Source organism: Mytilus galloprovincialis, chromosome 3 (assembly GCF_965363235.1).
Source record: "Mytilus galloprovincialis chromosome 3, xbMytGall1.hap1.1, whole genome shotgun sequence".
NCBI lineage: Eukaryota > Metazoa > Mollusca > Bivalvia > Mytilida > Mytilidae > Mytilus > Mytilus galloprovincialis.
The window spans coordinates 67,163,066-67,290,348 of record NC_134840.1 but is presented as its reverse complement, the minus strand read 5'-3'; the positions used below and the strand labels follow the sequence as shown (position 1 = coordinate 67,290,348).

Genomic DNA, 127,283 nt, shown 5'->3' with positions numbered 1-127,283 from the left:
ATTGGAGACTCCAAATATTATTTTATTTTCAATATGGGGAGGTCAAACCCCAAGATTATTCCTTTCATCATTACTTCATTTATCTTTTATGTATTTATTTGTCCTGTGGAAATTGACAAATTATTGTCAATACATGTACATTGTTTGCACAATACATATGGTACCTAATATGTTTTATCACATGATTGCACTACCAAAGAGATCTGAAAAATTGACACAGTATGTTATAAATAAGCATCCCAAGAATTTTCTATCAGTGATTAGAAATTTATTATGAATTAACTTTTTTTCATAATTTAAATAACTTGTCAGCATTAAAATTTAAAATGAATATTATTCAAAGAATAACTAAATGTTTTTTCTATGAAGAAATAACATAAAAAATGTGCACACGACATAACTTGTGTAGCAGGTTCATATTTATAACTGTGCACCACAATTTTTAGGTTACTTCCAAAAGACAGAAAAATAATTACAGTCATTCCTTATATTTTAATTCCAAAAATTTGTAAATCATGATAAAAACGTTGACTAAGGTCACATGACAAAATTATGTCTATGAGCTGATAGACAAAACACTTTTAGCCAATCAGACATGTTACATCCAAAACTACATTGTTGTGTTAAATCCAGCCTTTGAGGTTATGTATGATTCTATATATAAGCCCATTGATAAAAAATAATCACCATTCTTCAAAATTGTCTAGGAAAATTAATAAGAGTAAAGACTGAGCTCATTTTCTTGTTGCATCAATTCATGAATACTTGAAGACCCATTAGTGGCCTTGGGCTTTTTTCTGCTCTTTGATCAGGCTGTAGTCTCTTTGAAACATAACCTATTTCCAATTCTCAATTTTATTTATTTATTTAAATTGAGTGATGAATAATTTAAAATTGTTGAAAATTTTGATTACAGGTTAATAACAGAAATATTTTATTATTAACATATTGTACTGTAAGAAGGAAAGTATCCAATGTGTACCAGTAATGAGTTAATTACAATTAAGTCTTATCATATAAATTTATTTTTAAATACATCATGAACTGGTACTCAGTAATTTAGGCCACAAATTCTTTTTTCTTGCATATTTTATTTTTAAATACATGCAATGTAATAATGGTAACTTCACATCATAACTAAAATATCTCATTTAGTAACAAAATGTATACAATTTACTTGAGTTTACATGTGAAAACTTTTTGCATAAGCAATTTTCTACTTGCAAATCAGACCTAACACACATATTATACATATAATGCATTTGAAATGGCCAATAGTAATGATTGTTTGTGTTAGAGTTATTTTTAAATAGTTTTTTCTTTTGCAATCTAGAAACATTCCAACTTCAAGCACCCACTACATGTGAATTATATGCATGTCTAGTAATATGTCATACAAGTAAAGCATAAAAGTAATATATAGAAATTATCGAATTCTCTATCTAAAGAATAAAGTGTTGAAAAAGTTTGTGACAATTGTTATAAATTACAGGTACATGAATGATGAATTGTGCTGTGACAAGACTTTTTCTGAAGGTTGTATACAGTGGTATTAAAGTATTTGTATTCGTTATATTCAAAAATGTACAAATTATTGTTGATTATATGCTAGTTGAGAACAATAAAAAGAAATATGTATACCAGTATTTGCTGTAATACATATAAAAAACAATTTCTCTTGTTTTTATGCTTTACAAATCATGCAAACTGTACGTTCAAAACATTTTTTGCAATGATTTGAATTTTTATTTCAAATTTAATTTTTATTGTATAAAAATATTCAAGGTTAACAGGGATGGAGGCTCTTCCTATATGAAGGTAAACATAAATATTTGATAGGCCAGATAGGAATTGGTCCAATATTCCAGGTTGGAATCCCCTTAGTCCAAATAATTATGACGTCTTGGAAGGCTACTTTAAATTTTTGCTTTGACACCTTCCTGTGTCGATGTAAGGTGTCAAAGAAAAAATAATAGCCTTTCAAGATGTCATAATTATTTGGACTAGGACCCTCTGTACTGCGGCGCGGGACGTTTGCGCTTTTTCATAGGACATTTGCGCTTATTTTTTTGGACACTTGCGCTTCAAATCATAGAACATTTGCGCTTTTTGAAAAAGGACATTTGCGCTGTTAACATAGGACATTTGCCCTTTTGCAATATTTGATTTTTATGACTATCATATCTTCCTCTTTAATACTGGCAGAATAATATTTTTTCTTTATGGTTAAAGGTTTAAAAAAATCATTTAATAGCACATTTCATAGCACATTCATTTCATAGCACATTGATATGTGTTTAAAAGTCTATATACACTGAGCTAAAGGTAAACATTCTAAAGACCTAAAAACACGTACAGTCATCACAGGTCAGTTTTCGCTTGATATATGAAGACCAAGGATTGGACAAATTTAGCTCTGTTTATCTGTTCAGACTGGCATTTCGCACACATTTCAAATATATATTCAATATTCTCTTTCCCAATTCTTGACAGGGGTGCCTGTTCATCAATATAACGAATCTAATGTGATTCACATACTGTTGTTCAATGATGCTCTTTAAAAAGATAAAAATATCAGGATGAGTCGAGTAGAACTGTTCATTATAATGTACAGGGAATGATTCTGGACCATGTGTCGTACTAATGCCAAATATAAGTTAAATTTATTTACGCAATAATTACTTCTCTTTAAAATTACAGATAGACGACAATAGGTGCAAAAGCGCAAATGTCCGGTCAATTTAATACTGGTGAATCAAAATTTAAAGCGCAAATGTCCATAGTATTTGAAGCGCAAATGTCGTATCGTTTTACAGGTGAAAAAGCGCAAACGTCCTGTGCCCCTGTACTGTGTCATAGCTGGAACAATTCCATGGTAATCAAATAATAGCTATAACGGTCAAGTGATCACATAATCAAAAAGTGTGTGGGGGGGAAGGGTGCTAGGATGTAATTTGAAAAGGCAGGACAGGAGTTTCGAGTTAATAAAAAGACAGGATGAGACACTTCGTAAAAAATATAGGCAGGATGACAATTTATGTAAAATAAAAGACAGAATGAACTAATATTAAAGTCATTAAAAAAAGACTGGACTGAATAGAGTGTCTGTCAGACGCGGATCCACGGCCTTCAGGGGGTTATGGGAGTTGAAACCTCTTTTTTTGGGACGATCAATGCATTTGAATGGGGACATGTAGTTGGACCCCTCCCCTTTTTGTCCTGGGTTTGAAACCCCCCTTTTTAAAATGGCTGGATCCACCCCCGAGTTAGTCCAAATAATTATGACGTCTGGCAAGGCTATTTTAATTTTTTTTCTTGGACGCCTTCCTAGTCCAAATAATTATGACGTCTGGCAAGGCTATTTTAATTTTTTTTCTTGGACGCCTTCCTCCTTTGTAGGAAGGCGTCCCAGAAAAAAATTAAAATAGCCTTGCCAAACGTCATAATTATTTGGACTACCCCTGAGTGTAAAAATATTTTTATTAAATAAGAAAAAAGGCCAGAACAGAGATTACAACAAGATATATATATTAGTACAGAATTCAAGTGAATGTGATTATATTAGCCTGCCCTCTTGTAATGACCTACTTATCATGATTGACACACTGATTTTCTTTTTGTGAACACAAATTTCCACACGTGGTTGTAGTTCTGAAAAATGACGTTATTTAAAAATGTGAATGACAAACGGGAGGGAGACGGATATTTTCCGCATTTTTACTTAAATTCCAAAAGAATTGAAACGCATGACATTTTTAAAGTGTGGTGGACTATCAGTCACGGCCGAATGGCGATGATATAAATAGCTCAGTATTCAGTGATTCGATACTACAAATCTTCCTAAGATATTCGTTTTTAAATTTAGAAATTTACCAGAAAGATACAAAGGTTTCAACTTCTTCAGGCAAACTGAATGACCTCAAATGGATAATACTGTGTTTTTTGCGTCATCAGTAGAGCTCTTCAACTGTTTCGGTTCTTTTACATTCTGGGCTATCATAATTATGTTCGGTGTTGAGCGTTCCTTCCTTAGGTATACAATATTCCATCATCATCAATAGGCAGATTCAGGGGGCCGCTCCCCTTTTGTAGGAAAACATTTGGTTTATTATATAGGGAATCACTGAAGCCTGACTGGAGCGCCCCCTTTTATGTCAGTCCCCTCTTTCAAAAGTTCTGGATCCGCCACTGTCGTCCGATGCTTACATACTGTTACTGTTGAAGGTACATCAAAAATGGAAAGAGTAATATTAGAACGAATAGTTGCATATAATAAGGGCCACAGACTGATTGACCAAAAAGGTACAGAAAAAAAAATCATTTGGAAAAGAAAGGTTTTTCTTAGACTGGTTCAAACAATAGTTGAATGATGCTCTTAACAGGAACGCATCAGTTTTGGCTTGGCTAGAAGATTTGGAAAGGCTTATGATTCAATATATGGCATATGAGGGATTGATTGATGTTCAACTGCATAAGTTACCGTTATAAAAGGAAAAATCTGGATATGAACGAAGAACAACCGGATGCATGTTAAATCATTTCTTTGGGAATCAATTTGAAACAAAAATTTGCCTACCACAAGGGTCAGTTCTGTCACCTACCATCTTCAACACTCATAGCAGACAAAACACAACAGGACAAAACTGCAAATTTGCTGACGATGGCACATTGTTCCCAAAGGTACAATAAAATAAAACACCAAGAGATGTTAACAATTTTGTCTCTTTCGCTAACTGAGAAAGGTAGCATTTCTTTCATTCATTTAAAATTACTTATTTGTTTACTTTTTTCATGATAAAGGCCGATCGTTAACAAAAAGAAAATGACTCCTGTGCGTTGGTACTAGTATATTTTATATGGTCTTTCTGGTTTTTGTTATAATAGATTTTCATCTGTGCTGTATGACTTCCTTTACGTCCATCTAATTCAAGTTGTATCGCCTACCTGTGGTTTTGACAGTGGAAGAATAAACGCACCCAAATTGTAGTGGTCATTTACAGTACCTCAAAATGCACCTTGCTGATATAAAAATAAGAAGATGTGATATGATTACCGATGAGATAAATACATTTTTGATAATTTACTAAAGTGTTATAATTTGAGGTCACCATACAGCATTCAACAATGAGCAAAAACCCAGGCCGTACAATAAACTATAATTTTAGACAAAGTAGTGTTATATATAGTGTTGGTGACCTTCTGCTGTTGTTTTTTTTTTTTTTATTTGGTCGGGTTGTTGTCTCTTTGACACATTCCCCATTTCCCATCTAAATTTTATTATAGCACACCCACAAAAATAACTGAAAAAATCAGTTGAAAAAGATGACTTTAAAATCGGCACAAAGCAACAAAATAATTATTACCAAAAAAATAAACCTCCAATCATGAGATATTATTTAGTTCATCAAATTTACACAAAATAACAACCGGCACAATTACGACAGGCACATACAAGCTGTGGCCATCCCATTCACGTAGAAAGTTATGTAAAAGTACACAAAAATAGCAAACTGTAAAATCATTCTGTTGGAAAAGACGACTTTAGATCGGCACAAAGCACCAAAAATAAATAAAAAAACAGAAAAACACTGTCATTGACATATCCAACTATCTCCGTCATCACGTGACTTTTACACTTCTGTTGTATATCATTAATGGCCGATAGATTATCAATGAAAGTGAACGGGGTACATAGATAAAACGTTCATAACTTTTTTGTTATAAAGTATATTTTTCCTTCCAACCCCGCGTTTTACAGTTTATAAATTTTTACAATTAAATATGTTTTAAGTTTCAGTTCAGAAATATGATTTCGTGCTTCGAAATAAGTTTGAAAATTGAGGTGACATAGCCACACAGCCTCCGTTGACATCTTCGTTAAAACTCGACAAATTGCAATGGGACATTTTTGTAAAATCAATTTTCTCAATTAATTTATTGTTACTTATATCCTTCCAACCTCTAAAAAGATCGACAACATATTTATTTAAAGTAAATGGCAAACCATATCAGTTCAGGTATTAAACTTTTTGCTTCGAAATTTGTTTGAAAAGTTCATATTTTGGCAGTCTTCAGCAATATTTTCAAAATGGCGGACACTGTTGAAGGTTCATAACGACACGACATGCCGGTATTCATTTAGTTATAAATCAAAAAGTAATATTTCAAATATTTATCAAAGTGTGTCTTTTTGTACTTAAAAAATTTCTTTTTTCACATGTTCTTCAATATATTTATTAGAAACAGTCTCTCACACTAAAAATAAAGATTTACATGCACCGACCATACAGTTTAGAACATTGATAGCGTGGGGCGACATGGACATATATATTTTTGAAGATTTGTACGATGAAAATCGTAAAATTGTTAGATGCATGTCTTTTCAATAATTGTCTTACCTTAATGCAGCATATATTTAAACACTATTTCCCTCTGTGAAAGTGGATACATGCTATTTGTTTTGATAAAATTTCGAAGTTACATATAACAAAATGGCGACCAAATAATTTCAAACGTAGAGGATGTTCGACACTTAGTTTACACATGCAAATAATTCAATAAGATTTAACTGTTTGTATTGCAATTAAATATGACACGTTATTGTAACTCGTATGATAATTAAGGATAAAGCAAGATTGTGGAGATATTAATTAAGTCATCAACGTGATCAAACAAAACAAACATGGCAACGTGACCTAATCACGATGTAAATTTATTATTAATATATATATTAGTATTATACGATTGTTTATGAAATCATTTTATGATAATATTTTATATCAACGAAAGGAAACCACGGATGGGTTGAAACAAAGATGCAATATCTATATATATATATATATTTTGAAATTATTACTTGGGTAACCAGTACATTTTACATAACCATAATTAAACCAGTCACATACAGAGTTATCGAACCTAATTATGACTGGAATAGTTGCATATGAGGTATTTGTTCCTCATATATATATATATCTTTTTAACACTTCTGCGGAGAAAACTTTATGCTGTGTGTAAAACCATATCAATAACAACGATCAAACAAATAACTGTTTAAAACAACACTGCTTTCAGAATTGGCGCAATTTGTTCCCGCCATTTCAATTTTATTTACAATATGACTGAACATCTTTTTTTAGAGTACGGTGACCCTACTTTTTTATTTTTTTATTTTGTTTAATAGATAAAAATGAATATTGTGTTGAATTTTTATGAAAAAAACATTGGTCAATTTTTTTTAAATTACTATATTTAACCTCAACGTTGCACCACAAAAAGGCGGGAAAATAGTTATAGCAAATTATCGATATCTCTTGTTCTTCAGAAAATAAAAATACGACTAATGTACTTTCTGCAAACAATAAGGGTTAACAAAAGAAGAAAATTTCAAGTGATTCGGACTTTTTATAAAATTTTACATGGCATAGAACTACAAGTCACGATTTTCAAATTCTAAAAAAAAAGATGGCGTTCCAAATCGAAAACGAGGTCGGTGACCCCATTTTTTTAAAGTTTATTTTGAAGCTTTAACATAGGCCAAAGTGTGGACAAAATTTAAAGGAGATATTATTGGTAGATCTAAATAGAAGGATTTGTCTTTAATGTCAAGTTGTCAACATAAAGCTCTACGTTTCCTTATTTGTGAAATGTAACTTCTTAATGTGAAAATAAAATTTCTTAAACTTCAATTAAATCAAAGTGCTGGATAGCACCTGTAGAAAGTTTGCAACAGTAGATGTGTATCATTTCAAACAGGTTGTATATATGTATTATTTCAAATATGCATATAATCAGCTTTGGTGTTTTTTCCTAAACCATTCTCTCATCAGCAATTGCCAAATAATCACTTTTTTCATATGTTTGTCAAGTAAAAAATTTATAATTCTTTTAGGAAAGGCTCTCAATCAATATTGACAATATTATATATGTAGACAGAAATAAAAAGTGAATATACACTAGATTCACAAAGGTACTTTAATTTTTTTAACCATGTAGTTCATTTTAGTTGCTGCTGTGGAAATCAACTTTGAGGCAATGACATTGTGATATTTTTGGTTTTCATGCAGCCATTTGTTTGATATGATCTTTACCGGCGTTTTACGTTTCCGCAATTTGGCACTACGTTTCCGCATTTATTTTTATTTTTTGTTAAAGGCATATAATCGTTTTATTTCTAAATATTTCCTGTATACAAATACCTTAGTCGTACGTCCAGGAACAGACTTAGGGTCCCTGATTACAAAATGAACCATCTATCCAAGGGAAATAGAAGGCAATAAACATGTAGTCCACTTTTTACCTTGGATTTACAATTAGTGTAAAAATATATATATATCCATATAATGTTAGAAGCATCTAACAGTTCTATACTTTAATTTCAAAATACTAAGTAAATAATAAGATACTCACACAAAAGATGTGCATTTACTATAATAAATATGATAGGCTAATACATTTTTATCGTGTTTTTTTTTATGTTTGTATTACATTCCTACGTTTCTGCATTTTTTTACATTGATTTGGTTAAAGGTTTTTTACGTTTCCGCATTTTTATTCTTAACGTATGCCTCTTATGTTTGACAGGTAAACCTGGGGCGTGTTTTTTTTTGTTCGTCGGTGGTGTTTGGTGTTTAACGCTTCTTAAAACACTATTGGGTTATTCTTGAATTAATATTCGTCTTAATTAATGTCTCTAAAGCCTATTTAGTCCTTTTTAATTGTAAATTGATTGATTGTTTGTTTGTTGCTATTTTTTAACGCCCAGTGACACATATTTCACCGGAATTCAAATCAGTATGAAGTGGATGTAAGCAATCATAGGCAACCTTTAGGCCTGCAACACTGACAAAACCCATACTGTAATGTCGTCTAGAAAATGCCCGACATGAAAAGTGTGGAACAATTCAAACGAAAATTATACATAAAACATTTTACAAAATATCAAGTATGAGTAGAGACATGAACTATGAACAACCACTAAACTACTAGAGACCACATCACACAGAAATTAACAGCTATAGGTCACTGTTCGGCCTTCTCTAATAAGCAAAGCCCATACCACATAGTTGGCTATAAAAGGCACCAAAATCACAAATGTAAACATGGTAAAACAACATTATATATAAAATACTAATCAAGAAAAAATTCTATAATAAAATAAAGTCTTATATATCATTATTACTATTTTTTACAGGTGGAATAAAGGTATGCTTCTTTGAGATTGACCTATAATCAACAATGTGTCAACTCAACATAGGGGTAAAGATCGGGCGTATTACGTTTCCTTCAATTTTAGCAAAAAGCCAGTTCATTGTTGATTATCAGTGGCGGATCCAGAAATTTTCATAAGTGGGGGCCCACTGACTGACCTAAGAGGGGGCCCGCTCCAGTCACGCTTCAATGATTCCCTATATAAGCAACCAAATTTTTTCCCAAAAAGGGGGGGCCCGGGCCCCCTGGGCCCCCCCCCCTCTAAATCCGCCTCTGATTATAGGTCAATCTCAAAGAAGCATACTGACCTAGGAACAATTTAATTGTGTACTTTGTCATCTTAATAATAGTCTGTGAACTGTCGTTGAGTCAATGTTTGTCTGCTGTCAGTTTGGATCCACTAGCTAAGTCCTTAGTCCTTATTGGAATGTTAAATAGCTGATGTATGAAGTTTTTAACGACCATGACTGGCTATACAGCCCTCGCTCGGTCGGTTTAAAAAGCTAGTTTTTCTTTGCTGAATTGAAAGTTTATAAAAGAGGGACGAAGGATACCAAAGGGACAGTCAAACTCATAAATCGAAAATAAACTGACAACGCCATGGCTAAAAATAAAAAAGACAAACAGACAAACAATAGTACACATGACACAACATAGAAAACTAAAGAATAAACAACACGAACCCCACCAAAAACTAGGGGTGATCTCAGGTGCTCTGGAAGGGTATGCAGTTCCTGCTCCACATGTGGCACCCGTCGTGTTGCTTATGTGATAACAAATCCGGTAAATAGTCTAATTCGGTAGGTTAGAAATGTTTTATTGCATCAAAACCCTTCGATCGATTTTCGACAAAAATAATGCACTTTTCAATCCGTACCTGGTTCAATGTAGAAACTGAAATCAATGATAAACAATTACCATTTTTTTTGTATAGGAAAAAAGCACTGTAACTCAGAAATAGTTGGTCATGAAGCAATAACTTATTATTCTTATTATAATTTTCATTTCATTTATTATCTATCAACTCATGCCCTGTAAGCAGCTGATGAAAGATCTACATGATCGACATCTCATTCACCATTAACCACATGAACTTGTTATATTATTTTAACTTTCAAATTGTTGTATTGGGATTTAATTTTATTTAAGTATAATGGTTACTCTTTTCATTAAAAGATGGGCAGTTGGAAAGGATAATAGTTCATATCTATTTTTAAAATCAAATAGACGTAACCAAATGTGGTTCACGCATTGCATTTACTTTTTTGTGAAGAAAAATGTAAACGGTTTCCATCCTCACAGCATGAAATACGTATATGTTACAGTCGAGACCAAATGTATAGAAAGAAAACATTTTGAAGAACACAAGATTATTTATTACAATGATTTTTTTTTTACAATTGAGAGACATAAATAATTTTAACATTATACATAAATACAAATGTAATTAAACTACTCGACAAGATTGTATAACATGGCTCATCCACTAAAGTTACAAACAAGTAAAACGTTTTCGTCTATGTTGTAGTGTAACGCGTTTGGTTTGCACAAACCGTCAGATTTTGTAAGTAAATGTCTACTGTATTGTCCGTCATGTTGTATTGTAATCACCGTATTCGAATCTGCATCGGCAACATATACATTTTCGTGATCATCAACCGTGATGCCCCTCAGACTGACTGAAGATTTCATCGTGTGTTCCCATATTTTCTCACCTGACATGGAAATACAAGTTACAGTAGAATTACTTGTAAAATAAATTTTATCTTTTGTGGTTTTCAAGTATAACCTCTGATATTGCCAATTGATATTATTAGTTACATAGTGTGCTAGTGACCTAATACGGTATATATGGGGTCAGTAAATTCCATATGGGGTGAGAGCGAAGCTCGAATCCCCATATGGAATTTACTGACCCCATATATACCGTATTACGTCACTAGCACACTATGTTACGAATTTATCTTACCGACTATCTGAACGTGTGAAATTAAGGTAGCACTCCACAGTTAGGTGTGTAGTTTCGCATTTTGGCCCCTGTGGATTTTTAAAATATGAGAGCTAGTGTGCAATAAAAATCCTTTTTAGATAGCTGAGTATTAAAATAGCCTTTGTATTGGGTTTATATGAACAACAAGGTTATGTAATGTATGTAATAAAGGCTGTTTTCTGTATGACAGTCCGTATTTGCATGTCCATACCATACATTGGTCCGGCAATTATTGTAATGTTATTTTCCAACTTTTTATCGCACGAACTTTGTGATTGGATTTTACGAAAAAATGAGGCGAAAGACACCCATTTTTTATTTGATCATTAGAAAGATTTATGAAAACAGTTTCTAAAAAGGTATCACTCAAAGGCATTGAAATTCTAGTTTGATCCAAATTTTGGGGGGATATGTGACATGATCACCCCCCTTTTTGCAATATTGTATGGTAAATAAATGCAGAATGTTGCCATGGATACACATAAAAGGAATTAATTTTCACCCTTCTAACTTTTGAAAATCAAATCTATGGAAGATACTGATTACATACATATGCACATGTACAACACAAACAGTTAGGTTAATGTATTAGAAATCCAGGAATAGGAGATGATAAAACATTTTGGGGCTCATTTTTAATTTTATTTTCTAACTGTGGAGTGCTACCTTAAGACTAGTGATTCTCAAAATGAGCAAGTCTTCAATACTGTTAGCATTAAGAAAATACTTCCATTGATCCTACAAAAACAGATGCCAACAATAACGACTTGTAAGGTTTAAATGTGTTTTATGAATTTATTTCAATCTTAATCATCAATTTCTTCGTCTGTTGGAACTTTTAAGATTTTTTCTCAGTACCGTTTTGTTTTCATAAAGGGACATAACACCATTACAAACCGTGTATGAAATAAGCCCCGCCTCCTTTTTACCTAATATGGAATATAAAGGGACGTAACTCCACTAACCGTGTATGAGATAAGCCCCGCCTCCCTACTAACCTAATATCAAATATACACGGTTTGCACGCGGACGCTTTTAACCAATCATATTCCTGGAAATGTATAGGAGGTAAGATAATTAGTGTTTTCAGTACTTTTTATTTGTTATTACAATGCCATTCATATTGATAAATAGTTTATTGTCCTGGTATGAAATTCCATAACACTCACCCTTAAATTGAACGTTCTTCATATCTAAAATCTCGATGTACTTACTATCTCCATATGAAACAGCAATATGTTCAGAACCCACGACTGTACAATCAAACGGTTCGTTAGAGCATGGAATATCACGGATGTGCTCACCGTCTTCACAATACTCCATAATAAAGTTCTTTCCTACGTGATCAGCAATTAACACATTACCATTTGATAACATGGTGCATCCAGTTAGCCACATTGACGGTATATTTCTTTTCAACGTTAACTGTCTTCCTCAATTGGAATTGGATATTATCAATGCTTTTTATTTCTTGCACGGTAAATTGTATCTGGGCTCGATTTACCGTTGCTTCTTTGAATGGTAAATTTATGGTAGTCTTCTGAATGAATATTTCCCCGAGTTGATCTACTTCATTCATTAACGCGATGATAGAAGGATTGAGCTGAAAATAAACTTCAGAGTTCTGTACAGATTTGATGCTTTCTTTCACGGATTCTACTTCTTTGAAAACGGTTTCATTGATCTGTCGCATTCCAAGGAAAAGCTGAATATCGGATGCGAATAACTTCAGTTGCGATGTTTGCTCACCCAGACAACTTAAGATATGGTCAGATTTTTTTAAACGGTTTAGAAGTTTGCCTTCTGCGGATTTACAATCACTATGTTTTGTGTCTAATTCTAGAAGTATTTGTTTTTCTAAGTTGTCTAACGTTTTGATTATTCTCTGTCGTGTATCATTAATTGTATGTTTGATGGTGTGCTTCTGACCTTCTAAATTCTCCAAAGCTGAATACTGAGCGATAATGATTTCTTGAAGACTTTGTAATGCTGCGGTTAAAGTGTCCTCAAAATCAGTCAGTGTAGTTGAAAGTTTTGCATTTTCAGCAGCTTAATAAAGGAATGACGTCAGAGCAAGCTCTATGATGAGATGAAACACAACTTAACAAACTGCAATATCATGCGTTTTACAGTACATTTCGAGTTGGCTGTCATGATCTTTACATTTAAGACTGACAGAAATATTTTTTATTTGCTTGTAGTCTTCGGTTAAAATTATCCAGTGATTTCGTGATGTTTTGACGGATGCGTGAACCTTCTCACAACCTGCACATAATCCCTCTTCACAAACTGTACACCATTTATCTGCATCTTTATCAATTTCTGCATAACCACAGGGACCACAAAATGTCGAATTCGACATCCTTGAATACCTTTAAAGTAATAATTGTTAGAACATATAAGAATTTTAACGCCTATCTAAAATTAACTGGTATGCAACAATGTTTGATCACAAACAATCAAAGCTTTCATCTGCATGAACGTTTTCAACATTCTACATTTTAATCTTATCAAGAAGGCGATATGTTAAAAAAAAAACCTGTTGTCCTGTATTCAATACAAGACTAAGCAAAAGACAAAGGGTCGAATTAATTGTTATAGTTATATTTATTTGTGAACAAAGTCTGAAAGATGGAAATAAACTGAAATTTTGATCGCACGTCTATTTCTTTCCACTTCTATTTAAACATGACTAGTAGTTGAACCTATTAAATAATATCGTAAAATAAAACTTAGCAGAATATGAAATAAAAAGAGAAAGTGTAAAATGAAATTTGCATAGCAACTGGAAAAGATGTATGTTTAAAATGGGCAAAATTTCGCCTTGTGACTACTAAAAGAGTTATTGAAATAGTTTTAGTTCGTGAAGAGAGCATGATACTGACCAAACACCAGGCGTCCGATTATACATTTCATTTCCGAGGGGACATTATTTCAAATAACAAGAATAACTGATACCGTCAACATTATATCAGTTCAACTTCGGAGAGATTGCTGTAATAATCTTACGGTGACCTATAGTTGTTAATGTTTGTGTCATTTTGGTCTCTTGTGGACAGTTGTCTTATTGGCAATCATACCACATCTTCTTTTTTTATATATTAATCGGTCAAAGTTTAATTTTTGGAAAGCCCGAGTCGAAGGAACATTTCTCAAAATGGGTTAAAAATGCACCTATTATTGTGATGATTTTATAAAAAAATAAAAATATATTCGTTCCGATCAAGAGAAATGGGAGGTTTTACGTCATTGGAATTGAATTCAGAAACTCCAGATTTGTAAAATAAAACAAGTGTAATTATATGTACCGTTTTGCTTCAAATGACTCCTTAATACCAGACACTAGTAGCAATTTTTTTGCTATTCAGTATCAAATTTTGATTAGTTACCTTGATATCCCTTGTGAATGACAGTATTCACTTCGCCTTGTCCTATGAAGGCCCCAGTTTAACAAACTCGAGATATTACGCAAAAGTCACATGTTGCTGATAAAAGAGACAAAGTCCAAAAAGGTAAACAGCAATAATCAGTTAAATAATTTGGTCAGATTACTTATATACTGTAAGTGTTTTGATCTTATCTGCCATTTTTTAATCAATCATTGTTGCTATCAAATCAAATAAGAAAGAGGCGTTGGAAACGAAGGGACGTTCTAAATGCATTAGACGATGAGAAACTGAAGACGCTATAGCATCAAACGGAATATGCACGTAAAAAGACAAACAAGCCAACAAAACAAAGAAATATATATATTAAGTATCTTAGGTGTAAAGGCAAAATAACAAACATGTTGAACCTTATTGTGTTCGATTTACTTACAAATATATACTTAAATAATTTGATAACACATGATTAAAATTTGCCTCGATGGCTTGTCTTCAAAATTTGCATCCTTCTGGATATATAGTAAAGTATGTTTCGGTCGCACAATTGAGCATGTTGCAGCTTAGCTACAAAGCAACTTTGATTCTACAGCAGAAAAAGAAACAATATTTATAAAAAGTAAAATCACAAAAATACTGAACTTAGAGGAAAATCAATTCGGAAAGTCCATAATCACATGGCAAAATCAAATAACAAAACGCATCAAAAACGAATGGACAAGAACTGTCATATTCCTGACTTGGTACAGACATTTTCAAATGTAGAAAATGGTGGATTAAACCTGGTTCTATAGCGCTAACCCTCTCACTTTAATGACAGTCTCATCAATTTCCGAGTAAAGTATGTTTCGGTCTTACAATTGAGCATGTTGCAGCTTAGCTACAAAGCAACTTTGATTCTACAGCAGAAAAAGAAACAATATTTATAAAAAGTAAAATCACAAAAATACTGAACTTAGAGGAAAATCAATTCGGAAAGTCCATAATCACATGGCAAAATCAAGTAACAAAACGCATCAAAAACGAATGGACAAGAACTGTCATATTCCTGACTTGGTACAGACATTTTCAAATGTAGAAAATGGTGGATTAAACCTGGTTGTATAGCGCTAACCCTCTCACTTTAATGACAGTCTCATCAATTTCCGATATACTTACATTGATGCGTTAAATAAACAGACACAATAAATAAAATAGTCAAAATATGGGTACATCAGTCATCATCGTATAACAATTTTAAAAGGAACAATTTAACAGAACACAAAAAACATCTACTATCTACGAACACATTCATTGATTTGAGTGTCTGACGTCAGAAATTCATGTTTGTATTGGCTTGTTGGTATGACCTGCAATGGAATTAATTTCATCTAAGTCACTTTTTAAGGACGATTTAAAGTATACGAACTTGACATATACAGTCTACTGTCTTACTTACTTACTTACTGCCCTTGTACGCCATTGGCGTGTAGGGCAGTAACGGTCTATTGTCTACAGGTCAGTTAATTATATTTTAGGTCTCAAATATCACAAATGTTTCAAAATTGACAAAAAATACTACTGCAATTACACAAGATGTCTATTGTCGAAGACTGCTTAATATGTTGCCCTCGTTATGACTTTCAGTTATTTTTGTTGTTGGGTTGGTGTCATCGACGGAAACAATACATCCCCTTTTAATCATAGTTAAAATTCCATTCCTTGTCTGTTCGAGATGATATCATAAACTCGTATATCAAATAGCGAATACATGAGTTTAATTATTTTTTTAGTATGAATACTATACAAATATCAATTGAAACAACGGTTTTCTTTTCCCTCTTAGTAATCATGCAAGCTATTCTTTTTCTTTTCTGAAGCATCATTATTTATCTAACAGCTGTAACTGTCACCGAGATTCCTTTTTAACAAAAAATGTTTTAACACTTAAATATAAATTTATTGCACTAAAGCTGTTAACAATGACCTCACCGAGCTTCCTGCAGTAGCGAGCCGGAGGAGATATATTCTATTTTTAAAAACTTCTCAAACTTCTTAAGATAGTAAATAAAAGGTTAGCAATATCCTTTAACTTTAACTTTTCACTATATAGATGATGTTCTCTTACTTAACTCAAAATTTGGTGACAATACTGAACGCCTCTATTCAATCGAATTAAAGATAAAGGATACAACAGATACAGTTAAGTCAGCCTCATATCTTGACTTACATCTAGAATGAGGGTCAATTGTGAACTTTCCATTTCTATTTAGCAACATACCTGCATACGGAGTATAAATCTCCCAATTGATATGATATAACCCGCGCTTGTATTCATATCATGATTTCTTCGATTGAGGGTTGCTGCTCACAAGGAAGATATTAAACCCAGAGTTCCAAATGGTGAAGTTGAAATCATCCCTTCGTCAATTTTACGGACGCCATCACAAGTTGGTTGACCGTTATGGAATAACCGTTTCACAGATAATATCGGATATGTTTCTTACGCCGTAACTACAATCCCCTTCCCGTTTCATGAATGTGACCTACCGAATTAGACTATTTACCGGGTTGTAATAACATGAGCAACAGGACGGGTGCCACATGTAGAGCAGAATCTGCGTTCCTTCCGGAACACCTGAGATCGCCCCCAGTTGTTGGTGGGATTCGTGTTGCTCAGTATTTAGTTTTCTATGTTGTTTCTTGTGTACTGTTATTTGTCTGTTTGTCTTTTTAATTTTGTTTATCCATGGAGTTGTCAGTTTATTTTAGATTTATGAGTTTGACTGTTCCTCTGGTATCTTTCGTTCCTCTTTTTCAGTGACCACAGTGAATAGTAAACTTGGTATTAACAGTAAATAGCAAATACAAGTTATCTGTAGTTTTTTTATGTTTATGGTATACAGAAAAACGCGAAAATAATTGAAATTGATAGAAAAAGCCCAAAAATAAATAAATTAAATAATGTTCATTCGGAAATTTTGAAGTTATTCTGAATACAATGCCCAAAACGTCGGATGACGTCATAGCGAATTGTGCTAAAATTTCGCATAGCATTTCCCGTTAATTTGCGTGCAAAAATAAAATTTTCTGATTCAAATTACTAAAAAAACTCGATTTCCATGTTACAAGTTACGCTCATATTTTTTGACGTATTTTCCCCTTTAGGGTTATTTGATTTAATTTTATGTTATAATTTTATTATTTCAAAGATATTACTATAAAACTATAGTCTTTTAGACATTACATATCATACCAGTTTTCATTTATTCTAAAAGACATGCTCAAATTAGGAAGAAAAAAACGCAGAACTAGTAGGGTTCACCAATACTGTGCGTAACGTCAGAACAGTAGACTTTAGTCAACATTCACTTCATATTTGTGTTGAAGTTTGATCATATGATTTATTAGTGCGTTTCTGTTTGTTTAATTGGCATTAGCTCTTAATTTCGTGTTCTCAAAACTATTTTAGGCCTGATTATTGACTGTAATAGTACAAGGTCTGAATAAAGAAAAATGTCTAAAATCTAAAATCAATGATCTGTTAACAATGTCATATTTTTGTTATAAATGATCTGGCTCTAACATACTACAGCTATTTTGATTCACGTTTTTAGCCGTGACCCCCCAAATTTTTACAAGGTCTTATAGCACAGAATAAATATAGGTGAAACCTCTAAACGTGGCACTTAATCTACGACTCGTATGTATATTTACCAAATTCATGTTTCTTTAAAACTAGCTTTAAAAAGTTTTCTAACAATATAATTTGAAAAAAAACCTTTTTTTGCTGCAGATAAATACCACTTATAAATATTACCTAATTTTGAATATAATCAATTTAATATTTTATTTTGACATTATTTTTGATCAGCTTTGTTTAAAACTAAAAATTATGTTTTCTTCAAATTAATTTTTAATTAAAATTTAGGCTTATTAATTAATTTATTCACGAAATGTACACGAATAAGGAAAATCCGACACACCGTTCACTGACACCTCCTTGAGTTCAGTTTACCAAAAAAAACCTAGACGACATTCTTTTAGGTCTTTAAAATCAAAACTATAAGCATTTTGTATGAGGAAAGCATATTCAGATATATATATCAAAATGTTTTCATATTGAAATTGATCACTTTGCATTGAGTCAACGGATGATAAAACATGGATATAGTTATAGTGGTCACAAGTGAATCAGAGTACAAATACAAACAAGTCAAGAAGTTGGAACCATTCAACAGTAATGTTTATGAACCTATTGGGCATAGATATGGTATGATTGCCAATAAGAGAACTCTCCGCAAAGACCAAATGCCATTGCAATTGATATAGGTTACTGAACAATCCATTTCTAGGATTGTCTTTTATTTTCAACTTTCCAAGATATGCTAATTTATGCTTGGATGAGAATCCATTCTACGTCTCGTCAATCCTTACATACGGAGACAAGTTTTTTTAAATCGCCTTACTGGTGAAAGTTCATAGGTCATAATCAATGAAATGTTTTTAAATGGTTTTTTTTTTTTATTAAATAGAATTGTAGAAAAATTAAATATGAGGACCCCCCTAAAAAAAACAAAAAAACACCCACACACCCACACATACACACACACAACAACAGCTGCTTCAGAAAATTTCATTCTCATTTAAATTAGTTTTCTTCTCAAATAGTGGGATAAAACATGACCTGTATATCATTTTCACTTTTAAAACCAAATAGCTAAGTCTAGTTAACGCATTACATTTACTTCTGTATTGGTAAAAGAATAAAACAGTTTTCGTGGGCCCAACAAAATATGCGTTGGTATAATCTTTATCTGGTTCAATCGAGACAAACCGTTACAAAGCAAAATATTTCGAACATTTCGCGAGCAGCAAACTCAAAAGGATCAAAACAGATTAACCACCACATTCATGGGTCAGCTTTGCCTTGAGAATTGCAGCCTTAATGTAAGTTCAATAAAATAAAATGAAGAATTCCTGACACAATATATTGATCAGTCAAAGCATTATTAACGAAGCTCAGTCTGATTCAAACTTGTATGCAGATGAAAACGCTCGTGAATTAATTCAACCAGCAGTGGACGCAACGCTGAAAATAACAGGTTAAGAGTAAATTATCATCGAGGATGAAATTTCTAATATGCACTGACAAAATGGTACATTTGTTACTTTTAATTATATTATATCTTTGATAATAAAAAGACGATATTATACCTCTTAGAAATTAGTTATAAATCATCCAAATGATATTGTTACTTTTTAATATTTGAGCTGAATATAAATACATATTCAGTTTATAAAACTATTCGACAAGATTGTACACGAATGCCGACTCTTCCCAGTTACACACAAATATTACTTTTTTGTCTTTGTTGTAGTGCAACGCACATGATCTGTCGAAATTGGAAGTACTTGAAAGTATGTTTCTACTGCATCCCCCGTCATGCTGTATTGCGATTAGCGTATTCGACTTTGTATCAGTAACAAATACATTTTGGTGATCATCAACCGCGATGCCCCTCAGAACGACTGAAGGTTCCACCGTGTGTTTCCATATTTTCTCACCTGCCATGGAAATACAATTCACAGAAGATTTTAGTGTAAAATAAATCCTATCTTTTGTGGTTGTCAAGTAAAATCCACACTCAATATCTAATGTTTTGAGTACTTTTCCCGTAATATCTGTTATTACAATGTCTCCTAATGTGATAAAGAGTTTATTGTCCTGGTATGATATTCCATAACAGCCGCTATCAAATTTAACTTTCCTCTCGACCGTTTTTTCCTTTATATCTAAAATCTCTATGTAGTTCTTATTTCCATATGTAACAGCAATACGGTCAGTGTCTATGACTGTTAAATCAAACGGTTGGCTAGAACATGGTATGTCACGGATATATTTACCTTTTTCACTATACTCTATAAGTTCTTTCTTTCCGTAATAATTAGCTATCAACATATTTCCATTCGGTAAAATGGTACACCCAGACAGCCCTAAGGAATGATTTTCTTTCTTCACTACAAATTTGTTATTTAACTGGAGACGGACGTTGGCGATGTTTTTCATGTCAGACACTCGAATCTCAATCTGGGCTTGATCTACCTTTGCCTCTTTGAATGGTAGATTGGTTTCAGTCATCTTAACGGATATTTTCCCAAACTGATCTGACTCATTCATTAACGCCGTTATAGATGGATTTAACGTAAAGTTTATTTCATAATTCTGTACAGACTTGATTCTTTCTTTTACGGATTCTACTTCTTTGAAGACTGTTTTATTGATTTGTCGCGTTCCAAGGAAAAGCTGAATGTCGGACGCGAATGATTTCAGTTGCGATGTTTGATCTCTCAGGCAACTTAAGTCCCGTTCTAATTTTATTAAAAGGGTTAGAAGTTTTCTCTCTTCGGATTTACAATCATCGTGCTTTAAGTCTAATTCATGATGTAGCTTTTGTTCTAAATCGGCAAGCTTATTCATTATTCTTGTTCGTGTAGCATCGATTGTATTTTTGATGGTTTTTTTCTGGTCTTCTAACTTCTTCGATGCAGAATCACGATCTGCAATAATTTGTTCAATATTTTGTATTGTCACGGTTAAAGTGTCCTCCAAATCAGCTAATGCAGTTGATTGCTTTGCATTTGCAGCAGCTTTTTCTAAAGGGATGACGTCAGTGCATGTTCTATGATGAGTTGGAACGCAACCTAAACAAACTGCAACATCATGTGTTTTACAATAAAGTTCAAATCGCTTTTCATGATCCTCACAGTTTAGACTAACAGAAATATTTTCTATCTGCCGGTAGTCTTCGGTGGATATAAGCCTATGATTACGTGTTGTTTTAATAGATTTGTGGACTTTCTCACAATCTACACATAATCCCTCTTCACAAGCTGTACACCATTTCTCTGCCTTTTCATTATTTTCCGCATAGCCACATGGACCACAACGTATCAAATCCGACATGGTGTAAAATCTGTAAAATTATACTTGTTTGTATATACTAATAATTAAAAAGACGAAATGTAAAGATATTTTATTTCAATCAGAGGACACATAATGAGCTAAGCAATTTATTACCATGATTTTTTTTTATATATAATTGAGGTACACAAATAATTTTGACAATCATATATAGATATATTGCAAGTTTTATGATATTAAGAAAGTACACTTTTGTTATTAATTTCCTGTCTATTCTGTCATTTATTGTGTTTGATTTTGTAATTTGTGTTCATGTAACACATATTTTTGTCTGAGTGTAAATAAAGAATTGAATTGAATTTGAATTGATATATATAACAAATTAGTTTATGATCTCAAGCCACAGCCAAGCTAAGGTAGATTCACTGTATACCGCCATCTAAGATTATACAATAGCAGTGCACATGACAATTTGCCTTTATCTGGAAATTTTGAGACAGATTTGCAATTTATGTGTAAGAATGTTCATTCATATAAAGAATAATAAGTGATTTACGTGTATTGGAAAATCCAAGATGCACAAACAAATACCAAATATGAGAGTTTTTATAATCCATTTTTCAATGTAGCCATTTATAAATGGCATGACTCATTATATCGGCAGGAATCGTTAAAAGAAATAACATAAAGACAATAGACACAAAGTACCAATATCAAAGTACTTGCAGTTACTGAAAGCTAAAAGTATTAATAAAATAACAAAGGCTTACAAGATGTTTAAAAAAGATAAATTATTCACAAAACTAATATTAATTTGTCTAAAAATATATTTATTGAATCTTTTCTGGTTCTTAAACAAATAATTTGATCTTCTCATGCGTACTCTAATAAATACAATTGTTACAGATTTGTCTCAGCGGTATCAAACACGCCCAAACAGGTAACAAAAATGTTCAGTTTTTGTACTCATTGAGAAGGTCCCCAATCATATTGTATATTTCTTCCGACCAACACGAGCGCCAGCAGTAGTATCGACTTTCCTAACACGTCTAATGAGGTGATATATAACTCTTATGGTAAAATATGTATACTGGAATGATGGTGAAATTTTGCACGACTAGCAGGTCGAAATATAGCACGATGACCTATACTTTTTACTACATGTATATTTTTTGGGGAAAAAGCATGGTAAAATCTTGATTTTGGCAATGTATAAGAAATTCGATATAAGGAAATGTCAACCAATGATGCACCTTAAGCATATGTGTAAACTAGTACTAACAAAGCAGATAATACATAACATATTGTTATAAACAGGCAAATATTCTTAACGGATAACATATGACTTATCTGTACAATATCGATAGTTTTTCAAGTTTATACCATTACATGATTAATCTAAGTATTAATAGTTTCCAATACCTCAAGGTTTTCTTGACTTAAAATGCCAATTTAATTCAGAAATTTTTAAGCTTTTTTACAACTTATTAAAGTCTTATCTTCAAACTTGCATTAAAACTATTATTAAAAATGAAATGGTATAAAATCAACGATTGTTGAAATTATTGTTTTAACACACAAAATTAATTTTGCCTTTTACTTTTTTGTCATTCCACGTTGAAAAAAAGAAGATACATTTTTGATAGAAATTTCTTAACTTCATACCTTTTACCGCATTAAATGTGTGTTCTCCGTCGGAACAACAGTCATCAAATTTGTTTACAAAGTCGTAGACCCGGATGAAAACTGCAGTTTTGATCTCGCATATATTTCCTTTCATTAAACTAGCAGTTGAACATATCTAACTATGAACTGAATATAAACTTAAAAGTGACAGTGTAAAGCAATGCCCTTCCTCCAAACAATTCAAATTAAAGGGCACTAAAAGAACTGAATTTATGAAAATAGGTTTGGAATCCACGTCGTCTTGCTTGAGAAATCAACAGATTTTTGTCGTCAAATATAAATATCTTGCCGGTCGAGTTGTGGTACGACAAAACATCTTTGAATAATTTAATTTTTGAAAAGCTCTTGGCAATCATAACGCTCTGAAACCAATTTCGAATGTCTGATATTTTTATTTGGAGGATACCCCCCATGTGTATTTAAGAACAACAGTTTTGGGATCAAATCCCGAAACATTGCATATATCTGAAATGAGTTTGATTCATTGAATATTTTAGACAATATCAAATCATCAAAAATCAACTAAGCAGGTTCTGCAAAGTCGGTCGACCCTGATGGTACACAGAAACATGTGTACTGTAACTGGAAAAGTTATGTTAAATAGGGGCAACATTTTGCATTGAGACCGCTAAACGAGTTATTAAAAGATTTTTTTTAGTAGGGAGAGTGTTTCACTGATCAAACATAAGATGTCAGACTTTATACATCCCAACTGGACATTACTTTGAATGAATAGAACATATGATACCATTCAAAGTGATATCGGTTGAACTGCTGTAATAATCTAAGGCCTGTTTTTAATTTTGGAAAGCAAGGGTCTGAGGAATGAGGAGCATTATTGTCAAAATTTGTAAATGATTAAAACAGCCGAGCAGATCATTTTTAACATATTCTTTCGAGTAAAAGGGGCTATTTCTGCGCCACTCTCTGAATCCGCCACTGAAAGATACCTACATACCTACCTGGTTCAATACTAGAATAGAATCCATAGATTGCAAGTTTTGTAGAAAATGCCAAAATAAGAACAACCCTGCATGGCGGAGATTCTTAATAACACAATGGTATTTTGTTTCTTTTAATCTAATTGAACCAAAATCGACACTGATATATATTTGTGAAAGAAAATGAAAATTTAGAACAAGGAAGTTAATCGTAAATATAACCTCAGATTTTGTGAAATAAGACGAAAAAAAATGTAAATTTATGTACCGTTTTGCTTCAAAATGACTGCTTTGTATCAAATAGCACTATCTTTGCTGATCAGTATTCAATATTGTTTAGTAACAATTGTTCCCTGCGAATGACATTATCTACTTCGCTTTGTCCAAAGAAGTTTAATAGTCTCGCGATATTACACAAACGTCACATGTGTATCTAGGTAATTGGTAAAAGAGGTAAATTTAAAAAGTTAGATATATGTATTCAATTTCAAAATTGGTACAGACTTTCTATCAATGAACTTACTCATGCGCAGGCTTTCATTGTGCTATATATATTAACTCGATAAAGTACTTTAAAAAAAAGAAAAATCACAAAAATACTAAACTCAGAGGAGAATCCAACCGGAAAGTCCATAATCACATGGCAAAATCAAATGACAAAACACATCAAAAGCGAATGGACAAGAACTGTCATATTCCTGACTTGGTACAGGCATTTTCAAATGTAGAAAATGGTGGATTAAACCTGGTTTTAAAGCGCTAAACCTCTCACTTTATTGACAGTCTCATCAAATTCCGTTATATTTACAATGATGCGTGAACTACACATAATAAATAAAATAGTCAAAATATGGGTACATCAGTCATCATCGTGTCAATTGATCTGTTTGTGTAACAGTAGTTCTACCGTGATTTTGTTTATCAAGCATTGTTGTTATAAAGTCGAATTAGACAAAGGCGGTAGATAGTCTGAGGCAGGGGACATTCTAAACTCATAATTAAGTAGAAAAAAATCTGAAAATGCTATAGCATCAAACGGAAAACGACAAACAAGCCCACAATATACTGAAGGACGCCTCCGGGTGCGGGAATTTCTCGCTACATTGAAGACCTGTTGGTGACCCTCTGCTGTTGTTTTTTATTTGGTCGGGTTGTTGTCTCTTTGACACATTCCCCATTTCCATTCTCAATTTTATGTAATAAACATATAAAGTAACTAAATGTATGACACGCCCAAACCACTTTTATTACATAATCTTGGATTATCTCAGATAAACTAGGATTTTCTCCTAGTTTATTTCAGAAAATCCTAGTTTATTTGAGATAATCTAGGATTATTTATAAATAAAAGTGGTTCAGGCGTGCCATGTGCATATAGATATAAATGTAAGGTTTTCTGTTAATCTACAATTAAGATAAACATGTTGAATCTAATCATGTTCGACCTACTTTCATACATATTCTAAAGCATTCTAATAAAAAGAATTTCAAGAATTCGAAGAAAGAAAGATGTTTATGAATGATATATGGTGGCCGGTTAAGGCCATTTCGCGTTTTTGCGTTTTCATATTCTATAGGGAGAAAACGCGAAGTAAAAAACGCGAAGTCGAAAAGGTGAAATCGATTTCATGTTTTCGCGTTTTCGCGTTTTTACGATATTCATGTTATTATAACATAATATTTTAAATATCATTAGAGACAATACTACAAAGTATAAGTCATTCAGATGATAGTCATATGAATTTCATATCTGTGGTTTACTTTAAATGTTTTAATAAATTCGACAATTCCTTTACATTCTTGTTTCAATACTCAAGTCATTATCTTTTTAAACGTGTCAAAATTTTAAGTTAAGCCACAATGTAAAATATAGGCGGTTTTATTTGTTGTAATTATATTTTGTTTATATACATCTATTGTTTACATGTGTATATTAGTAGATTAATTTTGTTTTAGTCATGTAGTTGATATTGTATTTAGAGAGCCTTATTTATATTACTGAACAAATTTGTATAAAATGCCTTTGAGTATACAATTTGCTTGAAATCATATTTTTGACATTTTAAAATATATTTGTTAATTGACCAGATTCAGTTTCTCTATTTGTTTTGTTAATCTGGTTCTGACCCGGGGAGGATTGTTGTTATTGTCTATCACATTCAATAGTATATCCCTTGTCCCTTGGTGTCTCCTGTAGATGAACAAATTTCCATCTTTGAAAATTTGAAATATTAATAAATGCGTTTAGTAAATATATGGGAAACACATTCTACATTTACATGAATTTTCCATAAATCCAGGTTACTTTTAGTTTAAATTAAAAGAACATGCGACAGGTTTAGGATAGTCCTAAGAGGATCATAAGACATGTCATAAGATATTTTAGTATCTTATAACAGGTCTGAGGATAGCTTCGCGAAACCATCCCAAGTTTTATTTGACAAAAGTCTTATCTCCACAATGTATTAAATTTTAAACTTTTTTCACACAAGCTAATTTAAATATTAAAAATTTTAGATTCACAAAAGGTGCATTAAATGAAAGATTATGTATTTTAAGTAACCATGGCGATAATAATGATTAATTTCATTTATTTTAAAATGTCCAAACTATAACTTTCAGCAAATTGTATATTCAAAGGCATTTTATACAAATGCATCTGTTTATAAATTTGTTCAGTAATTGTCAACAAAGAATGTAAAGAAATTATCTAATTTATGAAAATATTTAGAATACGTCACAGATATGAAATTTATATGACAATCATTTGAATGACTTATACTTTGTAGTCTTGTCTCCAATTATATCTAAAATGTTATGTTATAACATGTATATCATAAAACGCAAAAAGGCGAAATCGGTTTGCAATTTTGCGTTTTCGACTTCACCTTTTCGCGTTTTCGACTTCGCGTTTTCGACTTCGCGTTTTCGCCTTTTCGCGTTTTTGACTTCGCGATTTCGCGTTTTCGTCCTATAGAATATGAAAGGCGAAAACGCGAAATGGCCTTAACCGGTCACCATAATGATACGAATTTGCGTTTTTGAATTGATTTTTGTAATGTTGTCTTCAAACTTTACATATTTCAGGATATAAAGAATGTTCAGGTCGCAACATTGCAGCTGAGGTGCAAAGAAACATTGATTTTAACTCAGACATAGACGAACAAATTTCCGGTTGCGGTGTCTTTTTGGCATGACTGTCTATGGAAGTAATTTGGGCCCCGACGAATGGCGGCGCCCTATAGTGATCAGTCTGTTCGTCCGTCCGTCCGTCCGTAACAAATTGTGTCCACTCTATATCTAGAGAACCATTATGATTTCAAAGTTTATACTTGACATGTATTTTAACCAACACCAGAGGGTGTGTCATAATGTATGTTCAACCTCCTAGGTCAAAGGTCAAGGTCAAAAACTTAGGTTTCAGTTGACAACCCCATGTCCTATATATGGTCCGTCCGTAACAAATTGTGTCCGCTTCATATCTTGAGAACCATTATGATTTCAAAGTTTATACTTGTCATGTATACAAACCAACATCAGAGGGTGTGTCATAATTTATGTACAACTTCCTAGGTCAAAAACTTTGGTTTCAGTTTACAACCCCCATGTCCTATAGTAAGGATCGTGTCCGCTCTGTATCTTGAAAACCATTATGATTTCAAAGTTTATACTTGACATGTATATAAACCAACACCATAGGGTTTGTCATAATTTATGTACGACTTCCAAGGTCAAAGGTCAAGGTCAAAAACTTTGGTATTAGTTGACAAACCCATGTCCTATGGTAAAGATACCAATTTTTTAATGCACAATATTCACAGGGGGGCCCACAGAGATTGCTCCCATCTCAATGATATCTAGTTTCTTCTTAATCACTTTATATATATAGACTGTGTGTTGTCCTCTTCGTGTCTTTCAGTTTTTTTGTTGTAAGGTTGGTGTCCAATTGACATATAAACCACATCCCTTTTTAATAATATTATGCATTTAGTAAAAAATATATGAGATGACATAACTAATTCATAGACGTGTAAACATAACAAAAATTAAAGAAACGAAAAGAATGGGCATACTTATAGTTACATAATTATGTGAATACAAATTGAAGAATGAATCATGACTAAGAAATGGTTTAAATGTATTACATTTGAATAACTAACAAAACAAATATATAAGATTGTATTATAATAATGTAACTTGTCATAATTATCAATATCACGGCCGACACTCGGCTAACCGAGAGATTGGTCGGTTAATCTATATTGAGTATTCGGCTATATGGGCGATTGGTCTGTTAATCGGGTTGGTTATACGTCTGTTTTAAGAGTAAAACGCTTAATTTAATGTTAAACTCTAATAAATATGCAGATTTTTGGCATGTTATAAAAACCAAATAAAAAAAAGAAAAGTGTCTGACAAAATGATATCTATCATAGAACATTTTGCACTTGTAAAAACATTTCTTAGTCTGCGCAGTTTTCAGTAAAACTAAAAGGCGCCGCGCAAGTATGTAGTATTTATGTTTATACGCATAGCAAGTCTGTTAATGGGTTGGACAATTGAAATTGTGTCAGTTAAGAGTTATTTAGCCACGACAATAATTTTGCTACCTATATATTTTCCCCTTGAAAATTAAAGAATGAGATGTTCCTGAGTAAACAAAAATGACAATACGCCGGGTGCCACAGTATCCTAGAAGGAGCATTTTTATTTTGACTTTCTTTGCATTTTATTGAAGGGTGTGTCACTTCAATATAGCGTGATATGGATGGCCTCTGGAATATGCATGAATTTTTTATTGACGTTTTCAATCAGCCTTAATTTTTGTGTCTGTTTGAAGTAGCACGTTCTCAATTCCGACTGAAAGTGTCTTACTAATACAACACAGGGTACATATAACGTGTTCTCGTTTACATATGAAAATGATATTTGTCACTGGACGTTAAACCCTAATTCGTCAGCATCATCCAATTGGTTCTTTTCTTCTATTACTTAATCATATGTTGTTTACAAATCACTCCAAAGAAGTAAACGGAAAGGAGCGAATGCAGCTACATTTGGTTATTTTAAGTTTCAATTCATTTTATTCCGTTTAGTTCCTTTCTACATAAGTGCAGAGGAGAACTATAGTTGTCTATGGTGGCTGGTGAAGTCCATTTCGCGTTTTCGCGATTTCGCCTTTCATATTCTATAGGGCGAAAACGCGAAATCGCGAAAAGGCGAAATCGCGAAGTCGAAAACGCGAAGTCGAAAACTCGAAAACAAGAAGTCGAAAACGAGAAATGGGTTTCGCGTTTTCGACTTCGCAATTTCGCCTTTTTTCCATATAGAATATGTAAGGCGAAAACGCTAAAGCGCTAAAACGCAAAATGGCATTAAAAATATAAAACAACACGTTTAATAATTTATTGCGTTAACCTGCCACCATAGTTGTCCGCATGTAAACTTCTAGAATTTGTCACCAATATAAGTGCATCGCAATCCGTTACTGTTTCAACAGCCATCGGTGTTTCATGTGTGTATTCTTAAACAAGTATTATTTTTCACTCGTTTTTAGCAATGTATCACTCTCGACTGTCCTTATATATTATTCTATATTCTGCGTTTCCATCCAGATTCTCGTGTATACCATGAGGGTCCGGATTGGGGGTATTGTTTATTTCTGTATTCTTTAAATTGTTATGTCATTTTTTTCTACATTTTATTTATCTTACTCATTATTCTTTCTTTATTTTTCATATTTTGTCATCCCAATATATTTTACTTACGGATGTTTAGTTACATTACGACCTTTATCTCTGATTTATATACTGGTTACCAATGTAGATGACAAATGTGTGTCATTCATGACAATTTAACAGAATCAACATGATATATGCGATCATTCTTGGATGAAATTAATATTACTTTAACATTACACTTTTTGAAACCATTTTTATCAATTTTCAATTTCATGTGTTGTTTCCGTATATGTTATGTTTCATTGCTCATGTGTTGTTTTCGTATATTTTAGCCGCTCGTCTTGAGCCTACTCATTTGATTCGATAACACCCCATATAGCAATAAAATTATACTTTTATTGCCATTCATAACTCTTAACAGACCAATTAACAGACCGGGTTTTATACATCCGACCCATTAACAGACCAGGTTTTAAATAAAGATTGATTTATGTCACCAAAATACAGATTTTCGTGTAAATTTTTCACACAATGATATCAATATGGTTAACAAACATAATGCCTTTCTTTTTTCGATGTTAAAAATATTGAATGCAAGTAAATTTAACAAATGTGTCATTTTGTGTACATTTTATGTGTGTAAAATGTGTATAAATTTATTGATGAGTAACCCGCCTTTTCATTTTATAGATCGTACATCGAAGCTAGAAAAATGATAATTACACCACTGAATTCAGTACATTGAATTGTTTTGTTAGACATGAATACTTTTTATGATGAAAATATATTTAAAAAGTTATACAATGAAACATGCTGAACTTTCAATGATTTTCTCGATAACACCTGATTAACAGACTTTAGCCAACCCGATTAACAGACCAACCGCCGATATAGCCGCATACTCAATATAGATTAACCGACCAATCTCTCGGTTAGCCGAGTGTCGGCCGTGAATATGGCCTTGTACATCAACTTGTCATGCAATGTGAAAAAGGTCGTTTACATAAATATACTTTAAAAAGCAAATAGAATCATATTCAAAACAGTGTAGCTGTGGTCATTGATTGACGACCTTAAATTATCCCATTGACTGGGACAGATTATATAGGTGAACGCTTGTCTGTAACGAAAATTGCTCACTACTTACGTATTATAGAATTTAAACTGTAGGGTCACCAAAGGTTCTTAACGCCTTTAATATTAAAATAATACGAAAAATTAATCAGGAATAACTTTATGTTTTGATTTATATTAGTGATATAAATCAAAACATCGTGTTATTCCTGATTAGTTTTTCTAATTTCTTTATTTTGGTGTTGAGAACCTTTTGTGACCCCACAGTTTAAGTGTCTTTAACAAGTACATAGTGAGCAGCGGTCGTTACAGACAAACGTTCACATAATCTGCCCCAGTCAATGGGATAATTTAAGGTGTCAATCAATGGCCACAGCTACACTGTTTTGAATATGATTCTAGTAGTACCAGGATTATGATTTAATACGCCAGACACGCGTTTCGTCTATATAAGACGCATTAGTGACGCTCAGATCAAAATAGCTGTAAAGCCAAACAAGTACAAAGTTGAAGAGCATTGAGGACCTAAAATTAAAAGAAATTGTGCCAAATACGGCTAAAGTAATCTATTCCTGGGATAAGAAAATCCTTATTTTTTTCGAAAAATTCAAAGTTTTGTTACAGGAAATTTATAAAAATGACCACATAATTGATATTGAACAAAGAACAAAGAACATGAATTAATTTCATACATAATTTTGAATATGCGATAAAACATTTTTGATCGTCAGTGGCAGTTATTTGATAAATATTCACTACAAGACAAAATGTAGTGTCTTCATTTTTAATCGATTTTAAAACCATATAAAAATCAATTATATTCAGTTATACAAACTTCTATAAAGGCCAACAAGAAATAGATTCGACCATAAACTTTGTAGACATGCATTAAGGTTATTATAAATAAAGACGACAGTAGTTCGAACACTGTTCGAAATTCATAAATCGATAGAGAAAAAACATCCGAGTTACAAACTTAAACTGAGGGAAATGCATCAAATATTAGAGAACTACGTCACAACAGAAACACATCATTAAAATGTAACACACACAGAAACGAACTATAATATAATATAATAATAACAATGGCCATTTCCCTGACTTGGTACAGGGCATTTTAAGATAAAAATGGTGGATTGAACCTGGTTTTGTGGCATGCCACACCTCTCGCTTTAATGGCAATGTTAATTATAATGTTAAAATGACAACATTACATGAAAATATTTATTTTATAAAAAGGTAAATGGACATCCATCTTAAAAAATGCATGAAGGTGTCCTTTAATGGTCAGCATCCTAGCAATAGTTGGTCAAGTTAACATGGAAATCACTTTTTTATTCTTAAGTACCCAATAAATATAGAGTTAATCTGTTATACCTAGCCCTGTGACTTTGCTGAAAAATGTACATATTTATCATTGAGTTGCTTAGTATTAAGTAGTACTGATTCAGGGAATTTCCACTGTCCATTTATTTCTACAAAATGTATTTACATTTGACAGTGACTTTCTTCAAATACTTTTTTGTGTTATTGACTTTGCTATTTTACTCACTGTTTACAAAATACCTTGTATGTCATAGTGTACAAAGTTACCATTTTTTTACTGTAGGTTTTGCTGTGTGCATGTTTATTCCACATTGGCTTGATGTATATGGGTGAACTGAGATCACACAAAACATGTTTAACCATGTCACATTTGTGTGCCTGTCCCAAGTCATGAACCTCTAGCGTTTGTTGGTCTTGTTTTTTTTTAATTTTTATTTCAATTGGATTCATATGTATTTTTTTTAGTTAAGTTTGGAGTGCATTTTGTTCAACTAGTATACATTATATTTTAAAGACCAGCTGGAGCCTGCCTCTGTGTACATTATAATTCTGAATGCATTGAAGACCCATTGGTGGTCTTGAGCTGTTTTCTGTTCTTTTTTTATTATTATTGTTTTGTCAAATTCCGCCTTTCCATTCTCTGTTTTATACTGTATGCTGAAACTAATTGTTGAGGACTAGAATAAAGGTTCAACTATGCACAGTAGTTTATGTTTTAGGCACTACAAGACTCATGACTGATGCAAATTCATGGGAACTTTTTGCACAAGTCAACACTAGCTGGTATATCTACCAATACCAATGGTGTTGGTCAAGATATCTCTCTAAAACAACTGGGCAATGGTGTTTGTTAATATTTTCTAGTGATCTTCTTTTGCAGTGCATTAAATCATCTGTAGCAGAATGTCCAGCGAGAAATATTTTCAATATGTTCAGGATGATCTAATCTAACAAGCTGATTATAAATTCATAGAAAAGAGAATGGAAATAGGTAACGTGTTAATCAATCTAACCAAAGAGCAAAAAACAGCTCAAGGCCACCCATGGGTCTCTATGCAGCAAGAAAACCAAGTACCTTTGCTGCTTCTTTGTCAATCATTCAGCATCTAAGATTTACAGCAGAAAAAAGGTTAGAAATTGACCTGATTGTATATACAGAAATTATTGCAATGTTTATGATATTGTGAAAAACAGGACAGGGTTATAATCACAGTAATTTAAACTCGCATTTTGAAATTTTTTATATGAATTAAACAGGCTTTTTCTCAATATCAAATTCCACTTTAGTCCAAAATGACAAAAATCACAGTAATAAATGCACACAATAGTTGCTGTGTTTAGTCATGTGTTTCTCATAAAGTACCCCCCCCCCCCAAAAAAAAAAAAAAAAAGACACGGATAAGTAGCTGATTTAATTCCAGCTTATAGAAGGTAACTTGGCAACTGAAATATACTAAGCTGGTGTATTTACTACAATAAATGTATTGGATATACATGTATATAAAAGAACAAAGAGTACAAAATTCTACATCTTTTACACGTACTCTTACAGTCTGTAACATTTGCTCAATACCACACAATTTGTAAAGATGTGCAATTCAGAATATTTCAACTGTATCTCTATCAAGAAATACTTTTACTGACTTCAGAAATGTAACATTTCAGCTGCCTAAGTTTTTTGTCACACTTGTGACATGACATGTGTGTCACATGGACATTTGTGACGACATATATGACACATGAATTTATAGTATCTCTACTGTGCTCTAAATTGTCATTCATGATGAAAGCACAGGGAATGCATTCTGTTTACTGACCACTACTTTCTGATGCTGGTGAGATATGTAACCTTTGATCTTGTTCTGAAATATATTATTAAAGAATAAGTACAAATGAAATTTGAATTTTGAATAAATACATAAAGACATATGACTACTCGACAATATTTCAATGGCCAGTACATTGTCCCGTTCATTCACAGAAACTAATGTTATAGATGTGTTAACATATTTATATAAAATTTCTTCTCCTCTATTCTATCCCATTAGTGTAACTGTGGATTCATTTATCATTGATACCTATTTTGTGGAACAAAGACTGATTGCTCTTTGTGGATATTTGAATTCATGGTATCTCCAGAGTATGTATACAAGGTTATAAAAAATTTGTACTTCATTGAACATGAAATCCATGCAATTGATATCCCACTAATGATTAGGATTCCACTGTATTGTTGACATCACACGTAATAAAGGTTACCCCTTGTCATTTCAAAGTCTTTTATCCCCAAATTTCTGTTATATCAAGGTATATTGCCTGTTCCAATCGATAGATTTGCATTATATTTACCACTGATATTTCAAAATTCCTGTTCCATTGAATTATTTTTGTCAGTCTGATAAACTTTTAGACAATGAGTCTCAAATATATCTGAGAAAACAAGGACGAAAATGTATACAACAAATGAAAATGGACCAAAAACATGAACAAAGCTGATCTTTAACTGACAAAAAAATTTGAGCAACAGTGATCTACGCCACAGTCACTCTTTAAAATTCTAAACAAGTATCTATTTCAGTGATAAAACAAAGAAAAAATATATGAGCTGCCTTTTTTGATATACTGACCTCATATATCAAGTTTGCAATTATGCATGCTGTTTCATCATTGTCTATATCATCTACCTAGAATACAAAAAATATTTTTCAGCCACTTAAAACATGCCATTATAAATGATTGATATATTTCAACTTATAGTTTATGCATAAATGTTGTATAACAGAATAAATGTGATGTTTCTTCCCATTTGGGGGTTTAAAAAATAGTTGCAGACTGTTGTTTTCAAATCTGCATTTTATTCAATAATAACTACAATAAGATGATCTTTGGATAACAACCAAGTCTTGAAAGTCATTTTAAAGCAATTAGAATGCATTTCATTCAAAGCATACACATACTTATAATACAAAGTATAAAAAATCAGCAAGTAACTCAAAGTTAAGCATCTGTCTTAATATGAAGTCATGGTGGTTTTCAAGTACCAGTAACGTGTGACAATTTGTTGGACCAATGAACAGATGGACAAACAGACAAGGTGATAGCAATATAACAACAAATTTTACACTGCCAAAAAATAACATAATTTACGAAAATCAGATTTTTTTTTAGTTGAGTAATGATAATGATGGTGTGGTTGTAATGTACATTATATATATATATCATAATCAGGTTGAGTTAGGTGATTTATTATAACTTGGAGCATATTTTTTTAAGTTTCCCATACCAGTCAGTAGAATTGCTTTGTAACAATGAAGCTCATTGAAAAGTTAACAAAAAAGGGTTATAATCTCTGTTTATACAAATAATAATATTTGGTTTATATAAATATAGATATTATCAATGTTTTGTTGCCTTCCAACAAACTTGTAGCCATACAAGATTATAAAGCTGGAAATGTTGGTATACTCAAGCAATATATAGTTTCTATTAACTTCTCAGCATTGCTCTGCACTACAATTTATCCGTATTTATACCAGTATATTTCCCAACAAGCAACGTAAGTTGTATTGAACTCCTTTTTTTTTAGTAAGTAAACAAGAATGTGTCCTCAGTACACGAATGCCCCACTCGCACTATCATTTTCTATGTTCAGTGGACCGTGAAATTGGGGTAAAATCTCTAATTTGGCATTAAAATTAGAAAGATCATATCATAGGGAACATGTGTACCAAGTTTGAAGTCGATTGGACTTCAACTTCATCAAAAACTACCTCGACCAAAAACTTTAACCTGAAGCGGGACAGACGGACGAACGAACGAACGGACGGACGAACGAACAAACGAACGGACGCACAGACCAGAAAACATAATGCCCCTCTACTATCGTAGGTGGGGCATAAAAACAACTTACCTGCATCATTCTCAAAGCTGCTGTAAAGGACTCTATTGGTAATAGATGTGTCTTTAATATTAAATATCTGTAAATAGAATTGAATTTGCTATACAAAGTATAAAATCAATTGAACATAGGGGAAAGACATTTATTTTTACATTTAAATTTAAAAAAAAAATCATTATTAAATCAATTGCCTATAAAATATCATGTGCTATGCCTGTTTTCCATTTCCATTTACACATATTACAAGGGAGCAAGTCAGTCAAATAGTCAATAGAGAGATTGGATTTTTAATAAAAGGCAGACAACTCTTGAAATGAGCCTTTTATAAGAGAGACTACAGATATCCCACTTTTAAAGGCTGTTGTAAAGAGGGCAGCAAGGTGCCTGATCCTCCTCTTTTGTGAAAAAAATGTTTATTATATAGGGATTCACTGAGGCATGACTGAAGGTAGCCCAAATTTAGGCAGTTAGTGCCCCTCCCCTCCCTTATGAATATTTTCTGGATCCACCACTAAAGAATCACTGAACTCACAGCAGAAACAATGACAAGTAACCTACAAATTTGGGTACAGAGGGGGGTAAAAGCAGGGGTTGACTCCACCCCCCTTCCCCCACACACACACAAACACACACATTCATATATTGATTTGTTCCCACCAACAGATATCTATTTTATGGGAAAATTGTAACTTTAATATCTATTTATTTCTTTGCTATCAGACATACAATCTCACACATGTATACAATTTATGATATCGTATTTAGATGTTTAAAACTACATTGGATAATTTATATTATAAGATAAATAGATCAGTACACAGTTTTAAAGACATCTTAATGTAAAATGAAGGATAACTCTGTTTGACATATACATTTCTAACTATTGTTATGTTATCTACATAAAATTGCACCTCATTGATATATTTGACATTCTAAAAAGTTACCATAAGCAGTGGTACATCTGTGTATAATTTCCTATAAGGAGTAACCCCTCCCCCTCACAATAACATACAAGTTAAAAATTAAGATAGATGGGAATGCAAAAATAATTCTAATTGGATAATCTCCTATGAAAAAGACGATGTAATATGAATTTTATCAATTTCCACATTGAAGCATCCTTATATTTGTTTTACATATTTCCTGTACAATGTATTATCTTAAATCTGATAGCACACCAAGACAAGACCAGAATAAGAAAACGTAGATCTGCAACAATTTTAGAGCACACTAAGTCAGTATGACTGGAATAGACAAACTTAGATGTTTATCACCTACAGAACACCACCATAATAAGACCAAAATCAGACAGCTTAGATGTCCACCACTGATAGAACACTAAGAGTAAGAAGATAAGACAAGAATCAGACAAACTAAGATGTCCACCACTGATAAAACACTAAGAGTAAGAAGATAAGACAAGAATCAGACAAACTAAGATGTCCACCACTGATAGAACACTAAGAGTAAGAAGAGAAGACAAGAATCAGACAAACTAAGATGTCCCCCACTGATAGAACACTAAGAGTAAGAAGAGAAGACAAGAATCAGACAAACTGAGATGTCCACCACTGATAGAACACTAAGAGTAAGAAGATAAGACAAGAATCAGACAAACTGAGATGTCCACCACTGATAGAACACTAAGAGTAAGAAGATAAGACAAGAATCAGACAAACTAAGATGTCCACCACTGATAAAACACTAAGAGTAAGAAGATAAGACAAGAATCAGACAAACTAAGATGTCCACCACTGATAGAACACTAAGAGTAAGAAGAGAAGACAAGAATCAGACAAACTAAGATGTCCCCCACTGATAGAACACTAAGAGTAAGAAGAGAAGACAAGAATCAGACAAACTAAGATGTCCACCACTGATAGAACACTAAGAGTAAGAAGATAAGACAAGAATCAGACAAACTGAGATGTCCACCCCTGATAGAACACTAAGAGTAAGAAGAGAAGACAAGAATCAGACAAACTAAGATGTCCACCACTGATAGAACACTAAGAGTAAGAAGATAAGACAAGAATCAGACAAACTAAGATGTCCACCACTGATAGAACACTAAGAGTAAGAAGATAAGACAAGAATCAGAAAAACTAAGATGTCCACCACTGATAGAACACTAAGAGTAAGAAGAGAAGACAAGAATCAGACAAACTAAGATGTCCACCACTGATAGAACACTAAGAGTAAAAAGAGAAGACAAGAATCAGAAAAACTAAGATGTCCACCACTGATAGAACACTAGGAGTAAGAAGATAAGACAAGAATCAGACAAACTAAGATGTCCACCACTGATAGAACACTAAGAGTAAGACGATAAGACAAGAATCAGACAAACTAAGATGTCCACCACTGATAGAACACTAAGAGTAAGAAGATAAGACAAGAATCAGAAAAACTAAGATGTCCACTACTGATAGAACACTAAGAGTAAGAAGAGAAGACAAGAATCAGACAAACTAAGATGTCCCCCACTGATAGAACACTAACAGTAAAAAGATAAGACAAGAATCAGACAAACTAAGATGTCCACCACTGATAGAACACTAAGAGTAAGAAGATAAGACAAGAATCAGACAAACTAAGATGTCCACCACTGATAGAACACTAAGAGTAAGAAGATAAGACAAGAATCAGACAAACTAAGATGTCCACCACTGATTGAACACTAAGAGTAAGAAGATAAGACAAGAATCAGACAAACTAAGATGTCCCCCACTGATAGAACACTAAGAGTAAGAAGAGAAGACAAGAATCAGACAAACTAAGATGTCCACCACTGATAGAACACTAAGAGTAAGAAGATAAGACAAGAATCAGACAAACTGAGATGTCCACCACTGATAGAACACTAAGAGTAAGAAGATAAGACAAGAATCAGACAAACTAAGATGTCCACCACTGATAGAACACTAAGAGTAAGAAGATAAGACAAGAATCAGACAAACTAAGATGTCCCCCACTGATAGAACACTAAGAGTAAGAAGAGAAGACAAGAATCAGACAAACTAAGATGTCCACCCCTGATAGAACACTAAGAGTAAGAAGATAAGACAAGAATCAGACAAACTAAGATGTCCACCACTGATAGAACACTTAGAGTAAGAAGATAAGACAAGAATCAGACAAACTAAGATGTCCACCACTGATAGAACACTAAGAGTAAGAAGATAAGACAAGAATCAGACGAACTTAAAGCTACATCTTCACAACCAATAAACATCAAGACAGTTAGACTGGAATAAACCCAACTTAGATGATCAGCTTTATAAAGCACCAAGCCAATAAGACTGAAATTAGACAAACTTAGATGATCACCATCTAGAGCAACCAAAGCAAGTTGTTCCTATAAGTTTGGAACCAGGAGTTATATTAATATATTAACCTTGATGTTACGTTCATAATAATCATATTTCTTGAAATTCAGATTTTTATGACCATTTTTTATTGCCATTTTTAAACAAAGGAAAAGATCAGAGATTTCAATTACTGTGGTTTCAAGAAGTGCAGTAATAAAATTAGGGTATCAAAACTGATGGTCAAGTCCTTCATAATTGAATGTACAGTTATTCTTGTAAACAAACATACTCAATCTTATATTTACATGTAAAATTTACATGTCACAAAAATCCAAACTATATGCACCTTTTGACTATTAATGAGGTTTCAAGAATGAAGATGATTTTCTAACGAAAACAATTTAATTATAATCATAAGTTTCAAAATTTGAACAATATTACAAATTTCATTAAAACACATTGTTTTTATAAAATGTTTAAATGTGATAACACATCATCCACAATATTTAGTAAAAATAAATAACTCAGCAAATGAAAATTTTTCACCTAAACCATAAAAATATTAAATTGAGTCTTTTTAGTAAAAGGGAGATAACTTTTTAATAGTAATCTCCCACACAAATAGACATGCAAAAATTACAATTGATATAGAAAAATTATCAGTAAAAACTTAATATTAACCTATATTACAAGTGCAATCACATGCTGTTCTGACATGACAAAAGATTACTAACTTATAATTATTGGTTCTTGAATATCCAAATGGACAACATATGAACAATTTTGCAACAAAACTCTTTGTCTTTGATGTTTTTTCTCATTCAAAACAAAAGACCAAATGAGAAATATGACAGAATTTCTATAATTTAAAAAAACATGCACACAAAAACGTTGCGGGAGATTTTCAAAAAAGTACTTCAGATACTTTGTTTTCTTATAGAGATTTCAATGTATGAGGAAAGGAAGGCCCTTTACCATTAGGCGTCAAACACTCATTTCCGGATACTGTTAGTCAGGGTTGGCAAAGTATTACCCGCCTGGGAATTCCCAGGTGCCAGGTTTTTCCCGGGCTGGGCAATACTCCCAGAAATGGGAATACTGGGCAATATGATTTTTTAAGCTTATTTTAACACAAAATAATAAAGTCTTGGTGTAGTTTCATAGTATTACAGCTAAATCTATACTTTTTATACAGATAACCATGCATTGACAGTCATTTCTAAAAGAAACAGAATACAAGATTTACACATCTAAGGAAATTTTGTTAATTACCAAGCATTGTTTTAATAATCCATGCTTTGAAAAAAGATATTTATTGCAATGTTTAAGTGATTTGTTAATTTCAAATGTTATACATTCATATTGCTAAATAAACACCCTAAGGGGTCATGCCATTAACCCTTACAGAATTGAAAGGGCTGATTATTGTTACATAAACAAATCTGCATTCTAATCTTAATAATTACTTACTAATTAGTGACAGTACATATGTATACATTATTTAAATGTAATTTTTCTTACATGTAATTGTTAATTCTTAATAGAAATTATATTTATTTAAAAAAAAATTTGCTTTATATTTACAGTTTTACCAATCCAGACAAACAAAGTTATATATATATATCATAAATTCAATGGTGTTTGATCACTGAATCCTACATGTATATAAAATTCAGACCAGTATTTTATATTACCCAGTATTGCCCAGTATTACTAACTAAAACCCACTAAAACCCAGTAAAACCCAGGTTTTCCCAGTATTTCCCACTGGGCTGGGCAATACTCATAAAACCCGGGTTTTTGCCAACCCTGCTAACCAATTTGACACTAACACTGTTAGTGTCAAATTGGTTAAAATTTTACTGTGATTCATCAAACCATCCTAATCGTTATTATTCAGAGTCGTAAATAGTTATCGTATTCTTCATTTTTGGAGAAAAAAATACCATGATTCGTCAAAACCAGTTGATTTTTTTATAGTCTAAAAGAAAGTAAAATTGAAAATGGAAATGGGGAATGTGTCAAAGAGACAACAACCCTACCATAGAAAACAACAGCAGAAGGTCACCAACAGGTCTTCAATGTAGCGAGAAATTCCAGCACCCTGAGGCGTCCTTCAGCTGGCCCCTAAACAAATATATACTAGTTTGGTGATAATGAACGCCATACTAATTTCCAAATTGTACACAAGAAACAAAAATTAAAATAATACAAGTGTACATTTTACATAAAAAATTACCGTGTATGTCATTAGACAAGAATTTTTACCGTTATGTGTCATAAAGGTCCCCCAATACGACCCACATGTATACTTACACTTTTTTAAATAAATTTCTGTAGGTGATTATCTTTAGCTTCTCCAAGATAAGATATATACCACACTTAATGAAAAAGGTTTCATTTCTTTGAAGAGCTTCATTTAACTTCAACAGGTTACCAGTGCTGTAATATAATAAAACTGTAAATTCAGAAATTATTGCAAGGTCTTTACTAATCCCAACAATGTGAATAGGTGAGTATTGCATTAATAAAACGTCAGATATATGTCTGGATGAAGATTTTCCAAAAATTACAATAATTATATCACATTTTGTCCTGTCTTTCAAAATCTAAATAATACAAGGACAAAATAATTTCTGAGCTTAGTTATTGAAATTAAGATTCATGTAATCCAAGCTTAGTTTATGGCACTGCTGTTTGTTTACCTGTCTGATAGACTTCATTAATTGCTCAATTGATAAGAGTTCCTTATGAATAGAAAAAAAGAAGAAAATATGAGTACAACCAAAGTGGACAGTACAGCAGTAACTTAACAACAACAAGAGGCTGTCACAACGACAGCAAACCAGATTTATTACTAATTAGCTAATACTAACAATGACCACTGCCCTTTTCTCGATCTTGATATCTATATCAGTAATGGAAAGCTGAATACTAAAATTTATGATAAAAGGGATGATTTTTCATTTCCTATCGTTAATTATCCGTTTTTAGATGGTGACGTTCCCTTGTCACCATCTTACGGTGTTTATACATCTCAACTTGTACGATTCGCTCGTGTATGTAACAATGTTTTAGATTTTAACGAGAGAAATTTATGTATTACTGAAAAATTATTACACCAGGGTTTTCGATATCACAAACTAGTCAAAACATTTACTAAATTTTATCATCGGTATAAAGACATCATTCGTAAATATAGCTCAACATGCAGACTTCTAATAGGTTCAGGTATTTCACATCCAATTTTTTATGGAAATATTCTTTATAAAGCACAAAGGTGTCAGTATTCACCTCAGAAACTTACAAAACCTTTGAATAGACTTATTAAGAAGGGATATAATTACGATACTGTTGTCAAGTCATTAAAGATTGCATATTTTTGCGTTAATATTGACTCACTGATAAGGTCTTTGCATCGGAACTAAACACATTTATTCTAAAAACAGTTGTTGGCATGACACAGGTTATGTTCTTCTCATATATGTTATGATACTAAACCCCTAACGGGAAGGATTGTGCCTGATGTTCATATGATGAAATCATAATCTTTCAGTCAGTTTAATTGAAGTCTGGAGCTGGCATGTCAGTTAACTGCTAGTAGTCTGTTGTTATTTATGTATTATTGTCATTTTGTTTATTTTCTTTGGTTACATCTTCTGACATCAGACTCGGACTTCTTTTAATGTGCGTATTGTTATGCATTTACTTTTCTACATTGGTTAGAGGTATAGGGGGAGGGTTGAGATCTCACAAACATGTTTAACCCCGCCGCATTTTTGCGCCTGTCCCAAGTCAGGAGCCTCTGGCCTTTGTTAGTCTTGTATTATTTTAATTTTAGTTTCTTGTGTACAATTTGGAAATTAGTATGGCGTTTATTATCACAAAACTAGTATATATTTGTTTAGGGGCCAGCTGAAGGACGCCTCCGGGTGTGGGAATTTCTCGCTGCATTGAAGACCTGTTGGTGACCCTCTGCTGTTGTTTTTTTATTTGGTCGGGTTGTTGTCTCTTTGACACATTCCCCATTTCCATTCTCAATTTTATTATTAACATTTATTTGTGTCCTGCCAATATCACAAGAACCATAACTGATGAACGGTGAAAGTGAAAATCGTCAATATCAAATTTGACATCCATTTTGTCATCAGTATCAACATATTAAAATTTGAAAAGCTTAGGTTGAATGGTTCATGAGTAAATGCAACAACATGAATGGAAACGCCATTTTTCGATCTTTCAAGAACCATAACTCCTGAACGGTATAAGTCAAAATCGTCATTATTGAACTTGACCTCCATTTTGTCATCAGTAACAACATATTAAAATTTGGGAAGCTTTGGTTGAACAGTTCATGCGTAAATGAACGGACACGACTGGAAATGCCATTTTTCAATTTTTCAAGAACCATATTACTCCTAAACGGTAAAAGTCAACAACGTCATTATTGAACTTGACCTTCATTTTGTTGTCAGTAACAACATATTAAAATTTTAAAAGCTTTGGTTGAACGGTTCATGAGTAAATGCACAGACAACATTTGGTTGGCGCCTGCCCGACCACCCGCCGTACATCCCCAAATCAAAAACCGACATTTTTGTCACAAAAATCCGGTTAAAAATTAAATCATCATTGTCTCTTTTTGTTTTGTCCTTAACTTATGTTTGACTATGCGGTAAGGAGGGGCATTGCTCCATGTAGACGGCCATACAGCAATCAAAAGTTGTTAACTTCTATGTCATTTGGTCTCTGGTGGTTAGACCTCTCATTGGAAATCATACCTTATTTTCTTTTTCTTATAATGTGTTGTGCTTACTCCTTCAGATTTTCCACATTTTGATTTTTTCTTATAATTGAAATACTTTTCTAGTGTCAAGATAGTAGTACATGTATACAAATCAAGCTTCCTTACCCGTCTTATCCTCACACAAAATATTTATATTTCAAGATATTCATCTTATTTGTTTTTAAAAGCACTGCAAATTCAAACTACTTTATTATTTTTTTAAAAGCAGTCATTTTTGGGAAAGTTCTTACCTGACACTTCTAGCAACGTCAGCAAACTGCATTAAATCATATTTCTGTAACACTTGAGGTTTTGGCATTTTACCCTGAAACACATAATGAATTTTTGAAAAGTTATAGACACATTACATTAACATTATGAAAGGGAGAGATATGACATAGCCATTATCTTGCTCCTAAAATCAAATACAATGTCCATGGACACAGATGATACCCACACTTGCATATAACATTGTAAAGGGATCTTACTAAAGAATGGTAAAAGTGACCTACTCAATTTTAAATTTGATTTTTGAATAAGTTTCGTAACATTTGGTTGAGGCAAACTTAGAGATCGGTAACCATTTTAGAAATGTACATAGGTACGTACAGACAAGAGTAGCACTAAATGCTTCAATCACCTAGCAGCTTGGGTATAAAAATAGTGAAGTTTTACAGTCCTATCAGGGTTCTCACCAATCGAGACCATGAGTCCTGAACTCATAAAAATTTGTCTGAACTTTCATTTTCCAAACTGGTGAGCCCAAAGATGCACGAAGATTGTATCATGGTGTATCAAATGAGCACAAACATCATCCTTTTTAACAAAAGTTTCAAAATAATCTAAACTTGATGTTATTTCCATGCTATATTTGATCATTGAGACTGAAATCATCAACTGATTGATTATATAGCGATAATATTTTATCTTCTTGCTGTTAGATGCACCCTGGCCCAAAACAGGATAGTCAATTGGGATGTTACTTTGAAAGAGAAATTGACATGTTTGACAAAAAAATAGGCAGCAACCTTTTCTTTAATGAATTCATAACAGTGAATAAAACATGATTTTAATTCATTGATCTGACATTGTTTTAACAGTAACTATTTTTAAAAGATATAATAAAATGCTTCACTGAGCGTTCATAGTGTGTTAATTTACGTTTTTTGATTGAGTTAAGCCTGCCAATTGATATTTTATCGTGTGTTTTTCTATGTTGTGATGTTATGCTTTTGTTTCAGAAAAGGTTTGGTACCATTAAAACGTTTAATCCCGCTGCATATGTTTGCACCTGTCCTAAGTCAGGAATCTGATGTACAGTAGTTGGCGTTTGTTTATGTAATATATGTTTCTCATTTCTCGTTCTTTATATAGATTAGACCGTTGGTTTTCCCTTTTGAATGGTTTTACACTAGTAATTTTGGGGCCCTTTATAGCTTGTTGTTCGGTGTGAGCCAAGGCTTTGTGTTTTAGGCCGTACATTGACCTATACTGGTTTACTTTTATAAATTGTTATTTGGATGGAGAGTTGTCTCATTGGCACTCGCACCACATTCTCCTATATCTACTTACACACAAGTTCAGAAACTACAAAAATGCCTGTTTTTGGTCCCTTTTGGGCCCTTAATTTCTAAACTGTTCACACGATAGACCCCAAAATGAATCCAAACCTTTTACTTGTGGTATTGAACATTGTGGTTCAATTTCAGAGCAATTGAAATACTAATTCACAAGTTATTATCCTGAAAGTAGAAAAATGGTTGTTTTGTGGCCCTTTTGGGCCCCTAATTCCTAAACCAGCGGGACCATCATTCCCAACTTTCCTTTTGTGGTATTGAACCTTCTAATTATATTTCAAAGAGATCCATTAAGTAAACTAAAGTCATTGTTCGGAAACTAAATACGTCTTCAGACGACGACACAGACGACAACGACATAATGATAGCATTATACGATGCATAAAAAATTTTTGCAGACGTAGAAAAACTAATAAAATGTGAATTATAGCCAGTTTCAAAGAATGCTCCCTTAACTTACAAAAAAAAAAATATACTACATGTATTTTGATAATAAATTTATTCTTTAAGTCCTATTTCTTTATTCTTACCAACAACATCTTAACAGGTAATAAGTAAATTAAACTCATTCTTTTATTCTTCATACTTCTTTTATGACATCTTTCAAAGGCAAAGGTTAAATATTCTTCAGCTGTATTAAAGTAAAAACATTTACATTAAATTTAAATATTCAGAATAAAAAGTTACTAAATAGCACCTTATATGTAGGTTGTACTACACATATTTAAGCTTGAAGATGATTTTACAGACTTTTCATTTCTGCTGCTTTAGTTCCTATACTGTCAATGTCAGCAAAATACCTTGATTGTGTAGGTAAAGGTAATATCTTAGGTTTAGCTTGCTTGGTAGCTGAACCATGAAGTCATTATTATGCTAGGTATACTACCCTCCTTTAATAGTAGACAAGTCTGACATATCCTCAATCTACATGCATCTGTCTGAAGGACTACACTTCTCAGAAAAGAGGGTAGTATACCTTACTTAATAATGACTTCACAGTTCAGATAGCAAGCAAGCTAACCAAAGATATTACCTTAGCGTACACACTCAATGCATTTTGTTGTAACATGAATATAACAAAATTGTTGTTAGTTCAATATCATATAAACATATAACAAAGACATTTTTCAAGTAAAGTCACTGTAGATTGTGTGCATTGTTTTGAACTTCAGAACTGTTAAATGGGAGCTTTTAAAGGGATTAAGTCTCTTACAAATATTTTGAGCTTAGAATAAATCTATGCTCTAATTTGTGATTCTTTATCAAAAATGAGGTCAATGCAATATATATAATGGCATGAAATTCTTTTGATTTGCATGGTTAGGAATCCTTTACTAACAGTGGTAACTCAGTCATGTAATTATTTAAGTTGCACCCTATATTTGATAGACTCTATTTGCCTGCTTCCTTAACTTATCTAAATATATTCATAGAATTCTGCATGTGTACAAAAAAATCAACAAAGGAAAATCTTCAAAACAAATGATCAAATTGATAATGGATATCGCATTTTTCTTTGAGTTGATTGATGGTCAAACTTTGTAATGTTTATTCTTTAATACAAACCTGCTTTGTAGTCGCTGTCAAACATTGCCTTCCTTCCAACATAATATCTGAAATGAACAATTTTATCAATTGCAATGTAGTATTAAGTGTGAAAACAGACTTATAAGTCATTTGATAGTACATCTGTAAAAATTTGAAGTTTTTCATCTCAAGGACTATGTTTATAATTGATACATGTGATATGAAAAGAAATGTAACATGATTTCTTAATTCTCCATATCAAAGATGCCTTTAAACGCTCCAAAACATTTTTCTATAACATGTCAAAGATTAAATGTATGATACTTCGTGTGAAGAACAGCACAAAGTTTCTAACCATACCTGATTTTAACTATTCATCATTTACTATTAACTAAATAAATCTTATTTAACATTAGACCAATTTCAAAGCTTTTTTCCAGCCCAAACCTTATCTGTTTGACTGTACCATCTTCACAATTTATATCAATCTTAAATCTTACTTACTTAAATGTAACTTGTTGAGACAGAGAGAATCTGTTTTTCATCGGTAAACTGTCTATAGCTCTAACCAAAGGCTTACACAAGTGTAATTTGTTTATCTGCAAAAACAGTTATATATGTATACAAACTATAGATTTTATATATTTGTTAAATAAATAATCTTATATTTTATTTCATCAAATACACAGATAGTGAAGGACATATACTGCAACTGACAGATATGTTTATGCGTTTATACATTTGTTGACTTGTGGTTTACCAAATTGTATAAAAATTCCATTTAAAAAAAAAATGCAGATAGTGTGACGATTTTCATTTTGAATCATTTTTCTTGCCCTTGTTGCTTAAGAAAAATTACAATAACATCATAAAATCCAGTATTATGGGTTTACTATAATGGTTTTCTCCTGTGGTATTATTTTAATTATTTCATACAAAGCATTTTGTTAAGATTTGGAGTTCAAACAGACTACTGTGGATTCATTGTTATTCGTAGGATACCAATTATCATGGATTTCATGGGTACAGGTATAACACAAAATTAAATGTTCCAAAAATAACAAATGATCTAAAGGCTTTTATGCAGACTTTGGCAAAACCATGAAATTAAATATTCACAAACATGTAAGTTTTCCTTATTCCATGAAAATTGATACCCACAAAAATAAAATGAATCCACAGTATATGACAAATCAAAGCATATTTGTATACTATAGTTACCTTAAAGTATATTTTAAATAACTGGTTAACTAGATTCAACATTCCCCATTTCTTGGAATCTTCCACTGATGCTCGACTATATTGAAAAACATAAACATATAAATTACATAAGAGTTTTAAAATGAGATCTTTATTAGGTATACATGTACATATGCATAGGATTTTCAAAGTCACATTCAGTTAATCAGATAACTTTTTGTCAGAAATTATTTCAATAAAGAACAAAGTTCCAATGTCCCCTGCATCGCACATACTTTTTTCCAAGGGGCACAACTCTTTTAACGCTAAATAATCAGCAATGATTTTGGGAACTATCTAAGAAATTGCTGATATAAATCTATCATGTGACAGCGGAAACCAGACCAGACATTTATGCAGAAATTTCACAAAAAAATAACATATTTGGAATTTTGGATGCAGTTTCTGAAATCATAATAATCTTGCATACATGTATGTTAATTGTTCAACATATGCAATATTGAATGCCTGCAAATTCTGAATTTACAGTATTAAAAATTGATTAATGAGTTCTGAACATGAAAAAATAAACTACTGTTGCCTATTATTTATTCAAACCTATATCATGTTTTTCGAAACTAATCAAACCCAATATCAAAGATGTAAGAATATTCAACAAGTAATACTAGGTACATACTTATCACTGGCACAGACTCTAAAACAGCCCATGATAAGATCTGCAGCCTTCTCTAATCTGTCTCCCATTTTACCCTTTCCTTTGTGTACAGCTTGTATATCTCCCTGAAAACAAGCAAAATCTAATAAACCCCAAAAATATGTCTTAGTAAAGCAATGTACATATAAATTTTTTGATTATTTTGATTGATAAGTTGCTAAAACTACTAACTGTTTAAAATATTATCTGATAGGTTAAATTTAAAACTTATTTTACTCTGTTAATTTACATAGAACAACTATTTTATAATTTAATTCTTTTTGTCGAGACTTGGGGTTTCCCCTGTGTTATAGTTATACTATTTATAAGTTCAAAACTGGTTAGTGAGAGTAGTTGTATAACAAGTGCTTGTTTTGATTACAAATATATATGGGTAATATATGCACATAAAATACTTTGGCGGTCTAAAAGGTGGGGTTCCGTTATATCATATAAAGAAATATTATTGGTGTCATTTCATCGAAAGTGCTCACATTAACTACGACAGTTTGCAGTTTATTTACAGTCACATAAGAATGACTTGTATATGATTATAATACTAAGCTTTATTTCAATCCATTTAAATGTATTTGACGATTGTGTTTGTACTTGTATTGTTATATAAATAAGATTTATAATGTCATTAAACATTGCTTACTATAGAAAAAGAAAAGTTACTGTGAGCAACTAAACCTATATCTAGTTTTGTTTTATTTATTATACCAAGGATTAAGTAAAGAAATGTTTTAAATTTTGACGAGCATGGAGAGGGAAAATTTAATGGTTTTTGATTATTAGTTCAAATTTTGAGAGTATTTTAAAACTAGTTGTAAATTTTGATTTAATGCATTTTTGCTCAGGTTATAAAAAAAACCCAGAAAAAATGGGACTTTCTTAATTAAAAAAAATAGTAAGCTTAAATCAGATACTTTTTAGATAAATTGACATGAAGCAGATTTGTCAAACATAATTTCTTATGTAAACAACTATAATCTAGTTTGCTATAATTATTGTTGTAATTGAATGATACTTACACTGTTGGCAAACAATCTCAGATCTATAAATATATTAAACATTATAGGCAATGACCAGTTTTCATCCTTTTGACTCTGAAATATCTTGTTGAATGCTCTAGTCTAAATTAAGGAATACATAAATATAAAAAATGTATATGTTTTTCAAAAATTATATTTACTTTTTTATTTAGTTTTATTTCCTTTCATCTGATGTTTGGGATCATTATTAATGTAATCACTGGGAAATTTTAACTGTACGATTGTCTAGTGGCGGATTAAGAGGGTTTTTCAGGGGGCCCGGAGAAATATTTGGTTGCTTATATAGGGAATCAATGAAGCATGACTGGAGTGGGCCCCTCTTAGGTAGTTAGTGGGCCCCCTCTTAGGCAGTTAGTGGGCCCCCTCTTATGAAAATTTCTGGATCCGCCACTGTTGTCAAACATTTAAAATATCATATAACAATACACATGTTTTATATTTTTTGGAAGTCAGAAATTTAAAATGTGTCTCTTTTAATAACAGATTCATGTATTCATATAGAAAGCTAAACTCCAGGTGTCACAGGATAGATGTAAAAATTATGAAGTCAATGAAGAATCACAAGATCTAAGGACAATACTAGTAACTTTGTGATTGTTTTCCCCTTTTTTTATATATTTCTAAGAAATAATCCAGTATATTTACAAAGTTTTTGTGAATTAGTACACAATATATATTCAGTATCATATTTTAAACATTCTAAACATTGCAACTCATTTATGCCTATGTTGAAGATCTTTTCTACTGCTGGATGAAAATCAAAAATATTTTTTTAACAAACATGTGACCCTCTTATAACACAACAAATTTAAAGAAGGATACTGTGCAACAACAGATTGGCACCCATATGCTTCAATAAAATCATGATTTGAAACAGCCCAGCAACATCTGCAAAAATAAAATGAAAAATCTATCAAGAACTCTTGTCTTTTTGGTTTTTCTTGTTATGTAAATGACAGTATTTAGATATTCGTACATTGTAGACCATGTCATAAAAATATGTATATAATTATTTTTGAGGCCCTTTCTAGCTTGCTGTTCAGTGTCAGCTAATGCTCTGTGTTGAAGGTACTGTCATGTATAAAAGATCTAACCGTAAATATAAATGCTACATATATACTTCAGGAATTAATTTTCATGGCAAAATCAAAATTTTTATGAGTACCTGTATTGATAAATTATATGTGTGTGTTTGTAACTTTGCTTGTTTTTAATTTGGTTTGTCCTTTATGCTTCATATTTTTTTTCTAGACTAACCTTAAATGAGCAGCAATCATTTCATCAAATGGACTATCAAAAACTCTCTGGACCTGAGATTCTGGATGCTCTACCTGTAGTCGAGGATTTTGAATATGTGGATGTTGGAATGACAGTAATTCCTGGAAAAAATGTCAAACAAAATAAAATAAATTGATTGGATAATGGTTCATTTTGTTCATTGGTTAATTTTTCTTCATTATTTAGCTACAATGTAGATTTTTAAAAACTTCTGATTGATTTTGGAACTTCACCATAAAAACTATGGGTACAGTTCATTAACAAGTTCAATAAACAGCTGTGCCATGAGCGCATGATACGCCCGTTGTTTTATGCAATAATCATAAATTATAAGTTTCTGAGATACGGTGACATGTGAAATGAAAACACACCTTTTTTAACAAAAAACTCATTAACTCTCAAGTAAAATTTTGAATCATCACCAAAAAGTATACAGATCTTAAGATTATTATAACTAAGAAGTGTGTAAAGTTTTAAACAATAATCATATATTGTCTTTGAGATACAGCACGAAATGTGAAAACACATTCTTTTTTAACAAAAAAAACCTCAATAACTCTTAAATAAAATCTTGAATCATCACCAAAAAGGAAACAGATCTTACGATTAATATGACTAAGAAGTGTGTAAAGTTTAAAGCTATAAGCATAAATTGTTTTTGAGAAAGGGCGCGACATGTGAACCCCTCTTTTTTACAAAATACTCAATAACTGAAAAATGAAATTTTGTATCATCACCAAAAAGTATACAGATCTTAAGATTAATATAACTAAGAAGTGTGTAAAGTTTTAAGCAATAATCATAAATTGTTTTTGAGATATGGCGCAACATGTAAAAAAACCCTCCCCCTTTTTTACAAAATACTCAAGAACTCAAATATAAATTTTGAATCATCACCAAAAAGTATACAGATCTTCAGATTAATATAACTGAGTAGTGTGTAAAGTTTTAATCAATTATCATAAATCATTTTTGAGATACGGCGGGACATGGGAAAAAACACACTCCTGTTTTATTTACAAAGTCCCGTAACTCAAAAAGTTTTAATCTAATTTTCATCAAAAAGTATACAGATCATTTGACTGTCATAAGAAATAACAATATCAAGTTTCATGAAATTGGGATAAGTCGTTCTCAAGTTACAGTGGGACATGTTTACGCCGGACAGACGGACGGACGCCAGACATTTGTATACCATAATATGTCCCGTCAAAATTTTTAACAGGCGTATAAAAATTGACTAATTATTGATAACTTTAAATAATTTTTCTTCATGGGCACACATGCAAAAACTAAAATGAAATCGAAAAGAAAAGAGTAATGAAAAACTCTAGCTAATGTGCAAAATAGGAAAAATACTTTTCTCATCTTGTCTAAATTTATTTATCAAAGTCTATTTCACATTAACTTTTTTCTTTTTCAACATGTTACAGTTGTACATGTAAAAAAGGGATATACAAATGTATTCTGTTAAATATTGCTCAGAAATTGTTACAAAAATAGATTTACATCTAACATCAATAACTTACTGCTGTTTTCAACCCATCTCTTTCTTGTAAGGCATCATCTAACTTAAAATAAAGATACTTTGTCATTATCTCTTATATTTAATATTCTAAGGAGGTTACATATGAACTGTTTAACATTAGGCATGTTTGTGTAAAGCCAAAATTCTAAATAAATCTTTTCCAGCAACAAATATTAATGTCATAAATGTGTGGTCAGTAGAAGGCAGTTTTGAGATAATCTATTGATCATTCTAATATGACGTGCTTCTTTCGCTTTGTAAACAACACCGTGATAAAATTCTCGATATATCTATACATTTTTGTACTTAGCGCAGACTCCAAGATGTACACAAATGGCTGTTTAAATATGACTCCCACGTAAATCCACATGTATCGTATAACCTATGTGTAAACGGTTGTGGATTTCGCTGTGTTAACAATTACAATTGAATAAAACCCTACAGAACATTTATTCTGATTCTGATGCATAACAAAAAGAATTTACACATTAGAGAACGGAAAAATGGACAAAAACAAAACAAATTAAAATTCCGCGAAATTTCAGTAATGATTTTTGCGCATTAACGTCATTTCAAAACATGACATCATACGAATGAAAACGTCAAAGCTGAAGGTTTTTCTATTGCGTTTACCTTCTACACTCGGATACAATTGCATTAAAATAAAGTATTGAGGTAGGTGTTGTTTGTTTTCTGTTCTATTGCAATATTCGCACATTTACTGATTTTAGCAAGTCAACATGGCGGCTCCTTGGTTACAACATGTCAACAGTGAATTTGACGGTAGCTTACGATAAAAAATGTAAATTTAAAAATAAATAAAATATTAAATATTAAATAAAAATGTAACTCACAAGTAAAATCACTTACAACAGAACCAAATTCGGAAACGTTACAGGATTTACGTTTCTTTTTTTTTTTTTAACAAATATCTAAGTCACAAAAAAAATAATTCATACAGACTTCTTCCCCATTCACAGGTTATGCCTGCCTCATATTAACAGTCAGCTTACAGTGTCAGTGATCATGGTGATGGTCAAGTAGTTTTTGTTCCATTTTTTAGAAAAAAAATTGTTGTCTTTTTGTTTAAATTGTTTAGCCATGTTTTTTTATGTCTTGGACAACTTTGTCTTTCTTATATATTATATATCATGTATAATTTTTTACTCTTTCTTTTTTGTAAAAATTTTGTTTTCCAGTTTAAATATAAACAAGTGTATTTTAAGCAGCAAAGTGATTTTTTTCATTTCCTATAAAACATAAACTTACTGTTTGAAAATACTGGTTCATTGACCAAGTTGCCATTTTCAATGGCCAATAAATGTTTTCAGGGCTTAAAAATCAATGCAACCCATGTGAAAATTGAAACCGGAAGTTTTGATTTTACAAGGATAGTACTGAACAGATAGTATCCTCATACAGCTTCCCACGTCTTTGCGACCAATTTTGATAGTTGTTTTTGTGATACGGTGTTTTCTTTATGTATTCATTATAAATAATTTAAAACTAGAAAAAGAAAATGAATCACAAATAACATAAATTTCAATTAATTGTATAGTCATAAATTAGACTTCCTGTCTCGGGAAAGGACTTCTTGATTGGTGCAATACCACTGTACTCTACGATTTTAGCAGACAGCACAGATCATGGAAGAAGATGCTGATCTTTCTAACATAATTTTGCATATATTTGAAAAGCAGAAACAAAATGGAAGTGATGTGCAATACAGTGACAAATTTAAGTGTGTAAATATTGGGAAAACGTATCTTGTTAATGTGATTGTTAATTTTCCTTCGTGTTTGAATGGGAACATTAATAAATGGAAAAAAAGAATTGAAAATCTTTATGGACACGTCAATTTCCACGTTGCAAAAAATATACCTAATATCGACGAAAATGAACTGTCTTACAATAAAAGTTACTTTTTGTGCAATGTGTTTAAAAGCACAGCTGACACAAATACACATTTAAAACTACATGTAAGTTGATTTTCTAAAGTTGTAAGTGTAAAGCAAAATTATATCCGGGTGAAATTTGATCCGGAGGAAAAAATGTCACAGTAGTTGTTGTTATTTTTTTATCCGGAGGAAACTATTTCCCTGCGATATTTTATCCTATGCCGTGAAATTCTATCTGGGTAGTTAATTTATTGAATAGTTATTACAAAAAAATTATCCTTTAAAAATACAATGAAATAATAATAGTGTATTTGAAATAAAGCGAAATTGTTAAAAAAAATATATTATAATGGGAAATAATTTCACAAATTCTTCTTGAAAAAATCTCCTGAAATATTCAAGCCAATATCATCCTTTTAAAAAGAAAATTATCATCAAACATAGGGAAGAAAACCAGAAGTAATTTCAATGATCGTAATTGTGAAAATAATATCATGATTAAATAAGGTTAGTGAAATTCATGTAAAAGTGAGTTGTTTTCAGATCTCAGTACAAATATAAATTTAAAAGTAATGTAGAAATATAGTTGCATTACTACTGTTAACAGTAATAGAAGAATTTGATTATGATGATATTTTTAACTATATAAATAGTTTTGTCTGGGGACAGAGATGTAGTTGTTGATTATATGGAAATCAGATAAATGCCTGTACCAAGTCAGGAATATGACAGTTCTTGTCCATTCATTTTTGATGCGTTTTGTTATTTGATTTTGCCATGTAATTATGGACTTTCCGAATTGATTTTCCTCTGAGTTCAGTATTTTTGTGATTTTACTTTTTTCATAGCATAACAATATATTGGAACAATAGCATGTTTAACAGCTGGATAGTTTTTACCTGTGAAATGTTATCTGTCTTATTAAATCAAGTTGTAAGTCATCTTTTTATATAAATGAATATATAAAAAATGAGATTCAAAGAAAAATTTCACTATAAAATAGATTCAGAAATATATTATATTAATGTCTTTAAAATATAAATTACTCATAATTACCTCCCTTTGATAAATTATGCAAATTTAGTCTACCTTTGTGAAACATTTTATAATTATAGTCAGGTATATATTGATTGTGAGTAACTTACGTAGTAGTTAATGGGACTCTATTTCACACGGTTCTGTGAAATATAGGACGGCAAATATATACCGGTACACACTCTCCGCATAACACAGATAGATTTTCACTCCTCTGGAAAAAATCAACCTGTGAAATACCATGCCTGGAAAAAAATAACCGGGACAAATTATCCTCAGGATAAAATATCACAGAGGAAGAAATAAACCGTTACATAAGACCTATCAAAGAATCTTCAAATAAAATGGGCTGTCATATAAGTTTAATATCCAAAAACTTATTTGGACTAATTGGGAACAATTTCAAGTGTCTTATTGATTAGTATATACAAAATGACAAACAACTTTAAGATGCAAAAATTTAGGTATCAGTGATTGTTTTTCAGAAAATAGTGATTTTCAGAGACAGAGGTTACAATCTCACAAATTATTCAAGTTCTGGATAAGTCTTTTGCTACTTTTTATTCATCGAGAAATACAAATTAATTTTTTCAATGAAATCTAATATTTCATGTATTTGGAATTATGCATCTTTTTAAAGAACAAATCTTTCCAGGTTTTACATTGTGTTTATTTTTTTATTTATGCAAACAAGACCGGAAACGGAAGAAGAACAGAAACGGAAGTAGATCTGAAAAAAAAAGTTAACGATTTTGAGTTCATTAGTAGTATGAAAAATTCGGGAAATATTCCCGAATTTTAGATTTTTTAATTTTTATTGATTTTTCTACCGTAATTGGGGACTTCGTCTCCATATAATGGTTATATTTAATAACATATTTTATATTCATTTGGTAAATACAATTAATTATATAAAAAATATTCTTTGTCTGGATCCTTAATATTGTTTGTATCAAAAACAAGAAGTTTTGTTACAAAGTAATAATCTATGGCTAAAAGAAACACATTAGAGAAAACTCAAGATTGATCAGAAAGAATCATAAAAAAAAACTTGGTTATTTTGGTAAAAGTGTTAGCTCCTGCTGCACTAGTTGCCTTTTCCATGTTGCTCAGATAAATTCAGCTACTTTAGTTAATATAAACATTCATGGACTGGCTCCAACCATCAATATAGGTGTTTTCTATGGAAATCATTAGGGAATGTTATAAAATGATTGATTGTCATTTGATAAGTGTCCAGTGGTATTGTTAAAAAATGTATTAAAGAAGTAAATACTAGAATTCCTCATGAATTCCGAACAAAATTACCAAAGTTCATATAGATCTATTATCAGTGATTTTATGTTGTGTAGTTGCTTTCTTATTCATGTTATTGAAGCTTTAAAATACCATACATGCATTGTGAATTTTCCTTCATTTTTGGGAGAAAAAATATATTAAAAGAAAATGTGGAAAACATACAATTAATGTACTTAATGTCATATTTTATACAAAATATCAAGCACATGTTCAAATGTGTATATGTCATGTATGTGTCTTGTGAAGAATGAAGATAGATAAACCAAAACCACTATTACTGCATTGTAATTTTGAGCTATTGACCTTGATCAATGTTAAATGCAGTTAAAAACACGCTAATGTGAGTTATTTTGAACTCGCTTTACGTTATTGTTTTCTAATTTTAGGAGAAGAAGCCTTATTTTGTTGATGACAAAACATTTATTGTTCCATTGGAAGCAACAGTAAATAATATTTCATCGTGCGATACAAAAATTTATTTGACAGTGTCCATTGTCAAGCCAATACCTTGCCCAAAGAGAATGTTAGGAGAAAGTGATTTCTTGTTGAAGCTTGATGACATTAAACCTTTACCAGAGAAAGAAAAGATTTATACTCAAAAGTCAGGTATTTGATTTTTAATAATACATGTAATACTTTATTTAAAAGCAAAACAGGCTAAAGATTAAACATTTTTACATTAGATTTTCAATGCATCTGACAGCGTCATATTAATTACAACAGTTATACATACACATATATGGTACAATAATCATATAATCTCACAAAAATAATTTTCAAGCACACAACGTTTCCATTAGCCATCTATAGGAACAAAAGACAAACTATCATTGTATCCTTATCATAAAAAAGATACATATATATACACCATTGTTTGTACACTGAAATACATGCATAAAAAGAAAAAGAAAACAATGTATGAAATTACAAAATAAACCACAAAACTCCTTGAATTATGTCCAGTGGCAGATAATTAATGCATATTCAGGATTAAAACAAAATAATAAAAACAGAAATGGGTTTTGCAATTTTGGTGGAAAAGGAATATTTAATTCAGATTTGAAAATATTCTAATTTATGTTTTGTTTTCAATTTAGTATCAAGAACTTTACGCATTCACCAGCCACCAAAACTTCAAGTGAAGTACAAAGATGTTTCTGGACAATTTATGGTTTTTCTCAGTGGTAAGTGAAGACAAAAATGACACAGAAAATAATAGGTCAATGTATTGTCTTCAACAATGAACAAAGCCAATATCATATAGTCAGCTACAAAGACCTTAAAATGACAAATGTAAAATAATTTAAACAAGAAAATTAACAGCCTAATTTATGAACAAAATAATGAATGAAAAACAAGTATGTAACACAGCAACAAATGACAACCACTGAATTACTTGCACATGTATACAGAATATGGTGGGGTTAAACATGTTTTAAAATGTTATAGAATAAAAATCATGATACTGTAGCACATTTGTGTAAAGTGCACAAAATTGTCCAAAACAAATATTTAAAAAAAATAATATTTTTTTTTCATTGTTGGTATTACATGTATATAAAAGCAAAGGTATGATGAGGCCAGTAATGGTCCCTTGTAAATTAAAGACTTAAGAACATTAGTGACTGATTTTAGTTGTATACCTTACAAACATTAACTTTTCTTATCATGTTTAAGCAAAATAAAAAGGTTACAACTTTTTTTTCTAATTCTAAGGCTATATTGATTTTTTTTGCAAATCTGACTATATACCTATGGCATGACTCTGAACTGCTTCTTGACATTAGAATAATAACACAGTGAAAATGTTAACACTTTTTAAGGTGACAAATTCACACAACATAAACATACAATAACTGTTATAGTGTCATTATTAGACAGTTGTTGAAAAGCCTTCATTGTAAAGGTATCACATTATTATAAATATGAATAACATGAGATAAGTGACAGCAATCTAATGCAGAAGTTCATAAAAAAATTTAAATCTATCAATTCACTAATATAATGAACATTTCAGAAGTAGTAAAAAAACATGTTTGCACAAATGTTAGGAATATAGAACTGTATAGTTATTATATTTTCAGGAATAGATTTGATATTTATATTGTTTGTAAGGATTTGTTTATTTATTTATTAATTTCAGTAAATAATGATAGTTTACAAGACATAGCCATAAACAACTGTATGTTGATGAAAGGACATTGTCCTGCTTGTGAAAAGACTATCAATAAACACAGAGATGTCCAGAATGACATGTAAGTCTTCTACATTGGTACATTGGTATGTTGGATAATTTGATATAATTCCTAATCAGTTCAGTAAGCTTTCATTTTGTATGGGACAATTTTGTTATCTTTCAACCAAGATTTGGTGTAATTTTCTGCAGTAGTTTTAAAGATTTTTATAGCATCATTATAAAGAGATCTTTTTTTGCTTAGATTTTTATAAATTTATGACGTGCATGTAAAAAAATTAAAAAAAATGTTAATGCAAGAAAGCTTCTGCTCTGCTAAGAACAGGTCCTGCAGTACTATTCAGATACTTAGATATGTTATTTAGAAAGAAAAAGGCAACTTTTTCAACCCTTTGATTTTTTTTCTAATTTCAAGTTTTTAGATTTCATTTGAGTCTATTGAAGAAATAAAGATTTTTTTTTTACAAATATTTGTATTTATGATTTTCAGTAACACAATGATTCAGTGCAGCTTTCTTTTGCAGATGTTGAAAATCACCAAATGTAAATAAAATATAAGTAATTACACATATGCACATTTATGTAAAAATTATACATCAGTACATGTACATACATATATATCTACACCCTTCGTATTCTTTCATTAATGTATATAAGTTTCACAGTAGAAATAAAGGATCATTTTAATAGAATGTGTTAGCTCTAATAATGCTTTTATCTTGTCACTACAAATCTTTGGTAACTCAAAGGAACTATTCCGAATAATATTATATGCACCACAGGTCAAATTTGGGTTGTTGTCTGCAGTGCAATGACAGTGTATTACCATTCTTACTGATACATTTTGATCTTCTATTGAAATTTTGAGTCAACGTGAACAAAATTTAGCAAGATTCATATAAGATCCCTTTTACAAATTTTCTAATTTTATTCCTGTTTTTGATAGTAAATATAACTAGTTTCAAATTCCTCAGAAAAAAGAAAGCAAAATCTTTGCAAACTACAAGTATTATAAGAAATAGAATTTAGAAAACTAAAGAAAGTCTAAATATTTTGAGCTACCAAAGTTATCCTATTTTAACCTATTGCTTTTATTTCCCAAAAGATGTTATTTATGACTGTATATATACTCTTCTTTAACACATCTTTTCAGAGACAAACAACTAACAAATCTTTTCATAAAGGTTTGCAGTAGACCCTTTTATATTAATATGCAAACTTCTACTAAAGTTTTTCAAAATTATGCACTTTCCTATTTTAATCAGAGTATTTTTTTTTATTTCTTCATGTATTTATTCTGATCATGTCAGCTTATAACATTGGACATATTTTTATTTCTGCCCTCAACAATTGAAATTAGTTCTACATTTAAATTTTGTTGTGACTTTATCTCTTAATTGTATCTTTTTGTAGAAGAATGATATTTTTTCACAACTTTCAAATTAGAGGGAAATATTTATATAATCATTATTTTTTCTCAAAGATGTGGAAGTTAGTCTTTCATTTATCTTTGCCTCTTGAATAAGTTTTTTTTTACACAAAACTGTGCAGAAGAATCTCTAAAAATAAGATTTATGAATAAAAACAACAGATAAGGAGTGCTTACATTTTCTACATCAGTTGTTAATTATTTTATGAACAATATTTCAGAGGAGCATGTAAAGGTTGTGACCATGCTATCCATATGGTTAGTGGAGACAGATTTAAGTTTCCTGTTGAGCTAGGCAGAGGAGAAACTTTATCACTTATATTTGTTCTGTATAAGCACAACATAGAAACAGATTACTCTGTAAGTTACTTCCCCTTAATTGGATATCTGGCATTATAATGTTTGTAAAGTTTTACAAAATTTTGCTACTTATTAATACCAAAATATAAACTTATCTGGTTTTTCAGTAAAAACTCAATAATAATACTAAATAAAATCTGAACAAAAGGTTACAGCATTTAAAAATCCTATAGAAATGCAAAATGAATGTTTTGGTTTGTTTTGAGGTATTAATATAAGAAAAGACCTTAAAAATGGCTGTTGAAATTAGCACTTGAAAACTCATTGAAGCTAGTTATATAACACAATGTCAATGTAGGTTCCTTGCTAATGAATTTAGTTTCTCAATATTACAAAATGTCCATATGTAGGTTCCTTGCATATGAATGTAGTTTCTCTCTATAAATTTTAGGAATTGGTTTTAAATGCACATGTGAAATGGGGAACAGAAATCTTAGAACCACAGGCTGTAACAGTATACAGGTATAGCTATATCTTTAAAAATATGTAAACTTTGAAAAAATGCATGGAAGATTTTGTTGAAGGTGAAGTTTTACCGAAATTGAAGACCACCTAGCCAATCATGGTGAAAAATATTGATTTCTATTGTTAAAACAAGACTTTAATTCACATATTATTTTGATTCTAATAACCTGTTGCTGAACAATTGCATCTAATCAAGCAGTAACTTTTTTGCCAAATTCTGACACAGAAGAGTTGGAATGTGCTGCTGTCCTAAAAATGCTTTGGAGAGCACATGATTGAGGTTGAAAAATCATTAACAGCCTCGATATTTTCTTTTGCTTTCAGTGAATTACAAGCATACTAAAGTATGACTTAAGAATTAATAACGGTATGAAATCAAAAAGAATTGTCAACCTTCATATTTGATAGATGATAGTCCAATCTTTTTTATTTCTCAATGTACTGGTACATTTTGTATTTATAAATCTTTGTCCAGTTATCAATATTAAGAAGAACATTATTTATTGCTTTAATAGTAAAATCAAAACTTTATTACAGATTGCCAAAGATATTGTTTAGAAAAGTACCATTTGTTTTAGATGTTCAGTGTGGTCCTAAGAAGATTGATGTTGGTGAAAGGTAAAATATTGACATGCATAAAAATCCACTGTTATTTTAAGTTGCCTTCATTAAAGAGATTCAGTTATAAACACACTGGTAGTTTTTCTAAAAAGAAATATAATTTTTGGGTAAAGATTGCATAAAATGCAACACAAAACCCTATGGTATACTGACTTGATATCTAAATCTTCCATGGTTTATCACTACTTTTGATATACAAAAAATATAATAATCATAACATTCTATACATTATATCCATGAACATGTCCAAGATTTATCAATGAAATATATATGCTCAGATATTCAAATTACAAAATGATGTTAAACTAGTCAAGCAAATTACATTACTTTTACAAGGTGCAGGAATCAAATATCAATAATGACATTGTTAAAGTCATCTTTAAAAATTGAGTTATCTTCCTTTATTCAGAATTCTATTTGAATCAAATACAATAAATGCTGTGGTATCAATCATTCTTTAAAAACTAGATACCCATCCTAAAATTGAAGGGACCATTATTAGCTCACCTGGCCTAAAAGGCCATGTGAGCTTTTCTCATCACTTGGCGTCCGTCGTCGTCGTCGTCGTCGTCGTCGTCGACGTCGTCGTCGTTAACAATTTTTCAAACATCTTCTCCTCTGAAACTACTGAATGGATTTGAATGAAACTTAAAATGATTGTTCCTTAGATTATCCTGCACAAAGTGTGTGCTTCGATTTTTGATCCGTCAAAAAACATGGCCGCCGTTACTTAAAATAGAACATAGGGGTCAAATGCAGTTTTTGGCTTATATCTCAAAAACGGAAGCATTTAGAGCAAATCTGACATGGGGTAAAAATGTTCATTAGGTCAAGATCTATCAGCCCAGAAATTTTCAGATGAATCAAACAAACCATTGTTGGGTTGCTGCCACTTAATTGGTAATTTTAAGGAAATTTTGCAGTTTTTGGTCATTATCTTGAATATCATTATAGATAAAGATAAACTGTAAACAGCAAAAATGATCAGCAAAGTAAGATCTACATATAGGTTAATATGACCAAAATTGTCAATTGACCCCTTAAGGGGTAAATGTCCTTTAGTGACAATTTTTCACAATTTGTTCATCATATTTGCTAACTTTAAAAAATCTTCTCCTTTGAAACTACTGAATGGATTTGGATGAAACTTAGCATGATAGTTCCTTAGATTATCCTGCACAAAGTGTGTGCTTCGATTTTTGATCCGTCAAAAAACATAGCCGCCCTTACTTTAAATAGAACATAGGGGTCAAATGCAGTTTTTGGCTTATATCTCAAAAACGAAAGCATTTAGAGCAAATCTGACATGGGGTAAAAATGTTCATTAGGTCAAGATCTATCAGCCCTGAAATTTTCAGACGAATCAAACAAACCATTGTTGGGTTGCTGCCTCTTAATTGGTAATTTTAAGGAAATTTTGCAGTTTTTGGTCATTATCTTGAATATCATTATAGATAAAGATAAACTGTAAACAGCAAAAATGATCAGCAAAGTAAGATCTATAAATAAGTTAAATATGACCAAAATTGTCAATTGACCCGATCAGCAAAGTAAGATCTACAAATAGGTTAATATGACCAAAATTGTCATTTTAATACTGTATGCATTAGGTCAACTATATTTGGTGTATGAAAATATTTTATGATCTATATGTCGGTTACGCAGGTTTTATTTGAACTTGACCTCATTTTCACAGTCCATTGCTAAGTTTTAAGTGTTTGTGTTTTGGTCTCATTTTCTTTATTTATAAACAGTAAGTCATATATATTTGTAATATTGAAGAATTGTTAGCTGTACATGTTTGCCTGGCATGGTTCAATATGTTCAATAAGGCATTGTTTACCAGGTGAGCGATTCAGGCTCTTGAGAGCCTCTTGTTTTTTCTAGTCTTCTGAGCATCTGTTTATTTGTCCTTCTTGTTTCAGAGTCTCATTAACTTTAAAGGTACTATGACTAGCTGCTGCAAATAAGATTTGACTGCCAGGGAAAGTGCTGAGAGTGGCATGAAACACAAACAATCAATCACTCAATCATACCACATGTAAGCTTTAATTTCACCACATCTAAACAAGTTGTTCATAAATAACTACAAAACATACATCAAAATCATATTACAAAGAAATCAAACTTAATAATATTTTTTAAGATAATCTCTTTTATAGAAGAATGACTTTTTATCAATTATTTTACAGCTTTAAACTTACATATACAGTTACTAATACTTTACAAGATTTCCAAGAATGGAGGTTATACTGGAACCCTGTTGTACCACAGATAACAGATCAAAGTATGTAGTAACAACACTTTTACTATGGAATTATAGGAAATTTTATAAGATTCTAGTTCTTGTTTACAGTTTTATTAAGATAAAAGTATAGTTTTGTATGCCCCATTTATGGGCGTTTTGTTTTCTGGTCTGTGCGTCTGTTCGTCCGTCTGTTTGTTTTTTTGTTCGTTCGTCCGTCCTGCTTCAGGTTAAAGTTTTCGGTTGAGGTAGTTTTTGATGAAGTTGAAGTTCAATCAACTTGAAACTTAGTATGTTCCTTATGATATGATCTTTCTTATCTTAATGCCAAATTAGAGTTTTCACCCCATTTTTACGGTCCACTGAACATATAAAATGATAATGCGGATGGGGCATCCATGTACTAGGGACACATTCTTGTTTCATCAAAAAATTATCCTTAGCTTTTAATGCATTTGTCTTGTGAAAATAGTAAAATTTATAACACTATAGGGATAATCAGTTCTTTGTTATAAAGCACATTTCATTCAGCTGAATGCAGACACTTAAAAAGACTGTTATTGTATACACATCATTAATTTATTTCAAAAACCCTTATGTGTCCAGCTTGAATTTTATCATTGCAAGTTTTACACTTGTCAGTTTGACTTATTCCATACTTCTTTCATCCCAAAATTAGTTTCCATTCTTTTACATAGTTTGCCTCAACCAAATATTATAAAACTGATACACAATGCCTTGTACCACCAAATACAGATCAAGTTGGAATTTGGGTGGCATCATTTTCAGAAACATCAAGCTAGGTCCCTCAATAAATTAAAAATTGCTAAATTTTTACTATTTCACTCTTTAACTTTTACTTTTCCTCAACCAAATGTTATGAACTTATACACATATCAAACACAGTTTGAATTTGGGTTGTGCCTATTCTGCTGTTCTGGAGTTATGGCCCTGTATATATTGAAATATGCCATATATTTACAAGCATCTGTGTCTCATGGACAATTTTTCTTTTATCCTAAAATGGAAATACTGATAGTCTTATTTACATGTTTACAAATCCTTCCATGCATTAAAGGATAAATTAGAATACTTTTGAATTTTGAATTTTTTTTAACTCATGAAATTCATTTCTTCAACGGAAAAAATTGTCATGCATGCACTGTTGTTCATTTAATAATAGATGATACCAATACTTTTCCTTTACATATTTTCAGAAAAGCAACAGAAATATCTCAAAGAAATAGAAAATATAAAGTCTGGTCTTCTTTGTCATGATCCTGTTATAAAATTTGGGTAAGTGAGTTTGACATCAGAGAAATGTATGTTCAGTACTTCTTTTTGTTAACTTTTGATTTTTTTATTTCCAACAATTACAACATATACATTACATACATACAATATAATACATATATTAAGATAAATACAATGTCATTTTTATAAATAAATCTTAATTGGAAATATTTTACATTTTCTATTGAAAAGATAAATAAATAAAAAAATTAAAAAATTAAAAAATTAAAAATAAAGAAATAAAGAAGGAAAACAAAAAACAAAAAACAAAAAACAAAAACAAAACACAAAAAGATTATCCAGTTACATCCCTATCTATATTTTAAATATCAAATAATTTTGTTGAAAAAAAATTGAAAATTTACGAGACATATTTCTTTCGTAACAGCCATCAACACCGATCAACTACATAACATGACAATAATATTTTCTTTAAAAATGAATGTTCAGTACTTCTTGTTTAAAGGCTTCATTTTACATGTAGGAAATATATAATTAAACACAAACCAATCTTCACTGATTATTAATCACCTTTAAATAAAATGATTTTTTGGCTCTTCTTGATGTTATTATTGTATGTTATTTTCTGTTTGTTGATAATTGAACAATGAAAAAGATATAGAAATGACGTTTTGATCAATGTGCTTTAAAAATAATGTAAAAACATTCATAGTTGAGGTTAAAAATGTTACAATTAATTCCTGCATGGAGGTTTTCAAAAGTTAGCAGGTATGTAATTGTTTCATGTTTTAACACAGAGGAGAGTTTTCTCTTGATGATTATTTAGGCTAAAACTATATATACATGAATTATATAATGTATGTACTTTGGTTCTATTTATTGAACACCATGTTACAATTTACAATTAAAGTTATTCCAGAATTATTATTTCATACTCTATAGCCAAAATGTTCATTATATATATTCTGAAACATTCATATATCTACAATTTCATGAAATAATGCCTACTGTTAAATACTTAAAGAATTTATATAATCCATAAATATGAACAGAATCAGTGCATTCGCTTTTAAAACCATTCCATGCCTCCATTTATGCATACCCCACATTTGTTAATTATACTTATTCAGAATCTGACTGTACTCGATTTATTTAATGTATCTTTCAAAATGACAATGTTCTCATTGTTTTTTTTCAGGAAGTTGTCTTATGGTTCTACAGTCAGCACAAAAGTAGAGTTTACCATACTAAAACCTGGTTTATATGAGGTAATAGCACTTTTAAAATTTGTAAGGAGATGAGGCTAATTTTAGGAAGTGGATTCCTTAATTTTCATGAGGTTCACATATTTTAGGGTATTGGTTAATCAGAAATTTCAGTGTATAATGAATTCTAAATTTCCTATAGTCTTGAGTGCAATACTTGTTAAAACTATGATATCAAGTATTCAAGAAAAATAACATTTTCTTAATCCACAAATATTAGTCTCTATGAATAGAAATGAATACACAGGAAGCTAAATCCTTACCCTATATATGGAAATATATTAAAGGGCCTGATATTAACCATGTAAAACAATTGAAAAGAGAATTCTAAAGGATGATTTATGATTTTACGAAATTAAAAACCAACAAACATGACAGAGTTGACAAACAGCATCCAAAAACAGGCTCATGCAGCTTGTAATAAGGGTAAATGTCTTTTCCCACATTAGGGACAAAAGTAGACCTCTTCCTGAATTATACATTAAATATTTGTAAATAACTGCTGTTGAATAATTGTTGCTGATGCACATGTTTAGTTATCATGTGATCAATCTGTTTCCCTTTTATTTATCAAATTGTTCTCAATGTTTCAGTTTGGGAAACATATGAAGCTGAACCTTACATACAACATACCAGAATCCCCTGTAAAGTCCCCATCACAGCTGGTAAGTTCTCCTGAAGGGCTGTGGAGAAATCGTATCAGTAGTGCATCTTCTTATGGTGGAGACAGAGAATTGGAAGAAAAAAAACTTTCATTTGGAAAATCATACTCATTTGGCGATTTAGGACCAGATCATGCACTAGAAACAGAACCACAGGAAAATATTTCGTAAGTTTTTTATTTGTTTATAATCTGGATTAAACCAAATTTTTATATCTCATTTATTGTGAAGGCCAATTGATCCAATATTCAGAAGTTGCATAAAGACTTTTTGTAAAAACAGTAAAATTTAAATTCAGATATTAGAAAATATAAATAAAACATGTTAGGGCTATTCCATTTAAATGTTTGTGGCAGGGTGGGAAGGGAAATATAATTATTGAATGTGGGTCATTGCCATTGGTCTTTTTCAGTGTGCATCTATTACCATTATGCAAAACTCTCTAAAAAATGGTTCTTAAATGTAGGGATATTTTGAAAGTCCTTTCCTATCCTCCCACATTCATTTTGATTGATAAGCCTATATGATAATGACAAACAAAAAGCACTGAAGGACAAATTAAGGATAAACCGAAACATGTATTATACAGTAGACCATATAAAATTGAGTGGGGAAATTGGGGAATATGTCAAAGAGACAATAACCTGACCAAAGAGAAGACAACATATATATATATTTATTCCTAATACTTGCAAGAAACTCAAACTTTACAACCACCAAACTATCTTTTTCTCGTCAGCTTCAAAAAGTATAATATTTCTTTTATGTTCTATTTTCAGGTTATGTAGTAATGATATTCTCCAAAAATCTGTTGTATCTTCAAACTTTAAGAAGAATTCTTTTCTCTTATATATTCCTAATGGATGATGGAGTGATTGAAAAACAGTGTGGTCATTTTTTTCCGGACATTTTAAATTCTGCTTTGAATTCTCCATAGGTATGAAAAGCTTCCATTCAGATGCAACAGTTCAATTGTGAGGTTGAAATAGTTTTAAAAATTTAATACCTTCTCTATCATGGTGAAAGAAGATATTTTATCAAGCTGACAATTTTACTACATGATGTATATATTATACCGGTGTATATTATTACATGTAGTTAAGGTGGCTCGTGGGTACAAAAATTTCAGAAAAAAATTAAACCTTTATTTTTTCATTACAAATTTTATTTATTACACTGTTAGTTATTACTTTATGATATGGTACAAAAATCAACCAAAAAAAAACGATTCGGTTTGGCCCCAGATGACTTTTAAAATGTTTATATCATTGAAAAAGCTCCAAATTATCTCCCTTTGGTGCAAAAATGCCATTTTTTGGCATTAAATTTGAAATATTTTTTTGAGCTCATCGGTGACCTATATTTTTTATTATTGTTTTCAAATAAGCTGTACATAACTAAATAATTGTAAAATTTAAGCGATTTCTGTAATTATGTTATTTTTTTATTTCGATATTACTTATAGTATAACTAATGCCGTATTTGAATATCAAAAATAAGACAACGCATGATCGAACGAGGCATGGATTAAACGAGTGCGCAGCACGAGTTTAATCCATAGCGGCGTTCGGTCACAAGTTGTCTTATTTTTGATATTCAAATACGGCGATTAGTTATTCTTTTTATTACATTGGCAAATGGCTTTTTTTTATGAAATTAATGTAGAAAATGTAAGGAACTATATCTTTTTCCTACGCATTGACAATTTGTTTTGATCCGACGTTATCCACGTCTTGACAACGCCTATTGTTGTATGAAGTCAGAGAGTGAAATAACCACGTTTATTTCACATGTAAAATTATCGGTTTTTATCAAACTGGGAAATCAATGTAATTCATTGCAACCAATGTAATAACTCTATTTCTCCTATTAGCTCAACAGAAAAAAGGACATTAACAAAAATGTATGCTCCTTCCGGAGGCAGATTGTGAGCTTAAATGAACGGTGACCTCATTTTTTTATTTCATTTTTCTTTTAAGTACATGTATATGATAAAGTTCATTTATAAGAAAATATAGCAAAATCCTATATTAGAAAAAAAATTTGATTTATACCCAGGAGCCCCTTGATACTAGGTTTTATTCAATTTTTTCAGTATGCAAAATACATGTGGTTAAAATTTCTCTATTTCACTGTGACATCTGTATACTGTTATTTCAGAAATTATTGCCATGTTTTTATTAATGTGAATAATGTGACTGTGTGAATATGGCAATTCTTAAAACTTGCATTCAATTTAAAACATTATACATACATCTGTATGCAGATTGTCAAGCATTTAGTATTATATAATCCTGCATAGATGTTAATTTTTTCAAATTTCACAATAAAAGATACACACAATGATTTCTTAATTAACAATTACAATTCTTAAAAGTATTATTGATCAAATGCTTTGTTTAATTTAAAATTACAACAAGTGTTATATAAGGTATTTTTTATATTTAAGTCAATTGTGTTTGTTATATTTATTTTATTCATTTTTTTGTAAACTACATTTAGAATTATTGAGATTATTTACTGTTATTGTACTATAAATAAGAACTATGCCCTAGTGTCCTATACTTGTGCCATTTTCATATTGACTTAAACAATTATTTTATATAAACAATTATTAACAAACTGAATACCTAATGTTATTTCTTAAAAATAGAAAGTTAAATAAATGAATTCTCTGAATGAGTTATAATCATTAAGTGTATATATATGAAATATTGTATTGAATTTACACCCACATTGGTTAGAATGTTTTACATAGAGTTTTCTTGCATTTCTTAATACATGAAGTTTTTCTAAAGAAATGGAGTCCCCAATCTGAAACTTATAAAAATAAGAAGATGTGGTATGATTGCCAATGAGACAACTTTCTAAAAGAGGGGGCCAAATGACACAGCAAATAACAACTATAGGTCACCATAAGGAAAACCCATACTGTATAGTCAGCTTTATAATAAGTTCACCTTGAAAAATTGAAGTGTACTTTGGTTTTAAATTTTGCATTCACAGCTTATTCTGCAACTATATTGTCAAAATTTCAGGCTCATTCCTCATCAATCATATTTCAAAGAGATAAGATTTTCATAGTTCAGGAATTCAATGTCTTTTCAGATATTCCCATGTTGTAACTAATGTGAAGCTCATAACAATCTATTTTTATCCCATGCATTAAAGAATTTTAGAAAAATAATGAAAATGTACCATTTCTTCTTGTTTAGAAAGTTAACCTCATAGAAATATAAAAACTTATTAATTAACTGTGCTTAAATTATTGACAAAGTTTTAGGGGAGGGGGAGCAATGTCTGTCATATTTGTCTTTTCTATATATTTTACCTTGATGATGGTCTGAGACCACAGTTATCGTCCTTTGATTTTTCGTTGTCCATGAATATATTCGCTTTAAATAATATTTCTCTATGTTTTATAACTCACATAGCAAGAAGGGATGAAATGACACTGTAAGAACATTTAGGTCACAAATTTTAAAGTAAAGTAGTGATTTGTTCCAGCTGAAAAGGGTTTAAAATAAGTACTTTGGAAGTTGTCAAAAGATTTCAAGACCCCCTTAACATAAAATTGTCCATATTTTGATTTAGAGCTGATGAAGTTTTCTATAATTTTGATATAATTTGTCCTAAAAGTAGTACAACACACTGTAAAAATATTATTGAGAAAACGGAGGTGGGATGTTTTAATTTTCATTAATTGTGTAAAAGAAATGCACTTCAAAATAACTGGTTTCGGACCTTATGGTTTATATCCCAAATATATGTTGGTGTATTGTATGAACTATAGTCCCATTATTCCTTTATTAAAATAGAAATTGTAGTACAATGTATTGTATTTGTTTTATTCATATAAAAATAATGAAGTGAATTCAGAAAGTTCTGAAGGAAAAGTTACATAGACTTGTGAAATGATTCTTAAATATTGAACAAATCTTGTTATATTGTTATTTGTTATTTCAGTCAATACTTGTTTTAAATTGAGATCTCTTTTCTATATTAAGGTATTATTATGTTTATTTTACTTTAGTTTTTTGGTATGTCTGTATGCTATTCATTCATAATATTTAGATTATTTCAATTTAATGTAATCATAAGTATTATTGATCCAATTTCCAATAGTCATTTGTATGGTTAATATTAGAAAAAAATGAAGGAATATTCAAGCTTTTTATCTTTCATGAAGTGACAAAGTTGGATTGAGTTTTTTGTTTTTATGCCCCACCTATGATAGTAGAGGGTCATTATGTTTTCTGGTCGGTTCGTCCGTTCGTTCGTCCATGCGTCCGTTTGTCCCACTTCAGGTTAAAGTTTTTGGTCAAGGTAGTTTTTAAAGAAGTTGAAGTCCAATCAACTTGAAACTTAGTACACATGTTCCCCTAACTTCCCCATGATATGATCTTTCTACTTTTAATGCCAAATTATAGTATTGACCCCAATTTCATGGTCCACTGAACATAGAAAATGAAAGTGTGAAGTTCAGGTTAAAGTTTTTGGTCAAGGTAGTTTTGATGAAGTTAAAGTCACACCTACTTGAAACTTAGTACACATGTTTCCTATGATATGATCTTTCTAATTTTAATTCCAAATCAAAGTTTTGACCCGAATTTCACAGTCCACTGAACATGGAAAATTATAGTTTGAGTGGGGCATCCATGTACTATGGACACATTCTTGTTTTGACAAGGTTCACTATTGTGAATATAGTTTTTTTTACCATCACACACTATAAATCCCATGATGAATTAGGGCCAGTATATAGCTATTTATCTTGGTTTTATTTTGTGTCCTGGAATTACTGTCTTTGACATAAACCCCATGTCCTTTCTTCCTTAATTGAAAAGAAATCTTCATAGATTACACATTATATCTGCAAGGGATGTTTTCTCATTGATAAAGTATCATACTGTGTTGTGAAAGTAATAATGGTCAAAAGAAATAATAACACAAATTTTCTAATTTGCTCAATTTTAAATGACCAAAAATAATACAGTGTACTTTAAGTTTAAATGTTATGTTCTGGAATTGTAGCAATTTGTTAATTTTCTTAAAAAGTCTGTTATTTGCTATGATCCATGATCCATAAATTTTGTTTATATTTTATCTTTTGTTTATCGTCTTTATCCATTCATTATAAAATGTTTTTTTTCTTTTGATAATTTATTTTTGTAGATCTGTCTCAATTCTTTTAGGGATTGTGCAATATTATTTTCAGGTTTTCATGATCTCCATGTTTTGTTCATAGACATTAATTTTGCATGTAATTGAATTTACTTTTACTTTGTTTGCTTCAAATATGTTATAGATTTTGTCATTTATTTGTTTTATTTATTTATGATATGATTGTTATACATATAATAACTCATTACAACTGTTCATGAGTATTTTTATTGGTTATTGCATAATTACTTGCATTGCTGCTAGTCATTCTAATTGAAAATTGAGAAACAAGTTACAGGTATAGAACAACTAATTCAGGCACAGTTGGAAAGAACATCCAAGAAAGTAGTACATATTATAAACAAAATAGTTCCTTGGCATAGCTGTATCTTTAGGTGGAATATTTGGGTAGTTTTGGTATCAAAAGAAAGCTTAGGGACTTGGGATCACTGAAGAACCATTGTTTAAAGTTTCTTTTAAATAACAAAGAAGTATATAAAATTTTAATAGGAGAGTACATTTCTCCTGTTGTTGAGATCAGAAGTACCTGTTTTTGTACCATAAAATTTCCAGGAACCAGTACCCTTTGATATGCAGGCATGCTAAATTTTTCAGCATAAGTCAGTATTAGGTATAATTTTGACATAAAATAATTGCCACTTTAGTTGAACTTCAGACAAAGTAGCCATTCATGGTTGAAATTGCAGAATTTAACATAGAGATCAATGGGGCTATGATATAGTGGTTTTATATCTTTAATAGAATGCATGAAAAGTCAAATGCATACACACTTCATTGATATTTGTTGATATCAATGAACATAAATGACACAATATTTGATCAGTAACAAATACAATCTTCATTTTATACTATTTCACTATGAACTACCATTCATAGCATAGCTATTGAAAATTTTGTGAGTTTTATTATGTACAAAATCATTAGCTGATCATATTTGAAAAACTTTTTGGTACAATGGTCATCAATTTAGGCCAAGCTACATCACTCAACAGCGCTTTTAGAGAAAATAATTGATGTGCTCTAACATTACCCATAGCTTAATAAAATAAACCCCACAATTTGCACAGTTGAAAGCTTGCATAGCCAAAATAAGATCTGTTACATTTGCTGATAGAAAATTATTTAATGACCATTGTACCAAATAGTTATTTAAAGGTGATAAGCTAATGATTTGTACATCACAAAACCCAAAGAATTTTCAAATTCTCTATCATCAAATGAAGCTGATCTTGTTTGGCTATGTTGTCTTTCCACTGAGCAAATTGTGTTTTATCAATCTAGTTATAATATAACAGTACTTTAAATATTTTCTTTGAAAGCACTGTTTAGTGTTTTAGCTTGACCTCAATCGTCCAGAGGTTGCTTGTTAATCTAAAAATTGTGAAATAAGAATTCACATAATTATACCCTTTATTTGCAAAACTAATAGTATATTGAAGTTATTAAATTCATTTATCTCCCAGGTGGAATGTTGGCATGGGATAATATTCCCTCTGTCTCATTCTTAGGTGGTGTCCTACAAAGACTACAAGAATGTAAATAAAATTTGCTTTGCCATTTAGGGGACATTGTACCACACATTGCAATATTGAAGTTAGTAAATTTGATTATCTCCCCTTTACCATTTGGGATTGGAATTATATTCTCTTATGCACATTCTCAGATAGTGTCCTACACCTGTGTTAAGTTTCATAATTAATGATTTGTATGGCCTTTAAATAGGATTTACATTTAACAAAGTGATATATATCATATATTATAAGTAAAATCCATTGCATGTATTTCCTTTTAATATGTAGGACAATAATAATATGCTATGCACTTATGTACATCCTTGGCTAATGTTCTACAACAAATTTAGTTTGCATCACCATTTGTGTAGCTCTTTAGGACGAGTTGTACTTTCTAGTACTAATCAAATATTTAGCGAAATGAGACAACTTTCCACCACAGACCAATTGACAGTTAAGAACTTCAGGTCATACAACTTTCAACAATAAGTAAAACCGTTGCTGAATAGCAAGCTATGAAAAATTCAGAACGATTTCAATGAAAAAAACTTATGTCCTGATCCAGGTATAAACAAATTCATGAAAATAGATGTGATATACATCCACAAAAACTCAACAACATAATTACTGGCTCCTGACGTGGGACAAGAACAGACAGAATGTGGTTGGGTATAATATTTGTATCAGCACTAACCCTCTTCCCAACCTGCATGATAGGACACCATGACATAAGAAATGTGTACAGAGCAACATCAGAACAAACTAGAAAAATCATTTGAAATAGGCTTAACAGAATTCTCAATTTTATTTGACTTAGAGAAACACTAAAGATCATGTTCTTGTATGTACATCCCAAGGGACATAAAGGTTTTGTCAATATCTGAACAGGTTTAGAGGAGTTGCACCGTCAAGATATGACCACATTTTAAATCATCTGGTATGTATTTCATGTGTTGTTGTATATCACATTTGTTTTTCATTATTTGTTTTGTACATCAATTATACCCTTTGTTTTCTCGTTTTAATTGTTTTACATTTGCCATCTTCCATAGCCTGCTATGCGATGTCTGTTTTGCTCATTGTTGAGGGTCGTACAGTGACCTGTAGTTACTAACTTATACTTAGTTCTCTATCTTTTTGGCAATATGATATAAATTTTAAAGTGAGATAATGAAAATAAAGATAACAAAATGATTACCAAACATCCTTGATGCCTTGATTTACACTAGTACACATATCTTTACCAATGAAGTTTAGCTTTTTCTTTATTTTTTTACGTTACCACATGACATCAACTTTATCACTATCTTTCATTCAAATAATCACGAAAATATCAACTGTTCAACAAAATCATTTTGTGTCGGAGTCCAATATAGTGTGCAGTTTAAGAAAACAACATTACAATCACTATAAGAAAAAGAAAAAAATAATGAACTAAAAAGATGTCTTCACCACAGCAAGGCTGTATAGTTACTACACAAATCCTGGATCACAGCAAATTTTATAAATTTTATGTGTTTCAAAGGGTCTCTGATGTAACCAAATTTATACCATGATTATGTTAAGATTTTTAGTAATAGACATCTGTGACCTTTGGTAGTTGTCTGCTCTATGGTCGGGTTGTTGTCTCTTTGGCACATTCCCCATTTCCATTCTCATTTTATCCCAAACCTAATATACAATCTGACGTAACTAATTCCTAAACTAATAACAAAGCTTTCACCACCATCTACAAATGCACTTCTTGCATTCGATATATGCTTAAATCAGACAATCATTTTTCAAAGCTTATACTTGTTCAAGTTATCTACATTTATACGCTTACTAACTTTTATCTGGGACATACTGTATTGAATATAATAGTCTTAGCTGTAATGGTTTAAGTTATTGTTTATGTTTCACTTTTCAAGTAATAGTATGAAACAATTAAGCTGTACCATTGGGTCAATAGTGCAACAGAAAGTAGACGTTATAATTATCCTCTTTAATAACATGTTTCTATTCTTTACGAAGAAAATTAACATTTCTTATACATTTCGAATGAACGATACTGTAATGTTAGACAAGTGTATTTCTTATAGGAACTTACTCGTGCTTAAAACGCGGAAGTGGCAAAATATTGAAAACATTATTGAAAAAACAGTATGTCTTAATTGACTTTTTCTGAGCTAAAGTTCTTGTAATGATTTAGCACCCGTTGATTCTTGCGTTTAAAAGACGATCGTTTGCATATCATTGAATACGATAATTGGATCAAAGTATGTTTTGCAATGGCACCATACCACTAGTCTAGAAAAAAGATAGATCAATAAAGTGAATTATTTCCAAGGAATATCTTGAGATTTCTTAAAATGAAATATTGATATGTGTCAACATATTAATGTAGAATACAGTTTTTACTAATTATATAATAAACTGTGATTTTGTCTTTAGTTTATAAACAGGTACTTGTTGTTTATTTTCTAATCAGCGTGTGCAGTGTGTTTGACAAGTCAGGCAATGAATGCACATCCTTTTACATAATTATATTATACTAGAACACAGACAAACCCACTAAAATTCACGGTATCACGGCTACATGATAGAACTTTGAGGTTCTTGCAATATATTTAGCAGTGTTATACGTCTGCTAATAATATGACGGAAATTATAAGAAATGTCCCAAGATCGTCTTGAAAGATTTCGGGAAAATATTTACAAGAACACCATAAAAGAAAAAGAAATGAATAAAACAAATTATGTCAAAGCAGTGTTTTTTTTTAAAGAAAGAAACAGTTCACTATGGTCATTAATGACATGTCATAAAACACAGACATGGTAAAATAGATAAGCATCATGCATAAAGCAGAACAAACAAGCTAAAACCACATTTTACTACAGCTGACAATGAGACAAAAAAAAAGTAAAATCACAAAAATACTGAACTCCGAGAAAAATTCAAAATGTAAAGTCCCTAATCAAATGGCAAAATCAAAAGATAAAACACATCAATCGAATAGACAACAACTGTCATATTCCTGACTTGACACAGGCATTATAAAATGTAGAAAGTGGTAGATTGAATTTGGTTTAATAGCGCTAAATGATGACAGTCGCATCAAATTCCATTATATTTACAACGATGTAATGAGTGATCTGACATGTAAATCGACCTTAACCGGTCTGTTAAAGTTATAATCATAACGAATTCGAAATCAGCAATCAAATTTCAATTCAATGAGACGGAAAATAAAAGCAAAGTAAATGTGCAAGTTTATCTTGATCGACTGTGAAGAAAAATTATAATTTAAAAAAAAGGTAAACTGGAAAACGAAATTATACTGGATAAGGACATTTTGCCTTGCAACAAACCCTCTATGGACTCCTCGAAGAGATAATGCCAAAAAACTCATCATAGATACCATGATTGAAATTTTGTATTTGCGCCAGAAGAGCGTCGCGTCTACAAAAGAATCACCAGTGACGCCCGAATCAAGTGTTTGTTAACATGCAGAGTTATCATACTCTTCTAAATATGTCTGCTTGTTTATATATAACGAGCTAACAAACTGATGCACTTCTTAGAATGTGTTTCCGATAAGAACACTTTATAATTTGCAGTGGCGGATCAATGCATTTGAATGGGGACATATAGTCGGAAATCCCGCCCCTCCTTTTGTCCTGGGTTGGGAACCCCCTTTTGAAAATGGCTGGATCCGCCCCTGATTTGGCTTCCCCGAAGGCCTTTACTTATTCTAAAACTCTTAAAAACAATCACTTGAAACAAAGCTTCACTAAAATAATGATAAACAAGAATGTGTCCCCAGAACATCATTTTCTATGTTCAGTGGACCGTGAAAATGGGAGAAAATCTCTAATTTGACATTTGAATTAGAAAGATCATATCATAGGGAACATATGTACTATGTTTCAAGTTGATTGGACTTCAATTTCATCAAAAACTACCTCGACCAAAAACTTTAACCTGAAGCGGGACAGACAGACGGACAGACGGACGGACGAATGAACGAACAGACGGATGCACAGACCAGAAAACATAATGCCCATAAATGGGGCATAAAAATATTCGTAAATCAACTTATTTATATATATATATAAATTACCACGAAGCATATTATTATAGACAAATAATTGTTTTTCGTGAATTTCTTTCTATAATGTGATAGTATACAATGGAATTTAACATTGCTTTTTATTTTCAATTTATTTTCAACTTATTCGGTTTTTATTTTTACAGCATGCGCGAGTGATGATTGGTATTTAGTTTTCGAAACATCATATTCTAATATTTGTTTTAATTGGCTTTGAATTAGTGTTCAGTAACTGCAAGTTCTCTTATATATATTTATATCGGTGGTTTGTGTATAGTCTTTTGTTAGTTTTTTTTGGTGCTCTGTATCGATCTGATGAGTCAATTCTTTATCAACTGGTTTTACAGTTTTTTATGATGTTGTGTTGTTTCTCCACTTTCCGATGTAATTGGATTAGATGAGCGCTCGCAAACATGTTTATACCTGTTCTGTATGTGTCTGTCCAAAGACTGAACCTGTTATTCAGCAGTTTCGTTAATTGCTTAACCATATTTAATTTTCGTTTTTTTTGTTTTATACATAAATAAGACCGTTGGTTTTCACGTTCATTTTTTTTTTATATTTGGCATGTCCCAGCCTTTTTTTTTATGTTGTACGTGTTTAACTCATTGTAAATTGCTATATGATGAACAAAACTTTCTTACGCAGTCAAAATCATTATGAACACAGAAAAATATTTACATTATAATGACTTGTGTATAGATTGCCAATGAGACAAATCTCTATTAAAACGATGTTAACTATTAAAATTAAAAAAAATCATGCGTCCGAAGCTCTTTTCTAAATTAACTTCCATCAGGAACGCTCAAAGTCAAATATTTGAATCAGTTGATGAGCTATTAGACAAAATTAAAGGACATACATATAGTCAAATCCATTCAAAGTCAACCAAATCATAATTTATCTGTTCCTGATGGAATTGAAACCATAGTTTCTTATATTTCATAAGCTATTAACGAACACGACAGATACCTCAAACTTTTACTTTACTTTAAAAAATAATAATACATGATTCTGACACAAAACGAACTTCATAATACAAATCCGTATCCCTTCAGTAAGGTCCCGTGATTACAACATTGAGAATCAATTTGATTAAATCAACGACATTATTAAAATACAAAGAAATATAACGAAAACAAGCATAACAGACACAAACCAGCTACAACCCCTGAGCACAAGCAGATGGCTTGGGATAAGCGTATTATAAGAATGTATCTGGTTTAACATGTTTGTGAGTGCTCAACTCCTACTCTACCCGGGTCATTTTATTGACAGAGAAGTACCCATATATACATTTAATATTTCAAACTTAATGTCAGTACTCCTTTTAAATTTACCTATTCTAAAATATTTTTTAAACACCCAGGTTGCAATTGTGTTAAATCACGTGACTTATATCCTGGTTACTATGACGTAGTCGAACTGTCATTCATAGGGAACATCAAAGGCAGTTTAGCAAAAACAAAACTTGATTAGCAAATATGAAGCTTCTATCAAATAATCATTTGAATCGAAACAGCATATGTATTTTTTTTTATTTAAGTGTTTTAATTTCAAATTCCACAAAATCTGAGGCATTTCATTTCCCAAATAACTTCCTTGTTCCCAATTGTACTTATTTTTCTCATATTTTGATTAAGTTTAATCATATGTCAAAGAACATAAAACAAATAAACCAAATAAAATGCAATAAGACAACCGCCTTTATCATGATTTGTGATGAATTGCCAGTACCGAAAGCCATTTCTCTCCTCAAATAAAAACCACAAAAAAAAAGGTTGAACCAATAGCCCAGGCAATTAGTGTTGTTCATTTTTGACAATAGACCATACTTTATTCTTAAATCTCAGACTCATCGGTGTACAAGAGGACATCATATATACACGTAAACCCATTTTTACACTTAATACATTTACACCACTAAACATAATAATGCATGCACATGGTAAAATACAGCAAAATGTCAATTTACAAATTACCATAACATTCAACTCAAAACAGACAACATAAATCATAAGTATCGTGTAAGTATTTTTAAAAATACTGCTAAATTTGGTAAAGGTTTACATGAAGAAAGGTTAAAAGCTGTGTCAATTTGTACTCCGTTGGATTTACAGTATACTATTGTGGTATGTATTTATTTCTAAGCAGTTTTATTTCCTGTTTTTGACATTTGAATAGATAATGAATCTCCTATTCCATTTCCACAGAGATGACAAATTCGCTCATTTTTTGGTATTCCAGACCATCTTCCCGTCTCTACAGGAAAATTTTAAATTTGAGCATCTAAATTTTGCAATATAAATCCTGTCACATGACTTCATCTTTGTCAACTAGGTTTCCAAACGATATATTTTGAGAAATATTGCTGTTGTGAAATAACTTTAAACTATAATTACTACTGACCAATGAGAAACATTAAGGTCCTCCGATACCTTGAAATTTATCGTTGCTATGTATTTTTACATATAAACATTTTCAAATATGTAAAAGAACACTTAAAACAAAATTGAACAAGTTCAGTATCCATATAAAACTTTTTATGATATTTCAATGAATATCAGACATACATTGTTTCAACACTGATACCTAGCCCTCTCCAAAACAAAATAAAAATGAGTCTTTCTGGTCATTGTTATATCAATATGCGTAGCATTAACAGCAGAACATGAGTGAGTTCCAAGTACCAATAAAAAAAACTTGTCAACTATAATCCTAATCAGAATTTTGAAAATGACCCTGAAAGTAAAATAAATTAATTCGAAAAATGTCCTATCACTTTTGCCTCTTTTTTTGCCAAAACATCGTGTAAGAAATACAAGATATCTTTATTCCAGATACATGAATTTGTATAAGATTCAACATAATATGGTGATATATAAAACAAAAAGAAAACATTCATTGTTCGTGATCTAGCACCAATTGAACCAATTATTGATTTTTTACCATCCAATTTTAATTGAACGTAATAATTCATTAATATTAATAATCACAATATGACTTTAAAGGTATTCCATAATGTCGGATTTGATTCTTTGTGGTCCATGTGGTTATGCGGACAATAGTAGAAACGCAGAGAAGTGGTGTACGGCTTGTGAGGAGGGACTATGTACAGATTGTGAACAAGTTCATAAATCTATCGGAACAACAAGGAATCACAGGCTTATATCTACCGACGACTTCCGTCACATAAAAAATATTTCCATCAGCCTTTCCTGCAAAGGCCATGACAAGCGACTAGAACTTTATTGTAAAACACATGATGTTGCAGTTTGTTTAGGTTGCGTTCCATCTCATCATAGGGCATGTTCGGACGTCATTCCTTTAGAGAAAGCTGCTGAAAATGCTAAAAATTCAACTGCACTGGACGATTTAGAGGATACCTTAACCATAGCATTAAAAAGTCTTCAACAAATCATAATCGACCGTGCTGCATGCATGGTGAATTTAGAAGGTCAGAAGCAAACCATCAAAAATTTAGTTAACGATACTCGCGCAAAAATAATGAAAAAGTTAGACGACTTAGAAGAAAAACTTCTTTTTGAGTTAGAAACACAACATGGTAAATGTAGATCCGAACTAAGCAAACTTTTAAACCGTTTGAAAAATTCGGAACGAAATTTAAATTTTCTGCACGAGCAAACATCATAATTGAAATCATTTGCATCCGAAATTCAACTTTTCCTGGGAACGCGTCAGATCAGCGAAAGAGTCTTCAAAGAAGTAGAATCTGTCAAAGAACGAATCAAGTCTGTACCAAACTATGAAGTGAACTTACAGTTACAGACTTCTATTATTGCTTTAATGAACGAAGTAGATCAGCTTGGGGAAATATCCATTAAGAAGACTATCATTAGTTTACCGTTCAAAGAAGCAAAAGTAGATCAAACCCAAATACAACTTCGAGTGGCCGAAATGAAAACCATTAAAAACACCCGCTTGAAGTTGAAGAAGAGATTTGAAGTAAATAAACAAGGTTTAATGACGTATTTGTCTGGATGCACCATGTTACCAAATGGTAATGTGTTGATTGCTGATTACGTACATGTAGGAGAGAACGTGATTAAGGAGTACAGTGAAGATGGTAAACATATCCGTGACATATCATGCTCTGACTCCCCGTTTGATTTAACAGTCATAGACCATGATCATATTGCTGTTACATATGGAAATAAGTACATAGAGATTTTAAATTTGAAAAACAATAAAGTCGAGAAGAAAGTAAAATTTGATAAAGAATGTTATGGAATATCATACCAAGACAGTAAAATATTCATTGTAACAGGAGGCATTATAATAATAGATATTACGGGAAAATTGCTTAAAACATTAGGAGTTGACTGTGGATTATACTTAGTAACAACCATTGATAGAATTTATTATACCGTCAAAAGTGATCAAACTGTACATTGTTTCTCAATGACAGGTGAAGAAATATGGGTATACAAGGTGGAATCGTTTTTCGAACCGTGGGGCATCACTGTGGATGATCATCAAAATATTTTTGTTGTCGATCGAAGTTCCTATTTGCTAACGCTAATACAGCATGACGGGAGGGCAAGTAAAACACTACTCACCAAAATGGACAATCTGTACTCACCAACTGCGCTACACTACAACAAAGATAAAAACATATTGATTTTGTATAACAAATATGAAGGTGCAGCTTTATACAATCTTCAATAGTTCATAAACATTAGTTCATATCCTTTCTTGCTGATGGAGATGAATTTTCCCGAGGGTATCACCAGCCAAGTTGTCAGCACTTCTGTGTTGACTTGAGTTATAATTGATATGTTAACAATAATAAATTAACTAATACTACGGCTTTTCTACCTTAGGAATAGATTACCGTAGCTGTATTTTGCAATTATTTTAGGAATGTTTGGCCCTCAATGCATTTTTGCGCTTGTCCCAAATCAGGAGCCGCAGGCCTTTGTTAGTCTTGTATTATTTTAATATATTAATTTTAATTTTAATTTTAGTTTCTTGTGTATAATTTGCAGTTTAGTATGGCGTTCATTATTACTGAACTAGTATATATATTTATTTAGGGGCCATATGCAGGACGCCTCCGGGTGCAGGAATTTCTCGCTTCATTAAAGACCTATTGGTGATCATCTGCTTTTGTCTGTTCTATTCCCCATTTTCATTCTCAATGTTATCTTTAACTTCGTACGTTATTTGGCCTTTTAAACATTTTTGGATTCGAGCGTCACTGATGAGTCTTTTGTAGACGAAACGCGCGTCTGGCGTAAATGCAAAATTTAATCCTGGTATCTATGATGAGTTAATTCATAACATATAGGAATTTATATTTGCAAAATTTCTATTTTTCACACACCTTTTCCTAAAGTATTGATAACTTTTTTTATCGTCTTCAATGCTGCAGTCCTAGTGAAAAAAGCAACGAAAAACGTTTAAAATTCTATATTTGTATACTGGAACCGGGGATAAAACTCGTGAAATTTTGCGTGTAGGGTAAGAATTCGAACAGGCGACCTTCATTAGTATATCGGAATGCACCAAAACATGTATTACCTGAAATTGCTGAGCGATATAATTGAAATCCGACTTTTAAAATGATGTCTTGAATATTTGTAAAGATTCATTTAGTTTGCTGTCGGCTTGATCATAGTTATATGTGTCATCAATGGGGAAAACATCTAATCAGTAGCCTTGCTAAAAACGATCTACTAGCAAACCAAGAGGAATGCTTGGAACTTTTCGAAAAACTAAGGATTTTCTTATCCCAGGCATAGATTACCTGAGCCGTATTTGGCACAACTTTTTGGAAATTTTGGATCCTCAATGCTCTTCAACTTTGTCCTTGTTTGGCTTTATAAATAATTTGATGTGAGCGTCACTGATGAGTCTTATGTAGATGAAACGCGCGTCTGGCGTACTAAATCATAATCCTGGTACCTTTGATAACTATTTACACCACTGGGTCGATGCCACGTGCTGCTGGCGGACGTTTCGTCCCCGAGGGTATCACCAGCCCAGTAGTCAACATTTAGGTGTTGACATGAATATCAATAATGTGATCATTTTTATAAATTTCCTGTTTACAAAACTTGGAACTTTTCGAAAAACTAAGGATTTTCTTATCCCAGGCATAGATTATCTTAGCAGTATTTGGCACAACTTTTTGGAATTTTGGATCCTCAACCCTCTTTAACTTTGTACTTGTTTGTCTTTATAAATATTTTGATTCGGGGGTCACTGATGAGTCTTATGTAGACGAAACGCGCGTCTGGCGTACTAAATTATAATCCTGGTATATACCTTTGATAACTATTTACGTCTATTTCACGCGCAAGATTGTATAGGAAGGTAATCTCTCCAAGTAATGGATATTATATGTGTTATAGTACTTCGATACTACTGTATAAAGTATTAATTTTCTAAATTGAATTTCTAGTGTCGTCTGTAAAGAGGCAGACATTTTGATCAACCGCTTGAGCAAAAACTATCACAGTACAAAAACACGTTTTCTTTCTTGAATGCTTGGGGAAATATTCCAGATAGACTATTAAAAGAAAGCTGAGAGATACCTAAGGGATATTTATTCAAACTCATAAGCAGAAAATAAAGTAAAAGAAAAAAAAGAAGACAAACAGACAAATAACAGTACCCAAAACACATTAAAACTAAAGACCGAGCTACACAAACCCCAACAAAATCGGGGAAAGTGGGAGGACAACTCTCCACAAGAGATCAAATGACACAGAATTTAACAGCTATAGGTCACTGTACGGCCTTTAATAACGAGTAAAGCTCATTATGCATAGTCAGCTATAAAAGGCCCCGTAATGTGTGATATAATTTTTAAAATGGATATTCCATAACGGTCAACCAACTCGCGGTTGTGTCCATAAAGAGACGATTTCAACTGCATATCACTTAGACCTCTTTGTTTAATAACTCAATGCTGCAGTCCTAGTGAAAAAAAGCAACGAAAAACGTTTAAAATTAGGAAGTTGAAATCACCTGTTTGGCGTAAGGTTTTGTTTTCAACCGATACTCATTGTCAACTTCTAGGTATTAGTCAAGATATGAGGTTCACTCAACTGTATCGGTTATTCTTTATTTCATATTTGTATGATATATTTTATAACAGTTCAGTTGATAATGAACATGTGTTATAATTTTCACGTTGATATGACCACTGACCACTGACTACCTCAAACCAAAACATTTAATCTGAAACGGGACGGCGAGACGGATATAAAATAGGCATAAAACCAAGTTAAGTTTTTGTAACAGTTAACACTCTATGCAAAATAAAATCGACCTTACACCGCCTATTAAATTCATAACCCTAAAGAAATCAACGATCAGATTTCAATTCAATTAAACTGAGAATAAATGCAAAACAAATATGCAAAGTTTATATTGATCGCCTTTGTTGAAAACGAGAATTCGGGAAAATGAAAATTGTGAAAGCAGTTATACTAAATAGTGTCATTTTGTCTTCGAACAAGCCCTCTTTTGACTCCTCGAAGGGCTTATGCACGTGTTTGTCAACATATAGAGTTATCATACTCTTCCAAATATGACTGCTTGTTTACACTTAACGAGCTAGCAGACTGATGACCTTCTTAGAAGGTGTTTGTTTTCTCCGAGAAGAACACGTTATAATTTGGCAACCCCGAAGAGCTTAATTTACATTAAATAAAACTCTTAAAAACAACCAATTGAAAAAACGCTTCCCTTGTGGTTTCCATTTTATGTGGCTCTATACTTATAAATTCCTTCATTGTATTATTGTTCTATGATAATTTCTGTATTCTTGTCTATAATTTTTGCTGATATGCTTTGTCTGTATGACTTTTTGTGTTCCTTTGTTATAATTGACGTGGCTCTGTACTTATATATCCCGTCACTGTGTTATTGTTCTATGATAATTTCTGTATTCTTGTCTCTAATTTTTGCTATAAGGCGGCATACGATACAGTTACAGCGGAGGTAATGACGTTGCTAACGTAAATTGTTATTTTCGCGACGTCAAACTATGACTTATCGGGAAAAGATTCAGTTTTCGACTGATTTTTAGCATTCAAACTTATTTAATTTGAAAACGTCCTCGATGCTGTTCGACTTTGTGCTTGTTTTGGCTTTCAAACTTTTGTATCTGGGCATCACTAGTAGATCTTGTGTGGATAAAATGCACTTTTGGCGTATTAAAATTTTCAACTTGTTGCCTTTTGTTGGCTGTTGTTCGTGTGTTTCTTTGTCAATTGTATTCTCCAATTTATTTATATTGTAGTCCTGTAGTGTTGAGTTGTCATCTTAATGTTATATTTCACATGGCTATAAAAGGGGAGGTTTGGCATGTCACAAAACCAGGTTCAACCCGCCATTTTTTTCTTTAAAAATGTCCTGTACCAAGTCAGGAATATGTCCATTGTTATATTATAGTTCGTTTCTGTATGTGTTACATTTTAACGTTGCGTCGTTTGTTTTCTCTTATTTTTGAGTGTAAATACACATTGCGATAAGACGTGTCACGGTACTTGTCTATCCCAAATTCATGTATTTGGTTTTGATGTTATATTTGTTATTCTCGTAGGATTTTGTCTGTTGCTTGGTCCGTTTCTGTGTGTGTTACATTGTAGTGTTGTGTCGTTGTTCTCCTCTTATATTTAATGCGTTTCCCTCAGTTTTAGTTTGTTACCCCGATTTTGTTTTTTGTCCATGGATTTATGAGTTTGAACATCGGTATACTACTGTTGCCTTTATTCATGGCCCCCTCTTTTTTAAAATGTCATTTGGTTTAACTACGTAAGAAAATTATGTGTGCCAATTTTCATGAAAATGTAAATAGTGCAATTTTTTTTAAGTTTGATAAATAATACAGCAAAAAATGTCGCTTTTTTCTCAATTGATGATTTTTGATGAATATGAGTTATTTCTGAATAAAAAATGCATACTTACAAAATATGGAAATTACAAATTATTGAACAAAAAACAATTTGTGTTTATATTTTTAAACAAAAAAAGTTATGTCTTTCTTTCGAAAGGGAAATCAAGGACACAAATCCGAATTTTTATCAAATATACCAAATTTCGACCTCATTTTACTAAAAATGTAGCACATCAAGGTATATTTTTTATTACATATTTGATTTAATCAGGTAAAAAGTAGTCTATATACAAATTTTTGTCAAAATGTAAATACGGGATCAAAACTGTATCGTATGCCCTTAAACACATGACGTGGCTGGGTACTTATCCATCCAATCATTGTGTTACTGTGCCATGGTAAATGTTTGTTAATATATTAAATTTTGTTTGTTTCTATAGTAATTAAGATAATAACATAATGTTGACTGCAGTATTCCATTTTTTACATTTTTACCTTTTACGTCTGTTTGTTTTGTTCACAAATCGTTGTCACAATACAGGAACTTTATCCGACTGTCATACAAGTGAGAGGTTTATTTAGCTATAAAACCAGGTTCAATCCACCATTTTTCTACACAAGAAAAAAATGTCTGCACCAAGTCAGGAATATGACAGTTTTTTTTCGTTTGATGTGTTTGGAGTTTTCATTTTGCTAATTGATTATGGACTTCCCTTTTTTGAATTTTTCTCGGAGTTCAGTATTATTGTGATTTTACTTTCCCTAGAATAATAGTAATATTAAAATGTTTTTTCACAAATCCCCCTTTTTTGCTGGAGGGGGGGATGAGGGGGGGGGGGTATGAAAGGGGGGGGGGGTAGTAGTTCTAAATAATTTATGAATTTCAAATGGTGTTTTTTCCAATTTTGACATACCAATACTTGTTGCCAGGCGAAATGTTGAAAGAGCCAACAGTATCAACAAACTTATGGAATTTAACATAGATTTTTATTTTCAATTAATTTGGGTTTTTACAGTGTTTAAGTATAGACAGGTAAGCGTGAATGCTGATCGATATTTTAGTTTGGGAAACATCATATTCTATTATTTGTTGCATTTGGCTGTGACCTAGCGTTTAGCAACTGCAAGTTTCCTAGATCGGTGGTTTGTGTCTAGTTCTTTATAAGTTGTTTTTGGTGCTTGGTATCGATCTGATGAGTCAATTCCTTTTCAACTGTTCTTACGGTTTTATATGATGTTGTGCTGTTACGACACTGTCCGAAGTAAAAGGGGAAAAATGAGCTTTAGCAAACTTTTTTAACAACGTTCTGTATGTGTCTGTCACATATTTGAGTCTGTTATTTAGCAGTTGTCGTTAGTTGTTGTAATCATATTTAATTTTCGTTTATTGTTTTACACCTATTAAATAAGACCAATGGTTTTCTCATTTGAATTTTTATATTTGGCGTGTTTTTCTATGCGGTTGATGTTAAACTCATTGTTAAATACTGTATGATTACATCTACGCCATGTGGTCTCTTATTGATAGTTGTGTCATGGACAATCATTACTAACAGTTTAATACACCGAAATGTTTACATAATGAGTTTTGGAAAGATTGGGAAATAGACAATCTCCATAAAGACGATGATAGTAATTACAAAAAGAAAAGCAACACGTTATAAATGTTTTGCCTCCGAAACGTTTTTCTCTATTAACCTTCATCTGGTAAGGAAGTTTCAACCGCTGTTTCAAATGGCTCGTCAAATGCTCAAAGCCGAATATTTGAAACAGCTGTTGAGCTATTTGGCCAAAAGTTACCCAAAGAATCCATTTAAAGTCAATTTAGAGACATATAATATCTCTGGGTCAATTGTGCATGAGGGAGTTGAAAGTTTAGTTTCTTATAATTTCAAAAGACACCATACGGCACTCAATCGTTGGTTATGCCCCGTGTTGACAATAACGTTAAACAATTAAATATCAACGGCATGCATTCAAATTCTAAGAATATCGAAAATACAAACATAACACACAGCAATCAACTACAACCCCTTGAGCACAAGATCCGTTAAGAATGTGTCCGGATGATGTAAGTGAGTGTTCAACTACCCTACATGGGACAGTTTATTAAAATCCGCGTATACATTTAACACTTCAAACTTAATATCAATTTTCGATTTAAATTTACCTATTTTAAACACTTTTTAAACACACAGGTTATATCACGTGACTTACACACCCTGGTTATAATGACGTAGAAGAGCTTTCATATAAAGGAAACATCGAAGGTAGTTTAGTAAAAATGAAACTTGACTTGCAAAGATAAAGCTTCTGGCATCTATATATCAAGTAATCATTTGAATCAAAAAAGCATATGGATTCCTTTTTTATTGACATGTTTTAATTTCGAATTCCACAAAATATGAGACATTTCATTAATCGATTAACTTCCTTGTTCCCAATTCAAAATATTTTGTCATATTTCGCTATCGATTTTGTTTAATCAGAAGGCAATGGAAAAACAACTGATAAAAAATAAAATTCAATTAGACAACCGCCTCAATCATGACTTGTGATGAAAGGCCAGCACCGAAAGTCATTTGTCATCATATAAAAACCATAAAAAATATTTTGTTCTAATAGATCCTGCAATTGATGTTGTTCATATTTTAGAAATATTTGTTTTTATTTGCGAAGAAATGGCTTTCAGAACTGGAGATTCATTATAAATTATGATTTTGGGTGATTGCCAAGCTATTTGCTTATATAAATCCAACTTCATTAAGGTTCTACAGTGGCAAAATATATAACCCTATTATAAAAAACTCCACTTTTCAATTTCTTTTTCAAGTGACAGGCTAACAGCGTTGTTCATCACCTCAATCAGTCCACGTCGCAGAACATGCTTTCTTATTTTTTTTTTATTAGTTCCAAGTATTTAAGCAAATAATAAAATTATTCCAGATATGCATGGTTTCAAGATATGTTTTCTATTGTTATTGTTCTAAATTGCATGCTGGGGGATTTCAAAAGAAAGAATTCTTGTTTATTTTACCAAACGTATTTAAATGAAGGTTTCCCTGCAGGCATATGTTGTAATTGATTTTTTCCCTTAACCAAATACCCAGTCATTTTTATTATACTTTCTGTTTATGTTATGGTCAACAACTATTTGAATGAAAATCAATATATTTTGATAAATATGAACTAAAAATAGTACCATGTTCCTATTCATATATTAAAGTAAAAAGTAGCAAAACCAAATGACAAAACACATCAAAGGAATGGACAACCAGTGTCATGTTTCTGACTTGGTACAGGCATTTTCAAATGGTGGATTAGGCCACACCAATTTGATTCCTTGTTTGACGGGCCCGCCCGCACCTATTTTTTCAAAACAGATTTTTTTTTTTATATTCCCGCTTCCCGCATCCGGAAATGTAATCATGTCCATTTCCCGCACCGTTTTTTTGGTAAATATTATAAAGATATCAACATTTGTTTTTCAAATCACAGTCTTAACCTGTATATAACGATTTTAAACATAAAAGCACCCCACCACACTTTGTAAATATCTGTGTGAATATTTGTTTCAGCATTAAACCTATTTATCCGAAGCGGGAGTGCTCCGATATAAATTTAAAGAACAAAAAATTGGTTACTTTCCCCCTTACTTATATTCCCTATCAAAAAAATGTTCGTTGTGTTAGAATAAAGTACAAAGAACTTCTGAAAGATTTGCCTTCAACTTCAATTATATTGTATGCTGGCAAAACAAAACTATCCATAGCCGCTGCATGTTTATACACCTGTCCTGATTGATTGAGGGCCTGTCGTTCAGCAGTTATCGTTTGTTGATGTTGTTCATTTGTATTTTCCCGTTTAGATATACATGATATATAAATTAGATCGTTGGTTTTTCTGTTCGAATTGTGTACGCTAATAATTTTGGGGTCCTTTATAGCCTGCTGTTTGGTCTGTATCAAAGCCCTGTGTAAAAGGCCGTATTTTGACCTGTGTTTGTTATTATCAGGTTGAGAACAATCCTCCCTCAGACAAGGGGTCATTTTACTGATGTAGAAAAGAAAATAGAAATACCAAGGATTTGTATAGTTCTTCTATACAAAACCTTTGAAAACTTAGAATTTTGTACTCAAAGAGAGGAGAGTTACATCATATTTTAAACAAATTTTTCTAAAAGAGGGGTCCACTTATTTTGAATAATATTAAACTGTTGAAGTAAATGTGTTAACATGGTGAAAATCCAGGAATATTACTAAATTCTTTGACATGTTTTGACCATTTAATACCAGATAGATATATAGTTCTCTGAGAAAATATGAGCCCTTTTGTACAAACAAATATATTATAACTTATATTGATCCCTCATATTAAAACATGTAAAAGGGATATTTATAACATAAAGGGGTTGTCCTCAAACTGATTATGACTTGGATGGAGAATTGTGTCATTGTCAGTCACACATACATAGAACAGATTTAATTATTTCTTGGTGAACAGGGAAAACATACTTCAGAAATTAAAGAAATGTCAAAGTACAAGTGATAAATCAAGCTTTAATATTGTCAAAACCTACTATTTTATGTTTACAAAAAAAATAATAATCGCTCGCCTTTACTTTTCAAGCTTCGCCTCAAAAATTTGCAAATTAAATATTTTTTTATTAAAATTTTCAAATCGCTCGCTCGCCCCAAATTTTGGAGTCCAAAAATCTGTAGAACAAGAAATTAAATTGGACAGTTGTGGCCTTAAACCTGATTGCCTTAAACCTGATTTTATAGCGCTAAATCTCTCACATGACAGTATGACATACAGTCGCATCACATTCCGTTATATTTACAACGACGCATTAACAGACATTATAAATAAAATTATAAAAATATGGGTACAAAAAAACTCCACACAAAAGCATCTATCAAATTAAAAAACACATTCATTGCATATATTTCTATTCAAAAGCCTCTGTTTAATTCTTGTATAAGATATTCGTAGCTAATTATACAAACATCAGAAAATGATATAATAATAAATGTTCCCAGTACCAATAAAGCACTGTGTCAACTAGTCTGTATAGACATAAGAAGATGTGGTATGAGACAAATATCCATCCCAATTCACAATTTGTAAAAGCTAAACATTATAGGATTAAGTACGGTCTTCAATACAGCGCATTGGCTCACACCGAACAGCAAGTTATAAAGGGCCTAAAAAATTACTAGTATTACACAATTCAAAAAGGAAAACCAACGGTCTTCTAATCTACATAAAAAAGAGAAACGAGAAATACTTGTGAACCACAAAATAGATAAGCACACTATAAAATATCCATTGAAAAAGCTTTACTCATTGAAAAGACATATTAACAAAAACAAGTGAACATACACTGAACTATGACACATCGTAATAATCTTAAGCAAAGCAAAATTTTGAAAATGACACTATAAGTGAAAACAATGTCTTTTAAAAATGCCCTATCTCTTTTGCTCTCTATACCAAGACAACTTTCTTTCTGATAGATGAATTTGAATAAGATTCAACATGAAATGGTAAGATATCAAACAGAAGTAAACATTATTTTTTTGTGATCTAACAACACTTGAACAAATTCTTGATTTTATACGAACCAATTTTAGTTGGCCGTAATAATTCATTAATATTCACAAAAACAAATATGACTTTACAGGTACACCATAATGTCGGATTGTATTCGTTGTGGTCCATGTGGGTATGCGGATAATACCAGAAACGCAGAGAAGTGGTGTACGGTTTGTGAGGAGGGATTATGTACAGATTGTGAACAGGTTCATAAATCTATCAAAACCACAAGAAATCACAGGCTCATATCAACCGATGACTTCCAACAGATAAAAAATATTTCCATCAGCCTAACCTGTAAAGACCATAACAAGCGACTCGAACTGTATTGTAAAACACATGATGTTGCAGTTTGTTTAGGTTGCGTTCTATCTCATCATAGGGCATGCTCTGACGTCATTCCTTTAGATAAAACTGCTGAAAATGCTAAAAACTCAACTGCACTGGCCGATTTAGAGGACACTTTAACAATAGCATCACAAAATCTGGAACAAATCATTAACGACCGTTCTGCAGCTTTGAAGAATTTAGACGGTCAGAAGCAAACCACCAAAGATACAATCAATGATACACGCGCAAAAATAATGAAAAAGTTAGACGACTTAGAACAAAAACTGCTTCTTGAGTTAGACACACAACATGGTAAATGTAAATCCGAACTAAGCAAACTTTTAAACCGTTTGAAAAACTCGGAACGAAATTTAAACAGTCTGAAAGAGCAAACATCGCAATTGAAATCATTTGCATCCGATATTCAACTTTTTCTTGGAACGCGTCAGATCAATAAAACAGTCCTAAAAGAAGTAAAATCTGTCAAAGAAGGAATCAAGTCTGTACCGAACTATGAAGTGAACTTACAGTTACACACTGCTATCATTGCGTTAATGAACGAAGTAGATCAGCTCGGGGTAATATCTGTAAAGGAAAATATCACTAGTTTACCGTTCAAAGAAGCAAAGCTAGATCAAGCCCAAAAACAACTTCCAGTGCAAGAATTGAACAATATTAATAATATCAAGTTCCGATTGAGGAAGAAGTTTGACGTGGAAAGACATTGTTACTATATGTGGCGCTCTGGATGCACCATGTTATCAAACGGTAATGTGTTAATTGCTGATTACCAGGGAAGCAAAGTACTAATGGAGTATAGTAAAGACGGGAAACATATCCGTGACATACCATGCTCTAGACCACCGTTTGATTTATCAGTCATAGACCATGACCGTATTGCTGTTACTTATGGAGATAATAAGTACGTTGAGATTTTAAATTTGAAAAATAATATTGTTGAGAGGAAACTGAAATCTGATAATGACTGCTATGGAATATCATACCAGGACAATAAACTTTTTATTATTTCAGGAGGCATTGTAATAAGAGATATTACAGGGAAAGTACTCAAAACATTAAGAGTTGACTGTGGAAAATACTTAGAAACAACCGTTGATAGAATTTATTATACAGTCAGAAATGATCATACTGTACATTGTATCTCCATGGCAGATGAAGAAATTTGGGTACATAAAGTGGAATCGTTAATCGATTTGAAAGGCATCACTGTGGATGATCATCAAAATGTATTTATTGCTGATCAAGATTCGAATTTGCTAACGGTAATACAATATGATGGGAAGGCAAGTAAAACACTACTTACCGAGACCGACGGTCTGGACAAACCATCTGCACTACACTACGACAAAGACAAAAAGATGTTACTTATTTGTAACCAGAATGGTAGTGCAGCTTTATACAATCTTGAATAGTTTATACAACTTATTTCATATTCTAAGGCAAATTCATTAAAAGAAAAGTAACTGATCAGTATTTTTTATTTTAAAAAGACTGATTTTAGAAGTAAAGAGATTAACTACTCTGTGAAAATCACACGGACTATAATTAAGACAGATAATGTTTCCGATTCATTTAAATGAGGATGTTATCGTTTGACAATTTATTTGTTTTGTTTGATGGATATGATTTATAAATATTATTAATGCAAACACATTGATCAAACTTTTATTCGCCTTTCAAGGACGACACATATGAATGCTAACACGTCAATGACGGCATAAACTTTTTTGTAGAAAGACTTAGATGCCATATATCTTGCTTGCAAGTTTCAAGACAACATATTTTGTTTCTTTAAATAAAATTCAAAACAAAATTTTCGAGCAAGAGTATTTTGGTTTCAACCATATTGTTTTCAATTGGTTTGTGTTATGCTTTTTAAGTACGATCATCCAATGGGATAACATATGACAGTTGTAACCCATTCGTTTCAGTTTTTGATTTAGTTTAGTTCAATTAAGAATTGAATATTTTTTTGTGAATTTATTTGGGTGTGATTCTAATTTGTGCTCACAGTGTAACTCTTTCTTCTTGTAAAGTGAATTTGAACAAAAGATTTAACATAGGATTCAAATGAGATACACAATCTGGCGTTGGTAGAAGGCATGTAACCACGCAAAAATGAAAAGTTCAGAATAGAAAATAAAAAAACCTCATGATAGTCATTGATCATTATTTTGAGTTAAAAGAATAACCAAGTAAATGCAGATATTGTTGTATTTCAGGAAAAGTAAAATCACAAAAATACTGAACTCCGAGGAAAATTCAAAACGGAAAGTCCCTATCAAAGGATTGTTTAGAAACATTTCGAAAGCTAACCATAAAAGCCAAAATACAGAAAACAAACCTTTTCATTAGGACATATATCGTTAGTTCTTGAATTTCTTTATATAGTATGGAAGCATATTATTAAGTTTTGCATTGCCTTGCGGCTTATATTTTATTGTTTTATTACTACAATGTAAAAAAAAGGCGTGGCAAAACTGACAGTTCAAGATGGGTTATTTTACATATAAAAAAAGGAAACTAGTATGGACAACGATTGTCAATGAGACAACTATATTTTTGGAGTACTGGTCAGTGATTTTCACATTTACACGTCACCGTAAAAAACTATGTAAGTTTGTTGCGTAAAAAAGATAGCTATAGGAGGTCTCGGGTTTATGAACAAAACATGATATGAATTAAATTAACAAAAAACAACCCAAACGGCCTGACTTTAACAACAACAACTATATGAAATACAAAAATAGCAGACAGCAAACATTTTTACGACGACGCCAATTAAATAACAGGCTTCGGCATCGTACAGGCACATAAGATGGGTTCAATATGTGTAAGAAGATGTGGTATAAGTGCCCATGAGACAACTCTTCATCCAAGTCTCAATTAAAAAAGTAAAACATAATTGGGCAAGGTACGGTCTTCAACACGGAACTTTGGCTCACACCGAAAAGCATGCTTTAACGGGCCCTTAAAATTACAAGTGTAAAACCTTTCAACCGAAAAACCTACGGTCTAATCTATATAAAAACCGTAAAACGAGAAACACTTATGAACCACATAAACAAACGACAACAACCAAACATCAGATTCCTGAATTAGGACAGGTGAAAACAATTCCAGCGGGATTAAACATTGTAATGGTAACAAATCTTCTCCCTCATCTGAAACAATAAAGTAGCATCCCATCATAGAAAGACACACTATAAAATATCAATTAGAATTGCTTAACTCAATCAAAAAAAGTCCAACAAATTAACACACAATGAACGAATAAATTTGATCTTTGATACAATGTATTTACAAAGTTAATAAAAATAAAGGATGAATAGTTAAAGTTAAAGTATTAGAACGCTGTGAAATGTCAAAACATTTCTGAAAAACATCAACTTTGAAAAAAATTACATCATGTTATACACAGGAATATGAAAATAATTTCGTTGTTAAGTAAACTTCTACTGTCTGTATAATCTTCCATTTAGGAATACTAAATTTTTTCTTGAATATCAATAAAACTAATCTGAACACTTGCAGATATAACCTAAGCAAAGGCATTTGGAAAAACCGTCACATATCTATGCTACACTTTTAACCAATATTTCTTTTAATCTTTTAAATTTATCTCATTTTAAAATACTCAGGTGACAATTATGATTTATCACGAGACTAACCTGCTGATAACAATAACGTAGATACTGTCGTAAGGAAAATAAAAGGTAATTAATTCGTTATAATTAAAATAGGCAGCAAAAATAAGCTTCTAGTATTTAAACAAATATATCATTTGAATCGAAACAGTATGTTAAAATGCATATTTTTGTTTTAAGTGGGTTTTCATACATTGTCACCAAATCCGAAAGAATTTCAAATTTACGATTAACTTCCCCATTTCAATGGTTAGCGTGTGTTGGATAAATAAAGGCAACAGTAGGGTTCCACTATTCGAAAGTCATCAATCGATTGAGAGAAAACAAATCCGGGTTACAAACTTAAAACAAGGGAAACTTATCAATCATAATAGGAAAACAACCAAACAATAGAAAACTGAAGTGCACAAAAAACCACACACACAGAAACGAACTAGAAGATGTCAATAAAAGATGTCGCTAAAAAAGACAAAAGTAAGAGAATTTTAAAACATCGCATAGAGTATGATGTATGATTAATAGCATGCATAGAATGTCATAACTGCTCCTAAATTCTTATCGTAAATATAAAAAAAAATGTGTTTATTTAAAAACTCAAGCTGTTCATATCTTTGAACTACTTTATTTGGTATTTTCTGTTTAAAATACTTTATCTGGATTCATAACGGTCTTCCATTGCATTCAAATAAATCCTTGGTTATTTTCTTTCAATAAAAAAATGATACGATTATTATCAAAGTAAACAATTATCAAAATTCGAGTTTAATGAATTGATGTTCTCAACCCATGGTGAGAATACATTGAGATATTATATGCGATGTCTTAGTACGTTAATTCAAAGCTCTTTGCACGTATTAAACCCTTTCCGTAAGACTTTCCATTGGTTGCATATGCACCTATATGACATACTCTCCTATCAAGTGACTGTCAATAGTTTTGACTTTGATCCTGTCGGTCCTCTTCGCAGAACTTGCTTTATTGATTTGTTTTCCTTCGTCCTTAGTATTCTAGCAAACACTTATCTTATTCCAAATCCGAATGGTTTCAAAATTGCTTTATAATTGTATTGTTCTAACATTTATGAGGGGAGAGGTGTCCTAATGAAAGAGTTGACGTTTATATTTGCAAGTGTATTAAAAAAGATATAAGGAATATGTTATTATTGAGAAATGTTAAAAATGTTCTAAAAACCAATGAAATCTCTTGTTTATATAAGCATGACGTCTTCTATTTTTTATCATCTTAGTTTGTTCATTTTACTACCAGCTTAAAGTCTAAACGTCTTTGTTCTAATGCTTTGGTCTGGATATGTTGTTTTTTAATTTGTGCTAAACTTTACTTAATAATTTATGTTACACATTCTGTAAATGATAAAATTAAGTCAACTTCTGCTAATTGCATTTAACTAAAAATGTGATCCATAAAATAAATACGTCTATCTTCTTACTTATTTTCCTTTAAGTAATGTATTTAATTGTAGTTAAGATCTTCTAGTCATTGTTTTTGTCATTGGTATAAAAATGCATTCCTTAAACAAATAGCAGAACACGATATTATGTACCCACAAACCTATGAAAACTACTTGTCACCTATATGTATACGTATCCCACAAATAGTGTAGAATTGTCGTTTTTGTCTGCCCCTTTTCTACCTGCCATTTTTGAATGGCAGTGCCAAATACTGTTCACCATCCCAGCCGAACTGCATTGCAGAACGAATTTTTAACGATCGTATTAGAAACATCGCGGAATCACAAAGTTCTGGTTACCAACGTCGCGAAAACAACACAAAAAGTTTTGAAAACGTTATTATCTGCCCCTGCTACTGTATCGTATTCCCTTAGGTTGCAAATTTGTTCCAATTCTGCATAAAGATAAATTTATTTCCCCCTTGATATTACAACAATAAAAGTCAATCAATCATGTCTTTTTCTCCTTTAGTTCACTCCTTTTAACGTGAAGAATTAAATATTTGAATATCGAAAAAAATGAATGATAAATTTAAAATTCCTCTCAACCATGTATATTAAAAAATCTAAATACAATTCAATACCTTTAACGGCTTTTGTAGACCATTTTTCACAAACAGTGCAAACTAATTTAGTTTTTAATGTAACGCGTCTTCTGATTGGTTGACGTCGTTTTGTTTATCAGCCCATGGACATAATTTACTCCGTTTAAAATGGAATAAAGAATTAAATTATAGAAAATGACTGTATTATTTTTTTCTTTCTATTCGAACTAACATAAAAAATGTGGTGCAAACTTTAAATAATCCGCTACGCTGTTTATTTAGTGTGCACTTCATTTTTGATGTTATTTCTTCATAGAAAGAAAAAAATATTACAGTCATTCCTTAATTAAACAGGTTTTTTGTTTATTTGTGCATCGTAAGGCATCCCCATGAATTTATGTTGATTTGAAAGAAAGTGCATATTATTTGAGGTGTTGAATAACATTTAGATTTTGGTTTAGCTTGTTCGTTCTGTAATTGCAGTTTTGATCCATCTTTAACAGTTTGTTCAATGAAGGGACATATTATTTATCACTATCTGAAAGTACAAATTAGCACAGAAAGACTCTTAGAAATTTTTGAAAATTGCTCTTATCTAAAGTAAATTCCTTTTAAAAAGTTTCTACCATTTTGACCATTATGGTCAAATCATCTTGCACAAAATAAGAGACGAGTCATCTCAGTTTCCTTTATACTCTAAATAGAATATATATAAAACTAGTAATGATGAGGAATCTAAATGAGGGAATCATGCATATTTAGTGATCAAATAAGAATTGAACCAATTCTTGATTTTACAAATTTAAATAATCGTTTCATTTTATCAATGTTCATGCTAACAAATGTGACTTTACAGGTACTTCATTATGTCGGATTTGGTTCTTTGTGGTCCATGCTTTTATGTGGACAAAAATAGAAATGCACAGAAATGGTGTACAGTGTGTGAAGAGGGATTATGCGCAGATTGTGAGAAGGTTCATAAATCAATAAAAACAACTAGAGATCACAGGCTGATAACCGCCGAAGATTACCATCAGATAAAACGCATTTCTATCAGTCTTATCTGTGAAGACCACGACAAGCGACTCGAACTATATTGTAAAACACATGATGTTGCATTTTGCATAAATTGCTTTCCATCTCATCATGGGGCATGCCCTGATGTCATTCCTTTAGATAAAGCTGCTGAAAATGCAAAACGTTCAACCGCAATAGATGATTTAGAAAACGCTTTAAACAGAACATTACAAAATCTTCAACAAATTATAAGCGATCGTGGCTCAGAATTAAATAATTTGGATGACTATAAGCGGACTATCAAGAAAAAAATCAATGATACAAGAGAAAGAATAATGAAAAAAATAGAGGACTTAGAGCTAAAGCTACTTCTAGAATTAGACATGCAATACGTTACTTGTAAATCTGAAGTAGACAAGCTTCTAAAGCGTTTGAAAAGTTCAGAAGGAGATTTATGTTGTCTGAGAGAACAAACATCGCAACTGAAATCATTCGCATCCGACGTTCAAATTTTCCTTGGAACGCGTCAGATCAATGAAACATTTTCTCAAGAAGTAGAATCCGTCAAAGAAGTAATCCAGATATTGGAGAAATCTGAAATTTGCTTACAGTTACATCCTTCTGCCATCGCGTTGATGAATGAAGTAGATCAGCTCGGGGAAATATCTTTAAAGAAGACTATCACTAGCTTACCGTTCATAGAAGCAAATGTAGATCAAGCTCAAGTACAACTTCGAAATCCTTTAACGAAAAGCATTGAAAATGTCCATGTCGAGTTGAAGGAGAGATTTGAAGTGAAACAAAAAGGTTTTTTTACGTTTGAGTTAACTGGATGCACCGTGTTAACAAATGGTAATTTATTGATGGCTAATAATCACGGAAATACTATACTTATGGAGTATAGCGAAGACGGCAAACGTATCCATGACATACCATGCTCTAGTAAACCGTTTGATTTGACGGTCATAGACACTGACCGTATTGCTATTACATATGGAGATAAAAAGTATGTAGAGATTTTGAATTTGAAGAAAAATACTGTGGAGAAAGAAGTTAAATTTGAGAACGACTGCTATGGAATATCATACCAGGACAATAAACTTTTTATTATAATAACAGGCGGCATTGTAATAACAGATATTGAGGGCAAAGTTCTGAAAACATTCTATTTTGAATGTGAAATGTACCTAGAAACCACAAAAGATAGAATATATTTTACCACAAAAAGAGGTCGAACTGTAAACTGTATCTCCATGGAAGGCGAGGAAATATGGGTATATAAGGAAAAGTCTTTAGTCAAACCGAAGGGCATCACTGTTGATAAATATCAAAATGTCTATGTTGCTGATGAAAAGTCGAAATCGCTGATAGTTATACAACATGACGGAAAAGCTAGTAGAACGTTATTAACCAAAACCCATTATCTGGACTGGTCATCTACATTACACTTCAACAAAGACAAAAACGTTTTACTTCGATGTGACGGGTATGGATATGCTACCTTATACAATCTTGAGTGGTTGTAGAACTGAATAACATATAGTTATTGAGTGTTTTGTCAACATTCACGAATTTCCAAAAAAGGACAACAATGTTAATTGGCTAAGTTATTTTAAAGAAATCAAATTGAAAAGACTTTTGGTTGATAAAGAAGATGATGAATGAGTACCGAAACAGATATATGTTATTTTTGTGTAGTCACAGTGACTTTGATTCAAACAAACTCTGTTTTCCGAAAAAATAGTCTATTAAGGTGGTACCTAACACTACAGGGAGATAACTCTGTAATATCTGCAGAACGTTTTAATGACGTTGTGTTCCTAAGGGAATATTAAGCTTCTCAATGATCAAAATAAGTGTTTGTCAAACTGCTATATAACCAGTGTATTTTTTCTGATTAAACGGTTGGTTCATTTTTTTTTAATTTTTTTATTTTTGTCAAAGGGTCAAAGCAAATACTTTGTCAAAATTTTAAGAAAATTAAACGAGCCAAATTAATTTTTGTCAAGGTGTTAGGTACCACCTTAAATAATATTTTATTTGATTGTAGATAATCTGTCACAAGTCAAAAAAGAGTGTGTACAGAAAATAACTTTTATTTTTAATTATTTGTTATTTGAACTTTATAAAGATAATAGGCATAAGCTCAAGATACATGGCTTAAATGATTTTGAAAATCAGACGTGCTTTTCGTCTACATAAGACACATTAGCGGCGCACGAATCAATACAATAGACAGGTAAAATAAACACGCAGTAAGCAAATACAGAAAATTTGTTCCTAATACGGATAATGTTATCTATACTTGGAAGTATAAAAACCTTAGTGCTTCAAACGATTGCCAATGAGACAACAAACCAATGAATTAAAGGGAATAGGATACAAAGAGCAACTGGTCAATAGTGTACAAAACCCAACAGTTTGACGAACAACTCTGGACAAAATTGTTTTGGTTTCAATGTCAAGTATAAAGTAAAATAAGTCCGTGGAAAATTCAAAATTGAAAGCCCGTAGTCAAATTGTAAAATTAAAAGCTGAAACACATCAATCAAATGTTTACCAACTGTCAAGTAACTGTGAAATTGTAAAAAAACAACCTGTCAAGTAGATGGACTATTTTGTGAACCAACGATGAAATCGATAAAATGCAGATATAACTAGATTTGGAATTGTGAACAATAGCTGTTTTCACCCAAAACTTGATGCTCATGACAACGGCAGCTATCTTGAAGTTTTTAAACTCTTACCGCACATATAAGCAGGAAAGACATAATTCTTTCATTGAATTTGGAACAATCATACATATTTTAAAGTTTTGCTATTTCTATTTTTATACGTTTGTAAAACAAGGAAAACATTAACATAGATGTTTTTCTCAGTTCTTTATTTGTCAAAAGTAAAGTTGATTATGGCTCCAATACGATAAGGAGGAGAGTATTGAGCAGCTTTAATATCTCTTATGTTCTTAATATTTGTTTATGTTTTTTATTTTTAAGAAATCGAATGATGAATACCCTTTGCGATTTGACCCTGAGTAATCGTACACTTTCGACTATAAGAGTACGCTGTTTTCTTGCTAATCTGTTCCTTTTCTACCGTAAAAGAAATCAGCAAATTCATTTTTCCCAGATTGATCTTTCTATCAACATGATGTTCTGTTAAATTATAACCGAAACTATTCAGAGACACCTTATGATAGTTATACCCCCTTCTATAGTTGACATAGTGGTGCAGACATGTTACACATGAATTATAAGTAATATAGACATAAAATATTTTAAGGTCCCTGATCCACCAACAGAAATTTGAGGTCAGAGTGAAAGGTTAAGGTCACGAAATGAATGTTCTTTCTAATTGTTACGCTCTCCCTCACACAACGTAATAAATAATGCCATTTTTTTCTTTAAATTGTTCCTTGTGGTAACATGTTGTAACTCTTGAACTTTGGTGGAAAAAGTACCACGCCTTTAAACAGGATTCCCTCTGGGAAAAAATTGCAAAAGATGACAAATGGACATTCCAACTTCTAGGTCGAAAATGAACTAACAACGCCAAGGCTAAAAAAGAAAAATACCAACAGAGAAACAACAGTACACAACACAACAAAGAAAACCAAAAGACTGAGCAACACGAACCTCATCAGAAACTGGGGTAATCTAAGGTGCTCCAAAAACAGATAATGTTTCACATGTAAAACCCGTCGTGTTGCACAATTTTGTTACAAACCTAGTGGTAAGTCTAATTCGTTTTGTCATACTTAGGGAAAAGGGAACGGGTTTACAGTTACGACAATTGGAACCTATCCGTTGTCATCTGTAAAACAGATATTTCATAAGGGTATACTCGTGTTGGCGCCAATAAATTTGGAAGTGATTTTTTAGACTTCAATCCTCGGAAATCTTGGTTAAAGAGCTTCCATGTAACCTTAATCTGTATTCTACAAGTTTTAATACATAGATATACATTTAAAGGCGATAACATCTTCATATCCTGCTTTGTGCTAGACAGACGAGCTTCTTTTATTATTCAAAATGTAAACCATCAAAAGCAAGTTCACAGGAAACACGTGACTCGAGTTTAAGCAGTCTATTTTGCTTTTAAGAAGACCAAGCGAAAAAGCGACAAATGCCCGTTTATTTTTTTTTCTTTTCTTCCTAACCTATTGTTTAAAAACAAGATAATCAATATGTGGTTGCAGGTGATATCAGATGATAATTAGAAGAGTTTACAAGTCATAACGTAAAAGAAAAAAATGTCAGAGTAAGCAGGGTATCGTAATACTCAGGCTTTTTCTGCATTGATAGACATATTTTGGGACCATAAAAATGTGTCGGTTAAAGCAGGATGTTGGAAAACTCAGTTGTCGGATTAGACAAGTTACACTGCATATATTTAAAAAAATCGTAAATCATCTCTATTAGAGGGAGTTCAAAATGAATTCAAAATTTTTAAAAGATTTTTTCAAGAACTCTGGCATACCAGTATATAATGATGCTAGGCGATTTAATAAGACACATCTTTTGTGAAGTCAATCGTATCAGCAAAATTACCACGAAACATACTCATATAAAATTTTTGTTTTTGATGAATGTCTTTTTTATAGTGTTATAGATTATAATGAAGTGAAACATTGCTTTTTATCTTCAATTTTTATTTGGTTTTATCTTAACAGTCTTAAAGTATAACCAGGCATGCCTGAGTGCTGATTGATATTCTAGTTTGGGAAACATAATGCTATTAATTATTGCGATTTGCTTTGAACGAGCGTTATTTATCGGAATATTTGAAATAACTATTTGCCCCAACCGTTGGTCCAGTAATCTGAATTGGGGAAAACTAAAGTGTAAGGTTATTTTGATTAAATCTCTTTTCCTTTTTTCTGCATTGCTTTAATATTATTAATTTTAAAGTAATTTGAAGTTATTGATAATTTCATAACATGAAAGGTAACAATTTATTAAGATTTTTTTGTTTGTTTCACATTCAACTTTTAGCCAGTTTCAATCACTGTGATAAATTCTTCAATCAGATAAATGTGCTTTGGCCGGGAAGTTGTAACTTATCTATAGAAAATTTTTGTTTTGAATTGTAAATGGACCTTAACAATAGGATAACCCCTTACTAAGAACATGTTTCACATTTATTCTTCACAATTAAGACATCAAATCCTCAAATTTCATTGGTCGAGAGCACTTTGCTATATTATAATATCAGTGCTTTATGTCTTGTCTTTTGTTAGTTATTTTGATTCTTTGTGTCGATCTGATCAGAGTAAAAGAGGGACGAAAGATACCAAAGGGACAGTCAAACTCATAAATCTAAAACAAACTGACAACGACATGGCTAAAAATGAAAAGGACAAACAAACAAGAGCACACACGACACAACATAGAAAACTAAAAGTAAATTGATAATATTCTTAACAGGTTTAAATGGCGACAACGTGAGCAAAGCGTGCATGTTTGAAATAATGTTAGTTGCATTTTAAACTTAATAAAATTATGTATGTGATAAACGCTCAAAGGTTTTGTCCTTAGAGATAATATGTAAATGTATAAGAAGTTTAATATAAGTAGTGTTCCATTAAAACAATGCTTTGGGTATTTAAAGAAAACAGATTCGTTCAACCTCGACATATATTTTGTGTATTTGGATATTCATGTTTGTGTCATCACAACTGAAAAATTAAAAATGATCCGCTAATTCGATATTTGTATCCATTACAATAATCTGATAAGTTTTTTAACACTTCAGATTACATAGTTAAACAGTAATTTGAACGGAGTTGTTCATTATCGTTTAAAACTCTAGTTTGATATTCCTATGAATATCAATATAGAAAGTCACTTCGAGCTAATCAATGTCAGAATTTCAATTCACGATTATAGTAATTGGGGAAGAGAAATTTTACGTATAAATACAAATAACAATTCTCTATTACTCCCATTCAGAAAAATAATCCCGACAAAACAGCTGTTTACGCTATTTACAAACAGTTTGGTGCAGTTATGTTTTGGTAAAATAACAACAGTGCTGTAAAAAGTAAAATCCCTACTTTTGAATTTGTTGTGGTATTCTTCCGACCCAATAGTTCAGCACACCATTCAGTTTTATGTATAGTATAGTAATATTTACAATTGATCAATGAGATTGATCTATATCCTCAAGTACTTTACATTTTATCGGTGCTTAGTACCTATCTATAAAACGGGTAAGATTGATACCGAAGCTAAAATTATTCTAGCTAGTTGTAATTGCTGGGCCGAGATTCTACTGTTCCAAGTTATGGAAATTAGGTATGGGAATGTTAATTACAATCCTTCTGTTCTGGGTGATTGCCAAACGATTTTTACGTGTACAAACCGATTTTAGTAAGAGATACATTAGTGCTTAAATGTATAACCCTGTCTGAAAAACTCACCTTTATCATTAGAAATTATGGACCCCGGTCAGTCCACGTCTCAGAACATGTTTATTTGAAATGTTTTCATCCGTTCCGAGTATTCATGAAAACAAGAATTGCACACAAAAAACCATTGGTTACTAAGAGTACTCTCAAATCCTTGCATACGTCCACTCTGTGTTCTTGTCAGATGTATATCTGCTTTATTCTTACGAGCAAAGCCCTTTTCAACTGATTTTTATAGTTTGTTTTTCTGTTGTACTATTGCACCACTGTCCAAGGTTGAACATGGTGTTGGAGCCCTTCAAAATAGTTTAATCCCGCTAAATTCTGTGTGAGCTTGTCCCAAGTGAGGTACCTGCAATTTATTGGTTGTCGCTTGTTGCTGTAACCATTCAATGACATGTGCATTTTACAAAATATTAAGTATGTTAAACAAGTTGAATTCTTTAACGGTCTTTCGCTCCATTATATCCCCAAAAATAAGTTATTTGGACTTTCTCTATAACGTAAAATTGAAAACTCGAAAAGATTAAATAAAGAAAAATTCAAATATTTATTACACTACATATTTAAAGCATGTGAAATAAAAAGAAAATCTCAACAAGATCCTTTATATACATAATGAAATTCAATATTTCAAAAGTGCCCTGTCCTCAGTTCTGTAGACTGTTTAAAAAAGGACAAAAGTGTATTTGCCTGAATTTTTTAATTGAATCAATTCTTGATTAAACACCACTTAATTTTAAGTGATCGTAATAATTCACTTATATTTATACACAACTTTGCAGGTATTCCATCATGTCGGATTCGATTCGTTGTGGTCCATGCGGTTATGCAGATAATACAAGAAACGCAGATACATGGTGTATAGTTTGTGAGGAGGGACTTTGTACATATTGTGAACAAGTTCATAAATCTATTAAAACAACAAGGAATCACAGGCTCATATCCATTAACGACTTCCAGCAGATACAAAATATTTCCATCAGTCTAACCTGTATAGACCATGACAAGCGACTTGAACGGTATTGTACAACACATGATGTTGCAGTTTGTTTAGATTGCGTCCCATCTCGTCATAAGACATGCTCTGATGTCATTCCTTTAGACAAAGCTGCTGAAAATGTAAAGCAATCAACAGCACTGGCCGATTTAGAGGACACTTTAACCACAGCGTTACAAAATATTCAACAAATCATAACCGACCGTGCTGAAGAATTAGAGAATTTGGATAGTAAGAAGCAAATCGTAAAAAATAAAATTAATAAAAGAAGAGAGAGAATAATAAAAATGTTAGCCGACTTTGTGAGTTAGACACAACACAAGATGAATGTAAATCAAAGGTAGGCATAGTTCTTAACTGTTCGAAAAAATCGGAACGAGATTTGATTTGTTTACGTGATCAAATATTGCAATTGAAATTATTTGCATCCAACATTCAAACTTTCATAGGAACTCGTCAGAACAATGAAGCCGTTTTTAAAGAAGTAGAATCCGTCAAAGAAAGAATCAAGTCTGAAATGAACTATTTTATAAATTTACAGTTAGAACCATCGGTTATAAAAGTAGATAAGCTCGGTAAGATATTAGTGAAGACGATTACAGCTAGTTTATCTTTTAAAGAGGCAAAGGTAGATCAAGCTCAGATACAACTTCCTGTGCATGAAACAAAAAGCATTAACAGCATCGGTATCCGATTGAAAAATAGATTTAAAACCACAAGAGAGAAGCCTGAAATGCTTTTCAGTCAGTTTAATTGAAGTCTGGAGCTGGCATGTCAGTTAACTGCTAGTAGTCTGTTGTTATTTATGTATTATTGTCATTTTGTTTATTTTCTTTGGTTACATCTTCTGACATCAGACTCGGACTTCTCTTGAACTGAATTTTAATTGCGTATTGTTATGCGTTTACTTTTCTAAATTGGCTAGAGGTATAGGGGGAGGGTTGAGATCTCACAAACATGTTTAACCCCGCCGCATTTTTGCGCCTGTCCCAAGTCAGGAGCCTCTGGCCTTTGTTAGTCTTGTATTATTTTAATTTTAGTTTCTTGTGTAAAATTTGGAAATTAGTATGGCGTTCATTATCACTGAACTAGTATATATTTGTTTAGGGGCCAGTTGAAGGACGCCTCCGGGTGCGGGAATTTCTCGCTACATTGAAGACCTGTTGGTGACCTTCTGCTGTTGTTTTTTTCTATGGTCGGGTTGTTGTCTCTTTGGCACATTCCCCATTTCCATTCTCAATTTTATTTTGACTGGATGTACCATTTTACCAAATGGTAATCTGTTGTTAGCTGATACTTTAGGAAGTCATGTACTGCAGTAGTATAGCGAAGACGGTGAACATTTTCAAGACCTCCCATGCAATGACAACCCATTTGATTTGACAGTCATTAACAAAAACCTAATTGCAGTTACATATGGAAAAAGCAAGTATTTAGAGATCAGAAACATAAAGAAATATACTGTCGAAAGGATTGATAGATTTAAAGAGAATTGTTATGGAATATCATTCCAAGATAATAAACTATTTATGAGTACAGGGGGAATTGTGATAACAGATATTAAAGGAAAAGTACTAAAATCATTCAAAATTGACGGCACACGTTTCTTAGCAACAACCATTAATAGAATTTATTTTACCGTCACAAAAGATCGTTCTGTACATTGTATTTCCATGACAGGTGAGGTAATATGGGTACATAAAGATGAGTTATTCCGCTCCCCAAATGGAATCGCTGTTGATGGCCACCAAAATGTTTTTGTTGCTGATACAGTATCGAATTCTTTAATAGTTATACGACATGACGGGAAGACCAATAGAGGCCTACTCTCGAGTTATCATGGTCTATTTACGCCATTTGTATTACACTACAACAAAAAGGAAAAAACATGTGTTTAGTACTTGTGGGGATACTGATGTTTATAATCTTGAGTAGTTTCAATAACATTAGTTTTATAAGCTAAGTCAAATTCGTAAATGTTCAAATTAGTTTGATTTAAAAAAAAAAATAATATAATTTATCAAATGAACGTCCTTTTTGACAATAGGAAAACAAATAGAGATCAAATTCATTTTTTTCATGTAATGCTTGTTTGTGACAATATATTTATTTTGTTTGATGAATAAATATGTGTTTAATCAGCTCCACAATTACACGAATTTAGTTTGCCAAGTAACCGACCAAACTGTATTTCGCCTGTGACGAATATAAAGGATAATACACATAGGAATGACAATACGACAGAGGCGTTAAGTATGTGTATAAAGCGTTTGTTTCAGAAGGTGCAACACCGAGACCCCACATTATCTAGTATACAGATACTATAATTTCTGTTTTACATATGCCCACATTTTCATGGTTCAGTTACTGCTTAGAAAAAGTTTCTAGTTTATTTCTCACCTGCTGTTGTTACTAAATATCATAAGCAGTGGCACAACTATATCTGTTTAATTGAATTGTTGCAAGATTCGACAGATAGGGGTTAACAGGCAGTGAACTTATTGTATGGATAACTGCTCAACTGTATTGCCACTCTTAAGGGCATACGATACAGTTACAGGGGGTGGGATAATGTCGTTGCTAAGTTAAATGTTATTTTCGCGACGTCAAACTGTGACATTTAGGGAAAAGATGCATTTTTCGACTGGTCTTGTGATTTGAACTGATCTAACTTTTAAAAGGATTACACGGACCCCTCATTATGAAATGGTATTAGGTTGGATTGTGTATAAAGATTTTTTTGTACCATTCATTTTTGAAATTCAATAGTCAAAGATAATTTTTTTTAAATCAAATAAATAAACCGCGAAAATGCCGTTTTCCACAAATTCCTGAAACTTTGTTAAAAATTAATTATTTCCTACGAAATGTTGTACATATTGAGAGCATATAAATGATCAGATGATTTTCATAATATTTTACATATATACGCTGTGTTTATTTGTCGAAATAAAAAAATGTGTCTATCCAAAGGAAATTTTGGGTAAATTACTAAAATTTCGACCCGTTTTATCTCACATGAAAGTATCTTTGTTATAACATAATTGAAGTGCTTAGGTTAAAAATAGTTTGTATGCAAATTTTCTGAAAAAACCCATCATGAGATCGAAACTGTATCGTATGCCGTTAAGTTTCAGGGCTAATCTAGTTTCCGTACTATGATCCATAGCTCAATTGTATTTGGTAGTTGGTTTTATTTTCAAAAAGTGATTGAAAATCCCAAAACGAATATTCATAACTGTAATGTTGAGAAAAGAATCAGAAAGCCATGTAAAAGCGAAAGGTGAAAATGAAGTTCATAAAACAACTGAATAAAAAACAACCGTAGTATACCGCTGTTAAAAAGTCATAACTCGATTGTCTACTTGTATTCGTGCTGTTAGGCTAAAGACTGAGCAACATGAAACCAACCACAGCTGAGGGTGATCTTAGGAGCTCCGGAAGGGTAAGCTGATCAATTACCGTGACACCCGTCGCGAACATTTCCGTCTGACAAAGATTCATTTGACCTATTTTTTCATGAATCACTGGTGAAAGTGAAGTTTCATGGTTATGTCGATTACGAATTAATGAATTTGTCTTGGCGTACGGAATGATTGTAGCGTAAAAATGGCAGTCTTGTAGGATTCATTTGATGTTGACAACATTTTAAAAGTTCATGGGTAGTTAGATGATGGTGATAGAAGAGGAAGACAATTGCAATTTATAAACTTTCTTTCCTTTTAGCTTATCTGGTCAAAATGTCCAGTGTGTGCATTTTTCAATCATTTGGCGTCCTTCGTCTGTCGTCGTCCATCGTCCGTCAACGTTTACAAAATCTTCCCCATTGAAAATACAGCGCAAAACGAAGATAAACTTGGATATTCCCATCCTTATGGTATCTTGTCTAAATCTGTGTCATATTTCCAACAGAACAGTAAGATCTAAAATAATTAAACAAAGGATAACATGCAAGTATTGTCTTGTTGACCTTTATTATAGACAGACAAAAAATATGACTCAGCAGAAAAGCTAAAAATGTCATGATCTAACTACCAGTGATTTTGAACAAAACTGTTTGCCAACTAATTATAGCAGTTATTACCGCAATCTGTTAAGGGTTTTTGGCTATCATCTTTGAATAATAACTCTGAAAGATAGAGGGAATAAGTAAATGACAAAAAACGTCAGAAGGACAAGATCTACATATAATTAACAAAGTCGAAATCGAAAGTCGATTCCATCTAAAAAGATATTATCTACGAAAGAAGAATAATGTTTACTTTTTTTTAATGATTTTGCAAAAATAGAGAGAAACTTTATATGAAAGAAATACCAAGCTCTTCATCAATGTAAGACGGACGACCGAAATCGTCATTTGACTCGAAGTAAGAGTTTTGCCAATAAATAAAGATTTTAAAGCATTTCGGTTATCTAAGCAAATTTTGAGTTTTTGTTGGACAAGATCTATAAATAACCCAAAAAGGCATAACTCGACAGGTGATTCGTAAAAGAAGCATTTGCCTTGAAAAGAAGATTTGTACCAATTTTGACGTATTATTCTATAAATAACCCAACAAGGCCTAACTCGACAGGTGATTCGCAGTAGAAGCATTTGCCTTGAAAAGAATTAAAGATTTGTACTAATTGTAGTGTATTTTGCTGAAACTAATGTTTATAGCTGAAACCTGTATCCTCAGATCATTCATCAATAAAGAAAACTACCATAGTCATTGCCATTGAAAGACAATTTTCTCCAATTTTAGTCTTTTTGGTTGAAACTTACTATGGCAAATAAAGAACATTTTTAATTTTTTACAATTACCAAAAGTACATGATCAATTTAAAGCAACATGACCGAAATTGTCTGTTGACTGATATGAGTTGTTGTCCTTGAATAACGATTTCTTAACGACTTTCTGTAAATATTAAGGTACATATCGTAGATGGATAAAGCAGAAATGAGTAGCAAGACAAGATTCCAAACGTATTACAATGCGTTTAAGTAGATGATGTCTATAATTGGATTTTTAAAATGTGACTATGTTACAAATTGTTAAGTCGACACCAGATCTCGACTTATATCTAAAAAATGACAATCAGGGTCAGTTCAGAACACACAAATGTTACAGCAAAAGGGGTGATTACAACATCCAAATTGTGAACTTTCCAGTTTTACGTATCAATGTAGCAACATTCTAACAGCGCCTGCATATGGAGGATATATATCCTAGTTGGTTTTAGGGCTAGCATTTCATATCATGATTTCGTGGATTATTGGTTGCTGCTTCAAGAAGATTTGAACCAAGCGTTCCAAATGGAGAATATATTGTTGAATTCATCCTTTCAAAATTTCTCAAGACACCATTGCGAGTTTGTTGACCGTCATGGTAAATCTGTTTCATATATGACAGATGCATTCCAATTGTCGTAGCCGTTAGCCTTTCCTCGAATACAACATCATCTAGTTAGACTTATCACCTAATGATTACTTACACGAGCGACACAACAGTTATAACCTTTCAGCAGGATCTGTTTGCCCTTCCAGAGAAATCTATGTCACCCAAATTGTGTTTTTGTTTCAAAGAGGTGTGTAGTTATCTTGCTACCTTTTAATTGTTTGTGATTTTTTAAAATTTCTGCTTTGCTTATAATGGAATGAGTGTTGACTATTCTTTCTCTTGAAAAACGTGATTCATTTTCAAAATTTCACATTCGGGTTAGTTTAAGTGTTTAAAACGAATTTGATGGTCAAATAAGAGTCAATTTGCAATCCGCTACATGTTGCCTAATCAATAGATTAAACTTACCGACTTATTTTATCGGAGTTAGACGATTGGTGCGACATGTGACGATTTCCTAAATCGTATGGAGCACATTATATCCACCCGGTTTTTTTTTTATTTGACTCGCGATTGGTCAGTTTCTAATAGAATTCTGTATTGAGTTTTGTAGACTGTTGTTTGACATTTCAGTCGTTTTTTGTTTTTGCCATGGCGTTGTCAATTTGTCGTCGACATCTGATTTTAAATATAATTTTTGGTGTCTTCTGCCTCTCTTTCACTAACAGAGTCGAACTCAACTTTAAAAATGAGAACTACATAAATTATTCTTTTTATTGTCGGTTTCTCATGTATCATCACGTCTTCGATATTGACTAATTTAAAAATACCTTTCTTAGATTTTCGGTTGATGAATGTTGAGTTGTAATGTAATGAAGACGCTGAAGTTCAAACTACATCAGGTAGATAGGACCTTGTGTGAATCTCTTTTGGTCACACAGCTCTTAAATTCTAATATCGGAATACATTTTTGGTTTCACTTTTTTTAATAAAGCGTGACAGGCAACAAACGTCACAACGAGCTGGTTGATCATTATGGAATATTCGTTTCATAGATGAAAGCGGATATGTTCCAATTATCGTAACCAAAATCCTGCCCTCTTTTCCCGAAATAAGACCTACTGAATTAGACGTATTGCAGGGTTTGTACTGCAATGAGCAACACGTAGGTTTCCATTAGTGGAGCAGGATATGCGTACCTTTCTAGAGCACATAAACTCATTCCAATTTTATTGTGGGTTTCGTGTTGCTCAGTCTGGTAATCTGAATAATCCTTTAATTATGCTTATTCTAAAAGGTTACCAATTCAACACTGCAATTAGATCATTGAATATTGTTTTTTTATTGGTATTAGTATTGATTTTGTTATCAGTAGATTAAAAGCAAACTAAATAGTATTGTTATATACATCTTTTTTGTACATATACATATTTGTGGAACTACCATCTGTCGATAATTGTATCTTGGCTTTGCACAAGGTCGTGTTTTTTTTACTGCTTATGAGGTCTTTTACTAAATCGATTGGATGTTGGATGTGAAGTGATTGATAAGTAAGTCCAGAGGCATGATTTATTTAAGTTGTTAGTGCTTTTGAACTGTCTGTTAGTGCGAGTACTCGTAGATCTGTCTTTTTGTTGTTTGGATATACAAGCTCCTAGTCATGTCCACTTATATATAAGTACGTCTGAACCAGTGATAACTATACAATATATTGTATCCATCGGATCACCGGTGCCACGATATTTCAGTATCATGAGTTCGAATCCCGGCCAGGGAAGAACAAAACAAATTTGCTAACACAAATTTCCAGATCTAACATTATTGGGCTGATATTTAGACTAAAGTGTTCAATAATGATCGTAAGTCATCTTTTTTCAGAGGGAGTTTCAAAATAACTTCCAAATTTTCAAAAACTCTGTCTTAATAAAAGACATTTTAAAAAATCAACCTTATCAGCAAAATTACCATGAAGCATATTCATACAGACAAATTATTGTTTTTGATGAATGTCTTTTCATAGTGTTATAGTAAATAAGGGAGTTTAACATTGCGTTTTATCTACAACTTTATGTGGTCTGTTTTAAAAGTCTTAAAGTATAAACAGGCATGCTTGAGTGCTTATTGTTATTATAGTTTGGGAAATATAATGCTATTATTTGTATGGTTGAAATCATTTCAGTCGCATTTTAAACTTTATGAAATAACGTATGTGATATACGCTCTAGATTGTTGTCTTCAGAGATCATGTGTAAATGTATTAGAAATATAATACAAGTAGCTTTCAATTAAAACAATACTTAAGGTATTTACAGATAAAAGATTCGTTCAACCTCGACATATATTTTGTGTATTTGGATATTCATGTTTGTGTCATTACAACTGAAAAATTAAAAATGATCCGCTAATTCGATATTTGTATCCATTAAGGTCAAGGATCAGTAAATGAACTAGTCCATAGATTTTTTTAAAATTTAGAACGCAATTAAATATTGAAAATATACATTAGAAAATGTAAAAAAAATTATATGTCACCGACTTCGTTTTCAAGAAAAATCCATTTTTAAAATGGTCCGAGAGGGTACTTAATTACATTGAATATATAGGGGAAATCTATATTTTTCTTCTACAATTTTCGGTTTCCGGTATAAATCACGTGAACCGCTCCATAGAATTTTTTTTAAAACTAATATTTTCTTCCTCTTTGTCTTACGAATTAGATGATATTAAAAAAAAATATGGTCACCGACTTCGTTTTCCCTGTAGAAGCGACGCAAACTTAACATTTTGGCAAAAAATCCCATCAAAATTCGTGACGTCGTAATTTGTACACTGTAAAAACAAGTGTTAATGATTTAACACTATTATTAACACCTTCCTGGAAACACTTATTTAACATGTTAAAATGTTAATCATTAACACTTGTGTTAATAATTATTAACATGTTAATGTGTTAAAATGATTAACACATTACATGTGAATTTGCCTGGAAACACTTAATTAACACTTTAACATGTTTATCCTTGTGGAAGTGTTAATTTCTTTAACATGTCACATGTTTAACATGACATTAACACTAGTGTTCAAAAAGATGAATGGGTGATTTCTGACGATACACAACATAATTGGTTCTTGTTTTTGACCTGATCAGTTATTTGCATTGGCAAACCAATAATAAGCAACCAAGGATGTTGTTCATTGCCTTTGACATATTCTTTTTTATGAAATAAAGGAATTGTGCATTTTGTAATATTTTGAATAAGCATTAATTCAAGGGAAAATTCAAAATGGAAATAGAACTTCATAAAATATGAATACCAAAGAGAAAAATAAACTGAATAATGTACCACAAATAGACAAAACCTAACAAACGACAGTCTTCTAAACAACACATTGAAAAAAATGGAAATGATACAAGATACAAGATATTGTCCACAGTACACTGGTGCCTGTCTTACCCTGTCATTTTTTATGTTCAGTGAACAATGAAAATGGAGTAAAAAACCTTATTTGGTATTGATGTTAGAAAACCATGTTATATAAGGAACGTGTACTAGTATGTGTACCAAGTTTCAAGTTGATATGACTACAACTACTACTTCACTCTAAACTAACTTCTAAACTAACTTCACCAAAATGTTTTACAAGATTCAGGACAGACAAATGAATGGATTGACAGTCTGAAAAGAAATAATGCCATCTACTATCATAGATAAGGCATTGAAGACAGAAACAGCACTAAATATAAACCATGGTCATCTCAGGTACTCTGGAATTCTGAAAGTTTCCTTAAGTGTGAATTCTTAATAAAACATAATAACCAGCTGTATAGTTTTTACTCATTTTTATTTCTTGACAACACGTCAGAGAATTTTATCCAATTGCTTGATTTTTGCTGGGTATATTGATCCCCAATAGCCCACTGTTGTAAAATCCCCAGTGTCTGGGAATAAATTTCGGGATAATCCAAATCAAAAACATAATAAACTGCAATTAGTAACAGTAATGAGTCCAACACATTTAATGTTTGTCCTATTATTTTCCTGCCATCTCCAATTACGTGTGAACATAAGGTATTTCCCTCCTGGTCAAGGAAGACCACTACATACGGAGCCTCTCCCTCTTCCGTTTCGAAGTGTTTTATGGGAAGGGAATCTATTTTCTGCACATTCTGAAAAAAAAAAAAAAAAACCAGTCAATTCTTTTTTTATGAACTTCAGTGATGAATACAATAATTGGTCCTTGTACAAAAATTTAATAATTAACTTTTCACTTATTTATTTCATGCATAATATTTTATAAAAATAAATAGACAATGTGTCCATGCGACACAGATGCCTCCACTTGCATATAATTTAAAAAGGGCCATAAATCTAGAACAATAAAAGTGATGCCACCCAAATTCGAATTTGGTCTATGTTTTGAGGTTATTCATGTAATCATTTTGAATATAAGTTTCATTAATGTAAAAAAGCCAATTCTAATGTCAATTATCACAAGCAGTTTTTTTTGTGTAACTATACACACATCTTGACAAAAGAGCTATTGAACACATTACTACCACTATCTTAATTAAAAGTATCAGTTTCTTGTACCAATATCAGAGTTTTATCTGTTTAAACTGTTACAAATTAATCTACCAAAATACTGTTTAAATGAATATACCTTTACAACTTTAATGCATGACCTGGATTTAATCCCTTTCCCCTTCTTTCTGTTAACATTGTTTTCTAACCCTTTTACAAGAGCAATACTCTTTTCTGTCTCTGTTTCCTGTGAAGAAATATTAAATAGAATAAATGAAAATGAGACACTTTAATAACCCCATAATATTTTGTAATACAAAAGAACCATGAAACTCTTTCAATAGCATAATATTGTATTGTTCCAAATCTGTGTTACAAAGTATTACAGGTACATGTATACATTTGTACAATAATTAATACTGACTTGTTTAAAACAAATTATATAAATGAAAAATGGATAAAATGTAGATCTTATAGAATTCTTTACACAAACATTTTTTATTCACACTAGCTACTCAATCCACCAGTGTGCCATAAAAAGGGGATTAATGTGTTTAAAAAGTGATACTTGTCAGTAAATATAATTTTCAGTTTGCATAACCGTCTTTAAATATATGACACACACATGATAAATCCATTAAATGTAACAGGTATTGAAAGAACACAAAAGATATGCCTATGCTTTGTTTTTTGAAAGTCTGCACTGTCTGGTACAGTGTACATGCACTTGTACCGGTTGTACTTGTTCTCTTCTTACTTGGGTATATTTTCAGATGTGTATTGGATCTGGAAACAAAAATATTACTGTAAAATAATCGGGTATATGTTCAAACATTCAGTATGAATTTATCAGCTGGAGTGTTTATATTTACATCGGAAATGACGGTTGTAACAGTCATGTCGATGACGGTGAACAAGTTGAAAAGTATTCCGTTCGGAGAACACGTGACACCCACCCCCCTTTATCATGTTTATTATAATTAACTAAGTTGAATCCTTTTTAATTCCAAATTATAAGAATAAAAGCCATCACAAATGATAAAAACGGTTATTTTGATTATATAAGTATTTAACAAAAGATAGGGATATATGTATTAACCACTATCAAGCCATCCGGCATCACATGTGATGGAAACGCGCGGCAACTCTTTGAACTTGTCATGCCAAGACTCAGAGATTTCATGTTATTGTCTCTAGACAGGTAAGCATCACACCGAATTATATATAAAAGGAAATACTTACATTTTAGTTGATAAAGTTGTATTTAAATCTGTGTTTGCTTGTTTTCTTTGACGTGTTGACCACTTTCTGACTATTCTAGTTGTGATTCCAAATTTTGAAAAGATGGAGCGTTTCGAAAAAGGCGGTAAAATTTCAGCATCCTGTCACGTGCTTATTCAGAAGAGATTAATGGGTGTGTTAATCTGTGTGCATGCTGTTTTCACATCCGTGTTAAAGATTAATTTGTTCTTATCCCAATAGTTGGTTTCTGAATAATTACGTTTTCAATTAATGTCATATTAAGATCTATTAAGATTAGATATGCCTAATTTTGCTAAATCTTTATGTGTACAAAGAAGATAATTGGTTCTTGACTCTGTTGGATTCGTTAATGATGTTTTTTTTTCATTTTTCTAAATTATTTAATGAAATTTTTAAAATAAAACTAAAAAACGATAGTATTGAATACACATTAAATCATCGTAAACAAGTGTTCTACAAAAAACATACAATGTACTTCAATGTGCTGAAACAAAAAATTTAGACTTGCATCTATCAATACCTTTTAACACTTCAACGTGTTATTCCGGGCCACAGTGTTAATTACAATTACTCTTTAACACACATGGTGAATATTTTTTAACACTAGTGTATTCATTTTCACACTTTCACGTGTTAAACTTTAACACTATTTTTTACAGTGTATTACATAACGTCAAGTTATCATGCTAATAATTTCCAACGTTCTTCGTGTTGATTATGCACCATGATTATGTGTTTCGTATTGATAGATTCTTTTTATCATAAGAGTCTGATAATTATCATTAATTTTTATTTAGTATTACCAATATTCTTTATTCTTTATATTTTAGCACCCCATTATACTCTTTTCCTTTTTTTTTCTTTTTTGCATTTTATTCTGCAATGTTTGCCCATTATTCTGCATTCCGTAAACCCCAATCAGACCCTCTTTTATGGAACATTTTAAAAAGAAATTATACGTTGTAAAAAATATGATACATGTATGTTCATTATCAATATTCATATCTAAAACAATTACGGTACTAGTTCAGACAAAAATACATTGTAAGTACATGAACGCAAAAATGGTAAAAACTTCGCTAGACGGCGTTCATTTACTGTTACTTGACCTTAAATCAATCTGGTAAGTTTTAATATACTTCAGATTACATAGCTAAACAGTAGTTTGAACTGATTTGTTCATTTAGTAGATAATCGTATAAATATCAATGTATAGAAAGTCACTTCGAGCTAAACAATGTCAGATTTTAAATTCACAATTATAGTTATTGGGGACGAGGAATTTTACATATAAGTATAAATAACAATTCTCTGTTTTTCGCATTCAGAAAAATAATCCCGGCAAAACAGCTATTTACGCTATTTACAAACAGACCAAAGGGTAAAAAACTTTATACTTATTTACATTGTTTCGTGTATAAGAATTTGGTTAATCCAATGAATTTGTTTATGATTTTTAATTACTAGATTTGAATTATGACAAACAGCGTAGAATTAAAGAACGATGAACACTTTTTTAGTGTTTGAAATAAAAAGGTATTGCATAATTATTCTTGTTTCGAGATTTTGTCATATGGATAAAAAAAAAATACGTGATACCGGTACAGTTAGATCCAGTTTTGTTGTGGTAAAAATGTACAGTGCTCTAAAATGTAAAATACGTGCTGTTGAATTTGTGGTGGTGTTCTTGAAGGACTTCCGACCCAAATAGTTCAACACCTCAGTTTTGTTTATGTATATAGTATAGTAATATTTACAATTGATCAATGTAATTGATTTCGGTCCTCCAGTTCTTTAGTTTTATCGGTGCTTATTACCTATCTATAAAAAGGGTAAGATTGATACCGAAGCTAAAATTATTCTAATTAGTTTTAATTGATGGGCCGAGATTCTACTGTTCCAAGTTATGGAAATAAGGTATTGGAATGTTAATTACAATTCTTCTGTTTTGGGTGATGATGGCAAGTTATTAGCACGTATACGAACCGATTTTAGTAAGAGATACATTATAGGTTAAATGTATAACCCTGTCTTAAATACTCACCTTTATTATTGGCAGTCACACATTTTGTCATTCACCCCGGTCAGTCAACTTCTCAGAACATGTTTTCATTTGTTCAGACCATTAAAGTAAAAATAATTGCAAACAAATAGCTGTCAGTAACTGAGAGTACCCTCAAATCCCTGAATACGTTCAGTCGGTGTTTTTGTTAGATTCATTTCTGCTTTGTATCGATCTTACGTGCAAAGCCCTTTTCAATTGATTTTTATAGTTTATTATTATGTTGTACTGTTGTAACACTGTCCCAGGTTGGATGGTTGGCTTTATACAAGTTTAACCCCGCTACATTCTGAATGTGCCTGTCCCAAGTGAGTAACCTGTAATTCAGTGATTGACGGTCGCTTGTTGCTTTAGCCATTCCTGTGCATTTAAAAAAAAAATGTTAAGTATATTTACCAAGTTAAAATCAGTACGGACCTCCGCTCCATTCTTTCCCAAAAATGCAGTTATTTTGACTTTCTCTATAACGTTAAATTTAAAACTCGAAAAGTTTGAATAAACATAAATTTAAATCTTTATTACACTATTTATTTAAAGCATGTGAAATAAAAAAAATTGTCAACAACATGCTTTATATACATGATGAAAGTCAATATTTCAAAAGTTCCCTGTCCTCAGTTCTTTAGACTGTTTTAAAAAAGGACACAAGATTATTTGCCTAAATTAGTGAATTGAATCAATTCTTGATTTTGTTCCACTCAATTTGAAGTGATCGTAATAATAATTCACTTATATTTATAGATCAAATATGACTTTACAGGTACTCCATTATGTCAGATTTGATTTTTTGTGGTCCATGTGGTTATGCGGAAAAAAAATAAAAACGCAGAGAAGTGGTGTACAGTCTGTGAGGAGGGACTATGTTCAGATTGTGAGACAGTCTATCAAAACAACAAGGATTCACAGGCTTATATCAACCGATGACTTCCGACAGATAAAAAATATTTCCATCAGCCTAACCTGTAAAGACCATGGCAAGCGACTTGAGCTGTATTGTAAAACACATGATGTTGCTGTTTGTTTAGGTTGCGTTCCATCTCATCACAGGGAATGCTCTGACGTCATTCCTTTAGATGAAGCTGCTGAAAATGCAAAACAATCAACTGCACTGGCCGATTTAGAGGACACTTTAACAATAGCATCACAAAATCTCGAACAAATCATTAACGACCGTTCTGCAGCATTGAAGAATTTAGACGGTCGGAAGCAAACCATAAAAAATGCAGTCAATAATACACGCGCAAAAATAATGAAAAAGTTAGACGACTTAGAACAAAAACTTCTATTTGCGTTAGACACACAACATGGTAAATGTAAATCCGAACTTAGCAAACTTTTAAACCGTTTGAAAAATTCGGAACGAGATTTGAATTGTCTGAAAGAGCAAACATCGCAATTGAAATCATTTGCATCCGAGATTCAGCTTTTCCTGGGGACGCGCCAGATCAACGAAATAGTCTATGAAGAAGTAGAATCCGTTAAAGAAAGAATCAAGTTAGTACAGAACTATGAAGTTTACTTACAGTTACACCCAGTTGTCATTGCTTTTATGAATGAAGTTGATCAGCTCGGAAAAATATCTATTAAGAAGACTGCCACTAGTTTACCATTCAAAGAAGCAAAGATTGATCAAGCTCAGATACAACTTCAAGTGCCCGAAATGAAAGCCATTAATAACATCCACTTAAAGTTAAAGAAGAGATTTGAAGTGAACAGAAAAAGTATACTGATGTGGTTGTCTGGATGCACCATGTTATCAAATGGTAATGTGTTGATTGCTGATTACGAAGGAAGTAATGTACTAATGGAGTATAGTGAAGACGGGAAACATATCCGTGACATACCATGCTCTAAATCACCGTTCGATTTAACAGTCATAGATAGTGGCCGTATTGCTGTTACATATGGAGATGATCAGCACGTGGAGATTTTAAATTTGAAAAATAATATTGTTAAGAGGAAAGTGAAATTTGATAATGACTGTTATGGAATATCATATCAGGACAAAAAATTGTTTATCGTAACAGGAGGCATTGTAATAACAGATACAACAGGAAAAGTACTCAAAACATTAAGAGTTAACTGTGGATCATACTTAGCAACAACCATTGATAGAATCTATTTCACGTTCAGAAGATATCGTACTGTACATTGTATCTCTATGACAGGTGAAGCAATATGGGTACATAAGGTGGAATCGTTTGTCGAACCGAGGGGCATCACTGTGGATGATTATCGAAATGTATTTATTGTTGATGGAAGTTCGGATTTTCTAACGATAATACAGCATGACGGGAAAGCAAGTAAAAAACAACTAACCAAATCGGACGGTCTTGACTCACCATCTGCGCTACACTACAACAAAAACAAAAAAGTATTACTTCTGGGTAACGAGGATGATACTAGTTTAGCCTTATACAATCTTGAATAGTTTCATAAACATTGTTCATTTCCTTATTCAAATTCAATTAATTTGCAAGTTATTTTGAGGGAGGTTTTCCTAATATCATAATCATATTAAGGTAAAAGACATGTTGGAAATAAATAAAAATGTAAATGTTCAATTTTGTTCTTCTCAGAAGAACTGTATTATGAATCAAAGAAGTATACTACTCTGTGAAAATTATTTGAACTTCAATTTAGACAGACAATGTTTTCTGATTTTTATGAATGAAGATGTTTTTTTTATGACAAATCTTTTATTTTTTTTATGGACATGCTTATAATCATCTACCAAATAATAAATAAAATTTCTGAAAACCGATTGATTGTATTTTGTTTCGCCTGTAACATATATCGAAGAATAAGACCATAGGAACAAACTATTTGTATAAAGATTGATATATCAGTATAACACCTAGATACCATAAATCTTGTATACAGGTTACGAATTTTTCTGAAATTTCCGTCAAGCATATGCCCATTTTCCTCGCCCTTATTTGTATTGATAGGCAACTGTTATTTTTCTCTCGTTCTTTTCCTTATATATGCAACAGGACAACTTTATCCGATATCAAAAATAATTGCAAGATACGCAAATTCAGTGCTTAACCTTAAAGGAAGTTTTAAGTTATTCTGTATACTAAGAAATACGGACGTAGAATTTTTTTTATAAAGTTGTGGAAGATATCAAAGAAAGAAAAGTCGAGAGAAACTGTCAACGCCAAGAAAGAAAAAAACGAAAGACCACGAAAAGAGAAACAAGTTAAGAAGTTAAAACAGACCACAATATATGATATTAAGACTGAGCAACGGAGATTATCTCATGTGCTCAAAAAGGGTCAGCAGATCCTGGTCCACTAGTGGCACCCATCTTAGACGTTTATGTCTGACCTGGTTCATTTGACTTCGGCTTCTTTTTCAGGTTTCAATAATCAAGGTTAAGTATGTTTTTCAGATTTCGTACGCAAAAAGTCAACTTGTCCTTTTGGCTTTGAAAAACACTTTTATTGGTAATTTGCCTACGTTAAGTTTTTGTGGCGCCTAGTTAAATTTTAGATAACATGTTCATTTTCAAAGATATTCCGTAGGACTACGAAGTACACCATCTTCTAGCCAAATCTTTTTTATAATAATATCTCCGGGCAATGGTTTCAGACATATTTTGTTTTACAGTTTAATGTTTGAATATATATAAAAAGACACTCATAAAAGATACCAGACTCTAGACGTGTTTTTTATCAAGTAGAAACTCATCAGAGTCGCTCGAAAAAAGAAAATTAAAAAGGGCCAAAAAGAGCATTGAGGAAATATAAGAAAAACTATGTTCCAGAGCAAATATTGAAAGTTTTAAATATGTAGAATTTATATATATAGAAGTGGCCAGTGTTTCAATGATGACAGGCTAATGATATAGTAGACCATTAATTCGGTCACAAGGAACTACGAAGTGTTATGGTTAAAACAAAACAATTGAACAAATGTTGGAATAAAATGTGAAAAGTAAAATCCCCAAAATACTAGACTCCAAGGAAAACTCAAACGAAAAGTCCCTAATCAAATGGAAAAATCAAAAGCTCAAACATCAAACAACGGTCATATTCCTGAATTGGTATAGGCATTTTCTCAAGTAGAAAATGGTGAATTAATCCTGGTTGTATAGCTAGCCAAACCTCTCACTGGTATGACAGTTGCATCAAATTCTACACTTAGAAACACATGATCATAGATTATTTAATATTTGTATCTATGCTGAGTATTTTCCTGGATATTCAAAAGTAGTTAACAGTACACTTCCATGGAGCTTGTACTTTTGAGCATAACAATATTAAAAACGTGCAATCTTAAGAATAAAGATTATCCGTTTTTTCGACATTATAAGCAAAACGTCAACTGCACTTATATCGAAAAATTGTGAGGTGTGAATGTCCGTTTGTCAGTGTTCATCTGACCTTGACCTTTTTAACTGGTCATAGGCCAATACGTAGTTTTTATGGTTACATCTATGTCGCAAATACTATCTGCAAAAGTTAAAACTTTACAGAGTGTATTGCATGACTGTTTATGTTTTAATTAGTTTCTGTATTAACCTTAGAGCTTGAACAAAAATAAAAATAAACTTTCGAATAAGACTAATTACCGGGTTTGTTCTAACATGAGCAACATGACATGTGTCACATGTGTACTACTGTTTGTCTTTTGTCTTTTTCTTCTTTTGCCATGGCGTTATCTGTTTATTCTCGACTTGTGAGTTTGAATATTCCTCTGGTATCTTTCATCTCTCTTCTTCAATAGTTCTTCTTTATGAATTTACCCAATTAACTGTGACTTTGAGTTCAACTCTGCATGTACAGTGAGAACTTCATTAAATATAAAAAAAAAACTCCCACAGATCTTATATATGATTTAAATGAGTTACACATTCAGGCTTTGATTGCCTTCGGTGGATTGTTGTCTCATCTGAAATCATTTCACATCTCTTTATTTTTATGCTGGAATAAAATGAATTATTATATATACTCGATTATTGCCATTTATGTCAATTTTGAAATTATGATAACATTCTAATTCAAAAGACTACAATAATATGTGGGCTAGTAAGAGTGATAAAGAAAATAAGAAAACATATTTGGCTACTTATATAGTGAGGGCATAAAAAGATAGATATTATAAACTACACTGGCATTATGATTATGTCTAATTTATACCCTTTTATCCCATACCAGCATTTAGGTTAGGGCGGATATTCGGCTACTTATATAGTGAGGGCATAAAAAGATAGATATTATAAACTACACTGGCATTATGATTATGTCTAATTTATACCCTTTTATCCCATACCAGCATTTAGGTTAGGGCGGATATTCGGCTACTTATATAGTGAGGGCATAAAAAGATAGATATTATAAACTACACTGGCATTATGATTATGTCTAATTTATACCCTTTTATCCCATACCAGCATTTAGGTTAGGGCGGATATTCGGCTACTTATATAGTGAGGGCATAAAAAGATAGATATTATAAACTACACTGGCATTATGATTATGTCTAATTTATACCCTTTTATCCCATACCAGCATTTAGGTTAGGGCGGATATTCGGCTACTTATATAGTGAGGGCATAAAAAGATAGATATTATAAACTACACTGGCATTATGATTATGTCTAATTTATACCCTTTTATCCCATACCAGCATTTAGGTTAGGGCGGACATTCGGCTACTTATATAGTGAGGGCATAAAAAGATAGATATTATAAACTACACTGGCATTATGATTATGTCTAATTTATACCCTTTTATCCCATACCAGCATTTAGGTTAGGGCGGATATTCGGCTACTTATATAGTGAGGGCATAAAAAGATAGATATTATAAACTACACTGGCATTATGATTATGTCTAATTTATACCCTTTTATCCCATACCAGCATTTAGGTTAGGGCGGATATTCGGCTACTTATATAGTGAGGGCATAAAAAGATAGATATTATAAACTACACTGGCATTATGATTATGTCTAATTTATACCCTTTTATCCCATACCAGCATTTAGGTTAGGGCGGATATTCGGCTACTTATATAGTGAGGGCATAAAAAGATAGATATTATAAACTACACTGGCATTATGATTATGTCTAATTTATACCCTTTTATCCCATACCAGCATTTAGGTTAGGGCGGATATTCGGCTACTTATATAGTGAGGGCATAAAAAGATAGATATTATAAACTACACTGGCATTATGATTATGTCTAATTTATACCTTTTTTCACATACCAGCATTTAGGTTAGGGAGGGATATTCGGCTACTTTAAATATATAATGGACATAAAAAGATAGGTATTATAAACTACACTGGCATTATGATTGTGTCTTAGTTATAATACCTTTTTATCACATACCAGCATTTAGGTTAAGTTAGGGCGGGGTAAAGAGCACACAAACACGTTCGATCTTGTCACTTTCTTTATGTGATACCCCGTCACATTCTTTATGTGCATGTCCCAAGTAAGAAACTTGATACTCTGTGGTTGTCTGTCATATTTGATTTTAGTTTATTGCTTTATAAATGAAAATAGGTCGGTTTGTATGGTTTGAATCTTTTCATTTGTTATCACGTCTGTGTCTTTCCGCTTACCTTTGCAGAGCACCTGAAATCAACCCCGGTTATTGGCGGGGTTCATGGTGCAGAATTCGCA

The 127,283-nt window shown here is 31.7% G+C and overlaps 4 protein-coding genes and 2 long non-coding RNA genes across 10 annotated transcripts; 3 read left to right on the top strand and 3 right to left on the bottom strand.

The window, feature by feature from the left end:
- Positions 1-19,867: 19,867 nt before the first annotated feature.
- Positions 19,868-24,521, bottom strand: LOC143066769 (uncharacterized). Its single transcript, XM_076239580.1, has 2 exons — positions 24,383-24,521; positions 19,868-21,539 (listed from the first exon to the last, which is right to left on the bottom strand). The coding sequence occupies exon 2, from the start codon at positions 21,527-21,529 to the stop codon at positions 19,868-19,870; it is 1,662 nt and encodes a 553-aa protein (XP_076095695.1). The 5' UTR covers positions 21,530-21,539; positions 24,383-24,521.
- Positions 24,522-33,659: 9,138 nt separating this feature from the next.
- LOC143068693 (PCI domain-containing protein 2-like) lies at positions 33,660-54,436 on the bottom strand. Its single transcript, XM_076242936.1, has 15 exons — positions 54,319-54,436; positions 53,051-53,092; positions 51,501-51,622; positions 51,066-51,131; positions 50,223-50,319; positions 49,171-49,274; positions 48,516-48,591; positions 47,799-47,893; positions 47,334-47,380; positions 46,298-46,398; positions 44,442-44,515; positions 41,721-41,846; positions 36,106-36,172; positions 34,823-34,879; positions 33,660-34,057 (listed from the first exon to the last, which is right to left on the bottom strand). Exons 1-15 carry the CDS (start codon positions 54,352-54,354, stop codon positions 33,974-33,976), a joined length of 1,194 nt encoding a protein of 397 aa, XP_076099051.1. The 5' UTR covers positions 54,355-54,436; the 3' UTR covers positions 33,660-33,973.
- Positions 54,437-54,676: 240 nt separating this feature from the next.
- On the top strand, positions 54,677-73,155 carry LOC143068692 (trafficking protein particle complex subunit 14-like). 5 transcript variants are annotated; one of them, XM_076242934.1, is made up of 12 exons: positions 54,677-54,790; positions 57,668-57,887; positions 58,379-58,465; positions 59,425-59,536; positions 61,126-61,264; positions 61,656-61,726; positions 62,267-62,347; positions 64,543-64,637; positions 65,813-65,891; positions 67,048-67,117; positions 67,708-67,943; positions 68,556-73,155. In XM_076242934.1, the coding sequence occupies exons 2-12, from the start codon at positions 57,803-57,805 to the stop codon at positions 68,641-68,643; spliced, it is 1,143 nt and encodes a 380-aa protein (XP_076099049.1). In that variant the 5' UTR covers positions 54,677-54,790; positions 57,668-57,802; the 3' UTR covers positions 68,644-73,155. The 5 variants fall into 5 exon arrangements, 4 of the variants coding, with proteins under 4 accessions (XP_076099049.1, XP_076099047.1, XP_076099048.1 ...); XM_076242932.1 differs by having other exon boundaries at positions 54,685-55,028; XR_012976233.1 differs by lacking the exon at positions 68,556-73,155 and having other exon boundaries at positions 54,685-55,028; positions 65,813-65,895; positions 67,052-67,117; positions 67,708-67,762.
- Positions 73,156-89,641: 16,486 nt separating this feature from the next.
- Positions 89,642-95,032, top strand: LOC143068691 (uncharacterized). Its single transcript, XM_076242931.1, has 2 exons — positions 89,642-89,704; positions 93,121-95,032. The coding sequence occupies exon 2, from the start codon at positions 93,131-93,133 to the stop codon at positions 94,793-94,795; it is 1,665 nt and encodes a 554-aa protein (XP_076099046.1). The 5' UTR covers positions 89,642-89,704; positions 93,121-93,130; the 3' UTR covers positions 94,796-95,032.
- Positions 95,033-97,031: 1,999 nt separating this feature from the next.
- LOC143068690 (uncharacterized) lies at positions 97,032-102,722 on the top strand. Its single transcript, XR_012976232.1, has 2 exons — positions 97,032-97,099; positions 99,900-102,722. It is a non-coding gene; the product is annotated as an uncharacterized LOC143068690 (long non-coding RNA).
- Positions 102,723-116,616: 13,894 nt separating this feature from the next.
- On the bottom strand, positions 116,617-118,219 carry LOC143066536 (uncharacterized). Its single transcript, XR_012975653.1, has 3 exons — positions 118,071-118,219; positions 117,453-117,560; positions 116,617-116,958 (listed from the first exon to the last, which is right to left on the bottom strand). It is a non-coding gene; the product is annotated as an uncharacterized LOC143066536 (long non-coding RNA).
- Between the last annotated feature and the right edge of the window lie 9,064 nt (positions 118,220-127,283).

What these genes read in the sequence shown, in the direction of transcription:
- LOC143068693 (XM_076242936.1), bottom strand. Translation starts at nt 54,354, where the DNA reads ATGGCAACTTGGTCAATGAACCAGTATTTTCAAACA. An exon ending in TATTTAAAATATACTTTAAG is followed by an intron (nt 47,894 to 48,515) that starts GTAACTATAGTA and finishes CTGTTTTTGCAG; the next exon opens with ATAAACAAATTACACTTGTG. An exon ending in TTGCAAACTTGATATATGAG is followed by an intron (nt 34,058 to 34,822) that starts GTCAGTATATCA and finishes AATATATTTCAG; the next exon opens with AACAAGATCAAAGGTTACAT.
- LOC143066769 (XM_076239580.1), bottom strand. Translation starts at nt 21,529, where the DNA reads ATGTCGGATTTGATACGTTGTGGTCCATGTGGCTATGCGGAAAATAAT.
- LOC143068692 (XM_076242932.1), top strand. Translation starts at nt 54,696, where the DNA reads ATGGAAGAAGATGCTGATCTTTCTAACATAATTTTGCATATATTTGAA. An exon ending in ATACACATTTAAAACTACAT is followed by an intron (nt 55,029 to 57,667) that starts GTAAGTTGATTT and finishes TTCTAATTTTAG; the next exon opens with GAGAAGAAGCCTTATTTTGT. An exon ending in GATCCTGTTATAAAATTTGG is followed by an intron (nt 65,892 to 67,047) that starts GTAAGTGAGTTT and finishes GTTTTTTTTCAG; the next exon opens with GAAGTTGTCTTATGGTTCTA.
- LOC143068691 (XM_076242931.1), top strand. Translation starts at nt 93,131, where the DNA reads ATGTCGGATTGTATTCGTTGTGGTCCATGTGGGTATGCGGATAATACC.